Source organism: Hemitrygon akajei, chromosome 2, assembly GCF_048418815.1.
Source record: "Hemitrygon akajei chromosome 2, sHemAka1.3, whole genome shotgun sequence".
NCBI classification, from domain to species: Eukaryota; Metazoa; Chordata; class Chondrichthyes; order Myliobatiformes; family Dasyatidae; genus Hemitrygon; species Hemitrygon akajei.
Window position 1 is genome coordinate 164,421,599 of NC_133125.1, and position 122,613 is coordinate 164,544,211.

General features: G+C 44.0%; 3 protein-coding genes across 4 annotated transcripts; 1 reads left to right on the forward strand and 2 right to left on the reverse strand.

Moving 5' to 3' along the window:
- Positions 1-7,892: 7,892 nt before the first annotated feature.
- On the reverse strand, positions 7,893-56,616 carry cchcr1 (coiled-coil alpha-helical rod protein 1). 2 transcript variants are annotated; one of them, XM_073031542.1, is made up of 17 exons: positions 56,373-56,616; positions 52,445-52,562; positions 50,276-50,672; positions 45,925-46,100; positions 43,863-43,998; positions 39,503-39,613; positions 32,248-32,391; positions 27,517-27,627; positions 25,563-25,669; positions 19,977-20,089; positions 18,635-18,713; positions 16,760-16,884; positions 16,004-16,192; positions 13,434-13,535; positions 11,592-11,743; positions 11,185-11,338; positions 7,893-8,567 (listed from the first exon to the last, which is right to left on the reverse strand). In XM_073031542.1, exons 1-17 carry the CDS (start codon positions 56,428-56,430, stop codon positions 8,461-8,463), a joined length of 2,379 nt encoding a protein of 792 aa, XP_072887643.1. In that variant the 5' UTR covers positions 56,431-56,616; the 3' UTR covers positions 7,893-8,460. The 2 variants fall into 2 exon arrangements, with proteins under 2 accessions (XP_072887643.1, XP_072887637.1); XM_073031536.1 differs by having other exon boundaries at positions 52,355-52,562.
- Positions 56,617-60,358: 3,742 nt separating this feature from the next.
- On the forward strand, positions 60,359-78,713 carry tcf19l (transcription factor 19 (SC1), like). The gene is made up of 3 exons (XM_073031552.1): positions 60,359-61,248; positions 62,178-62,952; positions 73,226-78,713. Exons 1-3 carry the CDS (start codon positions 60,969-60,971, stop codon positions 73,479-73,481), a joined length of 1,311 nt encoding a protein of 436 aa, XP_072887653.1. The 5' UTR covers positions 60,359-60,968; the 3' UTR covers positions 73,482-78,713.
- A 5,659-nt stretch (positions 78,714-84,372) lies between these two features.
- On the reverse strand, positions 84,373-94,521 carry LOC140737862 (POU domain, class 3, transcription factor 3-like). The gene is made up of 4 exons (XM_073064599.1): positions 94,420-94,521; positions 92,037-92,167; positions 88,137-88,301; positions 84,373-85,305 (listed from the first exon to the last, which is right to left on the reverse strand). The coding sequence occupies exons 1-4, from the start codon at positions 94,466-94,468 to the stop codon at positions 85,051-85,053; spliced, it is 600 nt and encodes a 199-aa protein (XP_072920700.1). The 5' UTR covers positions 94,469-94,521; the 3' UTR covers positions 84,373-85,050.
- Positions 94,522-122,613: the final 28,092 nt, after the last annotated feature.

Genomic DNA, 122,613 nt, shown 5'->3' on the forward strand with positions numbered 1-122,613 from the left:
CCAATCTCCGCTCAGTCTTCTATGTTCCAAGCAATAAGTTCCTAACCTATTCAGTCTTTCCATTTAATTCAGGTCCAACGGACCCAGCAACATCCTTGTAAATTTTCTCTGCACTCTTCAACCTTATTTACATCTTTCCTATAGGTAGGTAACCAAAACTGTACAAAATACTCCAAATGCTTGTTATGAAAAACTATGAAGACCAGTAAAACTACCAGTGTGTAAAATAAGGCAAATAAAATATAATCCTGAGAACATGGATTGGAAAGAATCCTTGAAAGTAGGTTGTAGAGTCAGTTGTGAGTGACCCACACCATTCAGAAGTAGGTATGACTTGAGGCTTCTGCAACTCCTGCCTGATGGTAGTAGTGAGAAGAGAGTGTGGCCGGATAGTGGGAGTTTTTGATGATGAATGCTACTTTCTTGTGGCAGGTAGGTTTCCAGTTCTACCTGTAAGTTTTTTTTTCTACAGGTTTTCCCAGACTTGCATTTGTACACTGTCTGTCTTGGACAATCCCAAGGCCAGTGAAGTCTCTGGTGTTCAGCAGCTTATGATCTTTGAAATCCTGGAACCTCCCATCGGCGGATGGACTGCTGCCACGTGAGGAAAGATGGGCAGTAAATTTAGTTGAGAATTCACACTAATATTACATTCTCCCTACTGACAGCTGGTAAAATGTTTCTTTCACTTTGTTTAAAGGCATAATTGCGGGCAAATCTCTGGCCCTGTCAAACAGGTGAGGTGAGATGTGAGCCTACCCTGAAACCCCCCCCCCCCCCCCATTTGTGCGTGATGTGTTACCCTGTTACAATCAGTACCCACGAAATAACAGACAGTACACCGCATGCAGTTAAACAATTTAGCTTTATAATTCTTAATTTGACTACAGGGTTAGTGAAGATAAAGCAAAGGGCCCATTTTAATGGAACAGTGTAATGTGCACGAGTTGGAGCTCACGGTTTCCCCTTCGCCGATCCTCCCTCGATCTCCCGGCCTTCGTCAGGTCATGGCTCCGCTCTGGCATCTTCTCTCTTCATCTCCCGCGGAACGGAAGACCCGGATCAGCCTGGTGTCAGGCACGCGGCACGAAAACACCCTCCCGTCATTGGACAGCTCACATTCCAAAGCACCCGTTCTCTCTAACCATAACCCAAACACTGCTTCTACAGAAAGGCCATTGCAATAGCAGTGAAACCTACCCCAGGGTGTTACACAGACTCAACTTGTACAATATTCCAGGTGATCAGTCTCGGGCTTGTGGCTCTCTTTGTCCTCTGACTCCCAGACTGGGGGAGGGGGAGGTTTCTCATTTCTGAGTGTCAGTACTGGTTATTTACTTTTTTATTTAGAGATGTGAATGCAAACAGGATCTTTCGGCCCAATTGCAGGGTTTGGTGCAGGAGTTAGAGATTTTTTAAAGATCAGCTTTATTTGTCACATATACATGGAAACATTCAGTGAAACGTGTTATTTTGCGTGAGCAATCAACACAGTTCAGGGATGTGCTGGGGCATGCTTCGAGCTGCCAACATAGCATGTCCACGATTTACCAACCATAACCCATGTCTTTAGAATGGAGGGGAAACCAGAGCACCCAGAGGAAACCCATACGGACAAACTCCTTATATTTGTAGAAAATGTTTTAAATAGTGTTCGATTACATCGTTAGAGTGTTAAGAATGTGCCACAACTCTGAGGGGCCGAAGGGTACAAAGTAGCCCCCTCCTTTTTGAGAATCGCAAGATCGCTATTAATTCGGGTCTGGGACCCAGGAAATGAGAGAGAGACGTCCAGAATACACAGGGTTTGGAATGTGTCCTGGCCTCAGCAAAACAGAACCATTGTCTCTTGGAGACGATATTGTGTATTGAGTACTGTACTATTCATTGAAACCCTCAGGGGATGACCAGTGGGCTGGTTGAGGGATTGCATCATCCCAACCTGATTGACATCTGAGACCCCGTGAGTAAGGATAAAAGAGGGTCTGGGGAACAACCCCTTTAGACACACCAGGAGAAACGCTAGAAATCCCGTGACAGCGTTTAATAGCGACAGCCGGTGGGGCTCACGTGCGTCCTTTCCCTTTGCCGGGATTGGGGCCTTACCACGGAAGAACGGCTTTAGCTAAAGGAGAGGCCACGAATGAATGGCCACACCAACGGGACTCCCGAAGGATCGAAATCATAAAGGTTGGAAAACCCGTAGCGGTACCTGTTCCCATTCTATTCCTATTTCTCTCTCTCTCCAACAAAGTGCAACACAGCGACAGCCAAAAGGCTGCAGCCTGAATGAACTGAGTGACTTTTATATTTCCATCGGACAATACATTATCCCCTAGACAACGATAGAGCTTATTTCTTATTGATTATTATTATACCCGCACTTTTAGATTTAGTATTGACGATGTATATTATCAGTATGGTTGCATTGATGTTATTTTTGTGTCTTTTTACTAATAAATACTGTTAAAAATAGTACCATCAGACTTCAACGGACCTCTCTATCTTTGCTGGTAAGTGACCCAGTTACGGGGTTCGTAACAAGAGTCATACAACACTGCAGCACAGAAACAGGCCCGTCAATCTATCTAGTCTGTGTCAAACCATTGATTGTCCAGTCCACGTGCCTGTCCAAATTCCTCTTAGAGGTTTGAATTGAACCTGAATCCTCTGCTTATGGTGGCAACTCATTCCACCCCCTAATGAAGAAATTTCCCTTCATGTTCCCCTTAAATATCTCACTTTTCACCCTTAACCCCTGACCTCTATTTCTAGTCTCACCCGACCTTGGTAGGAAAAGTCTGCTTGTATTTACCCCGTCTATAACCCCCTTAATTTGTATACCTCTATCAAATCTCCCCCTCATTCCCCTACGCTCCTTCCCTATACCTCAAGTCCTGGCAACACCCTTATAAATTTTCTCAAATTGAGAATCTTTCTTGTACATAGGTAGGTAAAACTGCACACAATTCACCAAATTTGGCCTCACCATCATCTTACGCGACTTCAACATAACATCCTAACTACTGTACTCAACACTTTGATTTCCAAAGGTCAATGTGCCAAAAGCTCTCTTTACAACCCTATCTACTTGTGACACAACTTTCATACAATTATGAATCTGTATTCCCAGACCCCTCTTTTACAGCACTCTTTAGTGCCCTGTCATTCACTACGTAAGACCTACCCTGCTTTGTCCTCCCAAAGTGTAACATCTCACATTAAATCCCATTGGCCATTTTCAACCCATTTTTCCAGCTGTTCCAGATCTCGCTGAAAGCTTCGATAGTCTTCATCACTGTCCACTACACACCCAATCTTGGAGTAATCTGCATATTTGCTGATCTAGTTTAGTACTGTATTTCCCAAATCATTGAAATAGATGACAAACAACAAAGGATCCAACACTAGTCACAGGTCTCCAGTCGAAGAGGCAACCATCTACTACCACTCTCTGGCTTCTCCCATAAAGTCAATGTCTAATCCAATTTACTACCTCATGCTGAATGCCGAGTGACTGAACATTCATGACCAATCTCCCATGTGGGACCTCATCAAAGGCCTTGTTAAAGTCCATGTAGACAACATACACTGCCCTGCTTTCATCAACTTGGTAATTTTCTTGAAAAACTCTATAAGATTGATTAGACATAAGCTACCATGCGCAAAGCTATGCTGAATCTCCCTAATCAATTGTGGGCACTATGGCGCACAAAGCTGTTACAGCTTGGACATCAAAGCTCAGTAGGCAAGCTCTCCAGTCTGTCTTGTCTGCGCAAATCCATGACGTTTTCCCTGACTTGTAATCCCACCCATTCCTCCTTTAATAGTTCCCGCTCTATCACGTATTAAACAATGGAAACCCAGAATATTGAGCTGCAACCAAGTCTCACTAATGACTACAACAGCACAATTCCATGCGCTGATCCATGTCCTAAACTCATGCATCGTTCCTATATCTTAGGCCCACCATGCTCAACCTTTTGATTCCTGTCCACGTTTGTAAGCTTAACAACATATTTCCCCACTATCTGTTCTGGTGCTCTGGTTCCCATCCCCCTGCAACTCTGTTAAACTCTCCTGTGCAGCACTTGCAAACCTTCCTGCAAGAATATTAGTCCCCCTCAAGTTCAGGTGCAGTCACTTCTGTACAGGTCCCAGCTTCTATGAAAGAGAGCCCTATGATCCAAACCTCTGAAGCCCTCCCTCCTTCATTATCTCCTTAGTCACGTGCTGAACTGTATAATCTTCCTATTTTTGGCCTCACTAGAACGTGGCACAGGAGCAATCCTGAGATCACAATCCTTCAGGTCTTGTCCTTTAATTGAGCACCCAACTCCCTGAACTCACTTCACAAGACCTCATCACACTTCCGCTCTATATCATTGATACCGCCATGGACCATGACCTCAAGCTGCTCGCCCTCCTACTTAAAAGTGCTGTGGATTCAATCCGGGATGTCCCTGCCCCTGTCACCCAGGAGGTAACATCCTCTGGGAATTCACTCTCGTCAACAGAACCTCCTAATCTGTTTCTCTAGCCATTGAATGCCCTATCACTGGAGTTTACCTCTTTTCCCTACCCCCCCACCCTCCTTTCCCTTTTGATCTACAGAGCCAGTCTCACTGCCAGAGATCTGAGCACTTTGGCTTTCCTCTGCTAAGTTGTTCCCCCCGACCAGCAGTACACCTGTAGTTGAGGGGAATGGACATGGGTATATTCTGCACTGGCTGTCTGTTCCCTTTCCCTTCTAGACGGTCACCTGTTTCTTGCAGCTCAGGTGTAACTACCTCCATGTACCTCCCATTGATCAACCCTTCAGCTTCCCGAATGATCTGGAGTTCATCCAGTTCCAGCTCCAACTCTTTAACGTGTTAGAAGCTGCAATTGGAATCAGAGACATAAAACACTACAGCAGGGAAACAGTCTCTTCAGCCCATCTGGTCCGTGTCAAACCATTGATCTGACTAGTAACATTGACAAGCACCCTGACCACAGCCCTTCATACACCTCCTATCCAGGTACATATCCAAACTCCTCTTAAATGTTGAAATCAAACCTGTATCCACAACTTCTGGCAGCTCAGTTCACACTTCTCCTCATGTTCCCCTTAAGCATTTTGTGTTTCACCCTTAACCCATGACCGCTAGTTCAAGTCTAAGCCAACCTGGCTTCACCTATCACCCCATAGCTAGTCCTCTTGCTCCCCCAATCTTTCCATGCTGGCATCTTCCCCCTTCATTGTCAGTCCTGATGAAGAGACTCAGTGTGAAACCGTCTGGCGTGACAGTGAACGAAGCCACCAGGGAGACCCAGCCGGTAGATACGAAAGTCTTTATTTGGGACAGACGGAAGCTGGCAGTCTTTGGAGTCACTCAAGAGAGAAGGGATCCTCGACCCAATATTACAGCACATTTTTACATGTTAAAAAACAAAGGTAACAGGGCAATTTCTATTGTTGCAATGCTTCTTTTGAGTTACATGTAAAGTTTCAAATACCTCGGTCTTCCCACCAACACACCCAATATGAATGTTCATTACCATTGTCTCCGAGTCGTATTTATGCCTTTACAGACATCTCAGGTCAGCTGGGTGTTTCCAGACCTGCTATTTACTCTAAAATGCTGCTCCAGGAAGACCACAGGATAAAGGGAAGGAGGAGGGGGCCCAGGGGAAGGTGTTGGGCAGGTGAGAATAGGTAAGAGGTCTGAGTGGGAATAGAAGACGAGGGGAGTGGGAGGGAATTTTTTTTAACTGGTAGGAGAAATTGATATTCATGTCATCAGGTTGGAGGCGACCCAGACTGAATATAAGATGTTGCTCCTCTATCCTGAGGGTGGTGTCATTGTGGCACAAGAAGAGGACATGCGACAGAATGGGAACAGGAGTTCAGCCAAATCCTCGACTCCCCACTCTAACACTGACCCACTCACACAGTGGCTGCTCCCAGAATAACCACTCAGCTTAAACCTGTTTATTGTCCTAATTACAGACAATCCAATGTCTCCTTGCAATATGTGTTGTGCAGAACACCCCATGCAGGCCCCTGGGGTGGATCACTACAGTAATTGAGGGGCTTCCTCCCCCAACATGGTCGCTCCCTGCACAGTAGTGGATGGACTACTGTGGTCCTTCCCCTCCAAGCCCATGCAGTGGCTTCACCAAGCTTCAGTGTGTCCCTCAGCACGCCCTCCTGCAGCTTGGAATGTGCCAGTCAGCCGCGTTCCCTTACACCATTCAGGTTTTTGGACAAGTACCTCCTGGGAGTGCACCTGAATGACAGACTTGAGTGGAGCACCAACACAGAGGCTGTGCACAAGAAGGGCCAGAGTTGCCTTTATTTCCTGAGGAGACTGGGGTTCTTTGGAATATGCAGACCTCTCCTTCACATGTTCTAATATAAGAACTACCAGTCTGTTGTTCCCAGTGCAATCTTCTATGCGGCGGTGTTCTGGGCCAATGGCATCAACATGGGTGATGCCAACAGGCTCAATAAACTGATTAGAAATGCAAACACGAGGAAATCTACAGATGCTGGAAATTCAAGCAAATATATATATATTTATATAAATAAATTAAACTTTTGGTATTCTCTTTATATTACTGGCCAGCTTACCTTCATATGTCATCTTTTCTCTCCCTATGGCTTTTTTTTTACTTGTCTTCTGTTGGTTGTAAAAGCTCCCCAATACTCTAACTTCCCACTAGGTTTTATAATATATTCTCTCTTTTGCTTTACGCTATCTTTGTCTTCCCTTATCAGCCACAGTTGTGCCATCCTCCTTTTAGAATTCTTCTTCATCTTCGGGATATATCTATCCCTTACCTTCTGAACTCCTCCAGAACATGGGCTCCCAAACTGGAGTCCAGTCAATGGTAGGGATTAATGGCATAAAAAAGGTTGGAATCCCTACTCCAGAAACTCCAGCCATTGCTGTCCTGCTTTCAGCCCTGCTAGCATTCCCTTCTAATCAACTTTAGCCAGCTTGTTTCTCATGCCTCTGTAATTCTGTTTACTCCACTGTTAAACTGATATATTTCACTTCAGCTTCTCCGTCTCATTCGAGGTGAGGAAGAGTCAAGGCCCGTCCACCTAAACTGAGAGCGAGTTTTGATCGATCCAAGTGCCAGGCGAATTTGGAAAGTTTGTGCCCGGGCCGAAACGTGGCAGTGGGGTCTAGGCCCAGAGTGTATGGAATGACAGAGCTTGGTCCCTGGAGCGAGGAACGACCCGTTGTTCAGATGATTTAAGCACCAGGCCAGGTTGAAAAGGCAGGGTATCAGGACCAGAAGTGAATGTCAGGCACTGTGCTGAACTGAGGCTGTGGCCTGCTCTGGGTTTCACGTCTGTGGATTCATTTCTGTTCTGAATGCAGTTTGCTTACCTTTGTTGTTTGCATGATGTTTGGTTTCTCTGCACGTTGGGTGTTTGACAGTTTTGTTTTCTTGGGTTACACTTCAACTCATCCCTCTGACTGCGATGTCACCCAGTCATCTGCCTGTCCTTCCTCACACACTGCATCGATTTGTAAACCAACATCCCCATCCTCAGCCATTCACTCTGGTTCCTTTCCCTCCACTAAACTAGTTTAAACCCTCCCCAACAGCTGTAGCAAACCTGCCCACAAGGATATTGGTTCCCTTGGGTTCAAATATAATCTGTCCCTTTGTACAGTTCATATCTTCCCCAGAAGAGATTTCAATGATCCAGAAATCTAAAACCCTGCTTCAGCCATGCATTCAAAGGCTACTGGGTGAATGGAGTGGAGAGGAAAATAAATCAACCATGATCAAATGGTGAGCAGACTCAATGAGTCAAAAGGCCTAATTTTGCTCTGCACTTTCTTGGTCTTAAAATTGAGCTTTGGTAATCGTCAGAACAGCAGACTGGATTAAAATAGATAAGGTTTATTGTTAAAAAAATATTATTTACAATATAAACTCTTCAATTTTTGATGTAAAAATTAGGAATTAGGGCCAACCTGTCAGAAACAGTACAAAAGCAGAAAGCTGGTTAGTGAAACCTTGTGATTAAACCATTTTATGGGGTACAACAAAACCAGCTGTCAGAGAGTTTAAACCTCCACAGCATTACGTCCGCAGTTGATAATGGGGTTATAAGTTAGCTTGTGATCACTCCCCTCTGCTGTGTCAGGAAAGGCATGTATCCCAGTGTGTAACCTTTTTGTTTAAGCAGATGGGAACTTGGTTTACCGTTTTGGATTTTGCAGCTTCGGACTAAGAACGAAACCTCTCAGTGGCAAGCATCATGAGCCACAGGACATCTGACTGTGCACCAAACTAGTGTGATGAAGGGCTGCTGAAGTAGAAATGAGCTGCAACTCATATTCCCTGACATTCATCATCAACTGATCATATCTGTGGAAGCCTGTGATCACCCAGGAGCATTAATCAGCTGGCAATCTTCAAGGAAAAGTTGGCTTGAAACTTCCTTCCCTCCTACTGAGTTTCTTCCTCTTCCTCCTCTGTTATCTCTCTCTCCTCTTCATCTGTAGTCACTGCTGCACTCAATACCTGCAGTTCCTCGAGAACCGCTGCAAGGGAATCTGGAATCGGGAAAAAACTATTACAATGGCCTTTCCTAACCAGAGCGCATTAAAGTGATCTATAATGACTAACAGACGCAGCTTTAAAGTGTAGTAGCAGAATTGGCCGACACTGTGAGTAAGCTCTTACAAATGTCAATGCGATGATCATCTGATTGTATTTCTCAATGATGTCGCTAAAGACAGGCCAAGTGGCACAGAGAGTTAAAGCTGCCTCCTCATAGCGCCAGAGAAAGGGTTCAATCCCAACCTCCAGTGCTATCTGTGTGGAGTTTTCACATCCTCCGTGGGTTTCCTTCATTTTGTCCCACATCCCAAAGAAGTGGAGGCTGGTAGGATATCTGGCCATTGTAGATTACACTCAGTGTGTGGGTAAATGGTAGAACATGGGGAAGGAAGATCGATGGGAATGTGGGAAGATTAAATTAGGATTGATGGATGGTTTTTGTCAATGGGGTGTGTTCTTCCTGTAAGATGGCAACGCGCTCAGATGCAATGGCTCTACGGGGTCAACCAAAGATGTCATTGCCTTTTTTACGATCACAGACCCTGCTGGACATTAAAAACTTAAAGTACTGCAGGCCTACACCATCAGTGAGTTGCTCATCAGCAGAGAAACTGACAGAGCTGTACGATGCGGACCATGATGCTACCCGCATCAGTGCATGAAGCAGGAGCGTAGGTTAGTAGTGAGTGGATCATCTTAGTCACTTTTCTTGTGATCGCAGGACCCTGTTGGTGGTGTGGAATGCTGGAAGTCCAATTCATTGGTTTATTGGCAAATGCCAGGGCCAGACAGCGGGGAGCAGAGGCCACTCAGTTGTGGCACGGACTAGGCCTCAAGCCGTGGTGTTGCCTGCTTGCAGCTACTCAGCGGGAGGTGTCGGAGTTGGGGGCAGTGTGGTGTGGCGTCCATGCTAGAGTTGGTGCTGCCCTCCAGTGTTCGCTTGGCAGATGACAAGCTGTATAGTGTTCCATTGCATACCGCTGCAACATTCATGGACTCGGACTGGAACTACCGTACTTTGTTTTGTGACTGAATTGTACTTGCCACCTTTTACGTGTTTGCTACCTTATATGTGCTATATGTGTCTTGTGTTGGTACTGGGTTCTACACCTTGGTCCCTGAGGAACGCAGTTTCATTCAGCTTTATTCATGGGTCTTCATGTATGGTTGAATGACAATTTCATTGAAAACTTGAACTTTGGGTACACAGAACTTCCTGCTCTCCCTCAGAAGGCCCTTTCTCTGCCCCTGCACTCCCTCCCCACCCCCCAGAAGGCAGAAACAAGCTTCATTCAACATCCCTTCCAAAAGCCTTAGCTGCTTCCCTGCTTAGTGGGATGAAGGAAGGGAAAAACAGATGAGAGTGAGGGATAAGGATAAGAACACAGAACGGGACAACACAGGCACAGGCCCTTTGCCCCACACTGTCCCAAACCAAATAAATTATGGCCAACTAAAATAATTGCCTACATAATGTCCATATCCTTCTACTTCCCTCATATTCATATTCTTATCTAGACATCTCTGAAAAGTCAATAATGTTTCTGCCTCTGCCACCACCCCAGGCAGCACATTTCAGTCTCTGTGTGAGAAAACTTGCCCCTCACATCTCCTTTGAAGTTACCATCTTTCACCTTAAATGCATGCCCTCTGGTGGGAACTGCGGGTGACAGCGGATGAAAAGCCAATGATATAGGAAGAGTTGATGTTTATAAGGTGGTAACATTAGATGAAATACAATGGGGAGACGGAGAGCAAAAGAGGTCAGCTAAGTCTGGGGATCAGATAGTCAAAATCCCAAGGTCAAAGATTGATGTGAACAAGCCTGGAGTTCAAAGCTTGAAGGCCAAAGCTTCTGGATCGGCATGTCCAGTGGTCTGCAATTCTGGGCAAGGGCTCGAAGGTTGGAGGCCTGAAGTCTATGAGTCTGAGAGTCTGGGGCCAAGGTCTGGAAGCAGCTTGTCCTGAGCATGGTGGCCTGTCCATGTGTGTGAGTGGGAAAGGGGCTTGTTTTGCTGTTGCCCTGCTGAAAGTGGTGAGCAAGCGACGCTGGCACCAGAAACCCTGGCAACACTTGCAGAACATCCTTAGGTTTCTGTTGGCTGTTTACACAAGTGACGCATTTCACTGTATGCTTCGATGTACTTGTGATAAGTAAATTAATCTGAATGTGAGTGGAATCCAGTTGAGAGTTTTCTGTTCTAATTTGCAGTGCTGGACTTGGTGGTAGATGCAGACACATTAGGGACATTTAAGAGACTCTGAGACAGGCACATGGACGAAAGAAAAATGGAGGCCTATGTGGGTGAGGGGGAAAGCGTGGAGAAGGGGTAAATTGATTTTGTCATAGGTTAAAAGGTTGGCACAACACTGTGGGCTGAAGGGTCTGTATAATGCTGCACTGTTTTATGTACTGTTCCACCAATCACCCTGTCGTATTAGCCATTTCCACCCTGCGAGAAAGGCGCCGGCTCTCCAGTTTGTCTACATCTCTCATCATCTCATACACCTCTATCAAGTCACCTCTGATCTTCCTTCGCTAAGTCACTGGTCGCAGCGCCCTCCTATTTCAGTCATCACGATGGGAAACTGCAAAATGCTCACAGGTACCTTTCGTGAGGTCACTGCCTCTGGCCCTCGAGGCTGGCGAGTGCGCTGGGGCTCTGGTTGGCTTCGACTGGTCAGAGAGGGCAGTAGGCATGTGGACAGCCACAGCTCGGCTCTTCCTGAACTGACTGAGCAGCCCTTCCTGTCTCAGTGTCGCCTGTCATTTAAAAAAAAATTCACTCGTCACATCTTTGAGACACAGCACGGTAACAGGCCTTCCAGTCCAAGAGTTCCCAGTTCTAATCGTAGCTCAGTGACATGAATTCCCCCCCCCCCCCGTCCCCGCATTCCCCCTCATGGATACTGCTGAGGAGATCCCCAGCTCTGTTTTCTCCCCTCACCCCAACCTGCCTGATAATATGGCTCTGCACAATTCTCACCTCCTCTCCCCCCAGCAGGGCAGTACTTACCACGAGCAGGTTCTTGTCCCGTTGCAGCTCCCTCAGCTGCTCGCTCAGCTGCTGGGTCTCCCGCTGGTGTTGCTCTTCCTGTAACTTTGCACAGGATTCCAGCCGCTCCTTGTCCCGCGCCGCCTGGCGGTCTGTTTGGCGCAGGGCCACCACTGTGTTTGCGAGAGACCGAGAAAATGCGTCAAACAGCTTCTAACGTGACAAGCAACTGTTTTTGCCCATTTGAGATTTGCTAGGTCACCAAAGACTAGCATATTTCTACAGTTGTATCGTGGATAACATTCTAACTGACTGCATCACCGTTTGGTATGGACGGGTGCACAGCACAGGGTCGTAAAAGGCTGCAAAGGTTTGTAAACTCAGCCAGCTCCATTATGAGAGCTCTCTTCACCATCAAAGACATTTTCAAAAGGTGATACCTCAAAAAGGCAGCATCCATCATTAAAAACCTCATCACCCAGGACATCTCCTCTTCTCATTACTAGCATCTGGGAGAAGGTTCAGGAGCTTGAAGACACACACTCAATGTTTTAGGAACAGCTTCTTCCACTTCACCATCAGATTTCTGAACCCATGAACACTACCTCAGTATTCTGCTCTCTGTCTGCATTGAGGCTCAGATGGCGAAGTCTGACCCTCCATCGAACCCAGTCACCCCCCATTTGAGTAAGACCGCTGGACCACAACTACCCTGACTGACAGAAGAGCAATCCAATCACACTTGACACAGATTCACAAGCCACCTGGTTAGAGAGACCGTTCGGATTAGTTTTAGGGGGACAAAAGAGTTAAGCTGGAGAACTCTTGGGACCCTAACCCTAACCCCAACCCTAACCCACTGAATCAGGGATGCTTCTTAAAGTTAATTTATTATCAAAGTATGTAAACCTTATACAACCTTAAATTCATCCCCTTACAGGCTGCCTCAAAACAAAGAAACCCAATAGTACCCATTAAAGAAAACTGTCGAATACCCAAAGTGCAGAAAAAAAAGAATTGTGCAAACAATAAAGGTAAGCAAATAGCATTCAGAACTGAAGTTCAGTGACATGAAGCCAGACATCACTGTAGCTGATCAGAAGCATGTTACTTGCAGGCCACAGTCTCAGTTCACCAGAGCAAGTAAACCTCATGCAGCAGTGAGCTGTAAAGCCTGTCTCTCTTGCCTCCACACCCTGACCTTTCCAATCTGGCCTGCTGTTTAAATTGTCCAAACCTTGGGTTGTTCCTCACTCTCGGGACTGAGCCCCGTAGCCTCGATTCAGTCCGTACCAGACCTTTTTAATTCAGCTTGCCATTTAAATTGATCAAACCTCAGATGTTTCTTTACTCTTGGGCCCGGGATCCATCTCGACTCTGCCTCACCTCCACTCGCCTTGCCTCAGTTCTGCTACATCAAATTGCCTCCAAGTGCACTCCAGCAATGGCCATTCATTGGCTCATTTCCTGCTCTCCGGCCCAGACACCGCTGCCTCAATTCAGCCCGTACATGTCACTCCGCACCTCCAGACTTCAGCTCCCACCGCAACAATGTTGAGTTCAAAAGCTCAACTGCAACAGGGAAGTTACTGGCACCAACACAGCGTGCCCACAACTTACCAACCCTAACCATATGGCTTTGGAATGTGGCAGGAAACCAGAGCACCCGGAGGAAATCCATCTGGTTACAGAACATAGAAACTCCTTACAGACAGCGGTGGGAATTAAACCTATGCCACCATGCTGTCCAAAACGTCAGCACTTCCTTTCCTCCCACAGCAGACTGTGTGTTGTGCCAGAAGATTATACCACGGGGAGACCCTTTCTGCCCTTGCCTCACCTGCCCCCCGCTGCCCCACATACCTGCCTTGGTATGCTCCCTGCGCGCCTCGTTGAGTCGCTTCTCCATTTCACGCAGCTGCTCGGCTGCATGCTTCTCCACCTCCGCCAACTTCTCACGCAGGGCTGCAGGGACAAATGCAGGCTGGTGAGCGATCGCAACCGTTGCTGGTTTGTTAGATGCACTTAGAAGATTCTGAACGTAAGACACAGGAGCAGAATTTGGCCATTCTAATCATCCCATTACAGGAAAGATGTGGAAACGAGGTTCGTCAGGATGATGCCTGGATGAGAGGGTACGAGTTACGAGGAGAGGCTGGACAAAATTGGTTTGTTTTTTCTGGAGTGCTAATAATGTATGAAAGGCATAGACAGTGTAGACAAGATCCTTTTTTCCCCAGAGTAGAAATGTCAGATATTGCAGGACATGAATTTAAGCTGAGGGAATGTTTAAAGGAGATATCTATTTTACATAGAGAATGGTGGGTGCCTGGAAACTGATAGAAGCAAATATGACAGTGGTGTTTAGGCTTTTATATAGGTTGCATGAATATATGGAGGCAAGAGATACAGATAATGTTTAGCTTTTAACTTAGTTTGATTTGGTTTTGTGTTTAGCAGAGACATTGTGGGCCGAAGGGCTGGTTCCTGTGCTGGATGTTGAATGGCTGGGCCATTTCATAAGACATACAATACTGTGCAAAAGTCTTACACTTATAGCTGGGCTGTCTAAGACTGCTGCATAGTACTGTCATAATTTTATGAATGAACTGTACTTATGCCACAAAAAACAACTGATATGGGTGTCTATTGTGGACTGAGAGTGGGAAAGGGAGAGGGGAATCATTGTTTGGAAAAGGGGGAGGGAACAGGGAGGGAGTGGGAAGCACCAGAGTAACATTCAGTTATGGTCAATAAACCACTTGTTATCTGAAGGTTGCTAGTTCGAGCCTTGACTGAGGCTGCGTGTGTCCTTGAGCAAGGCACTTAACCACACATTGCTCTGTGACGACACCGGTGCCAAGCTGTATGGGTCCTAATGCCCTTCCCTTGGACAACATCGGTGGCGTGGAGAGGGGAGACTTGCAGCTTGGGCAACTGCCGATCTTCCATTAAAAAAAAACCCTGCCCAGGCTTGTGCCCTGGAAACTTTCCAAGGTGCAAATCCATGACCTATCGAGACTAACGGAGGCCTACACACTATATATATATATACACACACACACACACACATATTTTTTTAAAAAAATAAAAATAAAAAAATATATATATATATAACAGAGTTGACCCCCCTGTGAACTATGCTGCTCACAAGAGACAGATGAAGGGGGGGGGGGGGGGAGGCATCCTGTTGCAGATGGGAGAGAGTGAGACAAGGATTAAAATGGATGATTTAGTACTATGGCTTCTTCGTTAATTGTTGACTTTAACACCAAGGACATTTGGCCTGTTTGCGTGGATCCCTGCTGACACAGCATAGTGGTGCCAGGTGCTTGCTGAGACAGCAGTGAGTGGCCAGTTTAATGGACATGGAGTTGATGGATAGCTAGTACCCCCGGCTGGGGAGATAAAAGACGAGTCTGCTGAGACACAAGAAGACACACCACGGGACAATGTTGTGCACCCACAGGAAGGTGGGGGCTTGGAGGATCGATTCGGGGGAATCGGTCAGAGGCTCACAGTGTGTGAAACCAGGCCAGTGGGGGCTTGTGTGTGTGTCCACCCACGCTTGAGGTGACGAGCCCATCACTGAAGAACGGTCTGGCTTGGAACAGAAGTGTCATAATCGGTGACCACGACGGTACAACGGAACAAGAAGACGACGGAAGGTTTGCCTGCTGCAGCTGCTCAAATCTCGCTCGCTCTCTCTCTCTCTCTCTCCCCAACGTCCCAACAGCAACTACCTCGACTTAAATTGAACTGAACTCTGCATTATCTTAAGATTATTCATTTACCCCTAGACTACGACAGAGCTTGGTTTTGATTCTTATTCCTACACTTCTGTATTTATCATCGCTAACCTGTTTTATATGTACACTTTGTATATTTGCATTTTTGATACTGTATTACTTAGTTTACTAATAAACACCTTTAGGGCAATACCACCGGACTCCAACGTATCATTCCATTTCTGCTGGTTTGGTATATATATATTATAAAGTAGTAGCAGAATTAGACCATTTGACCCATTGTGTCTGCTCTGCCATTCAATTATGGCTGATTTATTTTCCCTCCCAATCCCATTCTCCTCCCTTGTCCCTGTAACCTTTGACACCCTTTCCTGCTCCATTGCTCAAGATGGAGTTGATCAGTGAATCTTTGCACAGTGCAGAGGCCAGCACGTGGACTGCAGTGCTTCAGGAAGGTGCCTCACCACCTCCTCCTCCAGTGTTGCTCAGGCTGGGCTATGAACACCTGCCTGGAGGGTGAATGAGCCTGGATGAAGAAGGGCCTGTTTCCGTGCTGTAATTGTTATATGGTTATACGGGCTCATCAGGCACGAGAACGAACGGAAATGGACGGACGATGTACGTTCTCCACTTTAGCTTCACATCTTGGCTGTGGATTCCCTCGGCACCGTGCTCCAGCCTCACCTTCTTCGTACTGCGCCTGCTGCCGGCACAGGTCTGCCTTTAGACGCTCAGCGTCCTCCCGGGCCTCCTTCAGCTCCTGCTGAGCCTCGCTCAGCCGCTCGGTCAGCCGCTGCTGCTGTCGAGTCTCCTCCGCCAAGGCTTCCTCCAGCCGCCCCCTCACCGCCAGCTCCTCCTTCAGGTCCGCCTCAACTAAAATAACAGGAAGAAGGGGAAATGGAGAAGGTCTCTCCAAAGAGCTTTCTGATTACAGAGGTGTGGTTTTTAATGCCAGTTTAGCATGGTTCAATCAAAACCCAACACCTCTCCAAGAGATATTATAATCATTGACGAACTTACCAGCTTTTATTGAAGCACCCATCCGGATGCATTGTATGGCAACTGTTCTGCCTGTGACTGCAAGAAACATTCCATGGCCCACCATCCTCCCCTCACAGATTCCTTCATCTTCAGTATTTTACCTCTTCAATCCATCCCCTCCCAGCTTCTCACTTCAAATACCCCCTCCCCCCTCACCTGCCCACTTGTACTCCCTCCTCTCTCCCCACCTTCTAATTCTGGCCTCTGCCCCCTGCCTTTCCAGTCCTGATGAAGGAACATCGGCTGTTTATTCCTCACCATAAATGCGGCCTGACCCATTAGGATCCTCCATCATTTTTTGTGTGTTCCTCAAGATTTTCAGTATCTAAAGACCAGATGTGTGCCTGGAGCAGACTGATGGGGTGGCTCCCAGAGGGGAGAGTGCCGTAGCATACTCACACTTCAGCCGCGCCTCTGTAACCTTCCTCTCAATCAGCTGGGAGTTCCGCTTCAGTTCAGCTGCCAGCTGGTCCCGCTCCCCATTCAGCAACTCCAGCTCCTTCTCCAGATCCTCATAGGGGCGCCTGTGGGAGAACAGGAAAATGTATTGAGGGCTGTGAGAGGTCTGCGAACCTTGCCAGGTTCTAGTGCAGGGCTGGCAAACCTATGGCGTGTGTGCCCAAGATGGCACGCACAAAAATTTTGTTGGCATGTGGCATGCAGTGCCGCCCCTCATTCTTCAAATCCCACCCATTATAGAAAGATGCATAATGATCATCTTTCCTGCCAGATGAAGCAGACAGCGATTTTTACAGCCCGAGAGCAGTGAGATGTTTTCATGTGAAACATCTCACACCGGCATGGTGCCAGCTGGACAGTTGCAAGAACACATGACACTGGATGATACATTTTGAAATCCTCACAGACCTGGGGTCCACAGAATTTGCATTGGAAACAGTTACAATAACAATAGTATTTAGAAATGATGTAATTCTTCAACTGTCTATTCTATTTTGATGCTGCGTCCTCTGGTCTTAGATCCTCCAGTATTGGAAACATCCTCTCCATGTCCATTCTATCCAGGCCTTTCAATATCTGATAAGCTTCATAGAGATCCCCCCCTTCTTCTAAACTCCAGCGATTGTAGGCCCAGAGCATCAAACTATATGTAAACCCTTTTATTCCTGGAATCATTCTTGTGATCCTCCTCTGGACCCTCTCCAGTGCCAGCACATCCTTTCTTAGATATTGGGTCCAAAACTGCTCACAGTACTGTACAGTCTGACTAATGTCTTGTAAAGCTTCAACATTAAATCCTTACTCTTGTATTCCAATCCTCTGGAAATGAATGCATTTTCCTTCTGTGTACTACCTCAGTGGGCTGCATAATGAATTGATCTGTATGAACAAGTTAACTGTCCACTGTAAACCGTCCCTAGTGTGTAGCTGAGTGGTTGAATAAGGGTGGGGGTGTTTATGGGAATGTGGGAAGAATAAAATGGGACTAACATCAGATTAGACTGATTGCTGGCTGAAGGGCGGTTTCCACGTTGTAAAAGCAAGGGTGTAATGTTGAGACTTTATAAAGCACAGGTGAGGTCTCACTTGGAGTATTGTGAACAGTTTTGGGCCCCTATCTAAGAAAGGATGTGCTAACATTGGAGATTTACAAAAATGATTCCAGGTTCAAAGGAGATTTACAAAAATGATTCCAGGATTGAATGGCTGGTCATTTGAAGAGCGTTTGATGACTCTGGGCCTGTCTTCACTGGGTTGAGAAGAATGAGGGGTGAAATCTATTCAATGTTGAAAGGCCTCGATAGAGTGGATATGGACAGAATGTTTCCTATGGTGGGGTAGTCCAAGACCAGAAAACACAGCCTCCAAATAGAGGGGCGTCCTTTTATAAGGAATTTTGTTAGCCAGAGAGTGGTGAATCTGTGGAATTTGTTGCCACAGGTAGCTATGGAGGCCAAGTCCAGGTATATTCAAGGCAGAGGTTGATAGATTCTTGACTGGTCAGGGCATGAAGGGATATTGGGAAAATGGCAGGAAACTGGGCCTGAGAGAAAAAACAGATCAGCTATTATGAACTGGCAGGGATACTCGATGGATCAAATGGCCTAATTATGCTCCAATATCTTATGGTCTGTCCCTTCCTCTGTAGGTTGTAAGGGCGGCAAGAGTTTGGGGTGATGGGCCTGACATGCACATGAAGAGCAGAATGGGATTCGTGCAGATGGGTGCTTGAGGGTCAGCAAGTCCACAGTGGGCTGAGGACTCCACGAGAAGGCGGTGCCATTTCGCCTTCTCTACATCTGACACGGTACCAACCTGCCCACATCTCCGCCTGTCTCCCTGTCTCTCTCCTGTAGCTGAAGTCGAGCAAGTGCCTCCTTCCGGGCGCACAACCCTGGTCAGAGCAAAGCAGGATTGTCACAAGTGGTGTCACAAAACCAAAAGCCTCCATCCTCACTCCGGCACAGATGCTACTGCTTCCCCCCTTGTACCCCACCCTCTCAGCCCCATGAACTCCTGTTTCTTGCTGGGGCTCAAGTTTGGGTGTCGAACAAAGGGCTGCAGGGAGCTGAGAGCACAGGCAAGATCATCTATCACCCCACTCCAAGCTTTGCGACAGTCTCAGTGGGTTGGTAGCAGCTGAGGTAAGAGGAGGTTAAAAGTTCAAGGTAAATCTATCACATGCTATCTTGAGATTCACCTGCTTACATGTATTTACAGGGAAACCGAAATACAATAATTTACAAAAATCTATATATAAACAAAAACTGACAAACTGCTGTGTAAATAAAAATACTGAGAATGAAACTAGAACCAGAGGTCATAGGTTTAGAGTGAAAGGTGAAATATTGAAGGGAATCTGAGGGGGAACCTCTTCACTCAGAGGACGGTGCCAGTGGAAGTGGTGGTTGCAGGTTTGATTGCAGCGTTTAAGACAAGTTTGGATCAGTACATGGATGGGAGGGGTATAGAGGGCTATGGTCCAGGTACAAATCGATGGGACTAGACAGAATAACAGTTTGGCATGGACTAAATGGGCCAAATGGCCTGTTTCAGAGTCATTGTGCTCTCTGATTCTAGCATAAGTTGTAAAAACAGTCCTTCAAAGTGAGTCTGTAGGTCACAGGGTCAGTTCAGAGTAGTGGTGAGAAGTTACCCATTCTCTAAAGACAGCTAAACCACCAATGTGCAAAAAAAAAGGACAAGCTATGCAAATAACATATTAAATAAATAATACTGAGAACACGAAATGTAGAGTCCTTGAAAGAGTCAGTAGATTGTGGAATCAGTTCAGAATTGTGGTGAGTGAAACTATACATGCTGATTCAGGAGATTGATGTTTGCAGGGTATCAAATGTTCCTGAATGTGGTGATGTGGGACTTGAGGCTCCTGTACCTCTTGCCCAATAGTAGTAGCAAGAAGAGAGCATGGCTTGGACGGTGGGGGTCTGAGATGATGGATGCCGCTTTCTTCTGGCAGCGCTCCTTGTAAACGTACGCAATGGTCAGCTTCTGCCCTCTTGTGCACCCAGCGATCCCCACTGAGACGTGCCCTCACAAGAATGTTGGAGGTTTACGCTGGTGTCCCAGCAATCCCGCCCGCACTTCCTGAGAAAACCCTACCGGAATCGGAGAGGATCCGCTGGAGTTTGCTCACCATGAATGGTGTCAATCCGCTTGTTGGCGAAGGTCACCCTCTGACTCAGGTTCACCAGCTGACACAAGGCCGTCTTCAGCAACGCCTCCTGCTCCAGGAACCTCTGGTAGAAACTAAAGAACAGTGGGGTGGTGAGGGTAAAAAGTTAGTTAATGCTGCCGGTTTATTTGCAGAAACTTTGAGGCCATTCCAAACTCTGCTGTCCAGTTCTTATCCTGCAGCAAATCACCCTCATGTTCAATGTCTCTCAGTTCAAAATAAATTTGTTATCTAAATACGTACAGTATATGTTGGCACATACAACCCTGACATTCATTTCCCTCTGGGCATACTCAACAAAAATATAGAATAATAAACATGAAAGACCACTCAGCTTGGGCGTTCTTCCAGAGTGCAGCAGACAACAAACTGTGCAAAGACAAAGAGAAAGAAATAATAATAATAATAATAAATAAATAAGCAATACATTTTGAGAAGTTGGATTCTGGTCTCTACATATCGTAATCTCTTCTATCCATCTTAGCAACCCTATCAACTTCTGCACAGCAGAGGGAACAGAGAGAACTGAAAAATGTTGGGGTCCACGTCCATTGATCTCTCAAAGGTGCTGGACAAGTGATAAGAGTTCCCAGTGATGCCCAGACTGAATGCACGGTAGGTGCATTCGGGCGCCCTCTGCTGGGATGTAATATTCGTGCAGGGAAGTAAGCAGTGAGTTGGAAGTGCCATTTGACTGTTCGACTGCCAATCAATCAGAATTAGAACCAGCTTTATTATCACTTACATACTGTACTGTGCAGGGAGAGGGGAAGCAAATGTCTTAGTCCCTCTAGCATGGAAACAGGCCCTTCGGACAACTTGTCCATGCCATATGAGATGCCCACCAAAGCCCCATTTACTCTCAGTTGGCCCATATCCTTATAACTCTTCCAGCATATGTTGTTATTGTGCCTGCTTCAACTACTTCCTCTGGCAGCTCATTCCAAACAAGTACCACCCCCTGGGCAGAGATGTTCCCCTCTTAACTTAAACGTATGTCCTCTAGCTTTCTTTTTATTACTTTCCGTGAAGAAAAAAGATTGCATCAGTCACCCTAGCTATGCTCCTGATGATTTTATACCCCCTCAGTGTCTTACACTCCAAAGAATAAAGACCATAAGACATAGGAGCAGGATTAGGCCATTTGGCCCATTGAGTCTCCTCTGTCATTCCATCATGGCTGATCCAACTTTCCTCTCAGCCCCAATCTCCTGCCTTCTCCCCATATCCCTTCGTGCTCTGATCAATCAAAAATTTATCAACCTCTGCCTTAAATATATGTAAAGGGGGTTTCTTCTTTTTTCTTTGTAACTGTGTATGTAATCAAAATGGCTTCTTTGTTTTGTTAAAAGTAGGAATGCTTCTTTGTTGCGAGAGAGTGCTGGAAGCTTGTCTGAGTTAAAATTTACTGATAAGGAGAATTGTATTCCTTTGTAAACCAATTGGGATTAATGTTGTTCTTTTTTCTGAGTCTGTAAGCTATTGTTGGCGGGCTTTTGGGGAGTCGGCACGAGGGGGTGAGAGAGAGAGGACGCGATGCTGTAAGCTGGGCGAGGAACGGACCCCAAGGGGGGGTCCAAGGCCAGGAGGTACTCCGAGGAGAGGAGATAAAGCTAGATGTGCTTGGTTGACCACTTCGGGTGGTCCTAAGCTGCGAGTCGAGGAGTTCGGAGGGGATCGAATGGTGGCCAGAAGACTTCAGTAATTGAGCTCCAACGGTTGTGCACGAAGTGGTTTGGACTTTGATAAGTTTGGCGCCTTTTCTTTATTGTTTTTCCTTCATATATACTGTATCGTTATTAATCACTTAGTTATAGTAACCTTTATAAATTGAACTCATTTAATCACATATGGTGTACTGTCTGTTTTTGGGTGAGGCGGGGACATCACACAGCATCCACACCAGCTGATTACCCAGTTTGGCGGGGCCGAAGGCTGCTCCCCCTAGACGAGAATGAGCTGAGCGAGCCTGAGGCGACCCAGGGGGTTACATATACATAAAGACGGCCTCCATTGCTTTCTGTGGCAATGAATTCCACACAGTCACTAGCAGTAGGCGGCCATCAATCCCAGGGGATCATGGGTTTGTGGCTCTGGTGGACTGTGTCCTCTCCAGGGTGCAAGCCTGGGCAGGAAGATTTGAAGAACCGGCTGTTGCCCATTTGAAGAACCAGTGGGTTCCCCCTCTTCACATCACTGATGTAGTCCAAGGGAAGGACAAGTGCTGATGCAGCTTAGTATCAGTGTCGTCGCAGAGGTTGCCAAAGTGAAGTTGTAAACAACATCAAACTGCCTCAGGGACCCTGACTCCGGATTCCTTCCTTGGGGTTTACGCCCAAAGCCTTTCCCATGGGTGGGTATGGCCACAAGGCAGCGGAGGTTTAAAATCAGAGATTTCCTTCTCTACAGAATCATTACACTCTGGCTAGAGAAATCCCTCGTCATCTCTGTTCTAAAAGGACGTCCCTCATCTGAGGCTCTGAACTCCAGTCAGACACTCCCACCATCCTCTCCACATCCAGTCTATCAAGTCCTTTCACCATTCCATAGCCTTCAATGAGGTCACCCCTCATTCTTCTGGATCCTATTGAGTACAAACCCAGAGCCATTAAATGCTCTTCATATGACCACCTTTCAATTCTGGAATCATTTTCATGAACCTCCTTTGAACCTACTCCAGTTTCAGCACATCTTTTCCAAGATTAGGGGCCCAAACCTGCTCACAATACTCCTAGTGAGGCCCCACCACTGCTTTATAAAGTTTCAACATTATATCCTTGCTTTTATATTCTAGTCCCCTTGAAATGAAAGCTAACATTACATTTGTCTTCCTCGCCCCACATTCAACCTGCAAATTAACCTTTAGGGAATCCTGCACAAGGACTCCCAAGCAACACACACAAAATGATGAAGGGTCTCGGCCCGAAATGTTGACTGTACACTTCTTCCATAACTGCTGCCTGGCCTGCTGCGTTCCTCCAACATTTAGTGTGTGTTACTTGGATTTCCAGCATCTGTAGATTTTCTCTTGTTTGTGCAAGGACTCTCAAGTCCCTTTGCACCTCAGTGTTTTGTATTTTCTCTCCATTTAGAAAATAGTTAACTCTTTCATTTCTTCCACCAAAGTGCATGACCGTACACATCCCGACACTGTATTCCATCTGTCATTTCTTTGCCCATTCTCCTAATCTAAGTCCTTCTGTAGCCTCTCTACTTCCTCAAAACTACCTGCCCCTTCACCTATCTTCATATTGTCCGCAAACATTACAATAAAGCCAATAATTCCATCATCAATGTAAAAATAATCGGTGCCAACACCACTGTTCACCAGCAGCCAGACAGAAAAGGCTCCCTTTATTCCCACTCTTTGCTTCCTGCCAATCAGCCACTGCTTTATCCATGCTAGAATCTTTCCTGTAATACTATGGGCTCGTATCTTGTTGAACAGCCTCATGCTTAGCACCTTGTCTAAGGCCTTCTGCAAATCCAAGTACACAACATCAACCAATTCTCCACTGTCAATCCTGCTTGTTATTTCTTCAAAGAGTTCCACCAGATTTGCCAGGCAAGATTTTCCCTTGAGGAAACTATGCTGACTACGGCCTATTTTATCATGTGCTTCCAAGTACCCTGAGACCTCATCCTTAATAATCAACTCCATCTTCCAAAGCACTGAAGCCAGAGTAACTGGCCTACAGTTTCCTATGATATTCCTTGCATTGAAGTATATGCAGCTCAGAACACTAGTCAACCTTTTGACTCCTAACTTTTCTGAGCTCTCCAATGGCTGTTCTGGCACTCTGGTTCCCATCTCAATTACAACTCTAGTTTAAACCCCACCATGCAGCATTAACAAACTTTTCCTCAAGCATATGAGTCCCCTTCCAGTTCAGGTGCAAGCAGTTCCTTTGGTACAGGTCCCACCTCCCCTGGAAGAGAGCCCAATGATCTAAAAATCTTGTGCCTTCTCTCCTACACCAACTTCTTAGCCACATATTAAACTGTATAATCTTCCTAGTTCTGGCCTCACTAGTACGTGGAATGGGTAGCAACCCTGAGATAACAACTCTAGAGTTCCTGCCCTTTAACTTAGCACCTAACTCCCTGAACTCCTTGTGCAGAACCTGTCACTCACCCTACCCATTTCATTGGTACCTATATGGACCACAACTTCTGGCTGTTCACCCTCCCACTTAAGAATGCTGATGGTCTCGATTTGAGATATCCCAGATCCTGGCACCCAGGATGCAATATACCATCCAGGAATCTCATTCTTTCCCACAGAACTTCCTGTTCATTCCCCTAACAAATCCCCTATCATCACGACATGCCTCTTCTTCCCCTTTCCTTCTGAGTCACAGAACCAGACTGAGTGCCAGAGACCTGACTGCAGTAACTTTCCTCTGCCAGGTCTTTCCCCCTACCCTCCGACAGTAGCCATTGTTGTTGAGAGGGATGGCCACAAGGGTACTCTGCACTGGCTCCTTAATCCCTTTCCCTTTCCTGTCAACCAGTTTCCTCTGTCCTGCACCTTGGGTGTAACCATCTCTCTATAAGTCCTACCTATCGCCCCTTCAGCCTCCCAATGATCTGGAGTTCATCCAGTTCCAGCTTCAACTCCTTAATGCAGTTTGTTAGAAGCTGCAGCTGGATGCACTTTGCAGTTGTAGTTGTCAGGCACACAGGAGGTCTCCCTGCCTTCCCACATCCCGCAAGAGGAACATTCCATTACACTGCCTGGCATCTCTACTGTCCTAGCTGAGCAGATATAAAGAAGAGAAGGAACAAATCTTGAGCTTTTCTTTCCTTTGCTTTCTCTGACTGAAGCCCCAAAGAGCTAAAGCCTCAAGATCGTCACTCTATGTCCACTCAGACGATGGCCGCTGCCTTCCTTTAATTTGCTCTTGCTAATCAATCTCAAATGCCAACTGGTCAAAGCTCTTTTTCGCTGCCGCAGCCAACTGCTACCTTTTATCCTCAGGCAGTGGACCTGATTGAAGTCCCTTGCTCTCCAAATTTCCGATGTCCAGATTGGCTGCTGGTCAAAGATCTTTCTTTTAAAGTCCTAGTCTGCCCAACTTCTCCCTGTAACTCAAGCCCATGAGCCCTGGCAATATCCTCATAAATCTTCTCTACACTCCTTTCAACTTCATGAAGTTTTTCCTATAAAAGGGCGCCCAAACCTATACACAATTCTCCAAGTGCAGCCTCACCAACGTCTTCTGCAATATAACGTCCCAATTCCTGAATTCAGTGCCCTGACTGATGATGGCCTGTGTGCAAAATCCTTCCCTATGTACCTGTGATGCCACTTTCAGGGAACTATGGACTTGTACCTCTACAACACTCCCCAGGGTCCTGCTATTCAACGTTAAAATCCTCTCCTGGTTGGTTTCACTTGCCAAAGTGCAACACCTCACATGTATTTCAATGGCATTTGCCAGATGTGTTGGCAGTGAACATACCAAAACCTGCAAACAGCAAAACGTTAGCCTATCAATCTGACAGGATGCTGCTCAATCTAATCTAATTTGTCACTCCACCTACCTACTCATTTGCTCTTGAATGTGGTGTAGGGCACCATCAGCTCGGTTTGCCATCTCCTGAAACCGAACCACATTATTCTGAGCATCGGCCAGCTCATCTCTGAGGGACTGCAAGGAAAAACAGACGAAAACCTACTTTAGGGCATCATTGGGTAATTCAGCATGGATATAGGCCCTACGGCCCAACTCATCCATGCCAACCAAGGATGATTATGCCAAGGGTGCTGATACAGCTGTGAATGTTGTCTACATGGATTTTAGTAAGACGATGACAAGGTGCCTCATGTTGGGCTCATTCAGAAGATTAAGATGCATGGGATCCATGGTGAATTGGCCTTTTGGATTCAGAACTGGCTTGCCTATAGAAGACATAATGTAGTGGTTCAAGGGACTTATTCTAGCTGGAGATCTGCAATTAGTTGTGTATTGGGAACGTGTAAAGTGATCTGTGCTGGGACTTCTGCTGTTTATCACGTATATGAGTGACCTGGGTGTAAATGTAGATGGGTGGCTTAGTAACTTTGCAGATGATACGAGATTGGTGGTGTTGGGATAGTGTAGACAATAGGCAAAGAATACAGTGGATATAGATCAGTTGGAGATATGGGTTGAGGTATGGCATATGGAGTTTACCTGACCAAATGTGAAGTGCTGCACCTTGGTAGGTCAAATGAAAAGAGACAGCACACTGTTAAAGTCAGGACCCTTAACAGTATTGATTACCAGAGGGATCTTGGGTCTAAATTCATAGCTCCTTGAAAGTGACTACACAGGTTGATAGGGTGGTTAGCAAAATATATGGCATGCTAGTCGAGGCACCGAGTTCAAAAGTCAAGAAGTTATGTTGCAACTTTATAAAACTCCAGTTAGGCCGCATCTGGAGTATTGCATACAGTTCTATTATAGAAAGGATGTTGAGGCTTTGTAGAGGATGCAGAAGAGGTATACCAGGATGCTGCCTGGATTAGACAGCATGCATTATACCGAAAGGTTGCACAAACTTGGGTTGTTTTCTCTGGAGAAGCAAACACTGAGGGGAGATCTGAGAGATTAATAAGACTATGAAAGACTAGAGTAGGCAAACAGTATCTTTTTCCAAGGGTTGGTTGAAATGCCTAATACCAGGCGGCATGCAGTTAAGGTAAGAGTGAGTAATTTCAAAGGAGACGTGAGGGCAAGTTTTTGTTTTTTAACACAGGTGCTGGAATGTGCTCCTTGGGGTGGGGGTAGAAGCAGATTCATTAGGGACTTTTAAGAGACATTCAGATAGGCACATGAAAATGAGGAAAATAGAAGATATGGACATTGTGTAGGCAGAGGGGATTAGTTTAGTCGGCCATTTGATTACTAATTTAATCGGTTCGACACAACATTGTGAGCCAAAGGGTCTAATCCTGTGCTGTACAGTTCTGTTCGAAGCTCTGAGCTGGTCCCATTTGCCCATGTTAGACCCATATCCCTCTAAACTCTTCCTATCCATGTACTTATCCATATGTCTTATAAGTATTGTGTCTTCCTCAAGGTGCCCGTTTTATCCTGGATAGTATGGAATTTCTTGCTTTGTTGGAATTGCCCTGAGCCAGGCAGGTAGATGGAATCTCATCGCACTCCTGACTTGTGCCTTACGGATAGTGGAAGGTCTTTGCAGATGTTAGCAGATGAGGCATTTGTCACAGCAGCAAGTCACGTAGAGTGAGAGGGAGGGAGCGGGAGGGAACAGGAAGAAGAGAGATATAGGGGGGAGGAGGAGGGAGGGAGGGGGAGAGAGAGAGAGAGATATAGTCTTGGCAGATGGTTAAGCCCTCCGTTAATTATATTCAAAGCAAAATGTTGTAGCTGAAAGCACCCCGATGAAATATTTTCTCAGATACCCTCTGAAGTATTTACTTTTGTACTATTGTGATCTTCCTGTGAAGTACACGCTTCTGCTCACACTCTCTCTGATGATCACTCACCTGGTTTTTCACTCGCTCCATGCCCACCTCTGCAGTCCTGTCCTGTAAGCTGTGGACCAGCACGGCATGTTCTTGACCTTTCATTGCAAGATCCTCCTCCAGGTGTGCAACCTGCATTGGTACAAGAATTTGAGCTGCACAAGCTTCATAATAAATGTCCTGCTGAACTAATGGCATCAGGAAGGAACAGCAAGAGACGGAGTATATAGGAGGGAGATTGAAAATCCGGCTGAATGGTGCCACAACAACAACCTCTCACTCAACGTCAGCAAAACCAATGAGCTGATTATCGGCTACAGGAGGAAGAAACCGGAGATCCATGGGCCAGTTCTCATTAAAGGATTGGAGGTGGAGTGGTTCGGTAACTTAAAATTCCTTGGTGCTATCAAATCAGAGGATCTGTCCTGGGACCAGCACGTACGTGCCAACACAGAGCTGGCACAGCAGTACCTCTACTATCTTAGACATCCGTGCAGTTTTGGTATGTCACTTAAAACTTTTATAGCTACACAGTGGAAATTATCCCAAATGGTTGCATCGTGGCCTGGTATGGAAACACCAATATCCAGGAATGAAAAAAACATACAAAAGGTTGTGGACACAGCTCAGTCCAACACAGGCAAAGACCTCCCCATCAAGAAAGCAACTATTTGAAAACACAATAAAAAAAGTTTTTAAAAAAAGAGAAAGCAGCATCTATCATCAAGGTGCCCCACCATCCAGGCCATGCTCTCTTCTCACTGCTGCATCAGGAAGGTTGTACAGGAGCCTTAGATCTCACACCATCATGTTCGTGAAGTTATTACCCATCAACCATCAGGATCCTGAACTGGTATAGATAACTTCACTCACCTCACTCTGATCTAATTCCACAACCTCACTTAGTATGACTCTACAACTCATGTTCTCAATATTATTTACTTATTGATTGATTGATTTGTCAACTGATTGATTGCACATCGGTTGCTTGTCACTCTTTGTGTACAGCTTTTCACCGATTCTATTGCATTTCTCTCTTGTCTGAATGCCTGCAAGAAAGTGAATCTCAAGGTGATATGGTGACACACAGAGGCAGTATGTAGTGAGACACTACACATTGCCTCTGTCTGCAATACAGCAAAAAGTGGAGTGGCTGGTGGATTGGTGTGAAAAGAACAACCTAAGCCTGAACGTGGAGAAGACAAAGGAAATCATTGTGGACTTCAGGAAGGTGCAGACAAGCTACCTCTCTGTGAATACATGGCTCCTCTGTAGAGAGTTAAGTGCACCAAGTTCCTGGGAGTTCATATCCTGGATGACCTCACCTGGTCCCTTAACATGACCTCCCTGAACAAGAAGGCACAGCAGCGCCTCCACTTCCTAAAGAGATTGAGGCAAGCAATCCCACATCTTAACTGTATTTTATAAAAGCACCACTGACAGCATCCTGACAAATTGCATCTCTATCTGGAAAGAGAGCAGTCGAGCACTGGACTGAAAGTCCCTACAAAGGACTGGGAGAACAGCTCAGAGGATCATTGGGGTCTCCCTACCATCCATCAGGGGTGCTGTAAACGTAGAGCCCTTTGTATTATTAAGGATCCCACCCATCAATCCAACATCCTCTTTGACATTCTACCATCAGGCAGGAGACTACGATGCATAAAAGCAAGAATGGTCAGGATGAGGAACAGTTTCTTCACCCAGGCCATTGGGCTTCAGAACTCCCAGACATATCATATTTGAAGTCTCACTGGTTAATCTATTCTGTACCTTACAATATTTAATATTGAAGCACTGTGACTATCCTTAGACTTCATACTTACCTTCATATGTTATCATGTATTATCTGTGTTATCTGTACTAGTGTGCTTTACATCCTGGTTCGAGGAAACATTGTCTTGTTTCTATATACATTAACATGTACAAACAAGCTGGATGAACTCAGCAGGTTGGGTAGCATCCATTGAAAGGAGCGTTTTGGGCCGAGACCCTTCGTCAGGACCACAGCATCTGCAGTGTACTTTGTGTTTTCTATATACATTATACGGTTATACATGTGTATTAGTTAAATGAGGATACCAGAAGTTTCTTCAGATACATAAAGTGTTAAAGAGAGGTGAGAGTAGATATTGGACCGCTGGAAAATGACGATGGAGAGGTAGTAATGGGGGGGGGGGGGCAAGAAAGTGGTGGATGAACTGAATAAGTACTTTGCATCAGTCTTCACTGTGGAAGACAGTAGCAGTAGGGTGGAAGTTCCAGAGAGTCAGGGGTCAGAAGTGTGTAGTTACCACTACTAGGGAGAAGATTGTTGGGATACTGCAAAGTCTGAATGTAGATAAGTCACCTGGATCAGATTGTGTACACCCCAGTGTTCTGAAAGAGGTGGCTGAAGAGATTGTGGAGGCATTAGTAATGTTCTTTCGAGAATCACTAGGTTTTGTAATAGTTCCACCATTGTTGGTAAATCTCAGATGGTGCAGGAAGGCATACAGGGGCGAGATATGCCAACTAGTGGAGTGGTGTCGCAGCAACAACCTGGCGCTCAACGTCAGTAAGACGAAAGAGCTGATTGTGGACAAAGGAAGGGTAAGACAAAGGAACACATACCAATCCTCAAGGAGGGATCAGAAGTGGAGAGATTGAGCAGTTTCAAACTCCTGGGTGTTAAGATTGCTGAGGATCTAACCTGGTCCCAACATATCAATGCAATTATAAAGACAAGATAGCAGCTCTTCTTGATTAGGAGTTTGAAGAGATTTGGTATGTCAACAAATACACTCAAAAACCTCTATAGATGTAGCATGGAGAGCAGTTTGCACACAACCTCACTTTTTAAAATATATATTATTTCTGTTTTTTGCATGATTTTTAATCTATTGAACATACATGTATTGTAATTGATTTACTTATTTATTTGTTATTAATTTATTTTTTTTCTTCAATATTATGTATTGCATTGAACTGTTGCTGCTAAGTTAACAAATTTCATGACACATGTCAGTGATAATAAACCTGATTCTGATTCTGAGGTTGAAAACTTGAAAATTTCACTCCGCTCTTCAAGAAGGGAGAGAGGCAGAAGAAAGGAAGAAAAGAAGACCAGTTAGACTGACCTCAGTGGTTGGAAAGATATTGGAATTGATTATTAAGGATGAATTCTCAGGGTACTTAGAGGCACATGATAAAATAGGCTGTAGTCAGCATGGTTTTCTCAAGGGGAATGGCTTGCCTGACTAAGCTGTTGGAATTCTTTGAAGAAGTAACAAGCAGGATAGACAAAGGACTTGGATTTTCAAACTTTTGACAAGGTGCCATACTTAACAAGTTAAGAGCCCATCATATTACAGGAAAGTTTCTAGCATGGTAAAGCAGTGGCTGATTGGCAGGAGGCAAAGAATTGGAATAAATTTCTGATTGGCTGTGGTGACCAGTGGTGTTCTACAGGGGTCTTCTTTTTATGTTAAACGTCAATGACTTGGGTGATGGAATTGATGGCTTTGTTGCAAAGTTTGCGGACAATACAAAAATAGGAAGATAGGTAGTTTTGAGAAATCATAGAGACTACAGAGGACTTAGACAGATTCGGAGAATGGTCAAAGAAATGGCAGATGGAATACAGTGTCATGAAGTGTATAGCCATGAATTCGGTAGGAAAAATAACAGGGTAGACTATTTTCTAAATGGAGAGAAAAATCAAAAATCAATTCAAAATCTTGAGCAGGATTCCCTAAAGATTAATTTGCAGGTTGAGTCTGTGGTGAGGAAAGCAAATGCAATTTTGGCATTCATTTCAAGAGAACTAGAACATAAAAGCAAGGATGTGATGTTGAGACTTTATAAAGCACTGGTGAGGTCTCAACTGGAGTATTATTAACAGTTTTGGGCCCCTTACACTACAAAAGATGTGTTGACCCTGGAGAAAGTTCAGAGGATGTTCAAGAAAATAATTCTATGGACAGGACAGCTTGTCATATGAAGAGTGTTTGGTGGTTTTGGGCCTGTATTTGACAGAATTCTGAAGAATGTGGGGTGACCTCATTGAAACCTATCGAATGTTGAAAGGCCTTGATAGAGTGGATGTGGAGATTCTGGGACCAAAGGATACAGCCTCAGAATAGAGGGGCATCCTGTTGGAACAGAGATAAGGAGGAATTTCTTCAGTCAGACAGTGGTGAATCTGTGGAATTCAATGCACTAGTGACTGTGGAGCCTAGTCTTTATGTACACTTAAAGCAAAAATCGATATATTCTTGAATAGTCAGGGCACGAAGGGATACAGAGAGAAGGCAGGAGATTGGGATCAGCCATGATGAAATGGCACAGCAGACTCGATGGACCAAAAGGCCTAATTCTGCTCCTATACCTTACATACTCTAATAAAAAATTTCCTTTGAACTTTGAAATCCAGTCACACCAAGGGCCCCTGCTCCAAGATGGTTCTGGGCAGAAACTTCTGTGGAGTCATGGCTCAGATTTAATGTTCCTTTAGGTTTGTGGAGATGGTTTTGGGGACAGAGAAGGGAGTTAGGGGTCAGGTTAGGGTTTAGACATGAGATGCATTTTACTGTATGTTTCAATGTATACATGAGAAATAAACTTGAATCTTGAATCCTTTCTGCCTGAGCGTTTAGAGTGTGTTGCTCTAGATTTCCTGCATCTGCAGAATATCTTGTGTTTGTAAGTTATGAAGAGCTGCTTGAAATAATATACTGAAGGCAGAATGCAGTTACTAAGCAAGATACCCACCTTGACCTGGAGACGATTGATATCATTGGTGTGACTGATCTCCTGCGACTTCAGCTGCACCATCAGAGCAAACACCTTCTCTCTCCAACGTGTCACCATTGAAGCTTTCCTCCTATTGTCCCCGCTCTGGACATCCAGTGTAGGCTGGAAACACAAGGAAGAAGAAATCGCAATAACCACTTGCTTTCTCTTCCCTTCTACAAAATTCAGACTTCAGAAGTGGATAGAGTGAGCAATTTCAAGTTCCAGGGTGTCAATATCCCTGAGGACCTAACCTGGTCTCAATATATCAATGCACCATAAAGGTGGCAAGACTGTGGCTGTACTTCATTGGGAGTTTGAGAAGATATCATTTGTCACAGAAAACACTGAAAGCAAATTTCTACAGTTGCACCATGGAGCACATTCCAACTGGCTGCATCACCATCTGGTATGTGGGGGAGGGAGGGGGCTGCTGCACAGGATTGAAGTAAGCTGCAGAGAGTTGTAAAGTTAGTCAGCTCCATCACGGGCACTAGCCTCCTTAGTATCCAGGATATCTTCAAAGAGTGAAGTCAGCCTCAAAAAGTCAGCATCTATCATTAACGACCCCCATTAGCCAGGACATGTCCTCTTCTCAATGCTACCATCAGGAAGGAGATACTGAAGCCTGAAGGCACACGCTCAATGATTCAAAAACAGCTTCTTCCCATCATTCGATTTCTGAATGGACATTAAACCCATGAACATTACCTCACTACATTTTTATTCCTAGTTTTTTGCACTATTTAACTATTTATTTATAGTTAAATAGGATCAACAGGTTCATGACAGAGGCTGGTGATACTAAACTTGATTCTAATTCTGACAAAGGTCCACCTTTCCTAGTGCCCCAGAATGTGTACCAAACTACTAGTGAACTGTCAGTACAATCCCCATCCTCAGCCTCCCACACTGTTCCCATGAACCTCAAGGGAAAGTATCTCACCTCCTGGTTTCATGGACTCAAAATTTAATTCAACTATTTTAATTAATCAGTTCTGTATCTCACATAAATGCTGAAGTGGAATAAGACATTGGTGAGGCCTAATTTGAAATAGTGTGTGCACAGTTCTATTCATCTACCTTCAGGAAATATATCAATCAAATTGAAAGAGTATTGAGAAGATTTACATGGATGTTGCCGGGACCTGAGGACCTGAGTTATAAGGAAAGGTTGAATAGATTAGGACTTCAAGTATTCCCCAAGTGAAGAAGAATGAGAGGAGATTTGATGGAGGTATAGAGAGGGATGGGCGGCAGGTGGAGATAAATCTTTACCAGAGGAGGTGTACAGCTTTCCTTCCCTCTGCTAGTCTGCAGGTCAGCCTTGGGCAAGCTGCAGCACTTGCTTAGCCTCCCGATCAGGGTCACGTCAAGCCATGGGTCAGGTGGTGGATGGTCAGATGAGCAGCTGGTGCATATCACAAGTCCTGGTTATGCGACCACTGACACCAGGCAGACAATCTCTGAAGAGTATTGATAATTGTTTACCTGTCTTGTAAACAAACCGCCCAGAAGGAGGCAATGGCAAACCACATCTGTAGAAAAATTTGCCAAAAACAATCATGGTCGCAGACGATGATCGCCAATGCCATATGACACGGCAATAAAATGATGATGATGAGAGATAAAATAAATGCATGCAGGCTTTTTTCCACTGAGGTTGGGTGAGACGAGAACTAGAAGTTATAGTTTTGGGTTAACAGGTTACATTTTTAAGGGGGATTTTCGGAGGACCTCTCCATTCAGAGGGTGATGCAAGTATGAAACAAGCTGGCAAAAGAACTGGTGGATGTGGGTTCAACTGCAAAAGAAGTTTGGACAGGCACATGAATCAGAGGCCTATGGTCCAAGTGGAGGTGTATGGGACTATGTAGAAAAATAAGTCGGCACAGACTAGATGAGCCTAAAGGCCTATTTTTGTGCTGTTGACTCCATTTTCAATTTTTTTTTCGTTCTGCTTTTCTGCCATTTCAGATTTCATTCATCCCACAATCATAAAGTCATACAGCAAAGAAACAGCCCTTCGGTCATCCAACCAAAATTCCCATCTATGCAGGTCTCATTTGCCTACATCTCTCTAAACCTTTCTTATCACATACCCATCTAAGTGCCTTTTAAATGCCGTTAATGTACCTGCCTCGACCACATCCTCTGGAAGTTTGTCCATATACAGATCACCAACTAGGTGAAAAATTTGGCACTTAGGCCCCTATTAAATCTCTTCTCTCTCACCTTAAACCTACGCCTTCTCAGTTTTGACTCCCCCAACCAATGTTGCATCTAATTTGGAATGACAAGTGTGCGCAAAAATCTTCTGCTGTGCAATTTTATGCCCACGACAACAACATGTGCACACTGAATAATTTCTTCAATAAAGACAGTATAAATAAGGAAATGTTTGTTTGATGATGAACTTCAATAAAAAAAATAACAAAAAAAAATAAGCCTGTTCCAAAATCTACAGACAAATCATCGCAAGCTCTATGTGGTCAACACTATCCGCATCACAAACCGGAAAACAAAATGTGATTGTGTACAATCATGAAATATACTCAATAGACTAACGAGGTAGAGGACGACAACTTTATGTGTGCAGTTTAAACTCCTTTGTGCACTAGTAGCAAAAGATGTGTAAGCATGCACACCTTAGAGGGAACATTGGCCCCAACTCTGCAAAAAGACTGTGTGCATTCAGCGTATTGATGCTCTCATGATACTGTACAGTACTGTGTTAAAGTCTTAACCATAAGTCTTATGGTTTCAGATGGTATGGCCTCCACAGAGTCCTGATCTCAACAATAATGAGGCCGTCTGGCTTTACCTGGAGAAACAGAAGCAAACGAGATAGCTGAAGTATGCAGAAGAACTGTGGTAAGTTCTCCAAGATGCTTGGACCAACGTACTAGCAAAATTCCTTATAAAACAGCATGACAGCCTACCTAAGAGAAATTAAAGGCAAAGGGTGGTCACAACAAGCATTGATTTAATTTAGTTTTTTACTGTTTGTTGCAATATAATCTATTTGACATTTGGAAACTTTTCATAGCTTTTGAAAGCCTCTTGTTTTACAGATTTTTTTACATGTGCCTAAGACTTTTGCACAGTACTGTACACTTCCATAAGTTCATCCCTCAATTCTCCTATGCTCCAATGAATAAAGTCCTAGCCTGCTAACTGCTCTCTAGAACTCAGTCGCTTGAGACCTGGCAAAAGTCTCATATTTCTCTTTTTTTTTGGCTTTCCATCCAGCTTAATGGCATCTTTCCTAGAGCAAGGTGACCAAAACTGAACACAACAGTCCAAATGTGGCCTTCCCAATGTCTTCCTACATCTTCCACCAGACCTTCAACACATTCTGCCCTCCACAGGGTTTCCACCTGAAACATCGGTCGTTTCCTTTCCTTCTTACAAATGCTGCTCGACCAGCTGAGTTTCTACTGAGGACTGTAGCTCCTCCTGCCCTTCAGTCTGTCCTAGTCTCCAACCTACCACTGATCACCTTTACTGTCTCTCCACTCACTGTCCATCTCCTCTGCAACTTATACATGTTCCAATTCCTACATTTTCCCTTTTGACCAGATATATTAATGATTGTTTTTCTCCCCATAGATGCTGCCTGACCTGCTGAGTATGCATACTTCCAGCTTATATTTGCTTTAGAATTAGCAGCTATCTGACTCCAGTCAGAAAGACATGGACTCATTTCCAGAAAATGTCCTGTCCCACCTACCCCATCTCCTTGTCAGAGGGCATCAGACATACATATGTGGGCTCTGGAGAGGGTCAACAGTAGGTTCAAAAGAATTATCTGAAGAATGAAAGGACCATAAGATATAGGAGCAGAGTTAGGCCATTTGGCACATTGAGTCTGTTCTGCCATTTCATCATGGCTGATCCAATTTTCCTCTCAGCCCCAATATCCCACCTTTTCCCCACATCCCTTCATTCCATGACCAATCAAGAATCTATCAACCATTGCCTTAAATATACATAAAGACTTGGTCTCCACAGCTGCTCATGGTAAAGAATTCCATTTATTCACCACTTTCTCGCTAAAGAAATTCCCCCTCATCTCTGTACAAAAAGGATGCCCTTCAATTCTGAGGCTGTGTGCTCTTCTCTTAGACTCTACTACCATAGGAAACATCCACTCAATCAAGGCCTGTCACCAATCAATAGGTTTCAATGAGGTCATTCCTCATTCTTCTGAATTCTAGTGAATACCCATCAAACGCTCTTCATGTAACAAGCCATTCAACCCTGGAATCATTTTCATGAACCTCCTTTGAACCCTCTACAGTCTCAACACGTTTTCTAAGATAAGGGGCCCAAAACTGCTTACAATACTCCAAGTGAGGCCTCGCCAATGCTTTATAAAGTCTCAACATTATGCCCTTGCTTTTATATTCTTGTTCTCTTGAAATGAATACTAACATTGCATTTGCCTTCCTTATCACAGACTTAACCTTCAAATTAACCTTTAGGGAATCCTGCACAAGGACTCCCAAGTCCCTTTGCAACTCAGTTTTTTGCATTTTCTCTCCATTTAGAAAACAGTCAACCCTTTCATTTCTTCTACCAAAATGCATGGCTTACACTTCCTGACACTGTATTCCATCTGCCATTTCTTTGCCCATTTTCCAAATCTGTCTAAGTCCTACTGTAGCCCCTCTACTTCCTCAAAACTACCTCCCCCTCCACCTATCTTCATACCTCTGCAAACTTTGTAACAAAGCCATCAATTCCATCATCCAAATCATTGATATATAATGTTAGAAGAATTGGTCCCAATACAGACCCCTGTGGAACACAACTAGTCACTGACAGCCAGCCAGAAAAGGCTCCTTTTATTCCCACTCTTTGCCTCTGCTAAGTAACCACTGCTTTGTCCATGCTAGAATCTTTCCAGTAATACTTCAGCAGCCTCAGGTGTGGTACCTTGACAAAGGCCTTCTGAAAATCCAAGCACACAACATCAACTTATTCTCCTTTCTCTATCCTGCGTGTTATTTCTTCAAAGAATTTCACAGATTTGTCAGGTAAGATTTTCCCTTGAGGAAACCATCCTGACTGTGGCCTATTTTATCATCTGCTTCCAGGTCCCCTGAAACCTCACCCTGATAATCGACTCAAACATTTTACCAACCACTGAGCTCAGACTAACTGGCCTACAGTTTCCTTTCTTCAGCCTCTCTCCATTCTTGAAGAGTGAAATGATGTTTGCAATTTTTCAGTCTTCTGGAACCATTCCAAAATCTAGAGATTCTTGATAATGCCCCCACAATCTCTTCAGCCACCTCTATCAGAACTGGTTTTGTTGGCTTTGACTTGTTGTGTCAGCCATGGTTATGTCAACTTTCATTTAGAATACTTCTTCCTCTTTGGGATATATATATCCTGTGCCTTCCGAATTGCTTCCAGAAATTCTGGCTCTGCCGTCACCCCTGCCAGTGTTCTTATCCAATCAATTCTGGCCAACTCATTCCTCATGCCTCTGTAATTCTTTTACTCCACTGCAATACTGACACATCTGACTTTGCCTTCTTTTTCTCAAATTTCAGAATAAATTCTATTGTATTATGATCACTGACCCCAAAGGGTTCTTTTACTTAAGGTCTCTAATCAATTCTGGTTCACTGCACAATACCCAATCCAGAATAGCTGATCCCCTAGTGGGTTTGACCATGAGCTACTCTTAAAAAGCCATCTTGTAGGCACTCTAGAAATTCCCCCTTCTGGAATCCAGCACCAATCTGATTTTCCCAATATCCCTGCATATTGAAATCCCCCCATTACAATTGTAATAGTGCCCTTCTGACATGTATGTTCTATTTCTTGTTATAATCTGTAGGCCACATTCTTACCATTGTTTGGGGGTTTGTATACAACCCCCGTCAGGGTCTTTTACCCTTACAGCTTCTTAGTTCTATTCACAAAGATTCACCACCTTCCGTCCCTATGCCACCTCTTTCTAATGATTTGATTTGATTTTTACCAGCAGAGCAACACCACCTCCTCTGCCTTCTTGTCTGTCCTTTCGACACTATGGGTAGCTTTTATGCTTATAGCTCCCAGCTATTATCTTTTTTCAGCCATGATTCAGTGATGCCTACTACATCATACCTGCCAATCTGCATTGATGCTACAAATTCCGTATACCGTGTGCATTCAAATATAACATCTTCATCAATGTATGAGATGCATCTGATGTCTCTGGTCCTGTACTCCATGGAGTTCAGAAGGATGGGGTGGGGTGAGGGGCGAGAATATCATTTCTACCAGATACTGAAAGGTTTGGATAGAGTAAAAATGGAGCCGATATTTCCATCAGTAGAAGAATATAGGATCTGAGGGAAGACAGCAGAATAGAAATGTGAAGGAATTTCTTCAAGCAGATGCTGGTGAATCTGTGGAATTCATTACCACTAAGGTCAGGATAGGCTCTTAATTGGTAAGGGGATGGTTTATTTCATTTTACTCAGAGTTATATGTGGAGTAGGCCCTTCGAGCTGCACTGTCCTGCAACCTCCGACAACCCCGCTTTAACCCTAACCAAATCACGGGACAATTTACAATGACTAATTAACCTACCTGATACATCTTCGGACTGTGGGAGGAAACCGGAGCACACGCGGAAAACCCACACATTCTACAGTGATGGCGCACAGAGACCTGTACAGATGACACTGGAATTGAGCTCTGAACTCCGATGTCCAAGCTGTTATAGCGTCACACTAACCTCGATGCTACAGTGGCGATTATGGTTAATGGGGAGAGAGTGGGAGAACAGTTGAAAAAAGCTCAGCCATAATTGAATGGCAAAGACTCGGCAGGCCGAATAGCCTAATCGTGCTCCTATTTCTTTTAGTCGTTTGGTCCATTGAGCCCATGCCAGCTCACAAGGCAATCCCATTCCCCCACTGCTACCCCTATAACCCATCATCACATCCCATCAAACCCACCCAGCTACACTCAGCTGCCGATAAACCTACCAACCTGCATATCATTGGCATGGACAGAACCACAGCACCCATAGATGCTTGAAATCTGAAACTGAAATCTAAAGTGCCGCATGTCAGACAGCACTGTTAGGAGGAGAGAGCGCTAATCCTTCCGAACCAATGAAAGCTCATCAGCTTGTAATATAAACACTCTTTACAGATGCTGACTGACTTGCTGAGTATTTCCAGCTTTCTCTCCCCTCACTTCAGCTCAGAGTGTTGCCGGGTACCTTTCCGCAGCGGTCGCTCTCCTGGATGGTGACAATGTCCATCAGTGACGTCAGGCGCACGTTGAGAAGCTCCGATGTGGCTCTTAGTGTCTCCCTCTCCTTCTCCAGATGCTGGCAAAACAAAAGGGCACAACAGTGACCGGTGGCGACACCTGATCCAATTCAAGGAAAAACGTGTATCAAGGACTGGCAGCAGAGTGATCAGAGTGATCAACAAAGCCCATTAGTGTCTGTACTTGAGAACACAGAACGACAGCACAGAACAGACCCTTTGGCCTATGATGGTGTGTCAACCTTTTAACATATTCCAAGGTCAATAAAATCCTTCACTCCCACATAGACCTCCATTTCTCTTACATCCATGTGCCTATCCAAGAGTCTCTTAAATGTCCATAAGAACAGAAGCAGAAGTAAGCCATTCGGCCCATCGAGTCTGCTCCACCATTCAATCATGGCTGATCCAATTCTTCCAGTCATCCCCACTCCCCTGCTTTCACCCCATATCCTTTGATGCCCTGGCTAAACAAGAACCTATCTATCTCTGCCTTAAATGCACCCAATGACTTGGTCTCCACAGCTGTTCGTGGCAACAAATTCCACAGATTTACCACCCTCCGACTAAAGTAATTTCTCCACATTTCTGTTCTAAATGGACGTCTTTCAATCCTGAAGTCGTGCCATCTTGTCCTAGACTCTCCTACTATGGGAAATAACTTGGCCATATCTAACCTGTTCAGGCCTTTTAACATTCGGAATGTTTCTATGAGATCCCCTCTCATTCTCCTGAACTCCAGGGAATACAGCCCAAGAGCTGCCAGACGTTCCTCACACAGTAACCCTTTCATTCCTGGAATCATTCTTCTGAATCTTCTCTGAACCCTCTCCAGTGTCAGTATATCCTTTCTACAAAAAGGAACCCAAAACTGCACACAATACTCCCAAGTGTGGTCTCACGAGTGCCTTATGGAGCCTCAACATCACACCCTGGCTCTTATATTCTATATCTCTAGAAATGAATGCCAACATTGCATTTGCCTTCTTCAGCACCGACTCAACCTGGAGGTTAACCTTTAGTGTATCTTGCACAAGGACTCCCAAGTCCCTTTGCATCTCTGCATTTTGAATTCTCTCTCCATCTAAAAATAGTCTGCCTGTTTATTTCTTCCACCAAGCTGCATGACCATACACTTCCCAACATTGTATTTCATTTGCTACTTCTTTGCCCATTCCCCTAAACTACTTAAGTCTCTCCTGCAGGCTCTCTGTTTCCTCAAAACTACCCACTCCTCCACTATCTTTGTATCATCAGCTAATTTAGCCACAAATCCATTAATGCCATAGTTCAAATCATTAATATACATTGTAAAAAGCAATGGTCCCAACACTGACCCCTGTGTAACTCCACTGGTAACTGACAGCTAGCCAGAATAGGATCCCTTTATTCCCACTCTCTGTTTACTGCCGACCAGCCAATACTCCACCCTCGCTAGTAACTTCCCTGTAATTCCATGGGTTCTTATCTCACTAAGCAGCCTCCTGTGCGGCACCTTGTCAAAGGCCTTCTGAAAATCCAAGTACACCACATCTACTGCATCTCCTTTGTCTACCCTGCTTGTAATTTCCTCAACATATCTGTCTCTGCCACCAGCCCAGCAGTGTGTTCCAGGCACTCATCACTCTCTGTGTAAAAAATTTAGCTCTGACATTTCCCAGACTTTCCTTCATTCACCTTAGAAGAATGTCCTCTGCTTTTGGACATTGCTGTCCTGAAAAACACTCTATCTATGCCTCTTAGCATCTTATAGACCTCTACCAAGTCACCTCTCATCCTTCTTGGCTCTAAAAAGAAAAGCCCCACTTCCTTAACCTTTCTCATAAGTCATGCTCTCTAATCCAGGCAGCATCTTGAAAAATCTCCTCTGCACCTTCTCTAAAGCTTCCACACCCTTCCTATAATGAGATATGGCTTGCCCACGAGGATTCTCTTGAACTTCCATAGAACTATGGTAAGGCCCACTCATGCACAATGGCTTAACGACATTATGGCCTGCTAGGACCTCGAAAAAATTCATTATTCAGTTCTTAATTCGGATCTAAAGTTCCAGAAGGTCTGGGGACCTTTTATCGAGTACTTTCATAACCTTCCTCTTGACTAAGGTTTTTTTTTTCTTTTTTTCTTCTTTTCGGTCCCTTGCTTTCAGCTCCCTTTTTTTTGGTAGTAGGCATTATTATCCTCTGTTGCTAAGTGTATTCACAGTCTGGGAGTTTGACTGTCCTGACTTATACTCTCTATATTGTGTTGTGGTTGGTCTGGAGTTGTTGTTTTTTTCTTGTGTTGTGGGGCTTGGGGAGGACACTAAGTTTACTTGTCTTTAATTTAGGTGCTTTTTTGTTAAATTCTCTTCCTTTGTAGCATATTGTTATTGTATGCTTAATTTTGCACTGTATTAATGCTCCTCATTGGGATTTGGGGTTTTTAATTTGTAAAATGGTTTGAAAAACTAATTAAAAAATTAAATTAAAAAAAAAAACAAACTATGGTAAGTATCCTGACCAGTTGAATCTCAACCTGACATGGCAACTGCTCTGCCCTGGAACAACTGAAGCTGTAGTAAACGCTGCCTAACCTTGTTGCTTCCTTCCATTCAACCCATCTTCAATGTGTCATTCCTTTGTCCCTTCTCCATCTTCCAGAACATAGAGGCACTAGCCTCCCCAGCATTGAGGACATCTTCAAAAATTGTCTGTAAAAGGTGACATCCATCATCCAGGACATGCCCTCTTCTCACTGCTCCCATTAGGAAGGAGGTACAAGAGCCTGAAGACACATACTCAATTTTATGAATAGCTTCTTCCCCTCCGCCATCAGAATTCTGATTGGATAATAAACTATCCCATAATCACTCACTCGATATTTTTGCTCTCTTTTTGCGCTACTTATTTAGATTAATTTTTAAAATGTATTTCTTATTGTAAATTATATATTATACAACTGTATGTACTGCTGCCACAAAACAACAAATTTCACTACATATGCCAATGATATTAACCCTGATTCTGATTCTGAGGAGCTTTAAAGCCTGAATGAAAAAGCTGATGAACAGCTTCTGCCCCACTGTTATCATACGAACCTTCTTCCATATTCCCTTCCCAGCCGTGTTGCCACCTTCTCAGTCTCTATTGTTTTACCTTATTCTAGCTGAATGGACTGGCAATAATTTGATCTGTATGAAGAGTATGCAAGACAAGCTTTTCACTGTCCAATACATGTGACAATAATAAACCAATTATCAATGCAGGCTGAGTACCCCTTATCCAAAATTCTGAATCCAAATTTTTATTCTGAGCACTGACGTGAAGTCACAAATGGAAAAATGGAAAACTCCGCAGTGCTGGGAAGGTTCCCAAGCAATGCACAGGTCTCTGTGCAGCACAGACAGTGAGAAGTGACCACACAACAGAGGTTAATGGAAAACAGCACATAAAACCAAAAATGCAGATCTCGGTCGTGTATTGAAAGAGTGGATTCATCAGCGTCGGAGTGTACATATGCTGCTTAAAGGTATGCTGATCATGAACCTAGCAAAAATCAATCGGTGAACTGAAAATTGAATCTAATTGTTTCACACACAAAATTAATAACAACGTATAAAACTACCTCCCCCCACATCATAGTTCCTGTGGAACAGGCAGCTGCTTGAAATTGATAGCAGATGTGAAGCCAATCAGCACTGAAACCCGATAACAGATGCAGTGAGGGGCGATCATTCAACTCCGACAGTCTGGGGAGGACCCAGCACCATCAACCCAAAACGAGGCGATCTTAAATGAATTATTTGCATCGATAATACGACAGAGTTTATAGAGGTGAGGCAAAGCGGCATCAACTTCATGGACCCTGTACAGATTACATAGGTGTTTGCTACCCTGAGGCAAATCGAGGTGGATAATTCCCCAGGGCCTAACAAGGTGTACACCTGGACCCTATGGGAGGTAAGTGCAGAAATTGCCAGGGCCCTAACAGAGATATTCAAATCATCCTTGGTGACAGGGGAGGTGCCAGAGGATTGGAGGATAGCTAATGTTGTTCTGTTGTTTAAAAAGGCTCTAAACAGAAACCAAGAATTTATAAGCTGGTGAGTCTGACATCAGTTATTAGAAAGTTATGGGATGGTATTCTAAGGGATTGGATAAATGAGCATTTGGATATGTGTAGACTGATTAGGGATGAGACAGGGATGTGCAGGCAGCTTCTTCCCAAACTGGCTACACTGTCCCATTCAGCAATTTCCCCCTTGTTTACCATTGTTGGAAACTGTGCTGTGTGCTGTTTGTGACCACTGCCAATTGTCAAGCCTACCTGCACCCTGCTGCTCAACCACTCCTTCTCCTGCCGGGCCTCCTCGAGCTGCTTCTCATCCGGCACCAGTTGTCCGATGTAGGTGCGAAGTTGTCGGATCAAGGAGCCCTGGGATTCCAACGTACCTCTGGCTTTACTGCAATAGTAAAAAGGAAGAAGAATGTTTTATTTAATCGCACCTCAGGAAGCCCAGACATGTCTGATCATCATGTAAGATAAGCATTAGCTTTATTTGCCACATGTACTGTGCTTTGAAGCGTACAGTGAACTGTATCGCTTTGTCTCAAATTAAATCAGTAAGGCCTCCGCTGGGGGCAGCCTACAAATCTTGCGATGCTTCCAGCTCCAACGTAGCATGATGACAACTCACTAACCGTAACTGTGCTTCTTTGGAATGTGGGAGGAAGCCAGAGCACCTGTAGTAAAACCGTGCAGTTATGGGGAGACCGTTGAAATTCCTTACAGACAGTGACGGGAACTGAACCCTGATCTCACAGCCGGTACTATAAAGCATTGCACGAACTGCAACGCTGCTGTGTTACTGAGTGTGAACTTCAGGAAAGCAAAGTTGCGAGAACACACCAGTGCTATACCAACCGCGCCCAAGAAGGCACGCACAATAATTTTGTTGGCAGGCAACATGTAGAGCTGCTGCTCATTTCTTTAAATTCCACCCATAATATAAAGGTACACAACAATTATCTTTACTGCCAGGTGAAGCAGCAAATGATATCTTACAACCCGAGAGCAATGAGATATCTTCACAGGAAACGTCTCACACCGGCTCAGCACCAGCTACATGGTTGTGAGACTATGTTACACAGATGATACATCTTTAAACTGGTGTACACATCAGTATTTGGAGAGTAAACTGTGGTGACAATACCATTTAGAAACGAACAGTCTTTTTAAAATATAAATTTAATAAATTTTGAACAGATTTGTTTTAAAAGCCTCATTTATTTCAATCAGTACCTTTATTCATTGTAAATCAATTAATATGCATAAATAAGCAACAGGAATCATCCTTGTTCCTTAAAAAAAAGTTTTTAATTAATTTTACTAGCTGATTAGCCAATGATAATTCTTGCATAAAGTTTAAGATGATCTTTATTGTCATATATACTTAAAAAACAGTGAAATGGATTGTTTGCGTTCACAACGAGCTGTGCTGAGGGTGGCCTACAAGAGCTGCTGTGCTTCCAGCGCCATAGCACGTCCACAACTCACTAACTCTAATGCAGCCAGTTTGTGGAGAGTCGTGTACGCATCCTCTTCTCCAGGAAGACCCCAACCTGGGGTCCATGGACCCCCTTGCTTCATGGTATTGGTCCATGGCATAAAAATAATCATCAATTTGGGCTCACACTCTCAAAAAGGTTCACCAACCCTAGATACCATGGGCCCCAATATGTGCCAGGAAGTTGTCTGAAAATACAGGGCTGTAGTTACAAGGAGAGATCTGACAGACATCAAAGCATGTCAGGGTAAAGGGTGAACACACAGGATTATAAAATTACAAGGAGCATAGATTGGATCAGACACAAAATCAGGTTTATCATCACTTACATATGTTGTGAAACTTGTTAAGCCAACAGCACATTGCAAAGACATTTAAAAATCACTACCAGTTACCTTAAAATAAACAAATAGTACAAGGAACAAACATAGAATCTTTTCTCTAGAGCAGGGGAGTTTGGAACTAGAGGGAAAACATTGAAGATGAGAAGGAAGAAGTTTAATGGAGAGGTGAACGGAATGTTTTCCTCACACAGAAGGTGGTGAATATCTGGAGTGAGCTGCCAGAGGAAGTAGCGTTGGCAAATAACATTGCCACAGTTAAAAGGTATTTGGGCAGGTTCTCGCATAGGAAAGGTAAAGGCATGAAGTGGGAAAATGCAACTCGCATACAAGCATCAGGATCAGCAGTGAAGGGTCCCTTTTCTGTACTGCATGTGGGAAATCCCGGGTTGACAACTGAGAGTCCAGCACAGAACCTAAAGCTTTACGAGGCAGAGGGAGGAACTCAGGGACAACAAGACAGACCCAGAGTTTCACTTACCTCAGTTCTTCCTGCAGGGCATCCCGCTCCTGAGCTGTGGCCTCAAGAGTTGCCCTCAAGCGTGCTGCCTCGCCCTGGCTTTTCTCTTGACTCTGCTGCAGCTCTTCCTCCAACTCCGCCACCCTTCGCCGCAGAGCCTCCAGGTCCCCATCCAGTGACTTAGGCACAGTTGCCAGCTGTTGGAACCGGAAAGAAAGGCTTATACCCACAGATGCTGGAATCTGCAGCTACACTAGTTCGTGGCGGGGTGGAAATCCATTCATTCATATTTCCGGGATTCAACATTACCAACTAATGACCCCTGAACTGGTTTAGACGACACCACTCCCCACTGCATTGCAGACATTTTGAAAAGGAAATACGCCCTTGGAAAATTCACCAAAAATTGAGATATGGATAAAATTTACTGCCATTGAATTTATATAAACAAGATAAATAAATGAATACATGCATTTGCTTTTTCAAGTTGCATTTCTTGATACATCAGGGAGGCAGCTCCATCATGGGTTCTAGCCACCACCACTGAGGCCATCTTCAAGAGTCAGTGCCTCATGGAGGTGGCATTGCTGATTAAGAACCCTCACCATTTGGGACATGCCCTCTTCTCATTAGAGGAGAGGTACAGGAGGGTGAAGATTCACACTCAATGTTTTAGGAACAGCTTCTTCCCTTCTGTATTCAGATTTCTGAACAGTCCACGAAGCCTGAACACTACCTCACTATTCCACTCTCTTTTTGTACTAATTATATTTTTATATATTTTATTGAAACTTACAGTAATTTTTTAATGTATTTTTATGTATTGCACTGTCAGTGATAATAAACCTGATTCTGATAAAAGATCAAGGTCTTTATTTGTCATGTGTACATTCAAACATACAATGAAATGCATCGTTTGTGTCAACGACCGACACAGTCCGAGGATGTGCTGGGGGCAGCCTGATAATATTGATATGCTTCTGCTGTCAGCACAGCATACCCACAATTCACTAATCCTAACATGTACGACTTTGGAATGTGGGAGGAAACGGGGGCACCTGGAGGAAACCCAGCAATCATGTGGAGAACGTACAAACTCCTTACAGACGGGGGGAAATTTAACCCAGGTCACTGGCAGTGCAAAGCTTTACGTGAACCACCAGGTTACCGTGCCTCGCTGCATGTACAGCTTACAGAAAGTCATACTGTGGACTAGCACACCTCATAAGGTACGGGTCACCAGTGACTTGCTGGGCTATTTCAGTCGGCTATATTGTGGGCTCCCAGCAGGTAAAGATGGTAGATTTCCACCTGAAGGACGTTAGTGACAATCTGATAGTTTTTATGGCCTTAGATGTTAAGCGGCATAAGAAACAGAAACCCATCAGAGGAGCACACAGTATCCATCTATAGTAACCATGTTTTCTGGTTTATGAATTGGGTTTAAATTCTTTATTCATGTTTTGATTGAACCTCATTCCTTGGATCACTTCACAGTGTTATACAGCATGGAAAGAGGTCCTTCAGCCCACTTATCCATGCTGACCAAGAAGCCTACCTACACTAATCCGATTTGCCCATATCTTGTAAACCCTTTCCTAGCCAAAAGTATTTTAAGCACTGCAATCCTATCCAGCTCTGCCAGCTAGTCCAGCAGTTTAACCACTGCGCCAAGCCTTACCCCTCTGACTCTGTAGGTGTGGGAGGTTTGAGATCAGTGATTGAGAGAGTGGAAACAGACCCTTCAGTCAGACATGTTCATGCCAGCCAAGATGCTCATCTAAGCCAGTCTCATTCACAGGCCTATATCCCCGTAAACCTTTCCTATCCATGTCCCTGTCGATATGTCTTTTAAATGTTATTGTACCTGCCTCAAGCACTTCCTCTGGCAGCTCAAAATATGTAAGGAAGGAGTTAAATTCAATTGCCTCTTGGCATGTGCTGAAATGCATAATAGAAAATTGAGTTTTATAAGACAAAATGGTGTAGGTCTGGACAGTGGGAATGTTCAAAGTAAAAGGGAACCATTCCACCGTGAATGCTTTGAGGACTGGTTTACTGCCCTTTGAGTAGGTAATATTGAAAAACACTCTTGCCGAGATAGGGAAGGCGATTGTGCAGGTGCAGATACCACCAGGTTCTACACCACGGGAAAGTGCGAGGATAAAGGGTAGGGACGGTATAAAAATGGGGCAATTTCCTTGTGTGAGGAGAAAGCTTCTCTTAAAACGGGTTGCGACTGGTGCTAAGAGATAGAGATGAGAGGTGAGAGATAGAGAGAGAGAGAGTTAGGGAGATATATGAGAAATATACTGTATATATAGGGCGCGATATATAGAGAGATAGTGATAGAGATGGAGAGAGATGGGGAGAAAGATGTTATGAGAGATGTTGAGAAAGAGAGAGATAGATACATTTGTGCTTCCCTCCGGCACTGAGTTGCTCAGTGTTTGGTTCTTTAGGTTTAATTTGTTTACTTTACGACCTCATTAACTATTTTTCTTTCTTTCTTATTTTATTTTATCCTTTCTATTACTCTAATGAACTAATTTTCTCCAATTTTGAACATGTGCCCAGGGCCTCCTTTGTTTGGAGAAACCTCTTGCTGAATTGGAAGAGAACAAGAGACAAATTTAAAAATTATTTCCATTATCAAATACAGTGCCTATAAAAAATATTCACCCCCCCCCCCGGATATTTTCATGTTTTATTTTTTTACAACATTGAATCACAGAGGATTTAATTTGACTTTTTTGACACTGATTACAAAAGACCCTTTCCTGTCAAAGTGAAAACAGATTCTACAAAGTGATCTATATTAATTACAAATATAAAACACAAAATAATTGATTGGCCAAGCATTCAACATCACTCCCCTTTAATATGACACACCAAATCATCACTGGAGTTGCCAAATGGTTTTAGAAGTCACATAATTAGTTAAGTGGAAATCTGTTTTTGGAGACCTGTGGGCAGTCAAGTGTTTCAATTGATTGTAGTAAAAATACACCTGTATCTGGAAGGTCCAACTGTTGGTGAGTCAGTATCCTGGCAAAAACTATGTCATCAAAAGAACACTCCAAGCAACTCTGCGAAAATGTTATTGAAGAGCAGAAGTCAGGGAATGAATATAAGAAAATTTCCAAGTCACTGAATATCCCTTGGAGTACAGTTAAAGCAATCATCAAGAATTGGAAAGAATAAATTTGCCTAGAGCAGGCCGTCCTCAAAAACTGAGTGACCATGCAAGAAGGGGACTAGTGAGGGAGGCCACCAAGAGACCTATTACAACTCTGGAGGAGTTACAAGCTTCAGTGGCTGAAATGAAGAGAGACTTTGCCCAGGTGCTTCACAAGTCGTAAGGGAGAGTGGCAACATGAAAGACACGATTGAAAAAAACTCACATAAAATCTCAGCTAGAATTTGCTAGAAGGCATGTGGGAGACTCTGAAGTCAGCTGGAAGAAGGTTCTATGGCAGATGAAACCAAAATTGGGTTTTTTGGCCATCAGACTAAACACTATGTTTGATGTAATCTAAAAACACACCATCCCCACTGTGAAGCATGGTGGTTGGCTGCATCATGCTGTGGGGATGCTTCACTGCAGCAGGCCCTGATAGACTTGGAACGTAGAGGGCAAATACAGGGAAACCCTGAGGAAGGCCTGATGCAGTCTGCAAGAGAACTGTGACTTGGGAGAAGATTTGCTTTCCAGCGAGGCAATGACCCCAAGCATGAAGCCAAACCTACACCAGAGTGTCTTAAAAAAACAAAAAAATTAATGTCCTGGAATGGGCAAGTCAGAGTCTAGAGAATTCAACTGAGAATTTGTGGTTGAACTTGAAATGGCTGTACATTCATGAATCTGATGCAATCTGACAGAGCTTGAGTAGTTTTGTACAGAAGAATGGGGAAAAATTACAGTATCCAGATGTGCAAGGTAATGGAGACCTATCCACACAGACTCAAGGCTGTAATTGCTGCCAAAGGTACATCTACTAAATACTGACTTGAAGGGAGTGAATATTTATGTAATCAATTAGTTTGTGTTTTATATTTGTAATTAAATTAGATGACTTTGTAGAGATTTGTTTTCACTTTGACACAAAAGTCTTTTTTCTGTTGATCAGTGTGAAAAGAGCCAAAATCCACTGTGATTGAATGTTGTAAAACAACAAAACATGAAAACTTCCGGGGCGGTGGGGGGTGAATACCATTTATAGATACCGTACATGAACCACACTCATGTGAAGAAGTTGCCCCTTTGGGTGCATTTAAATCTTCACCCGCTCATCTCAGCCATCAAGATAAAGGAAATTTGAAGCAATCGCACTGCCGGGAGTTGGTGCCAAGCATCTACCATCCTGCTGACCTGCAAGTGGTTGTCCCTGCTTGTCTCTTCTCTCAGCCAGGCCGAGCCGCCTCCCTGTGCCCTCCTCCTCAGCTCCGTCGGCTCTCCCTGCTGCTTCCTGGCCCCCTGGGGAGAGCGGACCCGTTCCCGCACTGCTTGAGACTCTCGCCGCTGGTCCTCCATCTCATCCCAGCGGCGATGCTGTGGTGGGGCTGCGCCCAGCCTCTGCAGCTCGGCCCTCAGTTCTCCCAGCTGCTCACCCAGGCAGGCGAGAAGACGGTCCTTCTCAGCTACGGCGGCCACCTGCTGCGCCAGCCTGTCCCTCAGCAGCCCCGCCTCCAGCTGGGGTGCCTCCCGCCTCTCCTCCGCCCGTCTGGCCAGCTCGTGGCTCGGGGGTGATCTCTCCTGTTCCGACGACCTGTACGGGTTGGTAGACAACAGAATTAACCAAAATAAGCTTTATTCATAATAAAAAATTTAAGGACTAAACAGTGCCACTCACGTGGTCCCTTGTGGTGATTCACTACTACAATAATTGAGGGACTTCTTCACTCAACCTGGACCCTCCCTGTCCAGTAGCAGAAGAAACCCAGACGCCTTCCCCCACTGACCTCACTACACTGAGCTTCAGTGCGTCCCTCAGCATAGTCCTGCAGCCAGTCAGCAGCAATCCTCCATGGACATCTCAATGTGCTGGAAAACCAACGAGTTTTGGCAGACTAAAGGGCATGGTCACCTCCCAACAACACTTGATGCCCGTCTTTCTATGCGTCCCTGCGAACAGCCCGTAGATCAGAGTGTCCTCTGTCACGCAAATGCTCGGGTTGAAACGTGACACAGGCCCTCACACCTTTCTCCGCACCCACTTAGCAAATCCACAGTCCGCAAAGAGGTGAGCGACCATCTCGTCACCTCGGGGCAGCACAGAGTGGGGTGATGCTCTGGGCATGCAGCACTGACCAGACTGGGAGGGCCCCTCTCACTGCCAGCCAGGCAAGGTCTTAGCGCCTGTTGTTGAGATCCAATGCTGATGCTTTCTGTTCAAGGAACCACCACACTGTGTCCATCAAGTCCTTCTGCAAGACTTTCTGTACTGACCACTACCTTTTGGACTTCTGGTCAAAGGCGATGATCTGGAAGAACTTTTCAACGGAGGATAGGTAGTGTGGCGCTATCCAGCAGACTGGGACATTGTGTGGCAACGGGTCAGACTCATACTTTGCAACACCAGGGACAGAATGGACCTCAGCACTTGGTGTCTTTGATCCCATGGGTTTGGAAATACAGTAGATTCCAGTGCACTTGGGCCATCGGTTAACCAGGGCAGCTGTTTATCTGGGACAATACTTAAACAACAAACACTACTGGAGAAAATAGCCAGGACTCCCTTCATTTATTTGGGACACTATTGGGACAGGAGAATGTTACTGAACAGTTCTAACTAGCATCAACTGTGTGCACTTATGTGGCCTTTAGACATTATACTGTGTTTAGAGCAAACAGTTTTTAAAATAGCATTAGTTGTATGTGCTTGTGTTACATTATCCATTTCAGACAACAGACACCAATTCAAGAAACAGTGATTTTTTTAATCCATTTGTTTTTTAAATTTTGACTTTTAAAAATTTCAGACCCTTGCCAAGATGCCACGAAAAAAACTGAAAATACTTGAATTTACCCTATACTGCAATTTACACTGGATAAATTTCTCCAGTGACAATAACTGTAATGGAACTAACATACAGTTTTATAGAAATACAGTAGTATTAGTGGTGCTTTAATTTGTTCTGTATTTCATTTAAATAAATAATTTGTTACTCAGTTTAATGGTAGTTTGTCTTTTTTATACCTTTTTAACTATTGCCATGACATTTCAGCTAATTGGGGCAGCCCTTAATTGGGCCAAAATGTATTGGTCCCGATGTGTCCCAATTAACTGGAATCCACTGTACTGAGCTTTGGTGAGTAACTGGAAGCAGTTTGTAACAGCACACACTGTATCCAGTGGTAGACTGAATGTTTAGAATGGTAGACAGAGGGACATTTAAGCGATTTGCTTCGTCTTGGAGGTTGTCAAGCTTCCTTAGTACATCAACGTACCTGTCTCTATTGCAAACCCTTTCCTTTTCAAATTTGCAACAGACCCTGTTTGGTGACCTCTGCCCCCTCCTCAGACATTCATTCTCTTGCCTCAGTTCCAGGATGTCTTTGGTAGCCTTGGCCAGGGCAGCCCAGGGGTTTGTGTCCACCGGCGGTGGGGCATGGGTTCGACTGCTGAAGTGTGATGGTGGAATCAGGTCCTCTGGCCCTGTTGACGAGAACAGGTTTACTTAAGACACTCTGCGACATATCACCAGTGGAGCAGAATCTCTTTAACCTTCTCTGAGCCTTCACATAATTCATCTATAATCAGCTTTTTATTGTTTTTCTCCTTCTAAACCTGAGTTTCATTATAATGATCTTCCTTGAAACACAATGCTGTTAACTCTTCTGTTAGACTATTCCTAAATTTGCATTTCAGCAATGGACTTAATCTTTCATGCCTTTCTCTATATACCGGTACTTGAATTCCCTACAAACTGTAGAACAACATGATCATAGCTCCTAACACTACCATGGCTTTACTTAGACCTTACCTTGTTTCCATTTTGTTGTATTGACTGTGTAATGCATATCGTACAACTGATGTTGAAGAGGTTCACTGCTGATTATCACTACCAGCAAGTTCAGGTTTAATTGTCATTCAACCATATAGCCATGAATGCAACCAAACAAAACGTGATGAAGACCATGGAGCGGCTGATAATACAGAATCTGAGGCCACAAACCAGGCACGCCCAGGATCCTCTTCAGTTTGCGTATAAGGAGGTGGGAGTGGAGGATGCTATCACGTATTTGCTGCACAAATCACTCTCTCACCTAGATGGGGTCAGTTGTGCTGTGAGGATTACATTCCTTGACTTCTCTAGTGCCTTTAACACCATCCAGCCCAAGATCTTAAGGCACAAACTAACGGAGATGGGAGTAGACTCTCACATGGTGGATTGGATAGTGGACTACTTGACAGATAGACCTCAGTATGTGCGGTTGGGAGACTGTAGGTCTGACACGGTGGTCAGCAGCACAGGAGCGCCGCAGGGAACCGTACTCTCTCCGGTCCTGTTCACCCTGTACACATCAGACTTCCAATATAACTCGGAGTCCTGCCATGTGCAGAAGTTCGCTGATGACATGGCCATAGTGGGGTGTGTCAGGAATGGACAGGAGGAGGAGTATAGGAAACTGATACAGGACTTTGTGATATGGTGCAACTCAAACTACCTGCGTCTCAATATCACCAAGACCAAGGAGATGGTGGTGGACTTTAGGAGATCTAGGCCTCATATGGAGCCAGTGATCATTAATGGAGAATGTGTGGAGCAGGTTAAGACCTACAAGTATCTGGGAGTACAGTTAGATGAGAAGCTAGACTGGACTGCCAACACAGATGCCTTGTGCAGGAAGGCACAGAGTCGACTGTACTTCCTTAGAAGGTTGACGTCATTCAATGTCTGTAGTGAGATGCTGAAGATGTTCTATAGGTCAGTTGTGGAGAGCGCCCTCTTCTTTGTGGTGGCGTGTTGGGGAGGAAGCATTAAGAAGAGGGACGCCTCACGTCTTAATAAGCTGGTAAGGAAGGCGGGCTCTGTCGTGGGCAAAGTACTGGAGAGTTTAACATCGGTAGCTGAGCGAAGGGCGCTGAGTAGGCTACGGTCAATTATGGAAAACTCTGAACATCCTCTACATAGCACCATCCAGAGACAGAGAAGCAGATTCAGCGACAGGTTACTATCGATGCAATGCTCCTCAGACAGGATGAAGAGGTCAATACTCCCCAATGCCATTAGGCTTTACAATTCAACCGCCAGGACTTAAGAACTTTTTAAAAGCTATTATTAATGCTTTTTGAGATAGTGATTTAGATGCATATCATATTTTTTACTGAGTTAAGTATTGTATGTAATTAGTTTTGCTACAACAAGTGTATGGAACATTGGAAAAAAAAAAGTTGAATTTCCCCATGGGGATGAATAAAGTATCTATCTATCTATCTATTACTCTGGGACCAAGGTGCAAAACACAACATTCACACACACAGCACAAAGCATGTACAAGATATCAGTGAAATATAGTCACACACAAAAATGTTTCGTCCAAGAATGTTGCAGCAGTGTTCAGTTGACAGTCTTCTGCCAAACAATCCCTATGGAGCAGCACCGACTCCAGCTTCAATGCCGCACCAACGCCTCTCTCCTAAACAGGCAACACCGCAGCTTGAGGCCTTTTCCTTACGATGACCAACATCCTGCAGCTCCCCCGCCATCCGTCCATAAATCAGTGAATCCGACTTACAACATTCCAGCTTAACAGTGTTCAACAGGGTTTTGTGATCTCAAGAAAAGCGACCACACTGCTCACTGGTGTCAGACTGCACACCGACTACTCCGATGCCTCTCTGACGCAGGCAGCAGCAAAATCTGCCCCGAGCCCAGCACCTTTAGTTTCTCTGCCAACAAGCAAGTCGCCGATGGTATAGACCTGCAGTGTCTTAAGTTCTTAATGTCCACATGGTTGATGCCATAGAAGTCGCTGCAATCAAACATGCCACCATCTTGCCCTGCTCTATTCTATTCACAAGCAAGAGAAAATCTGCAGATGTTGGAAATCCAAGCAACACACACAAAATGCTGGAGGATCTCAGACTGTTTGGCAGAAAGCATCATGATCACATCTATGGAAAAAGAGTATAGTCGACATTTCAGGCCAAGACCCTTCGGCAGTCCTGCCAAAGGATCTCAGCCCAAAGCATTGACTGTATTTTCTACCACAGATACTGCCTGGTCTGCTGAGTTGCTCCAGAATTTTGTGTGTGTTGCTCTTTTCCATATCCAATTTGCTATGTGTAAAACCACATACGATGCCCCCTAATTTGTGTCACCCATTTGTATAGACAAATACTTAGACTTCTAGCTCACAAAGCAATCTCTTAGTTATTAATGCATATCTATTTCAAAAATCTTTATGCCCATAGCTATCCATAGGGATAACTCAAATCTCATACAGCTCAACATTTTCTCAGTATTACTGCACATCATAAACCTGCACTAAGTTGCAAACCTCTATGTGCACTGCAGAAATTCTTTACAGAGCTAGAAATTTGCCCCTTTGTCAAAACATCCCTCTGTTTCCTGTATTAGAACACAGAACAGTACAGCACAGAAGCAGACCATTCGGCCCACAACTTTGTGCTGAACCAATTAAATTAGTAATCAAATGTGGACATGAACAGAATATTTCCAATATTGGATGAATCCAGGACCAGGAGGCATATCAGAATACAAGAGCATCCCTTTAGAACAGAGATGTGGAGGAATTTCTTTAGCCAGAGGGTGGTGACTCACAGAAGCCTGTGGAGACAGTCATCAGGTAATTCAAAGCAGAGGTTGATAGCTTCTGGAATAGTCAAAGCATCAAATGTTACGGGGAGAAGACAGAATGGTGTTGAGAGGGAAAATAAATCTGTCATGATCGAATGGCAGAGAAGATTTGATGGCTTAATTCTGCTCCTATGTCTTATGGTTGTACATCAGAGGTCTAAAGCTTTCTCGACTACATCACCAAGTCTTGCCTCAACTGCTTCTAACATCAATACAATCTGTGTCCCTATAATAATGATTTCACAGTATTTTCCCAACACCAACTGGGCTTGTCTCCTATAAAAATAACCTATAGTTTTGTGTCCTAACTTTGACATCCACTAATTCTGAACCAACCACACTTGAGCGTGTCTCCCCATACAAATCCCTCTGCACCAGGGAGATTCTGATCACTCTACACTAAGAATACACTGATAACTCCACACCGGTCACTTCGCACCGAGAATACACTGATTACTCCGTACCAAGGATATACTGACACCAGCATGTCACTCGCTGTACCAGAGTCCCACTTGGTACCATCCTCCTGCCCATCCACTAGTTCAGGAATCTCAGCGACATGCAGGTTATTCCCCACATCGGCTCTCCCCATCCCAGTTACATCACAACTCTCTTGACATTTTTTCCTCTTTATTTTGTACCGATTTTGCCCCCGAAAGCCGCCGGTGGCTCCAGCCCACTGCCCGGCCTCTCCGACATCGCTCTCCCGGTCCTGCTGCCGTTACTTGGTTTGTTGTTGCTCTTCTTCCAGTGATGTTTAGTGACGGTTGGCAAGCGGTGCAGTACCGCCACCTACTGAGGTGGAGCGTGGAGCAAAGAATTACTTGGTTTGCTTCTCCCCTCCGTTCACTATCATCGCTCCCTCCCTCTGTCCCTCCCGCTCGCAGAACCGCCAACCCCACGCGTCCACCGCCACAAACACTCCGCCCGGCTGTTACATTTTTTACCGTCCGGCTGGAGAACGCCTGCCACGATCTATCAGTCCCCCTGAACATCGTGTGCTGGCACAATTCCCGCTCTGAGCGCTGTCAGTCCTCGGAATGACAGCCTCCCCGTCTGCGCACATCTATATATTTGACAACTGAGCTTCCCCTTTTATCTTTACGATCCCGATAAACTTAATCAGTCCTGGCGAAAGATCTTGACGCAAAAGTTGACTGTCCATTCCCCCCCCCCACACAGATGCGGCGTGACCCCGTTTAGTTCCTCACGCATCTTTTTTAAAACCAATTTTAATTGTGTATAAAATGTAGGACTAAATTAATTTCTTTGATGTGTCAAAAGAGGGCATCCATCATTAAGGTCACAAACGCTGCAGATGATGGAAATCCGAAGCAACATACACAAAGTGCTGGGGCAACTCAGCAGGTCAGAACACCATCTGTGGAATAGAACCAAGAGATGACGTTTCGGACCGAGACCCTTGCTCAGGACTGAAAAGGAAGGGGGGAGACAACAGAATAAGAAGGTTGGCGGTGAAGGAGGGGAGCAAGAAAGTGATAGGTGAAACCAGGTGGATGGGAAAGATAAAGGAATCTAAAAGGAGAGCAAAGTGGAAGGCAGAGGGGCACCAAGGGGAGGTGATAGGCAGGTGAGAAGATGTAACAGGCCAGAGTAGGGTAATAGAAGAAGAGTGGAAGGGGAGGGTTTTTTTTTACCGGAAGAAAAAATTGATATTTGTGCTATCAAGTTGGAAGCTGCCCAGGTGGAATATAAGGTGTTGCTCCTCCTCATTGAGGGGGATTCCATCCTGGCACAAGAGGAGCCCATGGACCAACATGTGAGACTGTGAATGGGACTCAGAATTAAAATTTTGGGCCACAGGGAAGTTCCGCTTTTGGCACGGGAGCGGAGGTGCTCAATGAACTGGTCCCTCAATTTATAACGGGCCTCGCCAATGCAGACAGGGTGCACCTGGGGCGTCAGATACAATAGACAAGCCCAGCAGATTCACAGGTGAAGTGTTCCTTCATATGGAAGGATTGTTTGGGTCCTTGAATGGAAGTGGGGGAAGAGGTGAATGGGCAGGTGTAGCACTCTGGCCACTTGCCAGGAAGGAGATTAGTGGGGAGAGACAAATGGACAGGGTATCATGGAGGGAACGATCCCTGCAGAAAAGGGGGAGGGGTAAAGATGTGTTTCATGGTTGGATCCCATTAGAGATGGCAGAAGTTGCAGAGAATGATGTGTTGGATGCAGACACTCATAGGGTGGTAGATAAGGACAGGAAGAATTCTGTCACTGTTAAGACAATGGGAAGATGGAGATATCTGGGAAATGGAGGAAATGCAGGTGAAGATGGAGGACAGTTTTTAAGTCCTGGGAAGGAAAGCCTCAGCCTGGGAGTTTGTCTCCAGAGATGAAGACAGAGAGATTGAGAAAGAGAACGGAGGTGTCAGTGATGGATCAAGTGATTTTAAGGACAGGATGGAAGTTAGAGCCAAAGTCAATGAAATCGACAAGCTCAGCACGGGTGCATGAAGCAGCACTATAGCAGTCGTCAATGTAGAGGAGGAAGAGTTGGGGCACGTTACCAGGGAAGGCTTGGAACATAGACCATTCTACGCAACCAACATCCAGGCATAGTAGGGACACATGCAGGTGCCCATGGCTATCCCGTAAGTCTGGAGAAAGTGGGAGGTACCAAAGGAGAAATTGTTGAGATGAGGATCAGTTCTGCCAGGATGGGGGTGGAGGGACAATAGTCAACTGCTATATTGAGGAAGAAGGGAACCTTAAGGCCTTCTTGATGAGGGATAGAAGTGTATAGGGACTGGACATCCATAGTGAAAATGAGGCAGTCAGGACCATGGAATTGAAAGTTAGTGAGGAGATCGAGAGCTTGGGAAATGTCACGGATGTAGGTGGAAAGGATCGGCTAGGCTCATACTCACTGGAATTTAGAAGATTGAGGGGGGGATCTTATTGAAACGTATAAAATTCTAAAGGGATTGGACAGGCTAGATGCAGGAAGATTGTTTCCGATGTTGGGGAAGTCCAGAACGAGGGGTCACAGTTTAAGGATAAAGGGGAAGCCTTTTAGGACCAAGATGAGGAAAAACTTCTTCACACAGAGAGTGGTGTATCTGTGGAATTCTCTGCCACAGGAAACAGTTGAGGCTGGTTCATTGGTTATATTTAAGAGGAAGTTAGATATGGCCCTTGTGGCTAAAGGGATCAGAGGGTATGGAGAGAAAGCAGGTACAGAGTTCTGAGTTGGATGATCAGCCATGATCATACTGAATGGTGGTGCAGGCTCGAAGGGCCGAAGGGCCTACTGCACCTATTTTCTATGTTTCTATGAAAGGGACTGAATCAAGGGGGATGGAATGAAGTCAAGGTATGAGAAGATGAGTTCAGTGGAGCTGGATCAGGCAGGGACAAACACCTTACCTGGACCGTCAGGTTTGTCATTAAATACCACCATTATCCACGACATACCCTGTTCTCATTGCTACCATCAAGGAGGTACAGAAACCTGAATACGCACACTCAACAGCTATTTCTCCTCTGCCATCCTACTTCTGAATGGACAGTGAACCATGAACATGACCTATTTTTCTCTCCACTGAACTATTTATTTAATTTTATTTTTCTATACACTCCTTATTGTATTTTATAGTTTTCATTATTATATAGAGATTACTGTTGCTGCAATCAACCAATTTTATGACATATGCCAGTGTTATGACACCTGATTCTGTTTCTTTGTGTGCACAATCTTCTAAACCATTTTAGTCTATTTACAGATTAACTATATTTTACCTCCAAAGATGCTGCCTGGTAGGCTGTCTATTTCCAGCATTTTCTCCTTCTGGTTTCTAACAACATGTTTGTTTGCTTTTCAATCATAATTTTATATAGTTAGGCTGTTGTCCGTATTCAAATGCCAATGAAAATTAAACAGATCAATTCTAAAGGCGAAACAATTTTTAAAATATCCTTCATTATACGATAGTCCCTCTGGCTAAGATAAAAATTATTTGAAGGGAGGAATCTCTTTTTCTGTGATAAGTGTGGGAATTGTCGATCACTAAGATGCAAGTTCTTTTAAATTAGGAAATGACTGAAATTTAAGAACAAAACAACGTGGTGGAAACTTATAGCTGTTAAAGCGAAACTCCATTAATGTTTCAGTGCTCACATTAATCTAGCAACCACATGGTTCTGTAAACAGTGGAATCCCGGCTTCATTCATTGCCATCATCATTTGTTAAATCGAAAGAGCGACATATGCATAGCTATCAAGGGAATGGATGCATAAGGGACTATTGCAGGAGAGTGGTGACTGAATTATTCAATAGCGGAACAAACACGGGAGTCAGAATCGCCAGAATACTTTTATTTCCTAAACTGTGTTTAACATCATAAACCAGTAGACTGAATTTGACGCGTACAGCATTCATTGTTACTGCAATTGATACTCCGTTCATTGCAGCACAACGTCACGAAGAATTTTTCACTGAAATATCTGCGAAAGGTCTGACAGGTCTGCTTGGCGCCGCTCTCCAAATGATCACGCCCGCCTGTATGAAATATGGCGACAACCCGTCTGCTGTCCCCAAATGCGCACGCGCAGCAGGGGCGAGATCCGCCTTAAGATGAAATCTCGCGGGGTTGGTCGCCGTTACTCCAGCGCGCCAATTTTCAAAGTCGCTTCCTGTAAACAGAGGAGAAGAAAGAGAAACAAGCCAAGGGCAGCTGGTGATTGCAGCTTATTGTGGGGGTGTTTACCCCCACAATCACACCTGCCCCTCTCCTCGAGGCCACCAAACGGACGCCTCTGCAGTCACAACCGACTCCGCGCGATGACAGGACCATCGGCAGCCCCGGTACCCGAGCTCTCGCGCCCTTCCCTTCCACCCTCTCATCCTATTGGCGGCGGCCCGCGTATCGAGCGCGCGACTTGACCCCACCACCCCCGACCCTCGCTCCCTCTCTCCTCCTTGTCGGCTCGCGGCCGCCTGGGTGACATAACGATCGCGCGCACCTCTTTCCCCTCGCGGACGAAGTTCAAGTCCTTTGATGACGTGACAATCGGTGCCTCACCCCGCACCCTGACGAGCGCTTTGCTGTCAATGCAGTGGAAGGAGCTCGGGGCCCCGATGGCGTAGCATCATCTCCCACCCCCCACCACCACCCAACCCGTCGCCCCAGATTTGATGACGTGAAGGCTCCCGTGCCGGAGCGCGAGCCCCGGTGCTCCAAGGGTCGTTCCCCCGCCGGTCAGAGCGACGATGCTGTCGGAGGTGCAACCGTGCCTGCAGCTGCTGCGCATCGGCACTGCTCCTCAGCCGAGCCCCGAATCCGGCCCGGCGGCGCCGCGGGATCTCTATACCTTCCTGCCAGCCGGTCAGCGCTGTACTTTTCGCCTGGGCCGCCAGGCTGACTTGACCGACCTGCGCCTGAGCTCGGGCCGGGCTGACGAACTCATTTCGCGGGTGCACGCCGAGTTGCAGGCCGAGAGGGGCTCGGCCGGCGACTGGAAGGTGCACATCGTGGACAGGAGCACTAATGGTGAGGATGGGGGCAATGGGTGGGTTTGGGTATTGGGAAGGGGTTGGGGCGTTACTAGTAGGGGTGGGGCATATATACTAAATAGGGCGGGGTACTGGGTATGGTTGGGGTATGAGTGGGGTACGGGATGAGAAAGAGCTACTGGGTAGTACAACATTGTGGGCCGAAGGGCCTATAATGTGCTGTAGATTTATATGTTTACTGGGTCGTATTAATCTGCGTCGGGTGGGCTGGGCGTCTGGATATGGGCTGGAGCCTTGAGGAGGGAGGTGGAGAAAGTGGGGGGGGGTGCTACGGTGTTGTGAGGGGAAAGGGGGTTGGGTTAAGGAGAGGGATTAAATCAACAAAACTATGATCATAAATCGGAGTTTATGGGGAGATTTTAGACCCAAACAGAGTAAGGCGTACAGGACTAAAGGAGAATTGGGAATGCTAATTTAAGGGCGTTTTTTCGAATGGGGAAGGGTTTATTGGAGTGATCAAGGGCGAAGGACGGTTTAAAGATTAGAGGAGCATGAGTGGATTTGAAGTTTCATTAACAAAATCATTGCACCCTTGCAGTCTTGTCTGTCACAGTCCTAATTGTGTAGTGCAGATGGAATATAATACAAGGCATTTTCTTTTGTTTGCTAATGGCTAAAATGGTAAATTGAGATGCCTGATCTGTTCCTATAATTCCTGTGACAGATGGCCCATTAATATCTGTTTGACATCCAATAACATTTGTGATGTGCTGTCAACTGGCACGACATAGTGGTGTTTGTAATTTTGTTAAATACGGATCTTCACTGGGAGAAAAAGAACCAGATTCCAGCATCAGCAAGTTTGCACTAATGAGTGTTTCTGAGTTGCAAGAGTGAATGTTTGTGAGCTGATTAACATCTTTCATCAAAGGAAGGCATGCTGATGGCTGTGTTGTTTTTCTCTAGGTACCTTTGTGAATGATGTTCGCATACCCAAAGGCCAAAGGACAGAGCTTGCAGATGGAGATACTGTCACTTTTGGCCACCCAGATGCTGTGAATATCCCAGAAGGTTGTTTGGCAAGTCAGCAGGACTCCGAATTCTATTTCCTGTTCCAAAAGGTCAGCGTCCGTCCAGTGGACTTTGATGCCATAACGATCCCCAAGGTTCAGGAGCAATGTGGATTCCGACCTGTTTGTTCTACAGACAAGTGCATCTCTCCCCAAGGGGCCAGGATACGGAGCTTCACTGAAACTCCAGCTGCTTCCCGAGCAACATTGATTCTGAACTCCATAGGAAGTATCAGCAAGCTGAAGTCACAACTATCTGCATTTCAGACCGTTCGGGGAGGTAGAAGCCAGTGCAATGATACAAAGGGAGTTCTTGGAAAGTTTCAGCAGTTCTCTCTGAATGGCTGCCGTCCCAGTAACAATGCAGTTGCTGCTCCAGCCCAGAAGAGGCCCGTAACCAAGCAACGGCGGAAGACCGTCCACACTGTTCTTCCTGACCTGGAGCTCGAGGAGGAATTACAACGGTTCTCAGTAGAGGTGCAACAAAATGCCAACAGCCGTCGGCACTGTAAGTCTGAGTCTGACGTTGACCCAGATCTGTACCGACAGTTGACTCTGGGTGTTCGGGAACTGTCGCCAGAACCAAAGCCGACTTTCAAAAAGCATAAATTGGAGCACAACACTCCAGTTCTCCAAAATTCAATGGAGAATACTCACATCACTCCCACTGGGTAAGTTCTCAAATTTCCATCTTCCACTTTTTGGATGGAGAATCTTTACCTACCTGTCTAATGCTCCCTGAAGTCGGAAGTGTGCCACAAATAAGTGATTAAAGATTAAAAATTAGCTTTATTTTTTGATGTACCAGTCAAGTGAATCGTATGCATCAAATCCTTGAGGGCTGTGCAGTTCAGATCAAAACCAAACTCATCTTTCCCATACTCCACCGTAGTTCTAGACTAATGTGGCCCTGCTGCTTGTTTTAATATATAGGGGTAAAGAGATTAGAAATGTGCTAACTTTGAGCTAGACCCATAAATATCCACCACCACTATCCACATCTGTGCCTCCCTGCTCCCCAGTCACCCACTTTCTATAGGGATTACTCATTTTGTGAGTCACCCATCCCTCCACTTATCTTCCTCCTGGCACTTACCAGGACAAGTGCTCAAATGCTACGCCTGTCCTTGTATCTCCTCCCTCGCCAACATTCAGGGCCCCAAAATGTCCTTCCAAGTAAGGTGAAACTTTACTTGTGAGCCTCTCCTCCTGCAACCTCCTGTACATTGTTGAGACCCAATGCAGATGGGATGACCACTTTGTCGAGCATCTTTACTCTGCCGCAAAAGGCAGGATCTCCCAGTGGTTCCCCATTTCAGTTCAATATTCCATTGTTATTCTATTTTGTCTGCCCATGGCCTCTACTGCTGCAATGCGACCAAACTCAAGCTGGAGGAGCAACACCTCATTTTCTGTCTGGGTTGCCTCCAACCTGATGGCGTGCACATTGATTTTAACAACTTCTGGTAATTTCTCCCCCTCCTCCTTCCTATTCCTTTTTCCATTCCCTATTCTGGCTCCCTTCCCATTTCTTCCAATGTCCACTGCTCTCCTATTTGATTCCTTCTTCGACCCTTTACTTCTCCCACCTATAATCCCTCAGACTTTTTCCATCCATGTACTTGTCTAAATGTCTTTCCAACATTGTGATGGTTTCTGCCTTCACCACTTCGTTTGGCAGCTCAGTCCACATACACACTGCTGCTTGTGTCAAAAAACATATACCTCGGGTCCCTGTTAAATCTTTCCCTCCAACTTTAAATCTATCTCCTCTAGATTTACTCTTCAGAACAAGACTGAGACCATTCACCCTATCTATGCCCTTCATGATTTTACGTACCTGTGTAAGGTCACTCCGAGCCTCCAGAGAAAACAGCCACAATCTCTCCTTACAACTCATGCTCTCTCATCTTGGCGATATCCTTGTAATTCTTTTCTGCTCCCTTTCCAAATTAATAACATCCTTCCTGGAGGTAGGCATCCAGAACTGCACAAGGTTCTCCTAGTGCATTTTCAGCAATGAGATCCCGACTCTTATGCTCAATTCTGTCTTGATGAAGGGTCTCAGCCCGAAACATCAACTGTTCAATCTTTTCCATATAACGCTACCTGGCCTGCTGAGTTCCTCATGCATTTTGTGTGTGTTGCTTTTGGATTTCTACAGATTTTCTCATTTTCTTGAGGTCAGTGCCTTGAATGATGGTGTGTGTGCCAAACATCATCTCATCACCCTATCTACCTGTGTTGCCACATTGTACCCCTAGCTGTCTCAATTCTACAACACAATGCATGGTCCTGGCATTTGCAGAGCAAATCCTGCCTATGGTCATGGAAAGGTACAGCACAGAAACATCTAGTCCATGTGGAAACCAGTTAAACTGCCTACTCCCATTGACCTGTACCGGGACCATACCCTCCATACTCCTACCATCCATGCACCTATCCAAACTTCTCTTAAATGTTGAAATTAACCTCACATTCTCACAATCGGCTTGTTCCACACTATTGTGACCCTCCAAGTGAAGAAATAGGAGCAGGAGTAGGCCATCTGACCTGTGGAGCCTGTTTCACCATTCAATAAGATCATGGCTGATCTGGCCATGGGTTTATCTCCACCTCCCTGCCTTTTCCCCATAACTCTTAATTCCCCGACTATGCAAAAATCTATCAAACCTTGTCTTAAATATACTTACTGAGTAGCTTCCACTGCTTCATTGGGCAGAGAATTCTACAGATTCATTACCCACTGGGGAAAAAGATATCTCATCTCCATCCTAAATCTACTCCTCGAATCCTGAGGTAATGTCCCTTGGAAACAACATTCCTGCCTCTATCTTATCTATCCCTTTCATAATTTTATGTTTCTATAAGATCTCCTCTCATTCTTCTGAATACCAGCAATACAGTCCTATGCGACTCAATCTCTTCACGTGGTCTCACCACCTCATCTCCAGAATCAACCTGGTGAACCTCCACTGTATCGCCTCCAAAGCCAGTATATCCTTCCTCAAGTATGGAGACCAGAATTGCACACAGTACTCCAGGTGCGGCCTCACCAGTACCCCATACAGTTTCAGCATATCCTCCCTGTTCTTAAATTCAATCCCTCTAGCAATGAAGGCCAACATTCCATCTGCCTTCTTGACAGCCTGCTGCACTTGCAAACCAACCTTTTATGATTCATGCACAAGCACTCCTACGTTTCTCTGCACAACAGCCAGCTGCAATTTTTTTACTATTTAAATAATAATCTGCTTTCATTTTTCCTTCCATAGTGGTTACCTTCCATTTACCAACATTGTACTCCATCTGCCAGACCCTTGCCCACTTGATCAACCTATCTATATCTCTCTGCAGACTCTCCATATCTTCTGCACAATTTGCTTTTTCACTCAATTAGATACAATGCACTTGGTCCCCTCTTCTCGATCGTTAATGTATATTGTGAACAGTGTATATAGGCCCAGCACCAACCCCTGCAGCACACTGCTCACCACTGATTATTGGTACATACTATTTATTGTAAATTAATAAAAATTACACATTGCTTTAGATGGAGGTGTAACGTAAAGATTTTTTACTCGTATATGAAGGATGTAAGTAATAAAGTCAATTCCGTTCAATTCAACCAGAGTAATACCCGTGTATCCTAACTCTCTGCTTTCTACTAGTTAACCAATCCTCTGTCCATGCTAATATATCACCCCACCTCTATGCATCCATATCTTATGGATAAGTCTTTTATGTGGCACCTTATTGAGTGCCTTCTGGAAATCCAAGAAAATAACTCCCCTCTGTCCACTGTGCTTGTTATATCCTCTAAGAACTCCAGAAAGTTTGTGAAACAGGACATCCCTTTGCTAAATCCATGCTGCGTCTGCCTGATGGGTCAATTTTTTCCAGATGCCTCATTATTTCTTTTAATGATTGCTTCAAGCATTTTCCCAACTACAGATTAACTGGACTATAGTTACCTGCTCTTTACCTACATCCTTTTTTGAACAGCGGCATGACATTCGCCATCTTCCAATCTGCCAGGACTTGCCCAGAGTCCAGAGAATTATCACCAAAGCCTCCACGATAACTTCTGCCATTTGCTTCAGTATCCTGGGATGCATTCCATCAGGGCTAGGGGGCTTGTCTATCTTCAGGCCCACAAGTTTGCTCAGCACTACCTCTTTAGTGATAGCTATTGTATTGAGGTCCTCACCTGCCATCGCATCCATTATAGCTCTCTTTGGCATGTTTTGTGTCCTCCACCGTGAAGATCGACACAAAGTAGTCATTCAAAGCCTCTGCCATTTCCTCATTACCCAATATTAATTCCTCCTTCTCATCCGCCAAGGGACTTACGTTCACTTTAGCCACCCTTTTCCACTTTATATACTTATAAAAATATGTATGTCTTGTGCTAGTTTAGTTTCATAATCTAGCTTCCCTTTTTTTAATTGCTCACTTAGTGATTCTTTGTTGCTTTTTAAAGTTTCCCCAATCTTTAGTTTCCCACTACTCTTGGCAACGTTGTTCACTTGAGCTTTTAGTTTAATGCCTTTCAGTTATCCAAAGCTGGTTCTCCCCGCCCTTGCTTTTAACTGGAATATACTTTTGTTGAGCACTGTGAAAAATCTCTTCGAAACTCTTTCACTGTTCCTCAACCATCCCACCATATAGCCTGTGTTCCCAGTCTAGGCAAATCCTCCCTCATCCCATTGTAGTCTCCATTGTTTAGGCATACTACACTGGTTTTAGATCGAACTATTGCACCCACCGTTTGTATGAAAAACTCATTCATACTGTGATCACTCTTTCCAAGAGGATCCCTAACTACAAGATTGCTAATTTTGCCTGTCTCATTGCACAGGACCAGATCCAAGATGGCATGTTCCCTTGTAGGTTCAGTGATGTGCTGTTGAAGAGAGCCATCATGGATACATTCTATGAAGTACTCCTCAAGACTGCCTTGATCAATTTGATTCACCCAATCTATGTGCAAGTTAAAATCCCCCACGATAACTCCATTCTTACATGCCTCAGATATTTCTGTTTATTGCCTGTGCCACTATAATGTTGTTATTCAGTGGCTGATGGACAACTCGCACAGGTGATTTTATTTTTCGCTTTACTATTCCTAATCTCTACCCAGACAGACTCAACATTCTGCTCCTTAGATCTTGTATTGTCTCTCACTATCACCCTGATCTCATTTTTAATTAAGAGCACTACCACACCTCCCTTCCCTTCCTGCCTATCCTTCCACATTATCTGATATCCTTGGATATTAAATTCATGATCCTCTCCACCCTGCAACCACGTCTCAATAATGGCCATTAAATTATACTGCTTTGTACAGATTTGTGGCACGAGTTCACTGACCTTGTTTTGAATACTATGGGCATTCAAATAAAGTGCCTTTATACTCATTGTGCTTTTAAAATCTTGTAATCTTTTATTCTTTTGTAGTTGACTTATCTTCACCCCAGTCTTACTTTTCTCTTTTTTTCTCTTTTGCTTTTCTTTATCTTTATCTACATGTTTCTTTTTTACTTTATTCATACTTCTCCAGTCTGTTGAATCCACCCCTCTTCTATTTAGTTTAAAGCCCTATCCACAGCCCTAGTTAAGTGATTCGGTAGAATCCAGGTCCCATTTGTACAGCTCCCTCCTTCCCCAATACCGGTGCCAATTTCCCATGAATTCAAACCCACTTCTCCCACACCAATCCTTGAGTCATACATTTAACTCTCTAATTTTCTTGACCCTATGCCAGTTTGCATGTGGTTTAGGTAGTAATCTGGAGATTACTACCTTTTTGGTTCTGCTTTTAATTTAGTCCCTAGCTGCTCAAATTCCCTCAGCAGAACCTCTTTCCTCCTCCTAGCTATGTCGTTGGTACCCACATGGACCACGACAACTGGATCTTTCCCCTCCCAGTGCAAATTACTCTGCAGGTCAGATAAGATGTCCCAGACCCAGGCACTAGGCTGGTAAGACAGCCTATGGGATGCTCTATCCTCGTGACAGAGAACTCTATCTATTTCCCTGACTATACTATCCCCAATTCCCTCTACATTTCTCTTCTCTCCCCCCTCTTGAATGACTCTGAACTATGGTGCCACAATCAGGTTGCCCATCCTTCCTACAGCCCCCACTCTCATCCACACAGGGGTCAAGAATCTCAGACCTGTTGGACAAGCTCAAGGGCTGAGGTTCCTCCAGCACTGTCTGTTGGATCCCACTACCCACCTCACTCGCAGTCACACCATCTTGTCCCTGACCACAGACCGAATTTGAGGCAGCTAATCAAATGGGTGTGACTACCTCCTGAAACAGAGAATTCAGGTAACACTCCCCCTTCCTGATGGTGTGTTGCAGGAATCAGTGCTAGGTCCTTTGCTGTTAGTCATCTATATCAATGATATGGATGATAATGTGGGAAATTGGATCAGCAAGTTTGAGTCAGAGAGGCAACCCTCTACTGTCACTCTCTGGCTTCTCCCACAAAGCCAGTATAATCCAATTTGCTACCTCATCCTGAATGCCAAGTGACTGAACCTTCCTGACCAGCCTCCCATGCGGGACTTAGTCAAATGCCTTGTAATGTCCATGTAGTCAACATCCACTGCTTTGCCTTCATCCAGGTAACTTCCTCGAAAAACTCTGGTTAGACATGACCTACCAAACACAAAGATAGATAGATAGATACTTTATTCATCCCCATGGGGAAATTCAACTTTTTTCCAATGTCCCATACACTTGTTGTAGCAAAACTAATTACATACAATACTTAACTCAGTAAAAAATATGATATACATCTAAATCACTATCTCAAAAAGCATTAATAATAGCTTTTAAAAAGTTCTTAAGTCCTGGCGGTAGAATTGTAAAGCCTAATGGCATTGGGGAGTATTGACCTCTTCATCCTGTCTGAGGAGCATTGCATCGATAGTAACCTGTCGCTGAAACTGTTTCTCTGTCTCTGGATGGTGCTATGTAGAGGATGTTCAGAGTTATCCATAATTGACCGTAGCCTACTCAGCGCCCTTCGCTCAGCTACCGATGTTAAACTCTCCAGTACTTTGCCCACGACAGAGCCCACCTTCCTTACCAGCTTATTAAGACGTGAGGCGTCCCTCTTCTTAATGCTTCCTCCCCAACACGCCACCACAAAGAAGAGGGCGCTCTCCACAACTGACCTATAGAACATCTTCAGCATCTCACTACAGACATTGAATGACGCCAACCTTCTAAGGAAGTACAGTCGACTCTGTGCCTTCCTGCACAAGGCATCTGTGTTGGCAGTCCAGTCTAGCTTCTCGTCTAACTGTACTCCCAGATACTTGTAGGTCTTAACCTGCTCCACACATTCTCCATTAATGATCACTGGCTCCATATGAGGCCTAGATCTCCTAAAGTCCACCACCATCTCCTTGGTCTTGGTGATATTGAGACGCAGGTAGTTTGAGTTGCACCATATCACAAAGTCCTGTATCAGTTTCCTATACTCCTCCTCCTGTCCATTCCTGACACACCCCACTATGGCCGTGTCATCAGCGAACTTCTGCACATGGCAGGACTCCGAGTTATATTGGAAGTCTGATGTGTACAGGGTGAACAGGACCGGAGAGAGTACGGTTCCCTGCGGCGCCCCTGTGCTGCTGACCACCGTGTCAGACCTACAGTCTCCCAACCGCACATACTGAGGTCTATCTGTCAAGTAGTCCACTATCCAATCCACCATGTGAGAGTCTACTCCCATCTCCGTTAGTTTGTGCCTTAAGATCTTGGGCTGGATGGCCATGCTGACTATCCTTAATCAGCCCATATCTATCCAAATACTTATATTTGCTCCCTTAAAATACCTTCCAAAAACTTTCCCAGTGTCAGACTCACTGGCCTATAATTTCCTTGTTTATTAGTCTCAGTAGAATGACATTGGCTCTCCCCCAATTCTCTGGTAGCTTTCCTATCGTTAAGAATGTTTTAAATATCTCTGCTAAGGCCCTGGCAATGTCTGCACTTGTCTCCCATTGTGTCTGAGGGAACACCTAGTCGGGCCCTGGGGATTTATCCAGCCTGATTTGCCTCAGGGTGGCAAACTCCTCATCCTCTAATCTGTGCAATGTCTATGAAGTTGATGCTGCTTTGCCTCACTTCTACAGATTCTGTCTCTGTCTCCTGAGTAAACACAGATGCAAAAAGTTCATCTAAGATCTCCTTCCATATATTTTGGCTCCACACATGGATTACCATTCTGATCTTCCAGAGGACCAATTTTGTCCCTTGGAATCATTTCGCTTTTAACGTATCTGTAGAATCCCTTAGGATTCTCCTTCACTTTGTCTGCAAGAGCTATTTCATGCCTTCTTTTAGCCCTCCCAATTTTCTCCTTAAGTGTTCTCTTGCATTTCCTGTACTCCATAAGCACCTCATTTGTTCCTACTTGCCTATACCTGCTATGCACCTCCTTTTTTTTCTCTTAACCAGGGCCTCAATATCTCTTGAAAAACCAAGATTCACTAAACTTGTTATCTCTACCTTTTATTCTGACAGGCGCATGCAAGCATTGTGCAGTCGTCCCATGGTATCCATGGGGGACTGGTTCCAGGGCCCCTCACGGATATCAAAATCTGCGGATGCTTGTCCCTTATATAAAATGGCGTCGTATTTGCATATAACCTACGCACATCCTCCCGTACACTTTAAATCAACTCTAGATTACTTATAATACCTAATACAATGTAAATGCTATGTAAAATGGTTGTTATACTGTATTGTTCAGGGAATAATGACAAGAAAAAAAGTCTGTACATGTTCAGTACAGACGCAACCATCGTAGCTCTTCTGGGAACACTGATGCTGCCTCAGCATCAGCCGATGCCAATTCTCTCGTGATCTTTAAGTTCTTGAGACTGTAGCACTTTACGTAGCTAGCTAGCCACCCCTTACTAGCCTTAAACTCCTTCCTGTCACTCACAACACAAGTAGCGAACGAACGAGACATGAGGTGAACAATGCTCAAACTATGAGTGCTGGAGAGAGACTGAGGATCTGTGAGATGGTGGGAGGCTACAGGAGGGTATGTCTACACATCACTTAATTTGCGTGGATTCAGCATAGAGCTCGGCACGCGGCAAATTCAAGTTTTGCTTTTTGGAATTTTCTGGAATTTTTTTTCAAATATTTTCAATCCGCGGATACCGAGGGCCGACTGTACTCTCAATTTTTCCTTTTTTGAAGGCATTTCTACTGTCCTAGCTGAGTAGATATAAAGAATGGAAGTGGGGGGGGGGGAACACTTTACCTAGGGGTTTTCTTTGTTTTTTTTATTTTTGTTGAGTTTTTGATTTGCCTTCTCTGACTGAAGTCTCAGAGCTAAAGCCTCAAGATCACACTCTAACTCTGTCCACTCTGGCAATGGCTGCTGTTCTTGTCTCTGCCTTCCTTTAATTTGCTCTTGCTAATCAATCCCAAACGCTGATTGGTTGGTATTCAGAGCTCAGTTATGCTGCTGCCTTTTTCTGCTTGGTCAGTGGACCTGATTGAAATTACCTCCTCAACTTCTGATTGGTCACTGGTCTGAGCCTTTCAATTTCAGAGATAAAATTGAATGGCTTGGAAAAGCTAGGCAATGGTTCGTTGGACTGTATTGCCAAAAGCAGTGGAGATTTGATGTTTAATTCCTGTGTATGATTCTCCTGGTGGACAGCATCTGTCAAGATGGTGTATGATGTGATGCTTCAAATACGTTTGTACATTTAGCCTATGAAAACAGTTACACGATAATATAATTGGATACAGTCAAACAACATAATGAACAAGGCTGATTATTAACTTCCTTCTGAAATTTCCCGTATGAGGAAAACTATGAACTGGGGAACCCAATGGCCGTAAGTTCCTGCTGATTACTACAAGAATTGTGCTACAACTTTGCCTTGGATTCGCTCCTACAGAACACTCTTCAGTTTTGATCCACAGAGCAGAAATTCAGCTGGCATTAAAACAGAAAAGGTTTTTTTTAAAAAAACTCATCCTAAATGTGAAGAGGATATGATCTATGAAAATGTTTCAGCTCTGTTCTTTTGGAGCTGATCTGATGCTGGTCAGTGGAACACTTGCATCAGTAGTGCACTCCTACAGCAAACTGGCTCTCATTTCCCTGTCATTCCCTTTTCCTGTCTTTAGAAAAGTCCAAATGCTTGTTATGAAGCCTCTTTAATGGAGCTTGGAAAAACTTTCTCCTCCTCACCCCAAAAGTTTGACTCTTTATTCCTTTCCATAGATGCTGCCTTATCTGCTGAGTTCTGCCATTGCTTTGAATGGGTATTCCAATCTCCGTTCCTATTCCAACATGTTGGTCCATGGCCTTCTGTATTGCCATGACGACGTTACTCTCGGATTGGAGGAGCAATTTCGTCTGGGTAGCCTCCAACCTAATGACATAAGCATTGATCTCTCAAACCTTCTGGTAATCTTTTCCTGCTTCACCTTCCATCCCACACTCTGGCTCCCCTCTCACCTCTTCTCTTTCCTCACTTGCCTAACATTTCCCTCGGTGCACCTCCTTCCCTTTCACCTATGGTCCACTCTCCTCTCCTATCAGATTCCTTCTTTTACACCTGTCATTTCCTTGCTGTTTATTTCCTCGTCACCCACTTGGCTTCACCTTCCTTCTCCTCCCACCACCTTATTCTGGCTTCTTCCCTCTTCCTTTCCAGTCCTGATTAACGGTGTCAGCCCAAAGTGTCAACTGCTTATGCCTTTCCACAGGTGCTGCCTGACCTGCTGAGTTCCTCCAGCACATTTTGTGTGTCTGTCTCTGGATCTCCCAGAATTTCTTGAGTTTATGTGAAAAATTGAAGGATTGAGACAATGCAACAAATCATGCTACGTTGTATTGTACAGCAGTAGGATTTTTTTTAAACTGTTGTACTTTTTGCCTTTCAGAAAGAAGCGAGGGCGTCCCCGGAAGCATCCTTTAGGCAGCATTCCACTTGGTTCGAAAGTTACATGCAAGGTCTTCACCCATACACTATATGCTGCTGAACAGTGTGCAGCTGAGCAGTGCCAGTTGCCACAGGAAGATACTGTCGAGTGGGTGCAGTGTGATGATTGTGATGCATGGTATCACATTGCCTGTGTTGGGTGCAACTACATCGCTATGAAAGAAGCATCAGCGGAGTTCCATTGTGGCTGCACGTAACTGTCACTTTATAATCAGTCTTCCGGTTAGGGTTTGCCTAAGCTGGAGAGAAGATGTTGTGATCTGAGGAGTCTACTGGCTACTTGTCTATCAGATTTGACTGAACTTCAGACTTTAAAAGGCTGCATATTCTTCCTTTTAAATTACTTCATTTGTGAAGTGCTGGAAGTATGGCAACTAATAAGTGGGATTAATCAGGTGAATGAAAATTACATTATAATTTCAGTTTCACTGAAGGGAATATTATTACTGATTATTTCTCTTTCTCAATGTACAAAACCAGTGTTGCAGCAGTATGAACTTCTGTAAAATACCTGAACATTTGGTTATTTCTGTATCGTCTCAACTTTCCATTTTTCACTTTGCAAAATTCTATTTTCATACCACCTGTAAAACTCTGAGATTAACCTTCTGAATACTTCACAATAAGTGAGGGAGCAGGATTTATTTTTATTGTTTTTGGACCACGAAAGACAAATCCTTGGCTTTCATCAATAGAGGGAAGAACTGTGGAGACTTCAACAATCTCTATACAGCTTGACAATTTAGCTAACTGCAGCACAGTGTCTCTGCATTGATATCAGGGGGAAATCCATTTGGATTACTTTTGCTGATTGTTGTCCAGTACTTTTAATGTTGGCAATTATCATGTAGGTGTGTGTGAAAATGGATCCATACTGCTAAAGTTCCTAGTGCAGAAATGCCCGTAAACTCTGGTTGTTGTGTGAAGCTGCATTTGACACCTTGTATTTGTGAAACTGTTCCTGTCTTGGTCTGACAACCATTGGGTGAATCTTTTAGTCAGGATTAGATAGTTTAACATCAAACTGCTGGGTCTGTCTTGTAGGAGGTGCTTGTTGAAGAAGTATTTTTCTGGTTGTACTTGGGTATTAAGGGTGTGCTCAGGGAGGTAAAGGAACAGATAGTTGTCACCACTGAATCGAGCAGGAATAGCTTAGTTTCATGTATCAATTCAGTGGAGGCTTGTTACTCCTTGCAGACCAGGTACTCCTTCCCACCACCCCCTCCCCTTAGGAAAGAAAGTTGTGTTTATGTGTGTTTTCTGATCCCTGATCCAGGCAATTGCGTTCATTATACCTGTCAACTGATTCCGCATTTTCGACTTGACTGTCATCTGATTTGTTTATTACAGAAAGGTAACGTTTTGGACAGTTGAATATGTGGTGTGTACCAGTTCTTTGCTCTGGTTGACTGAATAATAATTAGAAATCTGCATTGAGTACTGGAAAGAATGGTGGGAGACTATGGCAGAAGCTGATGACGTTAGCTAACCTCAAAAAAAAAATAAAAGATGCATTCTTCCTTTGGACTTTCAATATCAGAATCCAATGGGCTATTTTTATGTAAGGCATTATTTCAAAATGGCTTGGGGCAGTAAAATTATTATAGCAGCAGCAATAATATTAAGTATTGCGAGGCAGATCCTCTAGCATCTAAGACCTAAGCACTGCATTCTTGTTTTTTTTTAGCCGTATCACCTCAACTGGGGCATAAGCTGTCGATAGCAGCTCACCAGAGTCCTCTGTCTTGGGCCAGTCTTTCAAGTTGTCCCTACGTATAGCCATCTTGGTCCTTCCTCTTCCCAGTGATGAGGTCTTTGGAGCTTCTGTTGGTGTTTCTGTAGCTCTGGGTTTTTATGGGATGGGGTCCCTAGACCCATGCTCAACCCTCCTTTTGCAGCTGGGTTTGAGACCATCTGTTGCAGAGCTAAGCGCTGCATTTAAACAAGAAATAAGCTCCTGACCAGTCTGTTTTTGATTTACAGTAAGTACAGCCTTTACAATGGTTCTGTATCTGGTTTAAATAAGTGAGTGTGATCATGTGATGGATCTAGAATTTAAGGTTGAAACGACCATTTTTGCAGCTACTTAAGCCATTGCTTCTGGATGTAAATCAGTACAACTAAATCCGTAAAAATAGTTATGATAGGTGTATGGATTACTTAAAATAGTGCTGATCATTTCAAGTTTGTGGAAGTTTGATCTTGACATGCTGATGATTATTCTGTGAACCTTTTTCTGGCACTGATCAGGTTTCACCAGAGAGTGTTCATTAATATATTTCTTCAGTTTCTTACAAGTAAATGAATGACTCCAGTTGATTCACTTTCTCTGTATCAAATGAATATATCGTGTACCTTTGATTCATTTCCTTCATACTGTTGACCTTGCCTACCATGAACCAGGTTATTTTTCCTAATACATCAGTAAATATAATTCCAATCTTAGTAAATATTATCAAAGCAAAAGGAAGCTGAAAAAGTAACCTGATCACTGAATTCAAGCTACTCTAGGTTTTATTCCAACTTCCCAACTAGTATGGATCTCTAAATGTTTAGAAATTCAAAATTTTATTTGTCTGTCTCATTTGTGTTGACCCCACTGTCCACTCCTTATCTATTTTCCTTCACTTTGTGACATGGTTGTGTCCATGAAAAGTTAATATCATGATAGAGTTGACCTTAGTGGGCAGAGGAGGGAGCTATTAAAACATAACTAATTTGTAAGAGCAAACTTAAACTAGATTCTGATGTAGTTTGGCATGAAAAGCATTAATTTGGCCTATTTCCAAAATAAATCAATGGATTTATAAATGGAGACAGTGAATGTAGGGGAAAAAATTTCAAGCAAGATTGGTTTGCAATTCAATCAAATTCCATGCCCTCTGATTGTCTCAAAGCACCTTACAGTTAATGAGGTATTTCAGAAATGTAGTCACAGGAAACAGATTTGAATAAACTAGAAAACAAAACAGATGTGTTTTGTTTTTAATGGTTTGTTGTGATCTGAAATGCACTGACTGATAAAAGTTTAGGGTTAACCCTAAAGGTGGTGGTCTTGTATTCCTTTGTAATCTTATGAAGCTAATTGGATAAACCGCTTCCCTTCCCTACCCACCTTTCCCCCTCACTTGCCAACCGACTTACGCTTCTTCCCCTCCCCCCCAACTTATTCTGACTTCAGCCCCTTTCCTTTCTAATCCTAATTAAGGTCTTCAGCCTGAACTGTTGACCGTTTATTCCATGTATGCTTGCCTGACTTGCTGAGTTCCTCCAGCACTTTGTGTTTTACTGTTGGATGTTTATCTAACGTGAATTAGGAAAATGCAAAGCTGCAAGGATAGACCAGGGCAGTCAATCTAATTGGAAGCTCTACCGATGAGCTGGCAGATAAAATGGGATAAATTATAACCACCTATTATATAATGGCTGTCTACCATTTTTAAGCTAGCAGTGTTTAAATATCACTTTCTCATTCTATATTCCTTGTCCAAGTCTGAAGCACTTAATGATACATCTTGTTAAATTATTTATTTTAATGAAACCTAGCAGAATGTTACCACATTCATCAATTTGTTTTTGTTTCTTTTTTTCTATATTGATGTCAATCCCTGTTTTTTCAATCGGGTATTAAATACTTTCGATTGGGGAATTACATCACAGCAAATTGGCAAGCAAGCTAATGAGAATTCACATTATAGATTGCATTGATGCAAATTTTCCTTCATCCACTAACATTTTTCAAAAAAAGAGGCAACTGTACAGAATCTTAAGAATGCATTAATACTTTTCTGTCTTTTGTTAGACTGCAGGGTGGGTAGGCACTGACTTCCTTGAGGTAGAGTAGCTCAATCTACCTTGTTGCCCTTTTTGTCCTCCTGTTGTGGCATGGTTGATTTCTCATTGCTGTTCCGCTTCTGTATGGTGCTGCTTTGAGCTTATTTGCAGTCAGGAAGTCAACTGAAGGAAAGACTTTATGAACTAAATGTTGAATTTGTCTGTGCTTTTTTTTTAAAAAAAGGATCACGGGTCAGTGTTGAATCCACAGGTTTTTAAACTTTGATTTTAAACTCTGATAATAGTAAGTCAAAAATGGGACATATGAACACTACAGTCTGCTGTTTGTGTGATTTGCACATTCATCTGTCAGCGTTCAGCTGATGAGCTTGCTTTTATTACAAATTACTTAATAAAATGATTAATGAGGGCACGGGGAAACAATTCATCTGTTCTTCGTCGTTATAAAAGTACTGCAGTAAGGCCCAAATGCAATACTTCATTGGAACATGACATGATTAATCTGATCAGGATTACATTGGGTGTAAAGTCATCCAACTGTGTGCAGATCACTTCCACTTGTCAAAGTGAAATTACAACTTGCCACTTTCCCCAGAACTTTGATTGGACTCTTCATCTGTACTTTTATGGCTACTCTAGCTGGAATGGTGATAAGAGGCGCAACCCTGGCTATGATAGCGTTTAATGAGTTTCTTGCTGCTGACTCCTATTGCCATAAAGATCAAGTGGAATGGCAATCTACCCTGACTGATCAACCACCTTGCCAGTAGTAGCTAACAGGCAAAGGGTGTTAATCTATTGGCACAATTTTCTACCACACATTCCAAGTGGGTAATGGTTAAATCCTGAATCTTGCCATTTTTCTGCTGAAGCAGAATGGTGATTATGATCAAAGCCTGGCAGCAGGACCCAGTAGCTCATAAAAATGAGTGATTCTGCTGATGTTGAAAATCCAAGGCAGTATGTGCAATATGCTGGACAAACTCAGCAGGTCAGGCATTGTCTGTGGAAATGACTAAACAGTCAACATTTCAAGCCAAGACCCTTTGTTGACTTTTATCCATTTGAGTGATCTGCTGAGCTCCTCCAGGATTTTGTGTGCATTAAACAGCACCCAGTGGACAGAGTACCTGATAAGATTTATATCTTTAAAGAAGTCCCAGGTTTAGACTATGTATGTGTGATCTGGATTGATGCAAGCCCTGTACAGTGTCATGAGCAGCAATTACAATATCAGATCAGCTTTGTGCAAATCTTAATGCCACGGTCATGTCGACCCCTTTGGGCTCAAATCTGTTAGTAGGAGCCTTGCTTTTATTGTTTTCTATTTGATCTGTCGGAGAGGGAACAATGGTATGTGTGTTGGGTGGTTTTGTTTGTACAATTATGTCTGTGCACAGTCAGGATATAACCAAAAAAATCAGCTACATATCAAATAATCAGCATAAAGCATATTTTATTAGACATGCATTCTGTAACTTGCACTGGATTTGTACTGTCCAATTTGATTTGGTTATGGACTTTTTGCATTTAAGAAACAATTTATTACAACTGCCTTTTTGCTTGTTTCTCCAATTGTAGGAAAAATCTTGCCAATGTCACTGCCAGTATTGAATAAATTAAATTGCAAAGAGCTTTGTCTTTGTTGTGTATGACACATCTGAAGCAGTACTGATGATCATGTATGTAATCATTTTTTTCCTGCCCTACAAAAGTGCAAGGCTGTAATCTAGCGAGGTATCTTGCTTTGCAGATTAGCTTCAATGCCCCTTTTGTTGGAAAGAAGCAATGTATACTTCTGATCCCTGCTGAAAAGGCATAAATGAGGCCTGTGCAGAATCATGGCTTTGTCTCACTGTCATTCAAAGACTAAGCAACTTCTGTCATTTAGTCTGTATTTGCATGTTCAGAAAAGGACATGTCTCGCTGTCCAAATACCAAGAAATTTGGACTTCATTTATGCAGACTAAAATAAATGGTGGCTGATATCAAGCTGTCAATTAGTCACATGCATTAAGTGAAAGGCATATTTGGAAAATGGTGATCTTTTATTTTGCATAATTATAATGTGGGTATTTTGACCACGGCTGCTCAATACCCAACAGTTTTTTACCCTCAAAGAAGCAATGAGTTACTTATTTGAACAGTGTAGTTTCTATGATGAAGGTATACTAACAATGCTAATGGGTTTGGGAATTCCAAAATTAGAGATTTAAAACCTGGCAACAAACTTGTAGTGTATTTTCTAGATGATCAGTGAATAGCACAGTTTTAGATATAATCAAACATACTGAATGATCTAGCATGTATTCATTCCTTTTTGATTGGCCCATAAGAGTAGTTCCCTCAGTTTGGATCTGCTTGCCCCATGTATACTACTTATGCGGTTGTTAAGAGCATAGGAGGTCAGTCAGCGTGTTGGTTCACTAAATCAATCTTCGGTCCTGTTCTGCAGTTTTCCATGCAGCAAATATTATCCTTGCATGTTATTGATTTAATCATACTTTTGAAATTGATTCCACAATCAAGTTCCATAACACCAATACTGATTGAAGTTTGTGTTTAGCCTTCACATTTTTTGCACGCTAATCAATAAATCATCTAGCAAGAATAGCTTGTCATAAGTAAACTTGTCTATGACCCTGTACACCTTGAATTATGCTACTCAGCAGACTGCCAAATTCATCAGTTATTGTTAATCAGTAGGACTAAGGGCTTGAATACATGAGACGTTAGCTCCTGTGTCCATCTTACCAAAATCATATACTTACAATGAAACTTGCATTGAAGCTTACAATGAAATCTGTGTAACAGGCAATTTATCATGGTCCATTGGAAGGTGAAGTTCCCTGAACCTATTAATACTGCTGGTTCTCAGTAATGCCAAACCCATCTTACTTGATCAGCTCCACATTAATTTTGCCTGCCAGCCAGTAATGTCTTAAAATTACAGAACAGTTGAACCAGCTCCTTTGAGATGTACAAGGAAATCTTAAGTGATACATTAGATTCCATTTTAAACTTTCATGCTTTAGGTTAATTAATTACTAACAATTGACGTTTGTCCAGTTCCCAGATATTGGCAAAATAAAGTTAACAAGAAGCTGGACTCTTAAGTAGTGATACAAGTTTTTTTTTAAACTCTGCAATGCGATTAGACTTCCTATGAAGTATTTTGAAGTGGAGTTTCTGTCAAAATGACAGTAAGAACTGAAAGACACTGGGGTAAACAGTTAGATCCACTGCTTTCTGATCTGTTGATAAACACTGGTCAGATCGATAGCTCTCTGCAAAAGTCATTCAGGTGTGCTTCATATCCACCTGAGCAAAAGGGTGAGTTTCTTGATGGTTCATCTTAAAGGTGGCAGCTCAGCAGAGCTGCAATACCCTCAAGCCAGCCTTGTCCATGTAATATGTGTTCAAGTCCGAATTGGGTCTTCAGAGATCGATTTCAATCGACCATATAACAAACCAGGGTCTTGGGTATTAAGAATTGCATAATTAGAATGCACAAAGGGGGTGGATAAAGTAAATACCTTAAAATACTTTGATAAAACATTCTCTTTAAAGATGGAGTTATGAGTAAATCCAAAAACTCAAATTTAGAAGATAGATTTTGTTCTAAATTATAGTTCCACTGCTTTAAAGTAGATGTGCAGTGTCAAGTATGAAAGTTAAGCTACTCACCTGCAATAACAATTTGCTAAAATACCAGATTGCAGGTTAGCATTATTTTAAAGGAGTGTTGCAAATGCTCCTAAAACCGACAAGCTAAGAGCATGGTTATTTGAATGAACATCTTTAAAAGCAAAGAGCATGTCCTAGCCTTAATTCCACCCTACAAAAACAAATTCTTGGATGTAAATTATTTCTGCCAGCAGATGGCAGTCACCATTTGCTTGCACTCCAGAATTTAATGAGAACAGTCCAGGATTAGTCATTAAACTCTGAAAATTTCATAACTGGGCTTTGGGTTAATGTCTTGACATTACAGAACAGTTGAACCACCTCCAAAATCATCCTTAAATTGCGCCTAAAGGCTTATAGATGGAGCAAATGCAAAGGACTGGATGCCAGTTTCCAAATTATCCAACCCATTCCCTCTAACAAACTTCAACCTGTTCCCAAAAGTATTGCTACTTTCAGATACCATTATTATACTTCAAGTTAGACACAAGTCTACCTTCGACAAAACAATTACAATCTGGGTGACAATTTCCTTCCATGTGTTTGACATTCTTCCACACCACCATCACCCACAAATCAATTCTCTTCAGTGTAAGTCTCACCAGCATTAAAGCATGTCCCAGTACAATTTCCAAATAGCCATTTGCTATGTTGATAACAGGGAATTTATTACCAAAGCAGAGAGTGATCGGTTCTCAGTTAGGGCATCAAATATTATGGAAAGAGGGTAGGAGAATGGGGTTGAGAGGGATAATAAATCACCCATGATGAAATGGCGGAGTAGACTCGATGGGCTGAATGCCTAATTCTGCTCCTATGTCTAATGGTCTGGTATATTTAAAGAAGTTGATAGGTTTTTGATTAGTGAGGGTGTCAAAAGGAGAAGGTAGGAGAATTGGGTTGGGAGGAATAATAAATCAGTCCTGATGAAAACAGTGGCGCAGACTCAATGGGCTGACTGGTCTAATTCTGCTCCTAATATATGTCTTAAGGTCTGATGCACCATTCTTTCAAGCACCGGTGGGATATTTGACAACCAGGAATTATTTTATATCCTTTATTTTGTCACATGCACATCCCAAAAGCAGCCACATGCGACCTACTAAATGTAACTAGCAGATTTTGCACAAAAGTATTCTACAGACAGCAATGAAGCTTTTATTGTTGCTTGTACTAAAATATATAAAAATCCAATTAATTTTATAAGGGACGGAGGGCTCCAACAGCATCATTTATAAGCCTTCTAAGAGAAGGCTTATAAATGATGCTGTTGGAGCCCTCCGTCCCTTATAAAATTAATTGGATTTTTATATATTGTGGTGGAGAGGCTTGTGACTTCCTGAAATTGATACCGTCTGAAGCTTGGTAAGGACGCCCATGGTGGTAAGGTAAAGGGGGAGGTTCCAGACAAAGAGTGATCCAACCAAGCCCTCAGTGGTGGAGCAGGCAGAGGATAATCACACCACAGTGGCAGGAAGGCTGCAGCATTGAAGAGTCCCCATTCATGCCACCTGGACCTTGACCCCAATCCGTCAAGAACCATGTGGTGGCTGCCCATGCATCAAATTCCCCAAGTCAAGCACAGGCATTCTCCGTTAAAGGAATAACACCTTGGGAGAACATCATAGTTGACTCAAGTGATTGCACATCATTCCTAAGCAACACTAATTCTTAAGAAATGGTTTGAAGTGGAGGTTTTCTAGCTGTTCAGCAGCAGAGCCGAGTAAATTAAGCATAGACATTTAGCAAGCACTGAGGATGAGTCACAAATATTGCACCACCAGAGGGTTATAAGTTTGTCTCCATCAATAAAGCTGGTCTGGTCTTTCATCCAATTCCACTGACTACACTTCAGTGCATAACACCCAGTTAATGATGTACTGTACCATTCATTCCTCGACAATGCAAGATCAATTACTCATAAGAATGGATACAGCTTTTGAAGATGGCTTAAATATATTTGTTTTACAAACAATGCCTAAAGAGCAATAGTACATAAACATTCTCAAGTTATCAAGCTGCATCGTCACACACTCTTCCCCTACCCTTTCTATGGGTTATGACAAGGACAGGCAACTGTCTTTTAGGTATGTAGTGGCAATAATTCTGATTCCAACTGTAGGAAAAAAACTTTACTATGAATCTACAAAGTCTGAGGGAGATTTTGAGGCAAAGAAATAACAAAACATGGGGTGTCTGACATATCCATTGAACAAAATACATCAAAATTATGGAAATCAATAAAAGCTAAATTAAAGTGGAAAGGGAGCAATGGCTCAGCTTGGTATCAATAAAACAGCAATCTAGATATTAAAAAATATCAAAAATTGCAGATACTAGAGTCAGAACTAAAACTGCTGATGGTAGGGCATTGAAGAATGCAGTAGAACAGAGTGATCTAGGAATAATGGTGCATAGTTCCCTGAAGGTGGAATCTCATGTGGATAGGGTGGTGAAGAAAGCTTTTGGTATGCTGGTCTATATAAATCAGAGCATTGAGTTGGGATGAAATGTTAAAATTGTGCAAGGCATTGGTAAGGCCAAATTTGGAGTATTGTGTACAGTTCTGGTCACTGAATTATAGGAAAGATGTCAACAAAATAGAGGAAGTACAGAGAAGATTTACTAGAATGTTACTTGGGTTTCAGCACCTAAATTACAGAGAAAGGTTGAACAAGTTAGGTCTTTATTGTTTGGAGTGTAGAAGGTTGAGGGGGGACTTGATAGAGGTATTTAAAATTATGAGGGGGATAGACAGAGTTGACATGGATAGGCTTTTTTCATTGAGAGTAGGGGAGATTCAAACAAGAAGGCATGAGTTGAGAGTTAGGGGGCAAAAGTTTAGGGGTAACATGAGGGAATTTCTTGACTCAGAGTGGTAGCTGTGTGGAACGAGCTTCCAGTGGAAGTGGTAGAGGCAGGTTCTATGTTGTCATTTAAGTAAAATTGGATAGGTATATGGACAGGAAAGGAATGGAGGGTTATGGGCTGAGTGCGGGCCAGTGGGACTAGGTGTGAGTAAGCGTTCGGCACGGACTATAAGGGCCGAGATGGCCTGTTTCCGTGCTGTAATTGTTATATGGTTATATGGACTCAGCAGATCAGACAAGAGCTGTGGAAAGAGAAACAAAGTTAAAGTTTTAGGTGGACGACTCCATCAGAACACTTCTTGCCGACACCGAGTCATAACCCCTTGTATTTAAGTGTAACACTTTCCCAACAGGCTGGTATATGTCTAGGGGAAAAAGAGATCCAGCCACACACCAACCCCGCCTCCCGTACACGCAGGTGCTGTGAGAATCGAGTTTATGCCTCGCGCCCCCGCCGGCAGTATCAAACCCACAACAAATACCGTTATGAAATACACTTTAAAGAGTTTACTAAAATTAAAAGAGTATTAGGCAATACAATATATACATATACAAGAAAAAAACAAAAGGCGCCAACTTATCAAAGTTCAGTCAGTTTAGTGCACATCGGTGGAGCTCATCCAGCGAACCATTCGACTCCTCGGTGGTCGTCCTCCCGAAACGCCCACTTCGGACTCCCCGGTGGTTTCCCGAGCGCACGTCCTCCTTCCTCGGCGTCTCCCTCCAGACTCTCCAAGCCCGCGCAACCCCTCCCCCAAGTTCCCAGCCTCACAAAACACAATAACATTCCCCATTGATTAACAAATGAATACAATTACCATATCAGCCATTCTAAAGCGAAACAACGGCAAGAGAAACTTTTAACAGACAAAGAAGCATTCCTACTCGTAACAAACCAAAGAAGCCCTTTTTAGTAACATACACAGGACATTGTACATAAGTTATTTAAGTGACAGTTCTTAAAGGTGGATGCAGGCTAGGAATAGCTGACTCCACAAGTGGCTCGAAAAGTTTCCAAGCAACACACATAAAATGCTGGAGGAACTCAGCACTTTCCAAATTAGTCTGTATGAAGAAGGCAGCCAATGAAAACATGTGAATGGAGCTCTGATCAAAGGGTTATCAACCCAAAATATTAACTCCATTTCTCTTTCTGTAGGTGCTGCCTGACCCCTTTGCTGAGTGTTTCTCGTGTTTCCTTAATGGGTGGGGGATCATGATTGCTAGCCAATCACAACCTCCCCTTCTTCAAAATTATAATAAAAGGTACAAGAAAGTACAAAGTTCGCATCAACGCCAGACCACGCACTGCCTTCAGATCGGTTGTCCTCACGCCATCCATCGAGATTGGACTCTGCAAGGATATCCAGTGCTGCCAATCTGGGACACTTGGTTTCCTCGTGTTCATTCATCCCTAACTCGAGTGCATTGTCCTAGGCCCTGGAGGCCCCTGTGCTGACACACTGTTGTGATATGAATCCCCCTGGTGGAGCTGCGGTACGTAGATGGTGGCAGCAGAGACGCCTGCCCCGTTGTAGCCCTGTGCACCGAACCCACCTGACTGGAACGTGGACACTCCATACTCGGGTAACCCCTCAAACTCTTCCCCAAACTGGAATGCAGCCCGCTTCCCCTTCTGGCGGCGATTGCAGAACCAGACTCGGACGACCTGCCGAGGACAGGCACAGACAGAGTTAGTGTGCTAGACGTTTGGCTGGAAGAGCCAAGGACTCCTTGACGATTGCACTTTGAACAAAGTCAATGGTTACAAAGTTTATGATACCAACCCTCAAAACCACAAGCTCTCTGGTCAGGGTCAGATATGGAACCTTGCCATCGGCCAGCAGGCAGAAACACACCAACTGTTTCTGTTACATAGAACAGTACAGGACCATCGGCCCATGATGTGCCAACCTTTTAACCTACTCTAAGACCATTCCCTCTCACATAGCCATCCAGTTTTCTGCCTCCATGTGCCTATCTAAGAGTATCTTAAATGTCCTCAATATATATCTACCTCTACTTTAGCAGCACATTATATGCACCCACCACTCTGTGTTAAAAAAAAACCATGCCTCTGATATCCCACCTGATTCCTCCGATCACCTTACAAGTATGCTCCTTTGTATTAGCCATTTCCACCCTGGGAAAATTGCACTGGCTATTCACTATACCAATGCCTATTATTATTTGATTCCCACATCTGTGAAGCAATCTTAAAGGTTTTGTGTACTCTGAAAACTCAAATTTAATTAAGCAAATATAGCACATAAAACAGCCGTTTAACCCATCTGCCAAAAGCAGAACCTTCCAGTGGCTAAACATTTTAATTTTGATTCCTACTCCCGTTCTGACATGTCAGTCCATGTCTTCCTCCTTTGCCACAATAATGCTATCCACAAGGTGGAGGAGCAACACCTTATATTCCATCTGGGTAGCCACCAATTTGATGATATGAATATCGATTTCTTCTTCCTGAAAAAAACATTCCCTCCCCCTCCCTCCTTCTAATCCCAATCTGTCCTCTTACCTCTTCTCAGTCGCCTGTCACCTCCCCGTGTCCTCTCCTTCTTCCCTTTCTCCTATGGCCCTCTCTCCTCTCCCATTAGATTCCTTCTTCTAATCATTAGATTAGAAGCCTTTTACCTTTCTTACCCACCTGGATTCACTAATCACCTTCTAGTCATCCTCCTTCCCCTCGCCCACCTTTTTTATTCTGGTGTCTTCCCCCTTCCTTTCCAGCTCTGAAGAAGGGTCTGGGCCCGAAATTCGACTGTTTATTCATTTCTGCAGATGTTGCCTGATCTGTTGATTTGGATTTTCAGCATCTGCAGAATTTCTCATGTTTATGATTTCCTCCCCCCTCTTACACCCCATCCCTGATTTATTTATTTCCCCGTCCCCTTTTTTGTTCTCTCTCTGCCCATCACTTTGCCTGTTCTCCATCTCCCTCTGGTGCTCCCCTCCCCCTTTCTTTTTCCCTAGGCCTCCCATCCCATGATTCTTTCCCTTCTCCAGCTCTTTTGCCAATCACCTTTCCAGCTCTCAGCTTCACCCCACCCCCTCCTGGCTTCTCCTATCTTTTTGCATTTCCCCCTCCCCCTCCTACTTTCAAATCTCTTACTATTTTTCCTTTCAGTTAGTCCTGACGAAGGGTCTCAGCCCGAAACGTCGACAGTGCTTCTCCCTATAGATGCTGCCTGGCCTGCTGTGTTCCACCAGCATTTTGTGTGTGTTGCTTGAATTTCCAGCATCTGCAGATTTCCTCGTGTTTGTGACCCATCATGTGTTCTCCAGCTCTTCACTTAAGCAACTCATCCCACCTACTAGAGAGCCTTTCCAAATTTCTCTCTGTTTTTTTCCATTTCCCTTTTGAAATCCACATTGGAACTCACCTCCAACACATCCGAGAATGATGCCAGATTCCAACCATTTGTCCTACCTATCACTTGCATTTCCCCACAGGTTAAATTACAGTGTGAGCAGATTTGGGCCCTTCAGCTAAGAAAGGATGTGCTGTCATTGGAGAGGTTCTAGAGGAAGTTTATGAGAATGATCCCAGGAAAGAAAGAATGTATGAGAAGCATTTGGTAGATCTGGGCATCTTCTCACTGGAGCTTAGAAGAATTGAGAGGGAATCTTGTTGAAACCTACTGAATATTGAAAAGTCAAGATAGAATAGATGTGGAGAGCATGTTTCCAATAATGGGAGAGTCTAGGATGAGGGACGCAGCCACAGAACACAATCAAAAATATTGAGTCTGTGGAATTCATTCCCGTAGACAGCCATGGTGGCCACGTCACTGGGTAAATTTAAAGCTGAGGTTGATATATTTTTGATTTAGTAAGGGTGTCAAAGGTTATGGGGTTGAGAGTGATCATGAATCTGCCACTGACTTCACTCACCTCAACTCTGATCTGATTCCACAATCTATGGACTCACTTTCAATGTCTCTACAACTCATGTTCTCAACATTATTTATTTATTTTTTAAATTTATTTTTTATTTGCACAGTTTGTCTTGTTTTGCACATTGGTTGTTTGCCACACTGTGTGTAGTTTTTCATTGATTCTATTGTATTTCTCTGTTCTATGTGAATGCTGGCAAGAAAATAAATCTCAGGGTAGTATATGGTGACATATAAGTACTTTGATATAAATTTACTTTGAACTTGATAATCGAATGGAGCTGCAGTGTCGATGGGCTGAATGGCCCATTTCCACTCCTAGGTCTTATGGACTTACGGTCTAATTCTTTTTCCTTTCAATTTATGCCCATTAGCTCCAGTCTTCGATCCCTCTATCAAAAGGAAACAGCCATCCATGTTTCACTCTGTTCAGATCATTTTCTATCCCCTCTGTCTCTCTCCTCCAAAGAACACTCTCCCATCTGTGAGGTTGTAGTCCCCATCCCAGGAAAAATTATCAAAACTTTTCAGGGGCTTCTCTAACTTCATTTCCCTATTCCTTACAGACCTTCAATTTCAACCCACAACTTACATCCTTTTCCAGGTTGAGGTCATCAGCAATCTTCGAGATCTCTTGAGTCGTTGGCTTTGGACACATGACGAAGAAATTCTCCAGCGCCTCCTTCACGTTGTTATCGATGCTGGTACGCTGTTTCCGCTTGCGGGACGGAGTCAGTGTTTGGTCGATGCTGCACAGCTGGTTTAAATATTGACTTAGTGGTGACAGAGGTTCATGTACAATGCATGTACAAGCAAAAAATAATTGACCTGCTATCTCTGCTTGACAGTCGTTCACAGGTGAACCATATTTGACTACAGCAGGCATCAGAGAAGCAGGCCCCTCCCTTCTCTGTTCTGCAAGAATATAAACCATGGGTGAAGTTGCACAAAGTGTTCTTTCTGGTTTATTACCTCCCAATGTTGCTGCTGTAGCCACACATGAGGTGTTGGGGTAGGGGTGACTTACTTTACGTCAGCATTAGTGTAGGCATTGAATGATTTGTGAACATGGTAAGTTAGCAGCTGACACAAAGGTTGGCAGTGTTGTGCATTGTGTAGAAGGTTGTTGTAGGTTACAATGGGACAATGCATTAGGGTTAGGGTTAGCCCACCCTAATGCGTGGATTAAATTTGAAGGCTGAATACAGGGATAATGACAGGATTCTTAGCAATGTGAAGGAACCTCCATAGATCCCTCAAAGTTTAAAGTTCAAAGTACATTTATTATCAAAGTATGTATACATTATACAACCTTGAGATTTGTCTTCTGATAGGCAGGCACAAAACAGAAAACCAGAAGAAACCATTTTTAAAAAAGACTGTCGTACACCCAATGTGCAGAGAGAAAAGAAACACATTATACAGACAGTAATTGTAAGCAAATAGCATTCTGAACTGTGTCCACAAAGAGAGTCCCATTGTTCAGCATAATTTAGCAGAGAACCCAGTTGTGGAGCAGTGATCTGAACTGCCCCATCCCTCCCCTTGGGCCCCGACACCTAAATTGATGTACAAACTTCGGGTTCAGTCACTGGGGCCTGGACCTCACTGCCCTGCGCTTAAGTCTCCGTCCAAATATCAGGTTCAATCACCACAATATGCTCTGGTGCCCGGACCTTGCCACCTCGATTTGGCATGGCACTTAAGTCTCCGTTCAAACATCAAGTTCAGTCAAATCAGTACGCTATGATGCCCGGACCTTGCTGCCTCAATTTGGCCTTATAACCATTAAAGCTCAGCTCATCCTCACTCTTGGCAATAGGCCCATAGCCTCGCCTCAGTTCCGCCACATCAAATTGACTCCGAGTTCAAAGGGAAGTTACAGACTATTGCTTACAATGATCATTTGCCAGGAAAAATGTGATTAAGAAAGTATTTAGTTGTTTTCCTTGTTTCATTAGCCGCCAGACAAAAGTCGCTGAGATTCACCAGTCCATCGTAAACTGGAAGCTGATGGGGTTTAAGGGGGGGGAAGGTTTTGCCCTTCATTAGTCAGGGAATTGAGTTAAAGAGCTGTGAAGTAATGTTATTGCAGCTCAGTAAAAGCCTGCTTAGTCCATACTTGGAGCATTGTGTTCAGTTCTGGTCACCTCATTATAGAAAGGATGTGGAAGCTTTGAGGACGGTGCAGAGGAGATTTACCATGATGCTACCTAGATTAGAGACCATGTCATAGGTTGAACAAGCTGGGGCTTTTTGCTTTGGAGCAAAAGAGGATGAGAGGTTACCTGATAGAAATGTACAGGTGCAAGAGGCATAGTTTGAGTGGGCAGCCAGAGACATTTTCCCAGGGAAGAAATGACTAATACAAGGCATAGAGAGAAGAGAAGATGGCGGTGCGATGCAGCGCGCAGCGGCCACTCTGGAATGAATATCTGTTATCTGTTAAGTAGGATGCCGTGTACAATCCTGATTTGATGGAGACGGATGTGAGAAGCACGGAGGAACATCTGGTGAAACTTTCGAAATGCCTGTTTTGCTTCCGCTGCTACTGTGCGATTGAAAAATCTCTGGACAGGAAGGCCCTGAATCCTCAGCTTTGCCTGTTGCTTGGCAGCCGGGGCCAGGGTTGAAGCGCTCGGCAGAGATGGTTCTCAGTGCTCAGTGGTCGGAGGCTCGAAGTTTTTGGACGAACTCAGAGTTGGCTGTGGTTGGGTGCTTCCAGGGTGCTGCATCAGCAAATTGCAGCACTGGAGGTTCATGGCAGGAAGCGTTTTTCTTCCTTCTACCGTCTGCGTGATGATGGGCTATCCGGGACTTTGAGACTTTTTTTTACCGTGCCATGGTCTACTCTTTATCAAATTACGGTATTGCTTTGCACTGTTGTAACTATGTGTTATAATTATGTGGTTTTTGTCAGTTAGTCTTGGTCTGTCTTGTGTTTCTGTGATATCATACTGGAGGAACATTGTATCATTTCTTTATAAATGCATTACTAAATGACAACAAACAAGGCCTGAGTGTCCTCATAATCTAATTAAGGTGATTGGGGGAAAGTATACGGTGGTGTCAAAGATAAGAATTTGTTTACACAGTTAATGGTGGGTACATGGAATGCACTGCCGAGGTGGTGGTAGAGGCAGATAGATTAGAAACATTTAAGAAACTCCTAGATAAGGACAAGGGTGATAGAAAATGGAGGGCTATGTAGGAGGGAAGAGTAGGGTATAATGCTAGCACAACTTTGTCTAGAAACAGGCTACGTGGGAGGTTTCTAAAGAGTCTCACATCAGCTTCATCCCAGGTTGGAGGCTTTGTTCTTCAATTTTTCTTCACTTTCTCCATCAAAATTTGGAAAGTGACCCCCCATTTTCCAGGATCATAATGGAGCTACTGAGATTTGGTAAGGATGGGTTTGAAAGGGACTTTTGTCTTCTTGACGTTTTGGGCAAGACCTGTCCCTTTTACGACACTTTAGTGACAACACCTGCCATTAATGGCAGCTCACACAAGAAGAGATAAAGGTGTGACTGGGTTCAGCCCTGTGCTGATCAAAGAGCCTCAGACCACAGAAGAGTACAGCATGGGAGCTTCAGAACCTACAGTGGGACATCTCAAAACACAGGATATGCACCACCAACAGCACGTCAAGGGTCAAATTTATTCCCCATTGACATTTACGTGTTAGGAACTTGCTGTGGTGTGCTGGCGCAAAATGCAACAGAAGGAAAGAACATTCAACAGTTCTAAAGAATAAAGGATGAAGTTAAATATTAAAGTACAGATATGGAATAAAATGTGTGTAAAACATAAATACCAGCATGCATAAATAGCCTTATAAAAAGTGGTTGATAGTGTTTACAGTGAGGTGCAGTGATGGGGTTAACAGGTAGTGGGGTGGGGGTCTACATATTTAAATGTAGCGATAGTAGAAGTTGGGGGTGACTAACTAGAATTGTTAATCAAATTTTCTATCTGGGAAAAGAAACTTTTAAGATGCCCACAAACCCCTCCAAAAGCACTGGCAGCATATGCAAGTTTTCACCAGCACCCACTTCCAGGCCAACATCCCCAGCGTAAACACTCTATGCTCAGTCAACTCCAGTGGGCAAGCCACATCATCTGCTTGCCTGACACCAGGCTGCCAAAGCAAGCACATTCTCCAAGCGTTTGCTCGGTCATCCTAGTCTGTTTCCAGGCAGACAAAGAAACAGGCTCAGGGATATTCCTTTTACAGCATCTTCCCAGGGAATGTCTGGGAAATAGAGGAGCAACATTTGGGAGGGTTTTGACCCTCTTCCACATGAACACCAGCAGCAGGAGCACAGCATCTGCACTCTCACCCCAGACAAACAATATCTCCGGCAGATTTTGCAAGCACCCATGGCACTGGAGGGAGTGCATATCCCAGAGGACGTGCATGCACGGATTACTCTGCCTCTCACCCTGTTCCACTGACCATCACTGGTGGCATCATTCCCTCTGCACTAACCTCCTGAAAGTTGTCGTTGTCCTTGGCCTCCTGTAGCCACCGCTGCAGCAGGGGCTTCAGCTTGCACATGTTCTTGTAGCTCAGCTGCAGCGCCTCAAAACGACAGATGGTCGTCTGGCTGAACATCTTCCCTGGAGAGAAACGGAGGTTCACAAACTCCTTCTTGCAAAGCCAAGCCTACGCACCATGACAAGCCAAGAGCAGGTGCAGACTGCCACCAGGATGTAACATTTGTATGCTGGGGTGGGTGCCAACTGTCTGCATCTCTGTAACCTGCCCTGGCTTCATGTGCATTTCTGGTCTTGAAGGTCCCACTTTGGAAGTTGAAGTGAGATCTCCAAAACTAGAGATACACAGTATATGAAGTTAAACCTGACAAATCCGGAGTATGTGACGTGCACAGCAGTGAATTCTTCCTCTGCATAGTTCCATACACAGAGAGTGGAGGATGTCATGGAACATACTGTACTGCCGGGGTGGTGGGAGAGGCAGATACAGTTGGGGCATTTAAGAAACTCTTAGATTGGCACATGTATGATACAAATAAATGGGAGACTATCTTAGTGTAAGTTACAGGGTGGGAACAACATTGTGGGCCGAAGGGTCTGTACTGTGCTCTACTGCTCTATGTCTTGGTAAACCCATGTCTGCACTCTCAGTTCAGCACTGATTACCCAGTGCCGTTGAATTAACTATCTCCTGTGCCTCAGATCCTCTTACCACCTTCCACCCCTCACTCACTCCACCGTTTCCATTCCTTACACAACTTTTAAAAAAACTCTTTCCATGCTCGGAATGTTCTAGAGCTCTTCCCTTTCAGGTTCAGCTAGGGACTGGGACAACAAACAGAACATAAGACCATAAGACATAGGAGCAAAATTAGACCATTCAGCCCATCAACTCTGCTCTGCAATACAATCATGGCAGATTAATTATCCCTCACATCACCATTCTTCCTCCTTTTCCCTGCACCCTTTGATACTCTGACTAATCAAAAACCTATCAATCTCCACTTTAAATTTACCCACTGACTTGGTATACCCACAACTTTTGTGGCAATGAATTCCACAGATTCACCACCTCTGGCTAATGAAATTCCTCATCATCTCTGTCCTTCGAGGCTCTGCCCTTTGGGCCTAGACTCTCCCCTATCAGAAACATCCTCTCCACATCCACTTTACCTAGGCTTTTCAATACTCAGTAGATATCAACGAGATCAAGGACAAATGGACAAGGGGATCACAGAGGGAGCAATCTCTGTGGAAAGTGGAGAGTGGGGGGAGGGGGAGTTTCCCCTTGTGTCCTAACCAATGTTGATTTGCCGTACAAATATCTCCAAAACAGGTTGTTATCCCTTTTCTGTTTATGGACACTATTTCCGCACAAAAATGATGGACTGTTTTCCATCAAGTAGTGTCTGTGAACAAGGAAATGCAAGTAGAAGAAGCTGGCACAGCTCTCAAACGTGCTTAACAACATGGCGAATAGAAAGAACAAAATAAGAACAAGAAAGAAAGAGACAAACAGGCCTCAAGTTTAACATCTCATCCAGCACTTGGAACCTAGTGCAGTTCCAGACTAAGTCTGATTTTGTGTGGTGGAGTGTCATAGTCATAGAGCATTATGGTACAGTAACAGATCCTTCAGCCCATCTAGTCCATGCCAAACCACTATTCTGCCTAGTCCCTTTGACCTGCAGCTGGACATAGCCCTCCCATCCATGTACTATCTAACTTCCCATAAACTTTGCACGTGAACCTGCATCCACCAATTCTGCTGGCAGCTCATACCACCTTTATTCATATATTTATTTATCTATTGAGATACAGTGTGGATAGGCCATTTCTCTCCTTTGAGCCATATTGCCCAGCAAAAACCCCAATTTTATCCAGGCCTTATCACAGCACAATTTACAATGACCTATTAACCTACCAACCGGCCTGTGGACTGTGGGAGGAAATGAGAGCACCCGGAGGATATCCACGCAGTCAAGGGGAGAATGTGCAAACTCCTTACAGGTAGTGGTGGGAATTGAACCCAGGTCGTCTGTACTGTAAAGTATTGTGCTGACCACTATGCTACCCTGCCACCCTCTGAGTGAAGGAGATCCCACTCTGGTTCCTCTGAAATATTTCACCTTTCACCCTAAACCTATGACCTCTAGTTCTTGCTCCAATGGAAAAAGCCTGCATTACTCATAATTTTGTATACTTGTATCAAATCTCCTCCCATTGAGAGGCAAAAGTAGTACCTGTGGGCCCATAATTGACACTATAGTTCAGATAATGATGTACCACAGATGATGATCTTGGGGTAATCAAGATTTGTCTTTTCAAAAAGGAAAAGAGCCATCGCCCTCCCTCGATCAAGGCTTCATACTCACCATACAGGGCCCCAAGGGCCAAGCCCACCTCAGCCTGTGTGAAGCCCATTGTGATGCGCTTCTTCTTCAGCTCTTTGGCAAACTGCTCCAAGTCCTCCGAAGTGGGAGAATCCTATATGGTTAATGAACAGCAAGTCACTAGTTACAGAAACTTGAGTACAACTAAGGTAAAGCTTACATGATGTTGGCCAGACATTTGAAATATTCTGAGCAGTTTTGGGCTCCTTATCTAAGAAAGCACAGATGTGCAGATGTGTTGTCATTGGAGAGAGTCCAGAGGAGGTTCATGAGGATGATTCTGGGAATGAAGGGGTTAACATATGAGGAGCTTTGAGCCTGTACTCACTGAAATATTTAGAATAATGTGGGGGGGGGGGGGTATGGAATCTCATTGAAACCTACCAAATGTTGAAAGGACTAGATATGGAGAGAATTTTCCTATGGTGGGGTATCCAGAACTAGATTGCACTTTCTCAAAAGGGGGGCCACTTTTTAGAACAGAGGTAAGGAGGAGGAATTTTTTTAGCCAGAGTAGTGAATCTGCGGAATCCTCTACCACAGACTGAGGTAGAGGCCAAGTTCATGGTTGCATTTAAGGATGAAGTTCGTTGTTTCCTGTTCAAAGGATATGGTGAGAAGGCAGGTGTATGGGGTTGAGTAGGAACTGGGATCAGCCATGATGGAATGGCAGAGCAGACTCCATGGGCTGAATGGCCTAATTCTGCTCCTATGGCTTATGGTCTTATAGTGGTTTCTTGTCCAGCATAGTCCTGGAGTCATAGACCACCACAGCACAGAAACAGGCCCTTTGACCCACCTAGTCTGTGCCAAACTATTATTCTGCCTTGCCCTATTGACCTGCACCCAGACGGTAGCACTTAACCCTCCCATCCACGTACTTATCCAACTTCCCTAAAACTTGCAGTCAAAACTACACCCACCACTTCTGCTAGCAGTTCCATACTCACACCACCCTCTAAGTGAAGGAATTCCCCGTCTCTCCTTAAATATTTCACCTTTCACACTTAAGTCTGTGACATCTAGTTCTATTCTCGTTCAAGCTCAATGGAAAAAGGCTGCTGGCATTAACCCTACCAACCATCTTGTATACCTCTATCAAATCTTCCATCATTCTCCTGCACTCCAGGAAATAGAGTCCCAACCTTTTCCTATAACTCAGGTATTACACGTTCAGCTGTTACACTTTATTCTGTATTGTTCTGGTTCTAACTCAGTGCAGTGTGTAATGAACTGACAGTTTGCAAAAAAAAAGCTTTTCACTGTATCTCAGAATGTGTGTCAATAATGAACCAATTCCAATTCCATTCAGCTCCTTTCAAATCAAACTCCAAAGAAAGGCACTCTGCCAGACAACAAGGACAGCATGTCAGAAAAGTAACATAAGGTACTTGAAATTCACCTTCTCTCTCCATGACAGTGGATGAGCCTGAGGTTCCTTCACTCTAGCTTCGGAATCGCCGGGTTGATTGCATTACACTCATGACAGCCGCAAAGAATCACAGGAATCGTCCATGGTCCAGAGAAACACACAAACTGCTGGAGGAACTTAGCAGGTTTGGCAGCACCTCTGGAGAGGAATAAACAGGCGTTGGTTTGTAGGGTCTCAGCCTGAAACGTTGACTCCATAATTTCAGCCTGACCCGCTGAGTTCCAACAGCATTTTGTGTGTGTTACTCTGGATTTATCAATCTGGGTTAGATTGATCTAGAAGTAGGCTAAAGGGCCTACAACATTGTGGGCCGAAGGGCCTGTCCTATGCTGTACTGTTCTATGTTCTATGCTCTATGTTCTAACCACCTTAGAATGTTAGAAATTTGCAGAACAGGAGGCAATTTGACTCAGTCTGTTCCATTTGTTTTCAGTACATGGAAATGTTGGACTGCTGCCTCATGGCTGCAGGTACCCCAGGTTTGATCCTGATTTTTGGAGCTGACCATGGGGAGTTTTCATGTTCTCCCAGCAATGTATGCATTTCTCCGGGTGCTCTGCTTCCCCACCACAACACAAAGGCTGGTAGGTTAACTGGCCTTGTAAACCATTCCTTAATGTAGATAGTGAAAGAAAAGAGTTGATAGGCATGAGGGAATGGGCAATAGTTGCAGGTATGTAATCAAAGGGATTCGTCCAAGAGCTAGTATTGATTCTATGGGTCAAATAGCTTCTTTCTACATCTACAAAAATGTAACCCTACTTTACATTTCATGATCCAATTCTGTGACAAATTCTTTACAATTTTAGAGCTAAAAGAGCCTCGGAGCCAACATCATCAAAGGCGTGTCCTGATCAAACCATACAGACTCACTCCACAGCCAAGAAAGCACCCCAGTGCCTCTACTTCCTCAGGAGACTAAAGAAATCTGACATGGCCCGCCATTGACCCTCAGCAACTTCCGAAGAAAGCATCCTATCCAAATGCATCACAGCTTGGTATGGCAACTGTCCTGCCAAGGTCACAGGAAACTTGTGGAAACTCCATGGCATCTGCCTCCATACCTCGCTACCTCAGTAAAGCAGTCAACATTATCAAAGACCCAACCGACCCCAAACATTTTCTCTTCTCCCACCTCCGATAGGGCAGAAGCACACACACCACTTGAGCATCTTCTATCCTGTAGTTATGACTACTGAACAGTCCTTGGACATGGCCTCAATCTAACTCGTGATGCCCTAGTACCCTACTCTGCCCTCCCTGTACCACTATTCCCTATTCTCTATTGCTTTTCCAATGTACACTGACACTCAGTACACTGATGTGATGAAGTTACCAGTGTGGATGGCATCCAAAACAGTTTTCCGCTGTATCTCAGTACATGTAACAATAATCTTTCCTCATCTAGGTGCCTCTTAAGATCAAACCAAATAAGGAGTGCCGAAAATGCTCCTCGGGTCAGGCCACATGTGTCTAGATCAAAGCAGAGTTTATTGTTGTATTTCTAAGTACATGTCTGCACAGGTGGCAATGGGAAAACTTAATTGCAGCAGCATCACAAGCAGGTAGCATCAGACACACAACAATATTCACAAGAAAAGCAAACTATACACAATCTGGACAACAAAACATAATCAGAACTAAAATAAGTCTGCCCTAGTGCTAGGTGGTCATTGTGCTCACTACCATTCGTGGCTCCAAACAGTCCTTCCAGGTGAGGTGACTCTTCCCCTGGAGTCTGTTAGAATTGTATACTATGTCCGGTGCTCCCGGTGTGGCCTCTTGTATATCGATGAGACCTGACGTAGATTTGAAGACCATTTCGCCAAGCACCTGTGCTCCATCCGCCAGAAGTGGGATCTCCCAGTGGCAACTCATTTTAGTTCCCCTTCCCATTCCAATACGTCAATCCATGACATCCTCTATTGTTGTGATGAGGCCACACTCAGGTTGGAGGAACAACACCTTATATACCATCTGGGTAGTCTCCAACCTGATTGATTACATGAACGTCGATTTCTCGAACTTCCAGTAATGTTCCCCCTTCACCACTCCCCATGCCCTTTTTCCCTTATCTTCTTGCCTGTCTATTGCCTCCCTCTGGTGCTCCTCTCTCTTTTTCCTTCTTCCATCCTTCTGTCCTCTCCTATCAGACTCCCACTTCTCCAGCCCTGTATCTCTTTTACCAATCAACTTCCCAGCTCTTTACTTCATTCCTCCCCCCCAAGTTTCATCTATCACCTTGTGTTTCTCTCTCCCTCCCCCCCCCCCCTTTAAATCTACTCCTCAGCTTTTTCTCTCCAGTCCTGCTGAAGATCTTGGCCAAAATGTCGACTGTACTTTTTTTCTGTAGATGCTGCCTGGCCTGGCGAGGTCCTCCAGCATTTTGCATGTGTTGTTTGGATTTCCAGCATCTGCAGATTTCTTCTTGCTAGTGATTAGGGTTGTGTTAATTGATTCAAGAACAAAATGGTTGAAGGGAAGTAGCTGGTGGTGTGGAACCACCTGCCAAATGGGGGAGAATCCAGGGCAAGATGTAGATTTTATGTTCATAACCCTTTCTGGACATTCTGTTTGACAAGTTGTTGACCTGACATGTCACTTCTCATTTCAAATATTGCCCAACCTGCTGCCAGTACTTCATCTTTATTTGCAGATTAAATTTGCAGGATTTCTGCCTCCGCCACTTTCTTGGCAGTGAGTTTCAGACCACCTCCACTCTGGGTGAAAATACATCAAGTCTCCTCTGACCTTGGGCAGCAGTGTAGTGCAGTGGCTATCACAATGCTTTACAGTGTCAGTGACCCAGGTTCAATTCCCACCGCTGCCTGTAAGAAGTCCACACCTTCTCCTTGTGACCATGTGGGCTTCCTCCATTTTCCTCTCACAGTCACAGAGACTGTGAAGGTTGGTCATTGTAAATTGTCCTGTGATTAGGCTAGGATTAATCAGGGGAAGCGTGGCTCAAAGGGCTTCTTTCATGCTGTATCTCAATAAAAAATAAATCTTCACTCAAAGTACATTGTAATCTATTTGTTAAATCCCTTTCTGCAAACAGGATTTGGTCACCCTCTGCAGAGCTCTCTACTTTATGCACCTCAACAACATCCCCCCTCTCTGGTCTCAAGAAAGATTTTCCACAATGACGCACTTGACTAAACTTATAATCTTTCTGCCTCAGTGCACCAAGGACAATGCTCACTTTGCTTCAGCCCAGCCCACACCATCCACAGATAATCCGATTCACCAGAGGAAAGGACCCAAGCTGAGGCTTTTTGAGGTTAGATCTCATTTGGAGTCACTTGGGGTGCTTATCAAAGAAAAGATGTGTTGGCATTGCAGAGAGTCTAGAGGAGGTTCATAAGAATGATCCCAGGAGTGAAAGGGTTAATATGTAAGGAACATTTGATGGCCTTGGGTCTGTATTCACTGGAGTTTAGAATAAAGAGGGGAGACCTTTTTCTGTTGTTCAGTGTCAAAAAAAGCCAAATTAAATCCACTGTGACTCAATGTTGTAAAACAATAAAATATGAAAACTTCCAAGGGGGATGAAGTACTTTTTATAGATGCTGTATCTGGTTCCTTAGAACACCTTTCATTAACATTGCCACTACTGGTGTCCAGTTCATCAGCCTATAATTGTCTGGGTTATCTTAAGAGCCTTTCTTAAAAAATGAAATAATATTAGCTATCCTCCAATGCTCCAGCACCTCACCCGTGGCTCAGAATATTTTAAGTATCTCTGATTCCCCAGCAATTTCTGTATTAGTCTCCCACAGGGTCGGAAGGAACACATTGTCAGGCCCTGGGGATTTATTCACTTAATTTCCCTCAAGATAGCAAACACTTCCTTGTCTCTCAGTTTCACACATTGATTGATCTGATCCTCCAGAGTATGAATTTTGTCCCTTGCTATCCTTCTGCTCTTAATATACCTGTCAATGCCCTCAGGATTCTCCTTCCTCTTGTCTGCTAGCGCACCACTGTCTTCTTTTAGCCCTCCTGATTTCCTTTTAAGTGCTCTCTTGCATTTCTGGTACTCCTCAAGAACCTCACTCGTTCATGCCTGCCTTTACCTGCTGTGCACGTGCTTCTCTCTCTTATCCAGGATCTTAGAATCTCTTGACAACCAAGGTTCGCTAAACCTGGTATCCTTGTCTTTTACTCTGACAGAAACATACAAACACTGTAATCTCAAAATTTCACTTTTGAAGGCCTCCCACTTACAAAGTACACCTTTGCCACAAAACAACCTGCTCCTACACACGTTTGCTAGATCCTTTCTGATACCATAAAAATTGGCCTTTCTCCAGTTTAGGATCCCAAGCCTAGGACCAGACCTATCCTTTTCCATAATTACCTTGAAACCAATGGCATTATGATCACTGAGTGCAAAGTGTTCCGCTACACAAACTTCTGTCACCTACCCTGTCTCATTCCCTTATAGCAGATCCAGTATTGCGCTCTGTCTAGTTGAGACTTCTATGTACTGATTAAGGAAACTTTCCTGAACACATTTGATAAACACTTTCCCATCCAGCCCTTTTACAGTATGGGAGTCCCAGTCAATAGGTAAATTTAATTTCCCACATACGTACTATAAGAACCTTATGTTTTGTACAACAGTCTGCGATCTCTACAAATTTGCTCCTCCAAATCCCAGACTGTTGGGTGGTCTATAATAAAATCCCATTAACGTGATCATCCCTTTCTTATTCCTCATTTCTACGCAGAAAGCCTCGCTAGACCAGTCTGTCCTGACTGAGCACTGCGGTGATATTTTCCCTTCTAAAACAACAAAGCCCCGAACACTGAGCTGCCAGCCCCGCGCCGCCTGCAACCCAGTCTCACTAATGGCTACAATATCCTAATTCCACCTGCTGATCCGTCATAAACTCATCCGCCTTTCCTACAATACACCTTCTATTGAAATCTACACAGCTTAGAATATTAGTCCCACCACGCCCGATCTTTTGATTCCTGACTTTGTGTGTGACAACATCTTTCTCCCCAACCACTGACTCACTCCACGATCTGTTCTGGCGCTCTGGTTCCCATTCTCCGGCAACAATAGTTTAAACCTTCCCGTGTAGCACTTGCAAACGCAATGACTGAATAATGTATGCGCTACCAACTTATTTCGAGACACTTGATCACCTTTTGCGCCTGCGAGAGTGTAGTAAACCGCTGTAACTAGGGATTTGGAATGAGAGCGGCAAGACAGAGGTTCGATCTTCACCTCGGGTCCTATCCGCGTCACGTTTGTACGCCCTCCTGTGCCACGCGAGTTTCCCCTGGGTACCTCGGTTTCCTCCCACGTCTCAGAGGTCAACTGTAAATTACATCCTTCCCCAAACCCTTAGCAGTTCAGGTGGATGGAGAATAATCGGGGCAAATCAGGGGTCTGAGGCGGGTGGCGTGGCTCGGGAGCAGCGTGGATTCGATGGAATATCGTAAAGATGGGAAGGGGATTTCCACTTTACCACAAACCCCCAAATACAACAGTCCCAGCCAATCTCAGAAGCCGCTTACAAGCCCCTATCTGTACCGACCTTAGTTTATAGAAAAGAAATGTAAAAGGCTTATTATTTCGGAGCACGACGCAGTCTGATGTAGGAACTCGGTCGACATCTTGGCTCAACGCTCCACCCGCTGAGTTCTTCCAGCAGACTGACACACACACACACACACACACACACACACACACACACACACACACACACACACACACACACACACACACACACACACACACACACACACACACACACACACACACAATGCTGGAGGAACTCAGCAGGCTCAGCAGGCCAGGCAGCATCTGTGGACAAGAGTAAACAGTCCACGTCTCGGACCGGGACGCTTCATCAGAACCTCCAGCAGACTGTGCGCTGCACCAAATTCCAGCACCTGCAGTTACCTGTCTCTTCATTCTCAAAGGCTCATTACCGTGGGGGAAAAAGACCAGCAGAGAGAACACTGGTCCCTTACGAGTTAGGAATCGCGGTGGGTGGATTGGGAAATTAGTAGGTACTCCTCAAGTGTACTTTGCAAAAGCAGCCCACCGGGTTCGATACCTCTGCGACAAATGCTTTGGGAGTGAGCTAGGAAAAGCTCTTCAAATTTTTGAATGAGTCACAGGAGAGAGAGGTTAAAAGTGACGGGGGTAAGGGATGATCCGGAACGCGATCTGTGAGAACTGAACACAATCGAGCCCTTCGTTAGAAACAATCACTTTATACTTCTAAGGGAAGGAAATAAACGCGATCACCCAACAATAAACCAGATTTGATGGGCTGAACGGCCTCTTCTGCCCAAGGGTTACTCACTTCATTGCCGCCGTCTGGAGGTATCCATCTGGTTCCGTCTTCTTGCCCGGGACTGCCGGCTCTGTGGTCTTCCCCCGGGATTTGGGGGCTGGATGGTTGACTCTCTCTCCGGTGCTCCCCAGGGAGGTTCTGGCCGTGGTTCGGCAGAGTGGCGGGCCCCGGTCCGGCCGAAGTCCGATCGGCAGGCGGGCTGGGAGCTGAGGAGGGCTGGGGCAGACAGCAGGAGTTCCAGGGGGAGCTGTAGAATGGTGGCAGGCCCGGCAAGTATTTGTCCTCAGTACCCCTGCCGCTCTCTTCCCTGCTCGAGTCGCGGGTGCTCTCCGGCAGGGCGTGGGGGTGACGAGTCACCAGCGACCCCTGAGGCCAAGCTTCCGGAGCTGGGAAGGAGTACCAAGGTCTGGAGAGACTTTGTGAAACCCCTGGCCTGATTTGCTCTCCAAGACGACAATCCGGGATCGGGTGACCATGGTAATCCACCTTAAATGAGCCGGGGCCACACTGTCGTTCTGGAACGGTGGTGGGTCGGTCCTGGGTGAATGGAGACCCCATCACCTGGTTCTGCTGTCGGGGTTCATTGAAGAGCGAGGGGAAAGACTTCCGGGCTTCATGGTGGATGCGGCTGGTCATAGTATTTCTTAAAGAAAAAGAGGGGGTGGGGAGGAAAGCTTCGGGAGTAAATAAATTCCAGACTGCACGGGAAAACGACTCTATGCAAATAGCCAAGCTTTTGGACTGTCGCAAGAGTTCACTCCCAATCACTGAACTTGGTCGATTCACGCCGTCCTTTGATTAAACAGACAGATCAGATGATCTGGGATTAGAAAGGTGGCCTCCTCTCTGTCCCTCCCCCGGGTTAGTAGCTGAGGCAGATAACGCTCCCTTTCCTCTTAAAGATGCTAATCTTACCTCCCCCAGCACTCCACCTCCAGGTGATTTATTGCAGGGTTCTTCATCCTACCTGCCGAAATTAAAACCCAAACTCTTTGGTGTCCCGTTAGAAACTAAATTCAAAGTGGAGGCGGGAAAATGCCATTAAATCACCCACCGATCCCCCTTCCAAATCGGAGCCTTTAACATCTAACTTCCATGAAACCAGGAGAGAATTCCAATAGGACCTCCCCACAATGTATCAAAGACCCACCAGCGCCATTATCTTGCTAAATGATCTGTCAACAATGTTAATACTTCCCTCGACCAGACTCTCTGGCTGGGCTCCAATGGGCTCCCGGAGATCAACTTCCGATAAGTTCTTCACACTTTTCACGTCTGAACAAACAGAAATATTTCTCACCTCCTGGACTCCCGCAGTTTCAGGGGAGGCAGTCAGTGGCCCCCACAAGATTGTGGATTTAGTTATCTGGAGGTAAAGCAGCAGCAAATTCATCTCTCTTTTTGTTCCTTCCACGAAGGCACCCTTAAAATCCCTCAGGGTGGAGGGTAACTGACTTCCTCTATGTACGGCATGAAGTCAACATGGGAGCCTCAGGTGTAGCTGGGTGGAGGACCATGCGATCTCAAACAACCCGGGATTGTTTGCTCCGATAAAGCAATTCATATCTCAATTCAGTGAATCCAGCAGCATCTGTGGGGTGGGGTGAGGAATTGTCCATATTTGTAGCAACATCCGATGGGGCCATTGAGAGATCGGGTAACTGTGCAATAGTTCATGTCGTGCTTGGAGACATTTACAGAGCGGGAGAGTGGCTCAGAACATAGAACGGTACAGCACAGCACAGACCCATCGACCCATGATGTTGCGCTGGCCCTTTAACCTACTCCGAGATCAATCCAACCATTGCCTCCCACAAAGCCCTCCATTTTTCTTTCCTCCATGCGCCTATCTAAGAGACTTAAATTTCCTCTTATTTGTCCTTAAATGTCAATAATGTATTTGGCTGTACCACCACCCCGCACCCACTACTCACTGTATAAAAATACTTCCTCTCCTCTATACTGTAATGAAATGAAACGAAATTTTATTTCAATCAGTACAAACATAACAAAAACATCATTTTCAATGATGATTTCATAACACTGATTTCATAAAACAAAATTAAATAATAAAAATCTTTAAAACAGACCGAAAGGGTGTAGGCTGAAGCTACAGCTTATTACGCCTACCCACTTACTTATACAAAAACATATTTGGCATCAGTCATCACATAAAACAAAAAATTTCATAATCTTTTAACACAAAATCCAATTCCAAATATCATTTATTTACATTACTCCCTTTCATTTTAAATTATGTATTTTATATTTGTTCATTAAATTATTCTTAATTTTTTTTTAAACTTGTTATGTGTGGTGCATATTTTAAAATTCTCATGACAACTGTTCCATAGATTCACCCGTCTGACTGAAATACAATGATTTTTTTACATTTGTTCTTATCCTTTGTTTTTGAAATATACATGTTCCTCTCAAATCATGTTGGCTTTCTCTCATCTTAAATAATCTTTGGATACTTTGTGGTAACTGTCCACTTTTTACTTTATACATAATTTGTATCATTTTAAAATCTACGAAATCTCTGAATTTGAAAGTGTTTAATTGAATACAGTCATTCAAATACCTTAGCTGATGCCCTCTTGTATCAGCCAGTGATTCTTCAGTAAAACTTGTGGGACTGAGTTTTGGAGAGAGTTTGAGCAGGTTGGAACATTGAAGTGCAGGAGAATGAAAGGCATATAAATCAAGACAGGTAGTTGCACTGATAGGTTCAATGCACATGCTCTCTTTTTCAGGGTTGGGGAATCAATAATTAGATTTAAGGTAAGAGGGGACAGGTTTGATAGGAACCAGAGAGGCATTTTTATGCACCTGAGAGTGGCTGGTCTGTTGAAAGAGCAGGCAGATGTAGTGGTTGAGTCAGGTACATTAATATTTAAAGGGTACTTGACAGGTACGTGGAGACACAAGAGATTCTGCAGGTGCTGGAAATCTTGAGCAACCCACACAAAATAACGGAGGAAATCAGCAGGTCAGGTGACTGTGGAGAGAGGTAAACAGTCAACATTTCAGGCTGAGATTATACATCAGGAGTGATGAAGGGCCTTGGCCCAAAACATTGACTATTTATTCTCTTCTATAGGTACATGCATAGGAAAGGTTTTGAGGAACAGGACTAGTTTAAAAACTTTTGTCAACATGGACCAGTTGGGCCAAAGGACCTGTTTCCATGGTGTATGACTCTAAGATCTTGGCTGATTTAATCATTGACCTCATCTCCATTGCCTTGCCTTGACCCTCACAGACCCCACAAACTCACTGGAGAATTCGAAAGATTCACAGGTCTTTGAGAGAAGAATTTCTCTTTCCTTTAAATCTTGTGCTCACCGCAATCCTAGTCTTACTTGCTACAGCACTATCTTAAACCTTCTTTTGTATTTCAGATTGGTGGGTGTGTACAGAGCATTTCTCATATTGTCTAGCAAATTAAGGAAGGTAGATTTACATAGCACCTTACACCATCTGCAGTCCCGTTGAGTTCCACAAAATTAAATCACTCACAGTGTTGTGACAATGACAATATAATCTCCTGTGGGATGTGGGAAGATTAAGGTGCTGTTTAAATTGGGATGGGGGTTGTGTAGTTGCAGATGAAGTAGATCCTGATGGTTTAATGTCGGCTAAAAGCAGCAAATCCAGTCAACTGTACTGTACTTTTTTTTCATAGATGCTGCCTGACCTGCTGAGTTCCTCCAGTATTTTGTTTGTGTTGTTCGGATTTCCAGTATCTGCAGATTTTCTCTTGTTTGTAACTATTAACAGGGTGGCACCTCCTCAGCCCTGCACAGATAAAATAAATGAGTTATTATTGTCACATGAACATCTTATGGACTCACTTTCAAGGATTCTAAAGTCCCTGAAAAAGAGTCCTTGAAAGTGAGTCCATAAGATGTCCATGTGACAATGATAAACTAATTTATTTGTACAGGGTTGAGGAGGTTAAAAGTAATTTTATATATATATATATATATATATAGAGTGTGTGTGTGTGTGTGTGTGTGTGTGTGTGTGTGTGTGTGTGTGTGTGTGTGTGTGTGTGTGTGTGTGTGTGTGTGTGTGTGTGTGTGTGTGTGTGTGTGTGTGTGTGTGTGTGTGTGTGTGTGTGTAATTGCACGGTTTGATTCTATTGTATTTTTGTTCTACTGTGAATGCCTGCAAGAAAATAATTCTCAAAGCAGCATATGCTGGCATATACGTACTTTGAGAATAAATTTACTCTGAACTTTGAACCCTGCCTTCTCTGCAGATTAATTGTTTCTTCCATCCTTGCTTGTGTGTAGTTTTTCATTAATTCTATTAGATTTCTTTGTTTTGGTGTGAATAAGAAAATGAACCTCATGGTACTATATAATCACATATATGTACTTAGATAATAAATTTACTTTGAACTTTATGAAATTTGAATGCTGGTAAATATGATTCGCACAGATAGTCTACACACACATGGTGGGCCAAAGGACCAGTTTCTATGTTGGATGACTCCATGCCTCTTGAGCAGGAGGGTGTTGGAGCCTGTTTATCCTTTTATCACTGCATAAACAGAGAAAACTGCCCTATACAATAATTAACACTGAGGCCCAAATTCCTTACCTTTCCTTTGGAATGGAGAGATATTTAGAGCCAGTCCTGATGAAAGCTCTCAGCCTGAAACATCAACTATTCATGCCTTTCCACAGATGCTGATTTCCTCCAGCATTTTGTAAGTGTGACCCTGGATTTCCAGCATCTGCAGTATCTCTTGTGTTTTAGATATTTAGAGCTTATATTTATCAGTTTTAGACCACAGAACAGAAAAAAATACAATTCCAAAGATCTTAAATCTCCTTACATTGAACAGTCTGACACTTTGGTAATATATCATGCAATGTCAATCACACATCCTGATTTAAGGATACGCCTTTCAAAAAGCAGATATAGTTGATAGATTATCATCCATTGTGAGCATGAGGTGAAGTATACCACACTACACTCAGTAAGACCAGGACTGCAGCAAGGGGAAGCTGCGGGAACGCACATCGAGGAGTCCGCAGTGGAAAGGGTGAACAGCTTTAAGTTCCTGGGTGTCAACATCTCTGCCCAGCATATCAATGCTGTCACGAAGAACGCATGACTGCGGCTATACTTCATTAGGTGCTTGAAGTGATTTGACATGTCACCAAAGAGTCTGGCGACTCTCTACAAATGTACCCTGGCAAGCACTCGGACTGGTATGGAGGCTCCAACGCACAGAACTGTAAGAGGCTTCGGAGGGTTGTAAACTCAGACCAACTCTATCATGAGCACTAGCCTCCCACCATCAAGGACACCTTGTAATGCCTGCACTGTTTTGTGCACTTTATGCAGTCCTGGGTAGGTCTGTAGTCTAGTGTAGTTTCTTTTTTTTCTGTGTTGCTTTCACATAGTTCAGTGTAGTTTTTGTACTGTTTTTCATGTAGCACCATGGTCCTGAAAAACATTGTCTCATTTTTACTATGTACTGTACCAGCAGTTACGGTCGAAATGACAATAAAAGTGACTTGACTTGACTTCAAAAGGTGATGCCTCAACAAATGCAGCATCTATCATGAAGGACCCTCTCCATGCAGAACATGCCCTCTTTCATTACTACCATCAGAGGAGGTACAAAAGACTGAAGACCCACACTCAATGTTTTAGGAGCAGCTTCTACCCCTCCGCCATCAGATTTCTGAACGGTTCATGAACTCCCGAACACTACCTCACTATTTTTCTCTCTTTTTGCAATATTTATTTATGTTTGTATTTCTTATTGTAACCTATAATTTTTAATGCAATGTACTGCTGCCGCAAAACAACAAATTTCACAATATGTCAGTGATAATAAACCTGATTCTGATGTATATACAGAAAATAAAATCCTCAAACATCAAAAACCCAAACGGTGATTTGACTCTCCCTTTTGTAAAACCCTTACAAGTTTAATCATAATTTGTTATAGAGTTTGAAAGTCGATGTGCTTTGCTAGTTTCTTTTTAATAATTAAAAATGTCAATTTTTGCAAACAAAAAGCAAAATGTAGCACCAAAGGTTCCAGCCCTGGAGATATCCAGCTGTTAAAGTATCTATCCTAATTGCTAAAAATCAAAACACAAGAGTTCTGGAGATAATAGAAAACTTGAGCAACACACACAAAGTGTTGGAGGAACTCAACAGGTCAGCCAGCATCTATGGAAGTGAATAAAGAGTCTCTGTTTCAGGCTCAGACCCTTTGTCAGGACTGGAAAGGAAAAGGCAGAAATCAGACTGAGAAGGTGGGGGTGGGGAAGAAGTCCAAACTGGCAGGTGAAAGGTGAGACCAGGTGAAGGGGATGCTGAGTGGGTGGGAGAGGATGATGAAGTGAGAAGCTGAGAGGCAATACTTAGAAGAGGTAAAGGGCTGTAGAATAAGGAATCTGATAGGGGAGGACAGTGGACCATGGGAGAAAGGGAAGGATGAATGGCACCAGAGGGAGGTGATAGGCAGGTGAGGAAAAGAGAAGAGATGAGAGAGTAATTGGAATGTTGAATGGAAAATGAGAGAAGGGGGAAGGTGGGAGTAATTAGGAGAAGGTAAAATTGATTCATGCCATCAGGTTGGAAATTACCTAGGCAGGGTGTGAGGTGTTGGTCCTCCATTCTGAGTTTGAGGATGTCATGAGTTATCATGCACGGTCATGTCGGAATGGAATTGGTTAACGGAATTGAAATGGGTAGCCATCAGGAAATCCGACATTTCATCATGGATAGAAAAAAGGTGCTCGAGAAAGTAGTCCTCCCATCTGGGTCGTGTCCCACCGATGCAGAGGAGGCCACACTGGAATCACCTGCGTTTTGTAGCGGACAAAGCTGAGTTCTTTCAGCATTATGTGCATCTCGCTCAAGATTTCCAGAGTCTGCAGAATCTCTTGTATTTGTGATTTATATGCTCATTACTCCTTGTTGTGATTTGCTGAGTTCAAGTGAGCTTCTCTGCTCTCTTTACAATGCTCTGTCATGACAACAGATTTCCAGGAGTTAGAGAAAATGGCTCAGAGGTTAGCGTCATAAAGGTCACGGGGAGAAGGCAGGAGAATGGGGTTGAGAGGGGAAATAAATCAGCCTTGGTGGAATGGTGGAGCAGACTTGATAGCCTGATTCTGCTCCTGTGTCTTATTGTTTATGGGAAAAAGACTGTGTACGTTCAACTTGTTTCTGCTCCGCATACCTCAAAGAAAGCTATCACTAAGCTACCTGCGTCATCTTCTCAGACTGACCACCCCTCTGCCCACCTTCCATCATTACTGGACTCATTAGAAAAAAAATATTAACTACACTTTAATGTTATGTCTTTCTTTGCAAAGAGGTTTCCCATAACCTGAGCTTTGGATGGTCTCATTACAGAGTGGGATGTAGAAGAGTTTTGAAGAAGGAAGACCATAAGACTGCAAGACATAGGAACAGAATTAGGCCATTTGCTCCACCGCTTGATCATGGCTGATTTCATCTCCCCGTCAACTCCTCTCTTGCCTTCTTCTCATAACATTTTATGTACTTTCTAAGCAAGAACCTATCACACTTCGCTTTTAACATACCCAATGATTTGGCTTACACAAGAAATTTGTAACAAGAAATTCCACAAAATTCACTTCTCTCTGGCTAAAGAAATTTCTCCTCATCTCTGTTCTAAAGGGATCTCCTATTTTAAGGCTGTGCCCCCTGATTCTAGATTCTCTCACTATTGTAAACATCCTCTCCACGTCCACTCTATCCAGGCATTTCAATATTTGGTAGATTTCAGTTATATCCCCCTCATTCCTCTAAACCCCAACGAGTACAGGCCCAGAACCATCCAATGCTTAATGGTTTAACACTTAAACCTTTCACTCCCAGGATCATTCTCGTGAACCTCCTCTGGATCCACTCCAATGGTAGCTCATCTTTTCTTGGATAAGTGGCCCGAAACTGCTCACAATATTCCAAGTGCAATCTGACCAATGTCTCATAAAACTTCAGCATTAAATGCCTGTTTTTATATCTTAGTCGTCTGGACATGAATGCTAACATTGCATTTGCTTTCTTTTATTACCCTCTGAACTTGCAACATAATCTTTCGGGAATCTGCAGTAGGACTCCCACCAGGGAGGGCAATGACGGTCAAGTAATCTCCCACGCCATGCTCCTTGCCCCATACCCTCTCCAAAGTCAAAGTCAAGGTGAAGTTTACTGTCAAATGCACAGGTACCTGTGTGAACAGGTGCAGGAAAATCTCACCTGTAGCAGTCTCACAGGCATGAGGCATTCACAAGGAAAACCTAAACTAAACACTGTTTTTTGCAAGAAAGAACACTAATAGAACCAAAAAAAAATCATTTTTGTGCAACGTGATCAAGGTGCTCATGGAATCAGAATCAAAATCAGGTTTATTATCATGGACGTATATCGTGACATTTGTTTTACAGCAGCAGTACAGAGCAATACAAAAAGAATTACTATCAAAATAGTGAAAAAGGCGAGGAAGTGTTCATGGGTTCATGGGCTGACAAAAATCTGATGGCAGAGGGGAAGAAGCTGTTCCTAAAATGTCGAGTGTGGGTCTTCAAGCTCCTGTAGCTCCTCCCTGATGGCATGTCCCGGACTGCAAAACTCTCTTTTTTTCTCTCTTTTTTCCCCCCACTATTTATTTATTCTTTATATTTCTTATCTCATAGTAATTTGTTGTCTCGCATTGTACTGCTGATGCAAAACAACTTACGTCACAATGGGTCTGTGGCGATAATTCTGATTCTGTTTAGGATAGTGTCCGTTGGTTCAAGAGCCGAATGGTTGAAGGGAAATAGCTATTCTTGAACCTGGTGGTGTGGGACTTCAGGCTTCTGCACCTCTGACCTGATGGCACTGTGAGAAAATGGCTTGGCCTGGACTGTGGAGATGGAAATTGCCTTCTTGAGTCAGCGCATTGTGTAGACAGTCCTGATGGTGGAGACTCACAGGGGTTCCAGCTGTTGTCCACGGACCCCTCAGTTAATGGTAAGGGTCCATGGCTTAAAAGAGGTAGGGAGCCCTTGGTGGAGAAGGATGTGCCATTACTCTCTGCAGCTCTTAAGTCTGAAATGAAGGGATATTCTGGAAATAAGAATGGGAATCAGGTTTAATATCACCAGCATATGTCATGAAATTTGTTAACTTTGTGGCAGCAGTAAAATGCAAGACATAATTTAGAGACATTGAATTACACACACACACACACACACACACACACACACACACACACACACACACACACACACACACACACACACACACACACACACACACACACACACACACACACACACACACACACGTTAAATTAAAATAACTAGTGAGGTAGTGTTCACAGGTGGCAGAGGGGAAGAAGCTGTTCCTGAATCATTGAGTGTGTGCCTTCAGCTTCTGTACCTCCTTTCTGATGGTAACAGTGAGAAGAGGGCATGTTATGGGTGTTAGGGGTCCTTAATGTTGGACGGTGTCTTCCTGCGACACACGCTCCTTGAAGATGCCTTGGATACTATGAAGGCTAGTGCCCATGATGGAGCCACTAATTTATAGAATTTTCTGCAACATACTTCAATCCTGTACAGTAGCCCCCCCCCCCCCCCACCCCATTACCAGACGGTGAGGCAGCCAGTCAGGCTGCTCTGGACAGAAAATCTGAAGAAGTCTTAGAGCGTTTTAGGTGACAAACCAAATCTCCTCAAACTCCTAGTGAAAGATAGCTGCTGCTTTGCCTATTCTGGAAATCATTGACTAATTAACTGGGTCATTCAGTATATCTGGCTTCAAGTCTGATAACTGGGATTTATCTGACTGTAATATATCTCCGTACCTGTCTTATCAACACTGTTATCACCCCGACACAATACCGGGCTGCACAGAGAGGCTCCTGTGATTTAATTTCTGGTATAACATGCTTATGAAAGTCTACTGAAAGAGATTGCTGTCCGTCCAGTCCACTTCTCCCTGAATGAATGGTGCTGAGTCATATTCTGCAAAAGGACTGCAATTCAGAGATGATGTGCCTGTTCCCATGAGTTACCACCCCTTCTTACTGCTGAGTCAACAGAGGAAAGGCTCCTTCTCAAATGATCATAGAACAGCAAATGAGGCCCTTCGGCCCACAATGTCTATACCAAACACAATGCTGAAATAAACTAACTCTCTTCTGTCTGAAAGTGATTCATATCCCTCAGTTCCCTGCATATTCCCTCGGAGCTTTGCGGCGATTTGCCCCACTAACATGATGGACTGAGACCGAGGCCTGAGTTGCTCCAGGCTGCTCTGGGGATTTGGGTCTCAGGACTCCATTTGGTTCAGAATGCTGTTGCTCACTTCCATTCCCTGCAATGATTTGTCTCTTTTTTCTGTTTCTCTGTGCATTGGGTGTTGGTCTTTTTTTCAATCGGGTTCTTTCAGGATTCTTGCTTTGCGGCTGCCTGTAAGCAGACAAAACTCAAGACTGTATAATTCATACATTCTATGATAATATATATTCTTTGAGACTTTTCAATATTCATATGTCTATCTGACATCCTCTTAAACGCCACTCTCATATCTGTTTTCACCACTACCCCTGTCGGCTCGTTACCAACCCACCAGTTTCTCTGTGTAAAAATCTTACCTCGTACATCTATTTCAACTGTTCCCCCTCTCACCTGAAGAGCCACTAACTTCTCCCCTTGGCTGCAATGGCTAATGTAAGGGGTCATAATTTTAAATGTAATTGCTGGAAAATATAGTGTGGAGGATGTCAGCAGCTTGTTTTAACACAGAGCACCCTGGCAAACGTGGTGGTAAAGGCAGATACATTAGGGACATAGAAACATGGAGGGCTATGTGAGAGGGAAGGGTTCGATTGATCTTTCACACACACACACACACACACACACACACAGTCAAAAATATGGAGGAACCATCATGACCTCCCACAGCCCCCGGTGATCCTGTGATTTCAGTCTCCGAGCATCCTTCAGGAGGGTGAAACCACGGAAAACATGCAGTCCAGCATGGGTACCTGGACCTGTGCTGATCAACTGGCCAGAGAGTTCACTGAGATCTTTAACCTCTCGCTTTAGCAGTCTGAGGTCCCCACCAGTTTCATGCAGACTTGACTTACACCAATGCCTAAAAGGAATATGGTACCTGCCTCAATAAATATTGCCCAGTAGCACTGTGATAAAGTGTTTTGAGGGGTTGGTAACAAAACATATGATCTCTTGCCTCAGAAGAGACTTATTCAGCTCCAGTCTGCCTACCATGACAACAGGTTCACAGCACATGCCACCTCATTGGATTTTCACTCAACCCTGGAACATCTGGACAGCAAAGATGCATACATAAGGATGCTTTTTATCAATTACAATTTGGCAAATCTAATCAATAAGCTTAAAGTCCTTGGCCTCAATACCTGTTTTGAGTAATGAATCCTCAATTTCCTCACTTGCAGACCCCAGTTATTATGGATTGGCAACAACATCTCCTCCACAGTCACCATCAGCACAGGTACAAGGGTGCGTGCTTAGCCCCCTGCTCTATTCACTTTACACCTATGACTGTGAGGCAAAGCACAGCCCTAATGCCATATTCAAGCTTGTTGACGACATCACTATTGCAGCCTAAATCAAAGATGGTGACAAATCAGGATGCAGGAGGGAGGTTGAAAATCTGTCTGAGTGATGTCATAACAACAACCTCTCACTCAATGTCAGCAAGACCAGGAGCTGATTACTGACTTCAGGAGGAGGAAACCAGAGGTCCATGAGCCAGTCCTCATTGGAGGATCAGGGTTGGAGAGTGTCAGCAATTTTAAATTCTTCAGTGTTATCACTTCAGAGGACCTGTCCTGGGTGCAGCACTTAAGTGCAATCATGAAGAAGGCATGGCAATGCCTCTACTTCCTTAGGAGTTGCAAAGATTTGGCATGACATCTAAAACTTTGATAAACTTTTATAGATGTGCTGTGAGAGAGAATATTGACTGGCTGCATCAAAGACAGGTAAGGAAACACCAATGTCTTCGTCTGTACAAGTTGAATCTTTGTATGTAGAGATGGATTCCTGTTCCTGAGGATCTTCTGTAAATCCTTCATGGCTGCTCTGCCAAGGGTGATTCTTCGTTGGATTTCTCCACTGCTTACTACTTTGGTGTTTATCATTGATCCAAGTAAGTTGACACTGTCAACCACCTCAATTTCCTCTCCATTAAGTTGAAATTGATTGTGCTGCCTGTAGCCATAATCTTAGTCTTTTTCAGTTACGGGGCAGACCCATCTTGAGGCTATGTTCCTTGAAGTTGTTTTGCAGTTGCTTCAGGTTTTCTTCACTTTCAGCAGTATCGTCATGTCATCAGCATAATGAGGGTTATTGGTGATTCTGCCACTGCTCACTCCTCCGTCCTCCTCATATACTCCTGCTCCTCTGAAGATTTGTTCAGTGTACAAATTAAACAGGTTAGGGGGACAGAATACAGCCTTGTTGTACCCCTTTACAGAAGCTGAGTCATTCTGTTTCCCCTTGTTCTGTTCGAACTGCTGCTTCTTGATTGACATCCAGATTGTGAATAAGGACGATCAAATGTTCTCGTCTAGTCATGTCTTAATATGATCCATAGTTTGTCATGATCGACACCGTCGAATGCTTTGCTGTAGTCAATAAAGCACATATGGATGTCGTTCTGCTATTCCTTTGCCTCCTCAAGAATCCATCTCACATCTGCAAAGATGTCTCTTGTTCCCCTTCCTTTCCTGAAAACTGCTTGCACTTTAGGAAGCTCCCACTCTAAAGGTTGAAGTCTTTTCTGAATGATCTTTAGTTAAGATCATTCATTAAGAGTTACTAGCCCTCAAACAGCAGGCTCTTGAATCAGTGAATAAAACTTGATTTGACTGTGTAATCTATGGGCTCACTTTCATGGACACTGCATGTTCTTGATATTTATTCCTTAATATATATAAAATAATATATTTTATTATTATGAATTATGCTTATATTTGCACAGTTTGTTGTCTTTTGCACACTGGTTGTCCACCAGCTGGTGTGTCTTTCATCGATTCTATTATGGTTATTGGACTTATTGAGTATGCCCACAAGAAAATGAATCTCAGTATTGTATATGGTGACATACAGTATTTGCACTTTGATAATAAATTTACTTTGAACTTTGAACACACACATACATTTACACATACTTTGAGTCCCCCTCACACACATACACATACACACAAGCATGTGCACAGGTATTTTGGATCCACGGTGAATTCAGGGGACGCCTTTGTTGTGGAGGAATGCTGGAATTAAGCTCTTGGGATGCAGATTTTCTCAAAACTCAGTTGAAAATGCCCTTGGCAAGTCCGCCATTGTCATGCAGGCTTCAAGTCCCAGGATGCGTGACAGAGGAGTGATTGGCAGCTCTTGATGTTGTAGCTCAGATAAGCGTATGAACACCTTCAAAGAGACAATGGGGCTCAGCTCCTGATTAAACAGCGAGCCTCTCAACCTTTCCCTTCTCCCCTACGGAGAACAGTAATTAACAAGCCCAGAGACAAAAGGAGGCACTTGAACTCACCCCTCCCAACCTTCTCTCGTCTTCAGTTTGTTTCCTCTTGCAGATCTGAACCCTTTCATTATTACAAGGCCATTGACAACAAAAGATTAAGAGAACGTTTCTGTTTGCCTCCAGCAGTATTCCTCTGCCGCTGCCTGCTTTCTGTGTAGCAGGTTACGTGAAGGATTACAGGGACATTTCACAGTGTGAACCACAGGAAGCTTGTGTGACATAAACAATGCAAAGACATTTCCAATATAAATTCCAAAGTATTTGGAAATCACACCTGCAATTTTATTTTCTATCTTCAGCAACCGCGACACCATCAGTTAGTAGGCAGAATGGGCTACAAGAGATTCTGCAGATGCTGGAGATCCTGAGCAAGGCACGCAACAGCACAACACAGGACACTACATACCCTTTCCCCCATGACCTGCCAGTTTGTACTTCACCCCCACCTTCTTGCTCTGGTTCCTGCTCCCCTCCCCCCTTTTTTCCCCAGTCCTGATGAGGGGTCTCTGCCTGAAGCATCCATTGTTTATTCTCCATAAATAATGCCGGACCTGCTGAGTTCCTCCAGTATTTTTTTGTGACACCAGCCTCCTCTCTGTGAACTCTATCTACTTGCGGTTCCGGAAGCAGCTAACATAATCAAAGGCCCCACCCATCCCGGACACGCTCGCTTCTCCGCTCTCATATCGGGCGGCAGAAGATACAAGAATATGAGAGCGCATACCACCATGCTCAAAGACAGAATCTATCCCGCCGAAACACACACAAAATACAGGAGGAACTCAGCAGGTCAGGCAGCAAGTTCAAACAGTCGCTGTTTCCGGCCGAGGCCCCTTTTCAGGACTCGGGATTCTATCGCGCTGTCATCAGACTCTCGAACAGACTTCTTGTACGTAAAGATGGACTCCTGGCCTCACAGTCTATCTCGTCATGATCAAGCACTTTATCCTTTACCTGCACTTTATTCTTTCAGTATCTTCTATACTTTATTCTGCATTGTTATTTTGTACCTTATCCTAGCTCAATGCACCGTGTATTTGATCTGCATGATCAAGACAAGCTTGACGCTGGCGCTGTATCTTGATACCCGTAGCAATAACCAATTCCATTTTCAGACTGCCAAGGGAGGTCAGCAAGTCAAGCAGCATCTATGGAGGGAAATACTGAAACGCCAGCTGTTTATTCCCCTCCATGGATGCTGGTTCACCTGCTGAGTTCCTTCAGCATTTTTGTGTGTGTTAATCAGTGTGGACCAAGCTAGTTGGATTATAAAATCTCGCGGAAGGAAAGCTTTCTGCCCGTCACATCCGAGCAAGCCCACTGGAGAAATTGGAGAGACCACGAGATGGCAGATCCTGGAATCAGGAGCAACAAACAATCTGCTGGAGGAACTCCGCGGTGTGAGCATCAACTGTAGAAGGAAATGGACTATTGTCATTTTGGGTCAAGGCCCTTCATCTGGACTGAAAGACAGAGGGGAGATGGCTGGTATATTACAGCCCTCTGTTCCCTCCACTGCCAGTCTCTGTCACTGCTCCCACTCTTCCCCCACCTCTCACCTGGTTCCACCCACTCCCCTCTCCTCTCAAAACCTACCCCCTCTATATTTCAGTCCAAATGAAGGGTTTTGACCCAAAACATCAAATGGACTTTTCCCTTCATAAATGGTGTTGCATAAGACCATAGAATCAGGAGCAGAATTAGGCCATTTGGCCCATCATACCTGCTCTGCTATTCAATCATGGCTGATCTAATTTTCCTCTCAGTCCCCAGCTCCTGCCTTCTCCCCATATCTCTTCATGCCCTGATCAATCAAGAATCTTATCAAACTCTGCCTTAAGTATACATAAAGGCTTGGCCTCCGCATCTGTCTGTGGCAAAGAATTTGATAGTTTCACCACTCTCTGGCTAAAGAAATTCCTCCACATCTCCATTCTAAAAGGATGCCGCTCTATTCTGAGGCTGTGTCCTCTGGTTGTAAAATCTCCCACGATAGGAAACATCTTCTCCACATCCACTTTTATCAAGGCCTTTCACCATTCAATAATTTTCAATGAGGTCATCTCTCATTTTCTGCATTCTAATGAATACAGACCCAGAGCCATCAAACGCTCTTCATATGACAAGCCATTCAATCCTGGAATCATTTTTGTGAACCTCCTTTGAACCCACACTAGTGTCAGCACATCCTTTTTAAAAACCTACTCACAAAACTCCAAGTGAGGACTCACCAGTGCTTTATAAAGTCTCAACATGACATCCTTGCTTTTATATTCTAGTCCTCTTGAAACTAATGCAACTTTGCATTTGCCTTCCTCACCACGGACTCAAACTGCAAATTAACCTTTAGGGATTCCTGCACAAGGACTCCCAAGTCCCTTTGCTCCTCAGTGTTTTGTATTTGCTCTCCATTTAGACAATAGACAATAGACAATAGGTGCAGGAGTAGGCCATTCGGCCCTTCTAGCCAGCACCACCATTCACTGTGATCATGGCTGATCATACACATTTAGAAAATATTCAACCTTTTATTTCTTCTACCAACCATGCACTTCCCAACACTGTATTCCATCCGCCATTTCTTTGCCCATTCTCCTAATCTGTCTAAGAAGTCCTTCTGTAGCCTCTTTACTTCCTCAAAACTACCTGCCCCTCCACCTACCTTCATATTGTCTACAAACTTTGCAACAAAGCTATCAATTCCATCATCCAAATCATTGATGTATAACTAAAAAGTATTGGTCCCAATACAGAGCCCCGTGGAACACCACTAGTCACTGTGCCCACCAGCCCACCAGAAAGAGCTCCCTTTCTTCCCACTCTTTGCCTCCTGCCAAGCTGTCACTGCTTTATTCATGCTTGAATCTTTCCTGTAACACCATGATAAGCAGCCGCATGTGTGGCACCTTGTCAAAGGCCTTCTGAAAGTCCAAACACACAACATCCACTGATTCTCCTTTGTCTATTCTGCTTGTTATCTCTTCAAAGAATTCCAACAGATTTGTCTGGCAAGATTTTCCCTTGAGGAAACCATGCTGACTACAGCCTATTTTATCATGTGCCTCCAAGTACCATGAAACCTCATCCTTAATAATCAACTCCAACAGTGAGGTCAGACTAACTGGCCTTTAGTTTCCTTTCTTCTACCTCTCCCTTCTTGAAGACTGGAATGACATTTGCAATTTTCCAGTCTTCCGGAACCATTTCAGCATCTAGTGATTCTTGGAAGTTCATTACGAATGCTTCCACGATCTCTTCAGCCACCGATTTCAGAACTGTGGAGTGTATACCATCTAGTCCAGGTGATTTATCTACCTTCAGACCCTTCAGTTACCCATGAACCTTCAGTCTAGTTATGGTAACTTCACAAACTTCATGACCTCTGACACCTGGAATTTCCACCATAGAGTATTCCACAGTGAATACTGAAGCAAAATACTTACTCAGTTCACCCGCCATGTCATTTTCCCCCGTTACTACCTCTCCAGTATCATTTTCTAGTGGACTGATATCCACTCTCACCTCTCTTTTACACTTCATGTATCTGAAAAAACTTTTGGTATCTTCTTTAATATTATTGGCTAGCTTACATTCATGTTCCTTTGCCTTCTTAATATCCTTTTTTTTTAGTTCCTCCAGCATCTTGTGTGTTACCTTGGAAGAAACTGTCCAATTTCCCCATGACCTTGCACACTTCTCCTGCTCAAACTGTATATTCAATTCCCTTCTGAATACTTCAGCATTGTTTGAGGATTCAAGGTTCATGTCACTAGTGTAACGGAGAATGAACTAACTGTTACTCTGGATCCAATGCAGCAAAAAAAAAACACAATAAGGAACACAATAATAAAAAAACATATAAAATCGTAAGATAGCTTGTATACATAGATTCATGGTATGTCCATAAAATGACAGGAGTGTCTGTCAGTAAGATGACTCTGACAGGAAATGATAACGTAGTAGTAGTTGGGGGTGTGGAGGGGTGGGTACAAAACTTTGATTGCTTACTCCTTTCCATAGATGCTACCTGGCCTGCTGAGTTCCTCCGACATTGTGTGTGTGTTGCATTAATCTGTGAAGTACGTGGCCCTGATTATGTGGGCATAACTGTAGGGAATATGTGAGGGTGTGGTGAGAGAGGGGAACATGTGGAGTAATGGGACTGATGTTAGGGTCCTGAATGGCCAATATATCCAGCAACAGCATAACTCAATGGGCTGAGTGGCCTCCTGTTTCAGGTAGTGATAGGGCATTACGGCAGAAACAGGTTCTTGACATCATTTAGTCTGCGCCAGCCTGTTTTGCCTAGTCCCATCTGCCTGCACCCAGACCATAGCCCTGCAAACCTGACAGACATAGAAATCCACAGCACATTACCAGTCCTCTGGCCCACAATGTTGTGCTGACCATGTAACCTACTCTAGAAACTGCATAGCCCTCTATTTTTCTAAGCTCCACGTACCTACCTAAGAATCTCATAAAAGATTCTATTGTATCCGCTGTCACTGGCAGTGAATTCCACACACTCACCACTATCTGTGTGAAAAACTTACCCCTGAAATCCCCTCTGTACCTATTCCCAAACATCTTAAAACTATGCCCCCTTGTGTTAGCCATTTCACTGGGAAAAAGCCTCTGGCTATCCGCATGATCAATGTCTCTCATCATTTAATACACCTCTATCAGGTCACCGTCACATCTCATCCTCCATCACTCAAAGGAGAAAAGGCAAAGTTCACTCAACCTATTCTCATAAGTTATGCTCCCCAGTCCAGGCAACATCCTTGTAAATCTCCTCTGCACTCTCTCTATAGTATCCACATCCTTCCTGTAATGAGGTGACCAGAACTGAACACAGTACTCCAAGTGGGGTCTTACCAAGGTCTTATATAGCTGTAATTACCTCATTGCTCTCGAATTCAGTCTCACAGTTGATGAATGCCAACACACCATATGTCTTCTTAACAACACTGTCAACCTGAGCAGCAGCTTTGAATGTCCTGTGGACATGCACCCCAAGATCTCTCAGATCCCTCACACTGCCAAGAGTCTAACCTTTAATACTATATTCTGCCTTCAAATTTTACCTTCCAAAATGAACCACCTCACACTTATCTGTGTTGAACTCCATCTGCCACTTCTCAGCCCAGTTTTGCATCCAATTGATGTCCCGCTGTAACCTCTGACAACCCTCCAGACTATTCACAACACCTCCAACCTTTGTGTCGTCAGCAAACTTACTAACTCACCCTTCTACTTCTTCATCCAGGTCATTTATAAAAATCACAAAGAGGAGGGGTTCCAGAACAGATCTCTGCGGAACACCACTGGACATCGATCTCCATGCAGAATATGAACCATCTACAACCACCCTTTGCCCTCTGTGGTCAAGCCAATTCTGGATCCACAAAGCAAGGTCTCCTTGGATCCCATTCCTCCTTACTTTCTGAATGAGCCTCACATGGGGAACCTTATCAAATCCCTTACTGAAATCCATATACACTACATCCACTGCTCTTTCCTTCATCAATGTGTCTCATCCATATACCTATTCCAACTTCTCTTAAATGTTACACTTGAACCCACATCTATAATTTCCACCAGTAGTTTGATCCACCCTCTCATAATCCTCTGAGAGAAGAAATTCCTCCTCAAATTCCCCTTAAATATTTCATCTTTCACTCTTAACCCATGACCTCTAGTTATAGTCCCAGCCGACCTCAGTGGATAAACCCTGCATGCATTTTCCTGATCCATACCCTGATAATTTTGAATACCTCTATCAAATCTCCCTTCATTCTCCTACAGTCCATGAAGTAATGTCCTGGTCTATTCAACCTTTCCCTTTAACTCAGGTCCTCAAGTTTCAGCAACACTTATCTTTACACTTTCAATCTTATTTACACTTTTACTGTAGGTAGGTGATGAGAACTGCTCACAATATGCTAGGTTAGACCTTACCAATGTTTTATATAACTTCAAGATAACATCCTGACTCCTGCACTCAGTGCCCTGATTAATCATGTGCCAAAAGTTGTATTTATGAGCTTATATACTTGTGATTAGTTAAAGTCTGTCCCGAGCCTTATAAGCTCATCAGGCTGGTGCTTATGCTGGTTTCCATGGCGTGAAGCGACTGAGAGTACGAGACTCCCTCCCCCCCCCCCCCCCCCCCTGGTTAGGACGCCAGTCTATTGTGAGGTTAACCCCCAGCATTTTGCTGGTACCCATTTTCAGCTGGGTGGACTGGAGCAATGTGTAGTTAAGTGCCTTGCTCAAGGACAGAACACGCTGCCTTAACTCACGACCTTCAGATCGCTAGTCCAACGCCTTCATCACTTGGCCATGTGCCACAATATACTCTGATGCCGCTTTCAAAATTGAGGATCTGTATTCCCTGATCCCTTTGTTCTATCACACAACCCAATGCCCTAGCCAGATGAAATATGAAAACCCTTACATCCCTGAAAAACATGGTCTGGGTCAGCAATTCAAATACAAGAAGCTGCAGAGAGTAACAGACAGCCCAGTAAATCACATCCCTCACCATTGGTAGCATGTACAGGATTTGCTGCCTCGGTTATCGTCAAAGATCCCCACCATCAGGTGGGAGGTACCGAAGCCTGAAGCCCCACACCACCAGGTTCTGGAACATTTACTTCCTTTCCACCATTGCAACCTGCACAACCCCCATCACTACCTCAGTACCGCAGCACCATTACAACTGCGATCTACACTGGAAGTTGTTTTCTTTTTGCTTTAATTATGTTCTCAGTGTTCATTTCTGTGCAATTAATGTTTAATTTGTCTGTTGTTTGTGGAAGTTTATATTTAATG

Bases quoted from the DNA above. Each gene is read 5' to 3' on its own strand.
- cchcr1 (XM_073031536.1), bottom strand. From the start codon at position 56,430: ATGTCGGAGAGGCCGGGCAGTGGGCTGGAGCCACCGGCGGCTTTCGGG. The intron at 46,101-50,275 runs GTCAGCAGGATG...CGGTTCCAACAG, and splicing joins GCAGGGACAACCACTTGCAG to CTGGCAACTGTGCCTAAGTC. The intron at 43,999-45,924 runs GTAAGTGAAACT...TTACTATTGCAG, and splicing joins GCCCTGCAGGAAGAACTGAG to TAAAGCCAGAGGTACGTTGG.
- tcf19l (XM_073031552.1), top strand. From the start codon at position 60,969: ATGCTGTCGGAGGTGCAACCGTGCCTGCAGCTGCTGCGCATCGGCACT. The intron at 61,249-62,177 runs GTGAGGATGGGG...GTTTTTCTCTAG, and splicing joins CGTGGACAGGAGCACTAATG to GTACCTTTGTGAATGATGTT. The intron at 62,953-73,225 runs GTAAGTTCTCAA...TTTGCCTTTCAG, and splicing joins ACTCACATCACTCCCACTGG to AAAGAAGCGAGGGCGTCCCC.
- LOC140737862 (XM_073064599.1), bottom strand. From the start codon at position 94,468: ATGGGCTTCACACAGGCTGAGGTGGGCTTGGCCCTTGGGGCCCTGTAT. The intron at 88,302-92,036 runs GTTAGTGCAGAG...TATTTAAACCAG, and splicing joins ACAACGACAACTTTCAGGAG to CTGTGCAGCATCGACCAAAC. The intron at 85,306-88,136 runs GTAAGTTGTGGG...TGTCCTCGGCAG, and splicing joins ACCTCAACCTGGAAAAGGAT to GTCGTCCGAGTCTGGTTCTG.